General features: G+C 55.3%; 25 protein-coding genes and 1 non-coding gene across 26 annotated transcripts; 15 read left to right on the plus strand and 11 right to left on the minus strand.

Annotated features, from left to right (window-relative positions):
- Window positions 1-6,314: 6,314 nt before the first annotated feature.
- On the minus strand, window positions 6,315-8,181 carry COL26b_000565 (uncharacterized protein; the record flags this gene model as incomplete). Its single annotated transcript, XM_053173532.1, has 4 exons — window positions 6,315-6,402; window positions 6,457-7,602; window positions 7,654-7,799; window positions 7,852-8,181. The coding sequence occupies 4 exons, from the start codon at window positions 8,179-8,181 to the stop codon at window positions 6,315-6,317; spliced, it is 1,710 nt and encodes a 569-aa protein (XP_053042580.1).
- Window positions 8,182-19,095: 10,914 nt separating this feature from the next.
- Window positions 19,096-22,239, minus strand: COL26b_000566 (uncharacterized protein; the record flags this gene model as incomplete). Its single annotated transcript, XM_053173533.1, has 3 exons — window positions 19,096-21,952; window positions 22,027-22,103; window positions 22,204-22,239. The coding sequence occupies 3 exons, from the start codon at window positions 22,237-22,239 to the stop codon at window positions 19,096-19,098; spliced, it is 2,970 nt and encodes a 989-aa protein (XP_053042581.1).
- A 3,421-nt stretch (window positions 22,240-25,660) lies between these two features.
- On the plus strand, window positions 25,661-28,001 carry COL26b_000567 (uncharacterized protein; the record flags this gene model as incomplete). Its single annotated transcript, XM_053173534.1, has 4 exons — window positions 25,661-25,775; window positions 25,835-25,851; window positions 25,950-26,060; window positions 26,121-28,001. The coding sequence occupies 4 exons, from the start codon at window positions 25,661-25,663 to the stop codon at window positions 27,999-28,001; spliced, it is 2,124 nt and encodes a 707-aa protein (XP_053042582.1).
- Window positions 28,002-28,605: 604 nt separating this feature from the next.
- Window positions 28,606-30,196, plus strand: COL26b_000568 (uncharacterized protein; the record flags this gene model as incomplete). Its single annotated transcript, XM_053173535.1, has 3 exons — window positions 28,606-29,440; window positions 29,496-29,617; window positions 29,684-30,196. The coding sequence occupies 3 exons, from the start codon at window positions 28,606-28,608 to the stop codon at window positions 30,194-30,196; spliced, it is 1,470 nt and encodes a 489-aa protein (XP_053042583.1).
- A 979-nt stretch (window positions 30,197-31,175) lies between these two features.
- COL26b_000569 (uncharacterized protein) lies at window positions 31,176-32,471 on the minus strand (the record flags this gene model as incomplete). The annotated part of the gene is made up of 3 exons (XM_053173536.1): window positions 31,176-32,092; window positions 32,158-32,239; window positions 32,286-32,471. The coding sequence occupies 3 exons, from the start codon at window positions 32,469-32,471 to the stop codon at window positions 31,176-31,178; spliced, it is 1,185 nt and encodes a 394-aa protein (XP_053042584.1).
- Window positions 32,472-34,385: 1,914 nt separating this feature from the next.
- Window positions 34,386-35,373, plus strand: COL26b_000570 (uncharacterized protein; the record flags this gene model as incomplete). Its single annotated transcript, XM_053173537.1, has 2 exons — window positions 34,386-34,491; window positions 34,550-35,373. The coding sequence occupies 2 exons, from the start codon at window positions 34,386-34,388 to the stop codon at window positions 35,371-35,373; spliced, it is 930 nt and encodes a 309-aa protein (XP_053042585.1).
- Window positions 35,374-35,631: 258 nt separating this feature from the next.
- Window positions 35,632-36,252, minus strand: RPL22 (60S ribosomal protein L22; the record flags this gene model as incomplete). Its single annotated transcript, XM_053173538.1, has 4 exons — window positions 35,632-35,758; window positions 35,830-36,026; window positions 36,100-36,147; window positions 36,238-36,252. 4 exons carry the CDS (start codon window positions 36,250-36,252, stop codon window positions 35,632-35,634), a joined length of 387 nt encoding a protein of 128 aa, XP_053042586.1.
- Window positions 36,253-39,861: 3,609 nt separating this feature from the next.
- COL26b_000572 (uncharacterized protein) lies at window positions 39,862-40,918 on the plus strand (the record flags this gene model as incomplete). Its single annotated transcript, XM_053173539.1, has 3 exons — window positions 39,862-39,960; window positions 40,010-40,631; window positions 40,701-40,918. 3 exons carry the CDS (start codon window positions 39,862-39,864, stop codon window positions 40,916-40,918), a joined length of 939 nt encoding a protein of 312 aa, XP_053042587.1.
- A 1,274-nt stretch (window positions 40,919-42,192) lies between these two features.
- On the minus strand, window positions 42,193-43,952 carry COL26b_000573 (uncharacterized protein; the record flags this gene model as incomplete). Its single annotated transcript, XM_053173540.1, has 2 exons — window positions 42,193-43,054; window positions 43,138-43,952. 2 exons carry the CDS (start codon window positions 43,950-43,952, stop codon window positions 42,193-42,195), a joined length of 1,677 nt encoding a protein of 558 aa, XP_053042588.1.
- A 795-nt stretch (window positions 43,953-44,747) lies between these two features.
- COL26b_000574 (uncharacterized protein) lies at window positions 44,748-46,367 on the minus strand (the record flags this gene model as incomplete). The annotated part of the gene is made up of 4 exons (XM_053173541.1): window positions 44,748-45,523; window positions 45,576-46,021; window positions 46,083-46,104; window positions 46,163-46,367. The coding sequence occupies 4 exons, from the start codon at window positions 46,365-46,367 to the stop codon at window positions 44,748-44,750; spliced, it is 1,449 nt and encodes a 482-aa protein (XP_053042589.1).
- Window positions 46,368-47,276: 909 nt separating this feature from the next.
- COL26b_000575 (uncharacterized protein) lies at window positions 47,277-48,281 on the plus strand (the record flags this gene model as incomplete). Its single annotated transcript, XM_053173542.1, has 1 exon — window positions 47,277-48,281. The coding sequence occupies one exon, from the start codon at window positions 47,277-47,279 to the stop codon at window positions 48,279-48,281; it is 1,005 nt and encodes a 334-aa protein (XP_053042590.1).
- A 3,107-nt stretch (window positions 48,282-51,388) lies between these two features.
- COL26b_000576 (uncharacterized protein) lies at window positions 51,389-53,905 on the plus strand (the record flags this gene model as incomplete). The annotated part of the gene is made up of 4 exons (XM_053173543.1): window positions 51,389-51,659; window positions 51,712-52,124; window positions 52,180-53,438; window positions 53,515-53,905. The coding sequence occupies 4 exons, from the start codon at window positions 51,389-51,391 to the stop codon at window positions 53,903-53,905; spliced, it is 2,334 nt and encodes a 777-aa protein (XP_053042591.1).
- A 1,543-nt stretch (window positions 53,906-55,448) lies between these two features.
- On the plus strand, window positions 55,449-55,947 carry COL26b_000577 (uncharacterized protein; the record flags this gene model as incomplete). The annotated part of the gene is made up of 3 exons (XM_053173544.1): window positions 55,449-55,464; window positions 55,528-55,728; window positions 55,784-55,947. 3 exons carry the CDS (start codon window positions 55,449-55,451, stop codon window positions 55,945-55,947), a joined length of 381 nt encoding a protein of 126 aa, XP_053042592.1.
- Window positions 55,948-57,535: 1,588 nt separating this feature from the next.
- On the plus strand, window positions 57,536-61,081 carry COL26b_000578 (uncharacterized protein; the record flags this gene model as incomplete). Its single annotated transcript, XM_053173545.1, has 1 exon — window positions 57,536-61,081. One exon carries the CDS (start codon window positions 57,536-57,538, stop codon window positions 61,079-61,081), a length of 3,546 nt encoding a protein of 1,181 aa, XP_053042593.1.
- Window positions 61,082-61,978: 897 nt separating this feature from the next.
- COL26b_000579 lies at window positions 61,979-62,066 on the plus strand. The gene has a single exon. It is a non-coding gene; the product is annotated as a tRNA-Tyr (tRNA).
- Window positions 62,067-62,774: 708 nt separating this feature from the next.
- On the plus strand, window positions 62,775-63,863 carry COL26b_000580 (uncharacterized protein; the record flags this gene model as incomplete). Its single annotated transcript, XM_053173546.1, has 2 exons — window positions 62,775-62,842; window positions 63,110-63,863. The coding sequence occupies 2 exons, from the start codon at window positions 62,775-62,777 to the stop codon at window positions 63,861-63,863; spliced, it is 822 nt and encodes a 273-aa protein (XP_053042594.1).
- A 442-nt stretch (window positions 63,864-64,305) lies between these two features.
- COL26b_000581 (uncharacterized protein) lies at window positions 64,306-66,318 on the minus strand (the record flags this gene model as incomplete). Its single annotated transcript, XM_053173547.1, has 3 exons — window positions 64,306-64,314; window positions 64,392-65,853; window positions 65,915-66,318. 3 exons carry the CDS (start codon window positions 66,316-66,318, stop codon window positions 64,306-64,308), a joined length of 1,875 nt encoding a protein of 624 aa, XP_053042595.1.
- Window positions 66,319-66,983: 665 nt separating this feature from the next.
- On the minus strand, window positions 66,984-67,822 carry COL26b_000582 (uncharacterized protein; the record flags this gene model as incomplete). Its single annotated transcript, XM_053173548.1, has 4 exons — window positions 66,984-67,040; window positions 67,093-67,211; window positions 67,269-67,379; window positions 67,513-67,822. The coding sequence occupies 4 exons, from the start codon at window positions 67,820-67,822 to the stop codon at window positions 66,984-66,986; spliced, it is 597 nt and encodes a 198-aa protein (XP_053042596.1).
- A 1,851-nt stretch (window positions 67,823-69,673) lies between these two features.
- KEX1 (Cell death protease) lies at window positions 69,674-71,670 on the plus strand (the record flags this gene model as incomplete). Its single annotated transcript, XM_053173549.1, has 3 exons — window positions 69,674-69,816; window positions 69,895-70,255; window positions 70,309-71,670. 3 exons carry the CDS (start codon window positions 69,674-69,676, stop codon window positions 71,668-71,670), a joined length of 1,866 nt encoding a protein of 621 aa, XP_053042597.1.
- Window positions 71,671-72,289: 619 nt separating this feature from the next.
- Window positions 72,290-73,465, minus strand: DRE2 (electron carrier; the record flags this gene model as incomplete). The annotated part of the gene is made up of 2 exons (XM_053173550.1): window positions 72,290-72,612; window positions 72,691-73,465. The coding sequence occupies 2 exons, from the start codon at window positions 73,463-73,465 to the stop codon at window positions 72,290-72,292; spliced, it is 1,098 nt and encodes a 365-aa protein (XP_053042598.1).
- A 1,799-nt stretch (window positions 73,466-75,264) lies between these two features.
- Window positions 75,265-77,487, minus strand: COL26b_000585 (uncharacterized protein; the record flags this gene model as incomplete). The annotated part of the gene is made up of 1 exon (XM_053173551.1): window positions 75,265-77,487. One exon carries the CDS (start codon window positions 77,485-77,487, stop codon window positions 75,265-75,267), a length of 2,223 nt encoding a protein of 740 aa, XP_053042599.1.
- A 1,023-nt stretch (window positions 77,488-78,510) lies between these two features.
- On the plus strand, window positions 78,511-78,903 carry COL26b_000586 (uncharacterized protein; the record flags this gene model as incomplete). The annotated part of the gene is made up of 1 exon (XM_053173552.1): window positions 78,511-78,903. One exon carries the CDS (start codon window positions 78,511-78,513, stop codon window positions 78,901-78,903), a length of 393 nt encoding a protein of 130 aa, XP_053042600.1.
- Window positions 78,904-83,428: 4,525 nt separating this feature from the next.
- COL26b_000587 (uncharacterized protein) lies at window positions 83,429-84,234 on the minus strand (the record flags this gene model as incomplete). Its single annotated transcript, XM_053173553.1, has 2 exons — window positions 83,429-83,447; window positions 83,468-84,234. The coding sequence occupies 2 exons, from the start codon at window positions 84,232-84,234 to the stop codon at window positions 83,429-83,431; spliced, it is 786 nt and encodes a 261-aa protein (XP_053042601.1).
- A 6,580-nt stretch (window positions 84,235-90,814) lies between these two features.
- Window positions 90,815-91,673, plus strand: SNF7 (ESCRT-III subunit protein snf7; the record flags this gene model as incomplete). The annotated part of the gene is made up of 3 exons (XM_053173554.1): window positions 90,815-90,998; window positions 91,062-91,266; window positions 91,325-91,673. The coding sequence occupies 3 exons, from the start codon at window positions 90,815-90,817 to the stop codon at window positions 91,671-91,673; spliced, it is 738 nt and encodes a 245-aa protein (XP_053042602.1).
- A 4,495-nt stretch (window positions 91,674-96,168) lies between these two features.
- COL26b_000589 (uncharacterized protein) lies at window positions 96,169-105,569 on the plus strand (the record flags this gene model as incomplete). The annotated part of the gene is made up of 2 exons (XM_053173555.1): window positions 96,169-96,295; window positions 96,370-105,569. 2 exons carry the CDS (start codon window positions 96,169-96,171, stop codon window positions 105,567-105,569), a joined length of 9,327 nt encoding a protein of 3,108 aa, XP_053042603.1.
- Window positions 105,570-112,626: 7,057 nt separating this feature from the next.
- On the plus strand, window positions 112,627-114,468 carry COL26b_000590 (uncharacterized protein; the record flags this gene model as incomplete). The annotated part of the gene is made up of 4 exons (XM_053173556.1): window positions 112,627-112,936; window positions 112,993-113,194; window positions 113,246-114,251; window positions 114,310-114,468. 4 exons carry the CDS (start codon window positions 112,627-112,629, stop codon window positions 114,466-114,468), a joined length of 1,677 nt encoding a protein of 558 aa, XP_053042604.1.
- Window positions 114,469-117,191: the final 2,723 nt, after the last annotated feature.

Here is a 117,191-nt window from a genome sequence, read left to right on the forward strand (position 1 = left end):
TCAAGGGAGCAGGTTTCTGCTTGACCATCCGGCCTGATACAGAGGAGATGAAGCTGCATGTTTAGTTGCTGCACACTTTGGACCATGGATGCAGTTTCTGGCGCATCTCTTGGTACCGGAACCAACTCCCTCCGGCCAAGACCTCAAGAACATTTTCACGACTCTACGAGAGGATGTCTCGTATCACCGAGATGCATAATTTCTTCCTTGAAGACTGCTTGTAGCTTTCCACGTCGAAATACTCTCAGCCCTCGGTCCTTGAATTGCTGCCCGGGTCATTGACCATGGCGTTGGGAACCATTTGCTTCTTTCTTCAGCCCAGTCTTGCACAGCATCCGAGGATCAAACCTTGTCCTTCCAGGCGGTAACAACTGCAATCGAAGGATCAGAGGATCTGCAAGACTCAAAGTCAAGATTTGGAAGAACCCAAAAGAACACACGGCTTTGTTACAAACGACCTTGGCGCTCTACCCGAGATGACACGCAGCATCTGTAGCCCTCGGGGCTTGCTTTCTCACTTCTCAAGCGGTCGCTCCGAGTGGATAGTCGAACGAGAAATTGACATGGCTGCATGCTCTGCCTGTCCGGCCGAGACGTCGAGTGCTCAATTTGGCCCATGTGGGCGCTGTTGGGCAGAGTAGCATCGCCATCTTCGTCAGCCTTAACCACGCCTTGCGGCAAGACGCTGTGAGACTCGATTATCTATCAACGCTTTTCATCTGTTCTATCCTGCTTCTGTCGCATCTCCGGTGTCTCAGCATCTGTGGTGAGCACTCCTTCTGCCCTGTTGGCCTGACAAGACCGCAAGTCATAGGCCGGTGCCTGTAATTTTCAGCCTCTTCAACGGGCATCTACGCGAACCGTCAGCGAGCAATCTGAACTTCGGGCATGTTCATGTTAAACCGCCTGAACATCGGCCTTGGCTTTCTCTTGCTTGGTTGGCTCATGTCAGGCTGAACATCGGGCGTCAACCTGCTAGCTGCCTTAATCCCGGTGTTCCTCCCCCTTTGTCGTGTTTGAAGACTCCACGCCCGAGGGCGGATCCATGAACACAACTTCTCTCATTCTTCTTCTTCCGCGATCTGACACGCCCCTCTGTGCGTTCATCTTCTGCAAGATCCAACTCAATCAGAAAAAGCCCTTCCCGCCGTGTCGGCGCCACGGAACGGCTCTGGCCTGAATCATTGACTGGCAGCTCTTGCCCTACCGCGTCGTATGATGGGACGATAAGATCGTCGGACCCAACCTAGAGGATCTCCTAGAATCGTTCGGCTCGGAGGTTGATCTCGGACGCAATGGCTTGGCATCCGCTCATCCTGTCCAAGTCTTGAGTCTTATCTCCCCGGGGTCAATGATATTGAGACTGCGAGGAACCAACTTTGGATCGTCCACCGGAACCTTGCAATCAATTTCAAGATTGATGCCAGAGTTGCGTTAACAATAATCACTGAGAACCTCTTCCAGTTTGCTTACCACTTTCCTAGTCCTTCACCACGGATGAGTCGAAACTTCATCCAACCAGGACTGTCAGCGTATCTCGTCAACGTCATCTTGCGTTTCCTCGACAGCTGGAAACATTGGTGCCGTGACTTACGCAAGCCGTCTCTTGTTTTTGACTGTCCTATGTCCGTCTCACAGGATGCGCGGGATGCGGACGGCTGACTCTTCACTGCGGACGGCTCAACCTTGGGGCCGAATGCCCAATTGTAGGCTCCGGGAGACATCTATGGTCGTTGAGCTTTTTCCCGCAAAAGACCCACACGTCCGTTCCTCGTGAACGTCCCCTCTTCATACTTAACGCTAAGAGGTTGCGTTTGCGCGCGCCGCTCAGCCATTCCCGAGGCGTACATATTCTGACACAAGTGCCCGCGCATGTCTCACGCACTCTTTCTTCCTCCCTGTGGCTTCTGAGTGGCTGGAGAGTTGAAGTTTGCCCTTGCCCGTGTTGGCTATTCTATTGATTGGCTTGTTGGACTCAACTTTACTTGCCTTCCTTCTCCGAGTGACTGATGCGCTGGCTGCCTCCCCGGTCAGACCCCCTGTTGTTTCCCAGATTTGTGGTAAGAGCAGAACTAGAAACGAAACCGAACAACAAAACAAGAGGCGGCAAGAGAAGACCAAAAAGCATCCGAAATTTTGGTTTGTTGGTCTTTTTGGTGACCCAGCTTCGGCTCGTCCAAGAAACAATGTTTACAAAGCAGATCATCTCTAATCCTCTGCCCACACCCCCTTCCAAGCCTCTAGCTTTCTGTCCGTGAACCAGTCCTGTCACATCCGTGAACACGTCCAACATGCGTCTTCCAACGAATTCCTCCTTGTGTCTCCCACCGTATCTCCGGGAAGCCACGGACTTTGTTGCTATCTTTTTTTTCGCCCACAACGGGCTCCTCAACGGGTTCCGCTAGCATCCCGTCTTCCCGTCGTTCGTCCCGCCTTTTGGTGGTAAAATGCACCCGTACCACAGCAGAGGCACCGCGCCGCTTGGACTAAAAGCAAGAAAGTGATGATTACGACGACATTTGGGACGTGAATGTCATGATGGCTAGAGAGAGGTTTCCCGTGCATCGGGGCGGACGTCCATGTCCCATCCCGCCGGGTTGGTTGAGTGCGGGCGGCTGGACGGGCGACGAACTTCACGTAAGAACGCAGGAAGATGGGGAAAGGAAAAAGAAAGTAAACGGGAAGACGAGATCAGAAGCCAACGTTTCTATCAACTCCTCCAAACATGGACTACCACTTGTCAGCCCCTCCGTAGCTGGGAAATCCTATCATTGGGGAGAGAAAGATAGATAGAGAGGCTCTAAGCAGGCATCCTGCCGTCGCCGGTCCGCAAAGGCCACACGTTCCCGCCGTTCCCCGGCAGCAGCACTAACAAAATCCTTCCATCCCTCCTGGTCCAATCCTGATTGAACGGGGGCGCCTGGCCCTTCTTCTTCCGGGCGACGATACCGTCATCTCACCCGGTCTTGCAGACACAAAAAGCCTCTAGAACACCAATCCGCCGCCGCCGCCGCTGCGGTCCATACGAAGAGTGCCCTCCTCACCGTATTACCCGCCCCGCCGCCGCGCGGCATCAGCTGTAATGTGACGACGAAGGCGTCCGCGCAGCAGAAGACGGACAACTCACAAGGATTCCTATTTGTTGCCGCTTCAGATCACTAATGAGAGAGGTCGGAAGTAAAAAACGGCCGATATCTTCCTTGTTCTGTCCTGCGTTCTAAGTCTTACGGTCCCTCTTATCGTCGTACTGCTTCCCTCTCCCTCCCTCTCTCTTTTGCTTCACACAAACCTCAACACGTTCCAAGCGCTGCGTACCCGTCCCACCCCCAAGCGAGTCTATTCCAGAGCCTCCGTAACGGGACCTCTCTGCGGTGCTTGCTTACTTTTGTCACGAACCTCGTGTATGTGCGTTTTTCCTCGGTGGGTTATTTTGTGTTTCCGGTTCTGCGTCTTTGCTTCTTCCCCCCTGCTTCTCGTCTCCTCTGTCAAGAGAGGCAGATGGAGGGAGCTGTGAGCTGTGACTGTCACAGCATAGACAGCAGCGCGCGGCTCACGTACCTCGCATTCCCGAACCACATTACACGCAGCGAAAAATGAAGAAAAAGCAGGGGAAGACTACGCATGTTCCAGAGGATGCAGGTCGCGGTGTGTCTCGTCGCACTGTCTTTCTTGCGGGCCGGCCCCCAAAGACCTTTTGCCTGAGGGTATATAACAACCCGTTCGGTGGCAAAAGTTTCGTTTCCGTGGTGTTGTTTCTTTCTCGTCCTTGTCAGCTTTACCGTGTCGAAAACTCCAAACTCGAGCACCCTTCTCTCTTTCCCCGTCCTAGGGACATTTTTGCTCTATTCGCAAACCAGCGTGCTTTGCCCGTCTCCATTCTCTTTCTCTCTCTATCTCTTGTTTTCGTTTCACGATTGATTGAAACCATCAACCCTACTTTGCCTTACACCGAGATAATGGAGCCTCAACCAGTCAACGATGTCCCCGAGACGAGCCACGATGACACCATCTCCCTCATGATTCTGGAATACATGTAGTCCGGCCCAATGGGTCTCGCCGGATGTCAATCCTGCCGCCGTCCCCGCCTCGCGTCTCCTCATTCTCACCTCGTGGAAAGCGGCCATCGTCACTTCCCCTGATCCCTCAGCCTCATCCTTCATAATTCAACGAGAGCGCAAGCTCCCAACATCGGATCCCACAGTCTCGGTATCGACACGAACTTTCGCTACAATAGCTCCATCATGCAAAGGCGCCGCTTCCAAATAGGCTGTCATCGTGACAAGACAATCCAGTCAGAAGGCGCCTTTTTGGGCTGTTTCAACCTGCTTCCAAGCCTCAGTCTCCTGACGACGGTGGATCCGGGAAACCATCAAACCCTTCGTTCGTATATACGGCTCCCGATACCCTGACTCTCTCCAGCATCGGATCACGGGGAAACAGCTATAGCCAGGCACGCCCTCACCTTTCTCTATCAAACGTCTAGCACAACTGCCCCACAAGAGCGCTAGTATCCTTAATACTTAATACGAACACATCAAACAAGCCAACGACAAAATCCAAAATCCTGTGTCACACCTGCGCCGACACCAGAAAGAAAAAGACTGTCACGAACGAGAACCCCAGTCAACGAAGAACATGACAAATTCGGAGCATGGACCACAAGGGAACACAAACCCCAACCCTCGTGTGTATTTGTGGACGACACGTTCATCCGAGGCTTCGCCTTCGCCCTCTCTGCGCCACCTTCATCCGAGCAGCTCGCTCCCGCCATCGAGGCTTCGTTTCAGCCCGCCAGAAAACCTGAAAAAAACACACGAGACAGGACACACATCGGCAGGACGGGGCAGCATACCGCCCATCTTGCGTCATCTTACGAAACTGCCGTCGCGTAGACGGCCCGGTTCTCGGGCCCCTTCCCGCCGCTGCCGCGGAAACCGCTCTCCGTGGTTCACGGCTGTCCGCGGAGCGACGCGCTTTGCGTCATTCGTCTGGACACTTATGAGACGGTGACGGCGGCGGCAGCTCGCGAGAGAACGACTTCGCGGCCCCGGACGCCGGCTCCGCCATCGACGATGGCTTGCATATGGCAAATTCAAGCGAGCTCCTCGACACGCTTCAACCTCTCGAAACCCTTTCGGAATTGAGTTGGAAAGTCCGCTGCCAGCGGGACACACCTCGTTCTCATACCTCTGTTAGGTCTGCAGTTCTCGTTTCATTCGCAGACGGCTGAGATGAGACGGGACTGGACAACGACACTGGACTCTTCTAAAAGGTTCTCAATCTCATTCCGTGCTTTTCAAAGTTGGGCAAACGTGACGAAATGCTTGATGAGTTCTGCTCTGAGTGGAGTGAAACGTCTCTTATGGATGAATAATGCCCGTTTTGACGAGATGATGTGAGAGTGTCATGAATGAACGAGGCTCATTGAACTTACGGCCTGGTGAGACTTTCGGCATTCCAGTGCCTCTCCTCACATGCTGGTTCCTTTTTGTTTGACTCATTTGGGATATGGTCATGTTATGTGAAGATGCACGCAGGTCTCATTTCTTCAAAGCGTAAAGTGAAGCCTTTACGTGAGATTTGAAGCTGTGATCGTTGTTGTCGAGGGCACAATTTCATGTCCACATGTAAGATTCTCACTTCTCTTTAGTCAAATCTCGATCAAATTTCCATTCAAGATGAGCATTCACGTCTCTGTCTCTTCTACTTAACCCTTCCTGAATCAGATCTCATTTCATACTATGAAGAGACTCTCACAAACTACGAGAGACATGTGCAAGTCTGCGCACAACAAACGAAGCATGGGGTTTTGAATGCTTGGGGATTCTTAGAAGGCTCCTCCTCATTCCTCTCACATATCATTTTGCTCACATATCCTTCAGCTCCAAACACCTTCACGTCTCGAAGCTATCAACTATCACAAGCGCAGTCACGAACGAAGCACCAAGTCTCGACAATCGAGGTTCAACCTCACCTCTCATTACTATCCGTCTACAACTATTTATCTACCTATACTCCACACCATCATCTACAATAAGAAAGAGGTCTGTCAATCTACCAGATGCGCCCCAGGTAACGGAGTGGATTGGTGGGATTACAACATTACTCCGCCACTGACAGGCCCTGTTCTCTCTTCCGGACAAAGGAAAAATACACAAAAAGGGGGTTTGGCTTGCATATCCACATGGTTATCATGGGTACTATGTACAAGAACGGTACGGAGACTCATTCGGGATATGAAATAAGAGAAGTGAAGAGATGTGCGTGGGGTTGCTTTTGTCGCATTATGTCCATAGGTGCTTGAGGCCTCATTCTCAGAGACTCTTGCGGACAACGCGGGAGCGGAGCTTGGCAGCCGGGGCCGGGGCCGGGGCGGCGGCGGCAGCGGGGATGTAGGTGGAACTGTGGGGTATGGTTAGCTTCCAGTGAGCAAGGGAAAGGTGAGGATGGACTTACCCGACATAGGTGACCGGGGGAGTCAAGTTCATGCCGGTCTGGTCAAGCACGTTCTCGGTGTTGCCGGCAGCGTTGCCCTCAACAGGAATGCCCTGCTTGGCGCAGGCAGCGCGGTGGTCATCAGGGAGAGTAAGGTTGCGGAGCATCTCAGGGGCCTCGATGATGGTAGCAGTCAGACCCATCTCAACGTGCCACTCAATGTGGCAGTGGAAGAGGTAGACGCCAGGGTTGGTGGCCTCGAAGCGCAGCACAGCGTACGAGTTGCCCATAACGGAGACGGTGTCACGACGGGGAGGCTTCTGGTTCAGGCGAGCGCGGTCGGCTCCGGGCCAGTCACCAGTGCCGGAGGCAGGGCGCTTGAGGACCTGGAAGTGGTGACCGTGAAGGTGGAAAGGGTGGACGGCCTCATCCCTGTTGTTGACGACGATGTCGACGATTTCGCCATAGCTGACAACGAAGGGGTGGACGGCGCCGTAGACGGCAGGGTTGGTGTTGTTCTCACCAGTGGAGGCGACGGAGTACAGGGTGGGAACCTTCTGGTCGACGTACGGGCTGCCGTTCACGCAGGCGCGGGGAATACCGGCACTGTCGAAGCAGAACTGCCAGTTGAACTGGATGGTCGTGGTGGCGTCAGGAAGGATGGCCTCGTCGCCATAGGGCTCGTAGACGGAGTCGTCCGAGGGCTTCCATTCCGCGACAGAATCGGTGCCGAAGGGCTTGCTCTGGTCCATGACCAACTGGCCGGTGGCGTTGAAGGGCCAGGACTGGTCAAGAGCCTTGTTGGACCAATCACGGTTGATGTCGGCGGAGATGAGGAAGGGGTAGTTGCGGTTGTCACGGTCGATGCACTTGATCAGAATGTCGTAGCGCTGGGCGGGAGTGATGCGGATCTGGTAGGTGGTCTTCTGCTTGATGTAGGCCGAATCAATCATGATCAAGTTCATATCGTGAGAGTCAAAGTGCAACATGAAGGAGGCGATGGCAGCGTAGTTGATGACACGGAAACGGTAGGTCTTGCCCTTCTCGAACTTGTAGTTGGCCGTAGCGCCGTCGTTGATGATGATGCCATTAGGGATGGGCGGCTGGAAATGCGCGTTGGACGGCACAAGCATCTTCTGGACCAGGGGAATGCTCTGATCATTGTACCTGCATGGTGTTAGATGCGCCACGTCTAGAGGATCTGCGCATATAACTCACCAGTCAGAGACAGTCAGGAGGTACTCCTCGTCATATTGTCCAGCATAGGGGTCCTGGGGGTCGTGGATGATCAAGGGGCCGCGCATGCCGTCAGGGTACTGGCCCATGTTGTGAGAGTGGTACCAGTAGGTTCCGCCAGCGTTGGCCTGTTTGTTCTTAGTTCTTGTGTTCATTGATGAAGCTATATTTCCCACTTACGGTGAAGGAGTAGGTCATGGAAGAGTCGGGAGGCAGCGGGCACTGGGTGACCATACTGGGGCCGTCCATCCAGTTGGTGCTGATCTGATCGATACCGTGGAAGTGAATACCGGTCGTCTGGTTGCCAAGCTTGTTGGTCAGGTGGACGACGATGGTATCACCAACGTTGGCCTCGATCTTGGGGCAAGGCCATTGTCCGTTGATACCAATGACAGGCCTCGTGACGTTCTTTCCACCGTTGGTGTTGACCCAGGTAGCCTCCCAGTTGTAGGTGACCGTTCCAGCCAGGGCAATGTTGGCAAAAGCCAATGCGAGCAGAGATCGAACCATGATGGGCGTTCCTGACTAGACAGACCAGGCCCAGTAGGTTGTATTAAGTGATTAGGGGATACTCTTCCAACGAACGAGTGGAGAAAGGAAGCGCGTATGCAAGGGGAAACACCAAAGAAAGCGAGAGGCGGATGGGATGAGGAGTGAGGTTCTGAAATCAGGGTCTGAGGAGGGAAGAAGATGATGGTTATAAAAGAATGCCACGCGATGGGCTGGTAAGGCCAGAGCGGGAGGCGAGCAGATGGTTCTACACCAACCTTCCTACTCCGGCCGGCCCCGGCTGGTTGGTAAAGTTGGAGCTCTGACATGGAACCGGGCCTGGGTTTGGCAAGTCGATCGATGCTCGGGCGAGACGGGCACCGGAGGAGTAGGCTGGCGGCTGAGATGACATACGGCGTTGTGCTGACTGCCTCGCACATGGCAGGTACTCCAGTCTTGTCGTGGCCAGGCGTATAAGCCACAGCTTGGTATCAGCTTGCTGCATGGCCGGATGTCCGTTGCCTGCAGCAAGCTAGTAGGAGGGGGAGGCTAGACCTTGTCAATGGTATCTAGGATCATAGGTAGAGTTGGTCGTCAGGTAGGTGGACATGGCAGAAGCATGGCATGCGAACCCTCAGACGAATGAGCGTCGGAAGAGTGGGCGGTATGCGGATAGCACTCGCTATCCAATGTGACTGAGACAGCGGCGGCACGATCATGTTGTTCGTGACCGTTGAAGCGGGTCATAGAATGCGCGATTCTAGGAGATGCAGAAGACCCGTCTAGCGGCCGATACGCAGACAGAGAGGAGAGACCATATCCAGACGCTTGGATAAGTGCTTTACGGCTTTTCCAGGTTACAGCAGTCCGCTGAGCAGCAGATTTGAAAAGGTAGAGAACGCCGATACGGAAGGCATGATTGGGCGGTCGATTGAACGCCACCATGCAATAAGGGCTCTTCCAAGACAAACAAATTCTATCAGGCAGAAGTTGCAGGATTACAACAGCAAGGTGTTTGCGCGAATCCCTGGCTCTGCAGATGAGGGATACCCTGTAGTAGATGGCCGAACAGCGAATAAGTGGGCAGTTCGTCGAAGCAAGCTGACTTGGACGGCCTCAGGTGCAGTTGCTGCAGTTGCATACGCCTTACGAGAACGAGGTCGTCTGAGCCTTGATGGAGACCAGGTAGTGTAGCGCAAAACGGTTCCTCGGCAGGTTGCTAGCTCCCACCCTCTCGCAAGACGACTGGCCAGGGAGCAGAGCAGAGCAAAGCAGAGAGCAGAGCTCCAAGTTGCAGGTCTAGTTCGGCCGAAGCGCTCAGGTACACGGCGACGTCATGGCGGTAGACCTTGCCGAGTCGAGGATGGGTTGTCGGGGCTGGCGAATGGAAGGCCGAGGCTGGTCAAGGTGCAGTCAGACGGCATGGGATGGTCGCCGTACTCCGTCCGCCGCATTTTCCGTCCCAAGAAATTTCCAGAGAGAGACGATTGTGCAGTTTCCGACATCTTGGCATCAGATAGATGACATTGGAGAGGCCTGGACTGCGAGCATGCGAGGCGTGTCTTGGTGGTGTCGAAGACTAGCTCGGAAGACGCATGCTGCCGTGTCTCGAAAGCCAAGTTTAAGGCCAGGCAAGTCTAAGTAGACCTTCGGTGCTAGGTCCAGAAGGAGACTCAAGGTACTCTGTACGGAGTACACGCCGAACGCCTGTCCATCCATCGGGAACTTTTGGGCTCTTCCGGGTAGAGCGGAGGCGTGGTACGGTGCCTCTCGTACATGGACGGTTGTGCTTGTGCCTCTGTAGCTACCTGGTTGAGGTGTCTGCGATGGTCGGGATGCAACGACAGCTGTAGTGCAAAGTTGGACGGCGAGACTTGTCAGACCAAGGGGCCGTTGGCGCTATCTTAGCGAGTGGCCAGAGGAACGGGACAGCCGGCTGAGATAATTTCTTGCCGTGACAAGACTGAAGAGGCAGGCGACGGCTCGTGGGAATAAGCATTGGCGCAATCCAATCCCTGGACTAGCAGGTATCCTGTCCCACGACATGAAGACGAATCCGCAAAGCAGTCGGGCTTGACGAAGCTGGAGCTTGAGCTTGAGCTTGCGGGGGGCTCAGTACCTTACGAAGCAGAGCTACTGTACTGTACTGCGTATGCGCATACATACCGCCGTAGGTGCCTAGGTAGCTGCGTGACTGCCAGAGCAACAGTGGGCGCACGGTGACATGGGATGGACCGGTCGCTGTAGTCAGGGCCGCGGTGGTGGGGTTGGTGTCTTGCGTTGGTTGAGGTACAAGCAGTTGGCGTTGGCCGATGTGGGTGTGAGAGTCCATGTGTGCGTACAGATTTGTGTGGATGGAAGGGCCAGGCATACGTCTTCATCTCGGACGCGACAAGAGAACCCGGCATGTCATGTAGTTGGAAGAAACAATCGGGCGAATCGAGGCGACTGGGAGAGGCGTTGGAGGGTGCACCCTGAATGACGAGATACGTACCCTGACCGTCTTCATGTTCAGGTCAGGCCTGGCCAAGCCAGCCAGGGGAACAACGCCCTAGCCGATGGGAAGCACTCTGGAGGATACCTGAGATGCCCAGAGATGCGAGTCGTTTTCTTGTTAGCGCCGGCCGGATCGCACCCTCTTGTCCCTCTCTTCACACCATCAAAAATAGTCGGAGGATGGAGATGGGGACGGGATGCAGCTCCTGCTCTCAGTGCCTTACTATGCAGATGTAGGTACGTTAACTCATGTATTGCGTACAGATGCAGCCTTGAGCTGCACTTGCTCTTCCACGCAAGTGACCTTCCTTACAGTACCTTAAGTTCGTCCCGCTTGCATCCAAGTTCCTACTTACCTACCTACATAGCACATAGCCTACCTTACCTTGCTGCAGACGCGACTCGCAGGGCGGGCAGGGCACCTTACCTGCCGCACCATGCGCTTACTACCACTGCACATCCTCCATCGCCTTGCATTAGCACCATCAATCCTCGGAGGAGAGGGGGGCAACAACTTCACTCGGTCCATCTCAGCAAAGACTTGGAACCACCCAGACTTGCTTGATTCAGGAACCAGCATACGGACACATCCCTTCGCGGTCAGAATAGTACCCGCAGTGGGGAGCAGCCGCTATCAGTCCGCTATTCGTACGGAGTATCCTGCTTCGAAACTGGACTTCCCACCAACGATGAAAGGGATGGACTGACTCTGATCTCTCTGAAGTCTCCGCCTCGTTGAAGGCTCGAGTCCGTGTCCGAGTGCCCTCCATTCGACAGTCGCCGTCCTGTTCTATTCAGGGAGCGGTGCCTCATTAGAGCAATAAGTCCGAAAACCCGGCCCGTTCGCTCCGCTCGTCTTGTCCCGCCGGGACAGTCAAACCTATCAGTCAAACCTATCAGTCAAACCGACACAACTCGAGATGATGGTACTGATGCTCAGATGAAGCCCGAAGTCAATGGACAAGACGCCTCAATTCAAACACACACCCCGAACCCTGTTCTTCTTCCGGCTGAGCTTGCGGGCTTCAACACGCAACAACATTGTCTGGTGCAGCGTCTGGCTTCATCACTGCTACTACGCCTTAGTCGTTGCCCGGCTCTCGTGCTGTACTTCGTACAGTTAAATGAGGAAAATCAAGCCTGCAACCAACAAGTCGACGACGGAGTGAAGCCCCGCCTGGAAACCTATCGCTAATCGTCATGGACTCGCCCTAGAATACGATTGATCCACCCCACCGAACACGACTACGGACCATCATGACGGCCCCTTGGTTTCTCAGGTGGCCCGAATGCCACACCATGCTGAGGCACCCTGGTTCAACTTAAGGTAAGCTGCCGATACAACCTTCATCTTATCGGCATATGGGCCGCCATGGTGCTTGGCCAGCAGCTGTCCGTCGCACCCTGCCTGCTAATCCCTGTGCCAGATCTTTTGATCGCCTCGGTGCTCCAGCTGCCACTTCCGCGACCCCAGGTACACCCTGCACAGCGCGCTAACCAAGCCCTCCAAATTGTCAACCCTTCTCTGCTTCCCGTCGCTGACAGCGTCCCCCGAGACGCGTGATTCAAGGCTGCTGATAACCGGAAGCAACTTTGACATCATTGACTTCAGCTATGCGCCATTTCCCATCTGTACTCCACAAAGTCGAGACGCTTCTTTCCGCGGCGCCCGTTAGGATCGGATGGCCCAAGTTGCACAAACTGCCAATGCTTGTCAAAGTGACGGACAGGGGACGCCGTCTCTGTTCTCCCGCTTCCCTCGGCTGCGGCAACGCTCAAGTTACACAGTGAGGAATTATTGCTTGGCCAGTCCTCCCAAGCCACTATTATTGCCACGATGCATGTCAAACAAGAAGCTACGCGATTGGGTCCAAGATCGACACGTCAGGTCAACTGATAACGCGGGAAAATGGCACCAAGTCCAAGGGAACGCAGAAGAAAAGCACAGCCGGAAGGATTGGCCACGCGTGATTGCCCCAATCCTAGGCCCGGCATGCTGAACCCTCAGTCTCCCTCAGCAACAAGATTCTGCTGCGTGCAGATGCTATCGAAGCACTTGCACGGGTCATGGAAGATCGCACACCTTTCTTGGCGACCACGAACGCCGTCTGTTTTGCTCTACCGTCCCGTATAGCCGCTTAGCTTGACGCTGTCTCTCGTTTCGCCTGTCTCTCATCTCACCGTCTTTCCCTTGGCTAGGCTAAGCTTCTGAATTCTTTTCTGAATTAACTTTCAACGGCTGATATCACCATCCCCAAAGACGGAACTTGTTATTCCACTCGTACAAATCGGAGAAAAAAAGCAACGGTTCCATTGCAGCAATCTCCAAGCAGCACCCGATTTGCATCCGTATTCCAACAATACGGCTGGACCAGAGGTCCGGGATCTCAGCCCGTGCCCAGCGGTGGTGACACAGCGGCAGATATGTCGTGTAGGGCCATTGCTTCTCAATGACTTCAACAACCAGAGGCAAAAGCACGTTGAAATCAAAATCAGCTAGCTGGTTTTTACATGCTGTGCCTCACTGCTACGCCATGCGTACCGTTCCGTCGCGACTACCCATGGCTATCGACAAGCTGCAACCCTGATACGAGGGCCAGATGAGCAGCACCAACGATGTGGTCAGCACCATACCCCTGGACACCGCCTGTTCTTTGTGCCGAGCCCGGCATATTCCAGCTGGCTCTTAAGCATGGCATGGCCATCCACACACTTTTCGCAGGGAACAAGACCCTTGCAGTCATTTCCCGCGCCCAGATGTAACTCACAAGCGCATCTACAACCCAGCATTTGCATGCGCAGACAGGGAAATATTGCATCCTGCGTCCCCCCAACAGCCCTAATCCCTCTATGAATGGTTGGGTGCGAAGCATCCCGCCTTAGCGCTTTTTATTCACCGAGCCTTGCAGCAGGCCCTGGTCCCAGTCCGCACTCTGGCGGCTGACGACCAAAAAAGGTCATCCCACTGAACACTCGGTCGATGGGCGTAGTAATGGCAGCCTCCCTTGCCAAGGATCAGCGGGGAAGTCTGCGCGGTCGACTTCGTGGCGCGACTGGCTTGGGTTGACAGAACTTCAGTGCGACCGAAGCGATATTGAATGTCAGCTTGAGTCGTGCCAGCTGACGCCTTCTATTTGCCTCCCGTTGGTGCGGATTCGATTGCTGACGCCGCGCAGGACCAAGGTGTCAAAGTCAAACAGTCCATCAGTTTCCTAATCTGGATCGTTCTCCGGTTAAGCGGCCTTGAGATTTCTCCACTCGGCCGGTCGGTCGCCGTGCCGAAGGTGGGTCCTTCCGGGCCTCGCCGTCCGGGGCCGGTCTGCGTGTGCGATGGAACGCTTTCAAATGTTCTGCTTCGCGGCAGACGCAGAAGCCCACGAGGATCAACGTGCCCTTTTTCAATCGCTCGGCTTCATCCAAAAATAAACGTCGTTTCAACTGTACAGCGGAAAGCCCCTTTCCGTGAGAACGAGCAGTCGTCGTCCGACAATTGCCCCACGAAGGAAGCTGTATGCGCCCACAGATTTTACTGCCAATGGACTCCGTGGAAGCAGTTCGCGGAGGGAGAAATTAGTCGAAAAGCCATTCCAAAGCCCTGTCGGTTCCTGTCAACCCTCCGTGCTTTGACACCAGGAATCAGAGGGTTGGGTCTTTGCTCGCGCTTTGATCGCAACGCAGACCACTGACCTCCCTCGTTACCGCCCAACCGCGTCGGCACCCCACACATTGGAACAATTCCACGGAACTGCGGTCATTCAAACGGACTTTTACGAGCATCGCGCTCGGTTCTAGCTTGCGTACATACTGGACGGACAATGGGGCTTCACCAGCCATCTTTCTTTTCCACCTGCACGATCTCTCGGCATACCGTCGACTGTGCCCTTGGATACGGGGGCAAAGTCTGGCTGGTAGATTCTCGACACAAGGGCGCATGTCAATGACATGGCCTTCTCCGAGAGGTCGGGCGAGTGTGGATGGGCACCGGGCGGCTGGGAAGCTCCGTACCGAACACGAGACCTTCGCTAACCTGTGGTTTTATCTGCCATTCATTTCTGTCCGATTAAGGCGAACGACTATGGAACCGCCGAGTATAGAACTCTTAATGTAGGGCGTTCGCTAACTACCTTACATCACATCAGGTGGATTGGGCATCCCGATGGGCGGTTTTGCAGTCCGCGAGGGTCAAATTTGTAGATGAACCTGTCGCCTCGGCTGGTAGTTGAGGGCTGGTTAGAAAGTTTTCGGCATTCTGGGCTCTTTACGGCCTATCTCGATCTAAACTACATACACGAAACGAGGTTGGCGTTGAAAACGTCCCGACAGTGTGGGTGTAATAACTTTAATACAGCCCGTCAACTGTGACAGATGTCTTTAAACTTAACCAGAAGGGTAGGTTGCAGATGTCGTTCACCCATCCATCACACAGGTAATCTTGAGTCATCGTATGCATGTGAAGCGCTTTTTCTCTCATCAGCAATCGATTTCACCACTCGCGGCGTCAGCCAGTACTGCCATCGAGAGCATAAGACTCTCGCAACTACGCCGTGACAATCCCGCTGAGCGGACCGCGGATGCATATATCGCGGGACTATAAGAGTTTAAGGAAAAGGGAAGTACTTGAAAAGGCTTCATCACTTTCTACGGTACGTACTTATTTCCGCCTATACTTATGTTTGCATGTACTTTGGTTCGAAGCCGACGTCTTTTGCCTTACAGAAAGACGTGCTGGCGATTCAACAATCCCATCACCACCGCCATCACCGCCGTCGGTCTCCGGGTCGTAGACATTGGACAACCACGCGCTTTCAGGGCCCTACTTCTGCCAGGTAGAGGAAGCTAGGAGCCCGAAAATCTGGATAGCCAACTCCCTGAAGTCATCAGTGACCCCCCTTTTGTTTTGGCGTTTTGGCTGAACTTGATGATGGGGGATTTGTTCCGCTGTACTGATACCATCTTGACACCTCCACCCAGCTTTGAGATTCCCGCCTCATTTTCTATCCTCGGGAATTCCGGCTGTTCTATCGTTTAGCCACAGCAATTGCTCTACAGGTTGAAGCCGTCAACTATGCCACGTCTAGAATGAACCCGGACTTCTCCGTCGCAACTATGCTTAGCTAGTACTAAACTTGACCGAACCCGATGTTTATATTTGTTCGATGTTGTTGTGAACCTCCACTTGACTTTGGCATATTCTTCTTATATTTGAAGATGCTTTGAGGGCCGCCCATTCGTGTGTCATCGCAAGTCAAGCTCGTGACGCAACCAAATATGGAGGTGCGTAACCTGTTTTACGCCTTCGAGTCTATGTTGATGGTGATGGCGCTTGTGGATTCGGCTAGCCGAGGGTTGCCGTTCACTGGAACTCTTAGGGACATTTGCTTCCAGCGCACTAATGTCGATTCGCGTGTTGGTAGCTTCGGCTCGAAAGCAAAACTGAATCATCCTACTTGCGAGGAACTCGCGATGGAGGATTCGGTTGCTGTCTCCGTATTTGACAGATAAATTTTCCTGCCGCGCAAGGAACGGACGAGACGGACTGAGTAGGATGCCTTTCCGTTTCATGTTGAATACATCAGTTCAGGAGAGTGAGGAGTTGCGAAGACGGTAGAAGGTGCTCCTGGAAGTAAGCATGCCCCTTCAAGAGTTCTCGCAGTGGTTATGTACGTCACTCAATGCACTGGACAGACGGGCCATATACTATGTATGTAATTGGTATTGAGGAGAGGCTTTCGGAAGCCGAGGAGGCCGGCAGGTGGGTTGGAGCTGTGTAGTTTACAACTGATTACTGATATTAGTTGGTTGACAAGCACAGATTCTCATTTGTCTCGAGGGTTGCAACATTTCTATAGCTAGTATAGTAATACTATGCATGCTGGTTTAGCTGGCTTGCAAAGGCATAGGTCTCATGGAAAAGATACCCGTCAAACTCAAAACTACGTGCACCTCCGACGAAGCACGCGATCCATTGAACATCTCTGGGTGTTGAATGATTTTTGGTATTTGCTATTCAACTCGTCTTGCTAAATCTTCTCGCCGAGCAATTGACTATGAAGAGGAAGCTGAAGACTGTGAGGATGGGCATTACGCGAGACCGCAGTAACAATCGCAGTCGGCTCCGTTGGCCATTTGTCGTCCTCCTTCCGTTCGGCACTGGATCGCCAGTCAGCACAATTCGGTCCAAGATGGACCATGCACCCTGCGAGACGCGCTCCTCAGATGCGCCCCGCGCAGCTGCGTGAACTCACCTTCTGACCGCAAAGAGTCTTGCAGTCCTGCTGGTCCGTCGGGCTGCAGTTGGAAACCCACTGATGAACACGCTCACAGTTAGCCGATTGACAACTTCCATGTCATGAGAAGCGCGGGCGGGTTTGAGAAAGCGCAGCCATAGTTGGAGGAGGGGAAGAGGACTCACGTTGGTAGGGAATGTGGTTCCACACTTTTGCAATCGGAGAGTGGCGCTCGCGAAGGAGATCTGCAGCGCAGCGAGGAGGAAAGCAAGGAAGAAACGCATTGTGACTGGCGGTGGAGACTCGGCCGATTTGCTATGAGGATGTACAAGAGAGCGAAGTTGTGATGAACGAACTGTGACTAGCCGATGAATGTTCGATCCCAAAATTTCGAGAGGAAGCGCGATGTATTTACATCTTCGCCAAGACGGAGCACTCCTCTAATCACTGCTCGGATCACACACGAGTTGGATCGTCCAGTTCGATGAAAAGTTGCCTGTTTGATTTGGTTGAGGCTAGGCCAGCGCCGACTGACTCGCAACTCAATCTATTAGACTCAGGAATGAACGTCCCGACATACTCTATCCGAGCCTTATTACTCTAATTTTTAAGTAGACGTACAGGCCAAAAATGGGGAATACACTTGGCGATGGTTTCAACCTAATTCCTATTTGTTTGTTCGTAATTCCCGCTGACAACTGTCGTTACGCGGAGAAGAAAGCGAACCCGATGCGAACTCGGGGGGGGGGGGGGTTGACCTCACCGACAACGAAGTGGGGCGGTTGCGAAGACTGTTCAACAAACAGAATGCAAAGACTTGCTCGCGCTTCTAGAAGAAGGCTCCAAGTGGCGGAGGTAGAAATTCTGCAAGTCTGAATCATCGACCGTTCTGTTATGCAAATAAGTTGTCGCGTAAAATGTTGGCGCAATCAAGTTTCTGTCAAAGTCAGGATCCATAGAAACACATTCATGAGGTTGAAGAAGCTTGATGAGTTAAGAGTTACGTATCACAGTCCGACTGTATTGCTTAATCGCTCTGATTCTTCGTGCAAGTAGTTGAAATGAGTTGCGCGAACCAAAGAGTTACAATTACAAGCCTGGAATCACTCAAACTGACAGTCCAAACTCAGCGAGGCGGGTGGGTACGAATACTCGGAAAGCCCGCAAGACCCCCAGGCTCCCTGAGTAGTTCATGTTGCTCGGTATCGTTTCCATACCCACCTCCCTGCTATTAACCATCAAATGACTGGACAAGTCTTCAGAGGATTTGAGTCTAGACCGGAATGTCAGACAACGTTTTCAAAGTCGGCATGATGCCCTTTTGTGAAGCAGGTTTGTGTTCCTTCATCTTCATTTTTGTCGCATCAGTAAGGCTCATCTGGTGCGGGTTGCTCCGCACAGCGTAGGACACTTGTGAAGCGGTGAGCTTCGAAATCGTCGAGAGCTTGTCTGTTGTGAAAGTTTGACTGGAACCGAGGCCAGGCTGTCTTCACCTCTGTCCTGAAAGCAGGTTCGAAAGGGGGTATTCCAAGGCTACGACCGGGGCTGGGGTTGGCGTAATGACTGTAGGTGTTGAGTGAAACCATGCTGAGAGAACCGAGGTCAGACTCATCCTCGACGTCTGCTTCGACAAGAACCACACCAGTCTCTCGACTTTACCGCACCGCTGCTTCGTCGAGCGAAGTGTCATACTTGATCGAGATAATCTGAAGGTATCTCGTCCCACCCCGTCCCTCCAGCTATAGGGACTCGGAAACAGGAGACAATTCCGGTTCCTGTTCCAACACTCCAAGCATGTCTTCATCCGCAGTCTAGAAATCATCCATCTTCCCCCGGATGTGTGCAATATGGCTCTCCCATCTCTTTCAACCTTGCTCGCGCTTGTAGTCCCCGTCTGGTTCCAATGCGGGTATGCCGACTGACAGTCCTGTGGCCTGTATTCGATAAGCGTGTTGTCGCGCACTCGGCGATGATCTGATAACGTTCAGTAGTAGGTTAAACACATCGGCAGGTTCACTCGACCGCAGATCAAGTACCGTAACATCAACCAGATGGCTCAAGTCCAGTCATATTCACATAAGCGATGCAGTACGAAACTGTCCAAACTCGACAAACTGCCGATGATACATGTTGAACACGCTATACCAGAGAACGGAATAAAATGGGAGTCTCAAACGCCGCGACTGGCTTCTCTTTTGATTTGAAAACCTCTCTAGCCAGAGAAAATCTCCTCCAAGCCGGTCCATGTCCCCTTGGACCTCTCCTCCCAGTACGAGTCCTTGCCGGTCCTCAGCTTCCAAACCTCCTCGCCCTCTGGGCCTTGTCCGACCTTGACGAACCACTTCGGCCTGTGCTCTTCGCCCTTCTCTTCCAGCACGCGCCGGCGTGCTCGCTGTGCCTCTTCGAGTTTGACCTTCCATTCCTCTGCCTGGTCCAAGTCTCCCTTCTCCGCCAAGCGCTGATCGGGTCTCAGTCTGCTGTCCGTTGGCGGTAGTCTGTCCTTCTCGATATCGGTGACCTCGTTCAGAGCGGCAGCAAATGTCGTCATACCGTACGTATTGGCGGCATTGTCGACAAGCTTGCCAACGCGCCAGATCTCCTGACCGGCGGCCTTGCCGGCTTCGACAACGCGAAGGCTGCCAGTCCACGTTCCCGACAGACTGCTGCCAGTGTGGACACCATCCGGACCGTATGTTTCCACCTGGACGTCTTCGCCTCGTCCTCCAAACATTCCCTTGCTACGGAATTCGACGGAGGCCTTGGCACCAGTGGTGTCGTTTGTGATCGGCATAACGCCAACGGGTTCAACGTACTTCTCACCCATGACTACGTTGCGCAGGAACATCGTGGCATGAGTCCAGGAGTACAGCTCATCTGTTCCGTCAGGCAGTCTCAGTGCGACGCGGACGCGGCCTTCCGTGGTGATTTCGGCACTCTTGCCCCAGAACTTTTGTGACGGCGCGGGAGACTGGCTGAAGGACCAGTTTGCCGAATCCGCCTGCATGGCGAGCCTCACCGGGCGATGGCAAACCTTCTCGACAAGCAGGCGGAAGCCTCCTGGTACCTCCTGTTCTGTTCGGAGCATTTCGTACGTTTCTCCGAGAAGCGGGTTAAAGGGCTTGCGGATAGCACGCTCCTTGGCTCGTCCGCTGCTGAATTGTGACACGGCAAAGGCCGTGACGTACAGGAGACGTTCCTTGGGCTCCTTTGCGCGCGCAGCTTGGTCGAGAAGCTGCGCATACTCCAGCTGTTCCGCTACACGTTGCAGGAGTGATATCGGCTCGTTCGCAGACACGGGCATACTGATAGTACTGAGATCCTTGCCGACGTTCTTCCGGACGAAAGCGATCAAACTCGGGGGTTGAACCAAGGCCGGCGGGACCTTTGTTCGCCTGGTTATTGAAATGTCAACTGGCAGCGGCGACAGGCTCTTGGGCTTTGCCGGGTAGCAGCTCGTATCATCCTGGCCAATGCCGGCATCCGACTCTGGTGCCGATGAAATCGAGGATGAATCGGTCAAATTACCCTCGTCCGGCTCAGAATCCGGGCTTTCATCTTCACTCTGAGCAATCCGGACAATTTGCGAACTCGTCTCCCCTGCCTCGGCATCGAAGAACTCGTCCGTTGACATGGTTTCCATACTCCTGCGAGAGGGGGCGGCAGACAGCGGAGCGGGTGCTCTGCGGCGCTTGCTGTTGGTGATCAGCGTCGTGAACTCAGACACCACAGAGTCAAGGTCATTGAGAAGTGATGCACAATGCTCTTGTGTACTCTTCTCTTCATGGATTGAGGCCTTTGACTTGGAGTGGTGGTGACGAGGACCATTAGAGGAAATGGTGGTCGTGACCGTATTCGGGGCCGGAACAGCCAGAGCGGTCGCAGCGGATGCCTGATGCGCCTGCGGCGTGGTAGCTGTTGGGGTCGCGTTACTCGATTTGCGCTTCCAGAATGGTCGTCTTTGTGCCTGCTGCTCGGTTGCCTGAGGGGAAGGGGAGGGAAAATAGCTGTCGGGCTCTTCGCCCATGCTGGTGGGAGACAGAAAGCTCGACGCTGCCATGCTCACAGGCCTTTGATTCGACATGTCCTTGACCAAGCGACGCAGGGCATCTCGGGTTCCGACCATTCGGCTGACCAACGTCTCAACCTGCTGCCATTCGCGGTCTTCCTCCATGCTTGTCGCATTTGGCTTCAGATGGGTGGTGTTGACTCGTAAAGGCGCCGACCTGGCATTGTTCGGTTGGTCATCGGGGGCCTCCAACCCTCTGGCCGCGCGGCTGGCCTTTTCCAGAGCCCGCGCCCAGTCGTTGAAATCCTTCGCATTGGATGCTCGCAGATGCCAAATTTCAGCACCCGAGTCAATGTTGATCTCCCTGCGACGTTCGTCGGCCGCAATAGCTGCGAGGCTGAGAGGTATGGCACCGCGCAGAGCCGAGGAGTTGCGGTTATAGTAGTACGACAAGGTGCAAGACGAGTAGTCGAGGGAGAAGAATCTGCGCGCATATCCTTGGCCCTTCTTCCTCCTCCTCTTGTGAAGAATACCCGTGTGATAGTTGGCATTCTCGCTGCGTCCCGAGGCGGACGTCGGTCGCACACCGCCACCGGTCTTATGGCTGTGGAGACTGTCCTGCGAAGCGGAAGTGACGGTGGTCACTTGGGGTAGGCTGGTTCTGCTGGCACTCGCATTCGCAGCTTGGAGGTTCGGGAAGGCGTTGGCGGTGGTCTGGGGCGGGGCACCGGTCGGGTAGGTCAGAAGGACGAAGGTCGCCGTCTTGGAAATCTGCTTGGAGAAGGTGTTGTCAAATACCAGGCCGAACATGCCGCCCTGGCCCTTCTCGACATCCCAGGTGCCGGTGGACACCTTGTCTGCATCGCATTTCCCGTGCCATTTGACGGGTATGAAGCCCTTGCTGGAGAGCTGGTCTTGGGCGGTGATGGAGTCGCGCTTGGCAAAGCGACCCTTGGGTTCGGCTACGCCGGAGGTGAGAGCGCCGGCGGTTGCGGTGTCGTCGTTCTGGTTCGCAATCAAGCCGGTGGCACCGGTGCCCGGATGCTTGACGATTCCAAAGTTTCTGCCTCGGCGTGAGGTAAGCACGTGTCGAGTTGGAGAAGTACAGCGAGGAGAAGAGGGGAGAGAGGTACGCACATGGACTTTTTGTGTGGTTGAACGCTCCAGGATATGGTATGGCCTTCGTCGACTTTGACCCAACGGACGATGTAGGACTGGTGATAGAGAGCAGCTGTTAGCTTGGAGATAGGCCGAGGGGAGTCGAACTGAAGACGGCACGGAGGAGAGAGGGCCGGGCAATGACGACTCACGTACCTTGCTATGGATCTCCAACTGCTCAATGCCCGCCATTTTTTCGAATTGGGGCGGGAGCTTGAGGTGGCGCTGACGTCTGGAGACGGCGTGAGGTGACTGCGGTTCGGTCGAAGTAAGGTCGCGGAAACCACAACACTAGTGAAGGCACATGCTGCGGAAGAGAGGGGATAAATATGAAATCAATTGCTGAGGGAGGGAGTAAGGTAAGGCAAATGGCGAGGCAGGCGGAGAAAGGTGAGAAGACGGGACGGGGACGGGGACGGGATGTGACACCCCTGTCCGGAGCTTAGGTTGCAGCAGTTAGCAGGCCCAGCAGCAGTTAGCACAAGGCACAAGGCGCCGTAAGGTACGCGGATAGGTGAGGGAGGTGTGCTACTGGTGGGTGGGTGGGAGGTCGTTTTGGACACCTCAGCCAGCCCAGCCACAGCAGCAGGAGTACCCTTGACAGTTGGTTGGGGGCGGAACGTCATTCGGAGCGATTCCACGGCAGGTGACTGGCTGCCTGCTGGGAGGAATAAGCGGAGACGGGAGGTGAGGGGGGACATTCACTGGACACCACTGGCACCCTCAACTCATGGAACTCACCACCTCCACCTCAGGTACTGCGAGTCTGCGACAAGCAAACGACAGACGGACGGGCTGTGCGAGGTGGTGCGGTAAGCCGCGGACGGGCGCGGGCGCGAGACAGCAGGGCGAGAGCCAGCACTCTGCGGTGGCAGGTGCTCAGAAAGTGGATGCAGCTGATGAGGCTGGGGTTCTTCTTCCCCTTGCACTTCCCTACACTCGATAGTGGTGAGATGGCTGCCAACCAATAATTCACGATGAGACCCGTTGACGCTACAGGTAGGCTGGCTATTTACAGATGCAATGGCCAGTTCGGACTTTACCCACATTACTGCATTCTTTTAGTCTCCTAAACACTTCAAAGCCTTTCTTGTTCGTACTACCTTACGCAGGCAGTCTGTTGGATCTCAGGTGCCTTATCTGGGGTCCCCGATATTGGTGCCCATGGATTGCTTAGATAAGAAGGTCGGCAGCTAGTGTCGTCCGTCGCCGTCCGGGCGTTTGTGAGACGGTTCGCTACGCAGTGCCCGCCTGCCCTGTCCAACCCACGGGTACGGGCGCGAGCGCGACATCCGCGTACTCCCGCTCGCTGGAAACTTGGTCGTAACCTATTCGATCACGCGGACCGGCATTCCGCTTGTGCCGATCGGAGCCATCAGCCCTGTCTAGTGAAGCTCCGCCTTAGCATATAAGATTATCTATCGCCGGTATTGACCAGGTCGCCCCAGAACGCCGAGTTGAACCCACCAGACACAGTTTCGAGCCCACGGTCTTTGGTTGTGACTGCAAGTAGGCTCTACTTCGTACTATGCATGCATATACGCCAGCCAGGTTCCCTCCATCGAGATGGAAGCTCGGGGACAAAGCGTTGAAACGGCTGCGAGAGGGCCCCGATGTCACGATAACAAACCTGCAGTACCTGCCCTGCCTACCCATACACCGGCAACAGCGGATAGTCATTTTCTGGGTCGTTTTCTTGTCTGCAGAGACCGAGACAGCCGCATCATCAAACAGAGACACGCTTGTCCCTCGGAGACACCGGACGTTGTTGGCTAACACGGCAAGCTGGTGTCAAGTTGGATATTGGCAGCTGAGTAATATCTCGGAATCACAGGGTGAGATATCGGCAGCGTATGTATGCCGACTTGTCAGAGCGATGAGGTCAGACGGCATCTTATGTCATTCTGTCTTGCAATCTGCAGTCGCGAGGCCGTTGCACAAGGCGAGTTGCAGCAGCTGAAACGACGACCCAATCAAACAGGTCCCGTAGGTCTGGAAACGCGAATCAACACTCGATATGACCGTGGGCAATTGCCATGCCCGGTTGACCCCCAAACCCGGCAGGACCCCGAAAGCAACAACAGCGTAAAAAAAGAAAATTCATGTGAAAGATGTCTAGAGAGAGAGGGACCCCTGAGAAGGCTCAGATGCGGTGGAGCGCAGACTTGAAGACAACCTTGAACATCCCTGCCCTCCATTCCAGAACCAGTCGCGTTCTCGGCAGCACCCGCAGCACCTACACATTCACCGGATAATCGTCGGGCCTGTTTCCGCGGGAAAGGGTCAACGCCCCAGCCATCCTGAGCTGCGGCTGGCCAACCAGGTGCGAGGACACGGCCAGGGATCCGCATTCACGCCTGGTACATGGGCCAGCCGAGAGCCAATTCGCGGACAGCCGAATATGGGGTGGGGAACTGCTTCTTACCTTATCCACTTCCACGCGTTCTTCGCTCCTCTCCATGTCCACGCTGCCAATTCAATTTATTTCGTAGGTGCTGATGCTGGCCGTGCTGCTGAGCCGGTGCCAGTGCCAATGCCAATGCCAATGCTAATACCAATGGGTGCTGACTGCCTACCTTACCCAGGCGGGACGGGTGTCCTTCATGATGGCATGGTCTGACCTGGCTGCCAGTGTGGTTTTTATTGATTATTATTGATTATTCCTCCTACCTTACCTACTCTACCTTAGTCACCGGGCCCCCTCTTTGTCTAGACCCGTACCTAGGTAGCCTGCGCCCCCAGCCCCAGTCCAGCACTCACGAAGGTCATTCACACTATCCTCTTTCGGCTAGAAGACCGACTCCACCTGCGATTTCCCTCCCCCCTCCTCGCACTCGCAGCACTCACATTGCGAGTTGCACTGGTATCCAGTCTGGCTTTCCGCTTCCCGGGCTCTCTGGCTGCTGTTGCTGCTGCTGCCGTACCGCTGATCGATCGTCTCCTTTTTTCCCACGGCTATCCGTACTGAGTCGCGCACTACGCTGCCGTATTACACCAGCACCACCAACCACAACCACCCACGCTCACCCTCCAACGCCGCACTCCCAATCCACCTTTGACCAAAACACACGCACATCTGCTAGACCTGGTGGACCGGTGCCTTGTGTCTGGCTGTCTTTCTTTGCTTCCGAAGGCATTCTCCTGTCGCTCCATCCGCGCCGAGGCCTGTCGTCAAACACTCAAAGCAGCTGCGACGAACAACCTCTGCTTCCGCTCCCTTGGCCCTCCTCCACAATACTGATTCGCTGCCATCGAACCGGTCTCAGATACGACTCGACTCGTCTCGAACTCGACACAGTACTCAGCCTTCCCGACGCATGACGGAGGCCATGGTTGTCGTCGCGGTTCCCTTTCCTCCTTCGACATCGGGTTCCATCTTCCCCAGTGCATAATTTCCATGGTACACCTTGCTTCTTAATACCCCTTCCTCATCCCATCTTTCTGCCCAATTACCTGCCGCCGTCCCTGGCTCGCCCGACAACCCCTCGATCTACCTTCCAATCCCAAGGAACCGCGCCTTCGCCCAATCCAAACTTGTTTCCCACGAATCCCACCGAACTGCGCGCGCGCCAAACCTGCCCCCAACGTCGACCGTTGCACTACATTCTCCAGAATGACGGGCGTCCTCAGCAAGCGCCAGCAGGCGCGTAACGAAAAAGTCCTGCACGATCTGGTCCAGACGGTCCCGGGAAACAACTTCTGCGCCGACTGTCAAGCACGAAACCCAGGTAGGTGCAACAGTGCCCTTCCGCTCAGACCGGTTCTCGATACTGACAGCACTTCGCAGCATGGGCCTCATGGAGTGTAAGCACCGCCAACCCCTTCCGCGCCCTATCGATGCGACCCCGTTCCGATAGACGACGATGCGGCATATAACGGACCAATACTGACAGGGTGCACAGCTAGGCGTATTCCTTTGCATGAGATGTGCCGCTATCCATCGAAAGTTGGGTACGCACATCTCCAAGGTGAAATCCTTGAGCATGGACAGTTGGTCCAATGAGCAAGTCGAGGTTTGTCCACCTTGTGCTCGTTATTATGTGGCTGTCGCACCTAACGCGGCGCATCTGTAGAATATGAAGAAAGTCGGCAACGTCAGATCCAACGGAATCTATAACCCAGACAACAAGAAACCACCAGTCCCAGTCGACGCCGATGAGGCCGACTCCGCGATGGAGCGATTTATCCGATCCAAGTACATGAACAACAACCCGGCTCCTGCGAGAAAACAACACTCGGGTCTCTCAGACGAAGGTGTCCCGCCACCTCTGCCCCCCAAGGCGGGAGGCAAGTTCGGATTCAGATCTGCTTCGTCCATCTTCCCGTTGTCGTCCCGCTCCAAGAAAGAGGCCGCGATGCGCAACGCTTCGAACCCTAGAGATATGCCCCGAAGCCCGTCGCCCAGCGAACTCCCCAATAAACCGTCCAAGGTCTTTGGCCTGAGCGTTCAGTACGAGCAAGAGGACACCGAGCGAAAGCTGGCCAGCCTCAGGGATATGGGGTTCCCGGACAATCAACGGAACGCTGCGGTGCTCAAGGGCGTCAACGGCAATTTAGAGCGAGCCATTGAGACGCTGGTGCGTCTGGGTGAGACTGATAGGAGGTCTCCATCTCTGACGGGTCCTCGCGAGAGCTCTTTGCGCGCAACGCGTTCGCACGCCAACTTGTCGTCGACATCAAGCGGTCTCTCAGCGCCGCAGCAAACATTCAGCGACCACCCACAGTCACCCTCGACGGCCTCTAGCAACAATCCATTCGACTTGCTCCCGCCTCAACCCCAGTCTTCTCAGTCAACTGGAACTTTGGCCAACAAGAATCCCTACGCCAACAACCCTTTCGGGGCCCCCAGTCAGACTCAGCAAGACTTCAACCAGGCTTTCAGCAACATGTCTTTGGCGCCCGCTCAACCCTTATTCCCGCATCACACAGGCGGTCTTCCAGCGTCCCAGCCGCCGTTTGCTCAGCCTCAGCAGCAGATGTATCAGCAGTCCATGACACCACCGGCACCGCAAGCGCAGCAGAACTACAGCCATATCAACTTTAATAGTAATATGACATATCCTCAGCCTCAACCGATCCAGCCTCAGTCGACGGGCTACAACCCGTTCTTCACGAACCAGACGCAGCCTGCTCCGCAGCAGAGTCTGGCCGTGAACACGACCGGCGCGTTCGCAAACAACCCCTTCGCTCGATCGCCCACGAGAATCCAATCTCCATCATTGGGCCAGATCCCCGAGCAGACACAGTCGAACTTCTACACCACGTCGCCGCGACCGCTCTCGCCGCAGAACACCAACCCCTTCTTCTCACAGATGGCCTCGCAGCCGACAAGGCAGCAGCAAATGCCTACACCGCAACAGCACCAGCAGCCCTTCCAGCAGCAGCCCTTCCAGTCGCAGCCGTTTCAGTCGCAGCCCTTCCAGCAACAAGCTCTGCAGTCGTCACCGTTCCAGCAGCAGTCACCATGGCAGCAGCAACCGCCGCAGCAGCCGCAAGTCCAGCAGCAGGAGGTACCTCAGCAACAACAGCAGCAGCAACAGCAGCACCAGTGGCCAGGACAAGACTTTTCTCAGCAACAACAGGTGCAGGCACCCGCTCAGCAGCCCTTGTACCAGCAGCCGCAACAGCCTCAGAGACCTGACAAGGCCTCTATTCTGGCGCTGTACAACATGCCGCAGCTGGCCCCTCAGCCGTTCCAGCAGCAGCCGCAGGAACCTGTACAGGCAGAGAACGCTGTGGCTCCCCAGGCCGGCCAAGAAGCCAACGGACCAGCTGCAGGGACCAAGAACCCCTTTTTGTCTAACGGACCGACTTCGCCCGTCATGACCCAGAAGGACGTTGGTCCGCGCAGGACTGGCGTGAGCCGGGAGAGTATGGCTTTTACGGATATGCAATGGACAAACGGCCGACACAGCCCTGACGCCTTCGCCAGCCTCAGCGCAAGACACATGTGAGAGGCGCCGGTCGTGATGGGTTTTTCTTGTACATAAATGTCCTTTTTGTAAGATAACGTCGATTTGGGACGCTGGAGATCTACATCCCATGGCCATTGGTGTCCACATGATAACGAGGGATCTCCCTGTGGATACGTCAACTTTTTTTTTCACATTCTCCGTTTTGGTTCCCGTGTATATGTCGACAGTTTTCTGCCATCTGATTTTACCATTAGAGTTTAGTTGATATGGTTTGTCGTGAACTGCGTACGTTCGCAGAGTGGCCCGCGGGGAACTCGAGTTTCCACCCACACGGGGGTTCCCAGACGGTCCCGAGATCGGAATTCCCGGGCAAAGCCGGGCCACACTAGACCCGGATCGGATCGGTGCTTACGACCTCCCCACATGGACCTTGCCGGGCCCCGGTTCACCGACTTCAAATCCCGTAATGACTCAAACCCCGGCGGTTCCTTCGGATGGCTCCCGAAGCTGGCTCGTCGTCACATAAGCGCTGCTCGTTCGCTGTTTGGTAATACATCCTGATTTTCACGTACCACACGCCACGCCAGTCATCAACATCCAGTCATCAACATCCAGTCGAGAACTCACTCATTCAACAACCATCATGGCATCCCCTGAATTCCACGCCCGGCTCCGCGCCGCCCTCCCGGACGACGACCAGGCCGCGACCCTCCCGCCCGCGACGGCGCTCTCGGCCGCCTCCAAGTCTCTCCCCCGGCCCGGCGACGCGGGATACCTCGCGCCCCTGGGCACCGAGGCGACGCTCGCGCATATCCTGAACGAGATCGTGCCCGGGCTGAACGGCCAGGCGCGGAGCGGGCGGTACTACGGCTTCGTGACGGGCGGGACGCTGCCTGTGGCCGAGGCCGCGGACAACATCGTCACGGCGTTCGACCAGAACGTGCAGGTGCATCTGCCGGGCCAGACGGTGGCGACGGAGCTGGAGAGCGTGGCGCTGCGGATGCTGGCGGACGTGCTTGCGCTGGAGCAGCCTGGAGAGGAAGAGGTGTGGAAGGGGCGAACGTTCACGACGGGGGCGACGGCGAGTAACGTCCTTGGTCTCGCGTGCGGGCGGGAGGCGGTTGTCGCGCGGCGCGGGGGGAATGTGGGCGAGATGGGGATTCTGGGGGCGTGTGCGGCGGCGGGGGTCAGGGAGATTCAGGTGTTGACCAGCATGGGGCACAGCTCGCTGTTCAAGGCGGCCAGCGTTGTCGGGCTGGGCAGAGGGGGTGTGAAGGAAGTCAGGGTGAGTGACGACCAGCCATGGAGGTTGGATTTGGAGGTTGTCGAGAGGGAGTTAGGCCGGGAGGGCGTGGCGAGTATCATTGCTGTCAGCGCGGGAGAGGTGAACACTGGGCGGTTCGCGACTGGATTCGAGGAGATGAAGAAGTTGAGAGAGCTGGCGGACCGGTTTGGAGCTTGGATCCATGTGGATGGAGGTAACGTATCCCCAACCCCTGAGTGACGTCTGGAAGGCGATGCTGATGGGTCCAGCTTTTGGCATCTTTGCGCGGGCGTTGGACGACAGCCCCGAGTTTGCCAAGATCAAGGACATGGCGGCCGGGTTGGAACTCGCAGACAGCATTACGGTGGACGGGCATAAGCTTCTGAACGTGGTACGTTATATCAGCCTCTTACCCCCTTTTCCGAAAACCAAAGAGACACTAACTGTGTCCGCCAAGCCTTACGATTGCGGCATGTTCTTCACGCGGTCCCTCGAAACTCTGACGTCCGTCTTCACCAATCCCAACGCGGCGTATCTCTCCTCGGGCCCCTCCAGCATACCGTCCCCGCTCAACATCGGCCTCGAGAACTCGCGCCGCTTCCGCGCGCTGCCCGCCTACGCCGTGCTCCGCTCCGAAGGACGCCAAGGTCTCGCCGCGATTCTGGGAAGGATGGTCCTGCTGGCGAGGAAGATTGCGTCGTGGATCCGCGAGTCGGAGGCGTACGAGTTGCTGCCGGAGGGGGCTTGGAGCGTGGAGGACACAACGCATATGGTGGTCCTGTTCCGCGCGAAGGATGAGAGTGTCAATGAGGAACTTGTCGGACGGATTAACGGCACGAGGGAGATGTACGTTAGCGGGACCAGCTGGAAGGGGAAGAAGGCGGTCCGGGTTGCGGTGGGCAGCTGGAGGGTCGATGTCGAAAGGGACTTTGAGGTTGTGAAGAGGGTGTTGGAGCAGGTGAAGGGGTGAAGGGCAGATGTTGCAGAGAGGAGATTCCAGTCGTGTCTTCCGTCCCGCACTTGTGGTCTCTAGATTTCACTTGCGGTTCCCGGTGAGGAAGGCGTGCCCCTGGATCCGCTCCTTCCCTTCCACGCCCGCCTCACCTCATATTCACCTTCACCTTTTTCATCCCAACCTTCCGCGCGTCACGCGCCCTCGCTACCGTAGAATCAACAGAAGCGCACCCTGCCCTACTTTGTTCCAAATCGTCTAGAGACTTTCACCACTAGAAGGCATCTTGGTCAGGCGGGACAAGTCAGGTCAAACTAGCTGGTGAATCGCCAAGGTCGACCGTTCGAATCCCGATCGAAGCCTACTCGACGACAGGCTACCCCCCCGACCGACCGATACCTCACCGATCCGAGTAATGCCACACCGATCCGAGCGATGAAGATATCCCAGCATAAGCACCAAGAGATGTAGCCCACACCGGTGGGTGAACTCTTTTGACCCTTTGATGCTATTGATCCATGCTATTTCACCTGCGCGTGGAGGTCAATAAAGTGCGCTTGCGCGATGCGCTGCTGAACGAAGGAGATTGTCGCAAGTCATTATGATGTACTGTCGTGACGCGTAAGTTCGCACCTTTGTGGTGTTTACTCTCTACTCTCCGCACTCCACGATTGTACCCTGACAAGAGCTGCGACGAGCCCTCTCGCGGGAAGACATCTTTACTTCCACTGGTCACTCGTGCGCTTTCTGCAGTGGCGTACGTTTTGCGAATGCCATCTCTGCTGCTTGCCTTCGCAATTCGTCTTGCTCAAACGATGATCTGAATCCTTACGCGCCCAGGTCTTGAGATTGAGGATGCCCCGGGAAATGCGACGAGATAGCTCAATAAGTTGGACACTGTTGCTCTCGCAGTTACGCATGGCGATCTACTGTCGCAAGCGTAAGCGCAGGAAATATTGCCAAATGTACACTTTATTCATCACGCTATAATACAAGTCTAGGCGTCCAAGATGCTCTCCAGTGGCACACCCCAATACCAGCCGGCCACTCCCATCGCACCCATGCTCATCGTGAATGCCATCAGGAAATTGACATCATTGTTGTCCAGGAGATCCCATCCAGTCTCAATCACACGCGAAGGCTGCGCGTCGCCGAAGCTAGACTTGCGGTGCTTGTCCTTGGGATCATATCTCGTGGCGTCTGCACTCATCTCAGGGGCGTCAATGTCCTCAATGGCGCTGTCCGTCTTCTCCATTTTCTCCACAGCGGCCTTGCCTTCTCCGTGGAGCAACGCAGCCTTGACCGCGGCGCGCTTCTGGTTCTTATCGGCGTGGTCCGACGAGTCGCCGGAGATCAGAACCTTGGTGCCGCCCTCGCCCTCGACAATCTTGCCAGATCGCACATCTTTGACAGAGCGCTGGAAGACGGCGCCGAGTACACTGTCGAGGAGACTGCCAAGGACGCCCCAGGCAGTCAGGCCGAGCATGAGTGTCGACCGCTGCTGCGTCGTCCAGCCACTGAGTCCACTGCCGACCTTCCCAGCAGTGCCTTCGCCGCAAAGAGGGAGGAAGACCATCGAAGTGGTGACAATGATCATAGATCCGAGGGCTCCAGCTGCTATTCCCAATGGCGTCACACCTCCATTCGTGCCCCGCGGGACCTTGCGGAAGGTAGGGGATGTAATCAGTCGAGGTTCGCTCTTGGCCAGAATGCCCAGCTCAGAACTGAAAGTGTCGGCGGCAACGGCGGCGTAGTTTGCAATGATACCGATGACAAGGAGGTCTCCTCCCCAGGAGAAGCAGAGGGTACCGGAGGGGTTCGGGGTCGTGGTGTCCAGGATCGCATCCTTTCGCTTGTTGAGTTGGTAGGCGTGAAGAAGGGACAGGCACGAGGCCATGAGGGAGTTCGCGAAGACTGTATTGCCAAGTATTAGATCGGTTCGCATACTCAAAAGGGCTTTTGGGAACGTTCTGACTGACCTTGGACATGGGTTCGCGGGCCTTCACCTCCCGGCGTGCCTTGGGAAGCGACCGTCAAAGTGGCCTTGATATCCTTCTTGACCTGCTGCTTGTGAGAACTTGCCACTCCACAGAAGCAGCGCGCATACCTTAGTGGCCCTTGTACCAGCGAGAAAGAACACGCACAGCAGGGCGAAAGGCAGGTTCCATGGGTGGTAGGCGTGAGCAATGGCAGTAATGACAGCTGCCACAATGCCTGCGGGGGTCAGCGACTGGTGCGACCAGGCTCTATAGACGAGGACAAAAGTCGCCGGAACGGCGTAGATCGCTTTCATCGTGGGGTTTGGTCAACAGTCGCAATGTTTGGGGAAAGTTTGGGGTGACCTTGCGACCTCGAAGGTGTGATGGACCGAAGTTCCTGTCCTGGCCAGACGGGGTTGACTGGTGCTTGCTTCAGTGAATGGACGTCAGCTCCACGTGACGTCAGTCTGAACGCTGAGGCAGGAGCTCTCAAAATCGGGGGGTAAGCTCTGGACCCCTGTCATTCCCCCAAAACGTCTCGCGTACCTCCGCACGGTCCACCGAACGGTCCTTATTCTGTTTAAATGCATCAAAAGTAGTGGGATGGACCCCGGTTAGGAGCATCCAAGCTCTGCGATCCCCTCTGGCTCTTTGATAGAACCAACAAGATCATCTCGTCATTTATCTTAGGCTAGGTATTTTCGGATATAGATCTGCACTTTTCTTTCTGGTGTAGCCATCGCCATGACCAGCCCTGCGGCGCTACAGCGCAATTATACTTAAATATTCCAGCAGCCAAGCTCGCTGCATTATACCATGAACTAACTGAATCCCGGACATCGTCTATTCTGTGACCACAAAGCCATGACGGAACAACTCCCCGTGGCCACCGATTCTTCTGCGATTGATGCTGCGCTAGATCATCAGGAGCAAGCGCCATTCTTTCATCTCCCCTGGGAAATCCGAATTGAAATCTACGAACTCGCATTTCCTCGTATCAACTCACCACAGCTCATCTATACTGATGTCGGAGGCATACCCTCATTCAACGATATCGGCAATATCCCCTCCAGAAGCCCTCAACAATTGAAACGAATCGCATGCAACGGCATATTCGACGATAAGGGAACCGAGATCAGGGCACAACGTTTCGCTGCACGTTTCAAAGCCGAAAGATTCGACGACGGGAACGCGTTTTACAAGTCTGTCCTGGACTTGATCAGGCGCCCTCACGATCAAATCATCTACCCACTCCCTCTTTTCCTTGTATGCCGACGGATGTACGAAGATGTCGCACCTCACTGCGACCATTCCCTTGCAATTCAAGATTTCTTCTCGCTTGAATTATTTTTAGACAGAGTTTCCAATGGGGTTTTGGCAAATGGCCTCTCGTCTCGCCTCAACAAAGTGTCACTTGATGTCAAGCTTAGTAGCGACGGCGCATTCAAGCCATCATCCCGGAAGAAAATTCTCGCCAGCTGGGCTGGAGCATGTCAAAGGCTCACATCACTCAAAAATATTAAGCAGTTCCATGTTCGACTCGAAATCCCACTGTCTCAGCAAACATCAGTGCCCGGTCATATCCATCTCGAAATGATCAAGCAGTTGAGTTCCGTCGCTGCAGTCATACCCAAGATTGAAGTCGAATTGATGCTTACATCAACGGTTCATCCCAAGTCGGAAAGGACCTGGGTGTACCGGCCGGGACCAGTCGGACAACATCGTGGCTACGAGGTGCCGGGATGGACGGCGGAGATATCGGTATGGGGCTCATTTCCCCGACTCGACGATATCCCATCGCCGCTGAAGCAGCTTCATTAGATTATTTGCGGCGCGCAGCAAAGCAATGACGCGTTGAACGAACGGGCCAATGAGGCTAGATGTGTATGCGATTACACCATCCGTATCTATCTATCCATAGCGTCGGTCCGATACAAGCTTATCCGACCCCGGAGTCGGTTCCTTTTGTTTAGCGAGCCAAAGAGCTTCATGATTCATGACGACGGAGTTAATAACTTAAGGTGTATACGACGTTCTCGATTGATCGCAAAGTTGCAATGGATATTGTGTGATAGCCACTGCGGTAACCAGGAGACAAATTCTCTCCTGTAAAGCCCTCGGAATCTTCCGCCGGCTCGACGGAAAGTGACGATAAAATAAATTGGGATCCCTGCCGGTCACTCGAATTCTCACTCCGCAATCGCACTGCTCTCACCCTCTCAGACAAGATGGCTGCAGACGTGAGGCAAAGGCAGGAGCAGGCGCCCAAGCCCGAAGTGAAGAACTACAAAGGCTTCGTTGCCGGCGTGTTCTCCGGCATCGCGAAACTCTCAGGTTGGTCACTCACTACTCACGGCGTCGCCAGCTCGTCTCAATCACTGACACTGCGAAGTCGGCCACCCTTTTGACACAATCAAGGTCCGTCTCCAAACGACAGACACCTCCCGCTTCAGCGGACCTCTCCAATGCGTCGGCCAGACACTGCGCAATGAGGGAATTCCGGGTCTCTACAAAGGCGCCACGCCGCCTCTCGTCGGCTGGATGTTCATGGACTCCGTCATGCTCGGCTCCCTGACGGTCTACCGCCGCCTCGTCGCCGAACGCCTCTTCAAACTCCCCGGTCCCGAGAACCTGCCCTCGTACGGACACGGCATCGCGGGCATCATGGCCGGCAGCACCGTCAGCTTCATCGCGGCGCCCGTCGAGCACGTCAAGGCGCGCCTGCAGATCCAGTACGCCGCCAACAAGGCCGAGCGACTGTACAGCGGGCCCGTCGACTGCCTGAAGAAGATCTACTCGCACCACGGCATCCGCGGCGTCTACCACGGTCTCAGCGCGACGCTGCTTTTCAGGGGTTTCTTCTTCTGCTGGTGGGGCAGTTACGACGTCTTCTCGAGGTGGATGAAGGACAACACGAAGCTGAGCGCGCCGGCGATAAACTTCTGGGCTGGAGGACTGAGTGCTCAGATCTTCTGGCTGACGAGTTACCCGTCGGACGTTGTGAAGCAGCGCATTATGACGGATCCGCTGGGAGGCGGGCTGAACGACGGCACGCCGCGATTCAGGAGGTGGAAGGACGCGGCGACCACGGTGTATAGGGAGAGCGGATGGAAGGGATACTGGCGCGGATTCTTGCCGTGCTTTTTGCGGGCGTTCCCTGCCAATGCGATGGCGCTGGTAGCATTCGAGGGTGTCATGCGCGCCTTGCCAGAGTAGACAATGTGTACACTTGTTAAAGGAGACATGGATAGACATGGGTGGACACACGCATATCATAGACTGTAAAAGGATACCCAAAAATACTTCTCACGGATGCATCGAGGAACGAAAATGTGTGGTGGCAGATCAACAAGCACACGAGGGTGCTAACTTTTGGTATTTCCCATTTTTAACCTTGCCAAAAACAGTGCCCATGCCGACCCAAGTAACCTGAACCCGACCCATGCACACGTGAAACCATGTTACTGGTCACGTTTACTCGTCATCCTCATCAGCCTCGTCGTTAACGACGTTGAAGAACTTGAGCTCGTAGACACCCTTGGAGGTGGAGACGACACGGAGCCAGTCACGGAGCTGCTGCTTCTTGAGGAACTTCTTGGTCCTGCGGGGTAACGAAATGTCAGTAATCTGCGTGATGTGACTGCGGGTACCAGCTGTTGCGGGGATACTCACAGGTACTTGAGGTAGCGGCCGGAGAGCTCGTTGTGGGCGATGATCTCGATCTTGCCCTCACCCTGCTGGGAGATCTGGACCTGGTCGCCGAGGTTGCCGACGCGACCCTCAACCTTGATCTTGTCCTGAAGGAACTTCTCGAAGGCAGCGACGTCGAAAATCTTGTCGGAGGCGGGCTGAGAAGCGTTGATGATGAACTGATGGGCGTCATTTGGTTAGCCTTCTGTGGTTGACCGGATCGCATCGCGTCTCAAAGGACTGGGTTCTTACCTTCTTGGTGACCTTCTGGGCCTTGCCCTTGCCGGTGCGCTTGATCGCCTGTTGAAAAAATGACCTTAGCCTACTGTTTCACGCCGCCGCCTCTTTCGAGGCTTGGCCAACAGCAAAGCGGTGTGATCATGTACATACTGCTTGAGGAGCCATTTTGGACGGATGTGTGGAACGCAAAGAGGTATGATCCTGCGTCTGTTGGTTGTGGTGTGGTGAGGGAAGAGAGGTTTTTGTCTTCTGAGATCGCTGGAGTCCGAACTTCACGAAATTCTACAGGTGGATTTTCGTTGTGGGCTGGAAAATGCCCGCGAAAAAAAATTAGGGCAGCGGAGCAAAGGTTCTTCCGGGTGGTGCTCACCGAGGTGAAGGCGGGAGGGCAGGATTGCAACACACTAGCCATATTTAGAAGGTGGGTCTATCCCTGAACCCTGAACACTGAGAGGTTGGTTCCCTTCACCATTCATCGTCTTCCTTCAACACCAGTACTCTTCCCTCCAGTGTCTTTTTTTTGCAAAGGACTTCCTCGAAGGTCGCAATTGAAATCGAGAGTTCAAACACCGGGACAATGGACTTGTTTGCCTGGCCTTCTGCCTGCACCCCCACGTGAGAAATACCGTGCATGCCGCTGCGTGAATCACCGGAGTCATCCCCAGAGAGCCGACCGTGGGCCTGTGATTGGCCAGCTTGACATGCAGCTCTGTTTCGTCGAGTCGTACAGGTCTGCAGTCCAGAACCAGTTAAGTTTAGATCGCTCAAAGTGCCGGCTTTTCGTGCCCTCGAATCTCTTCCCAAGGGGGTTCTCGTGGCATGTGTTGCGGCTCCAGGTGGACCAGTAAGAGTCTGGGGCACAGGCGTCCTGTATCCGATCATTCTCTGATGCTTGTCGGATCTTGCATCCGCGAACCGTTGCCAACTCCAACTTGAAACGAATGCCATGCACACAACAAATGGAAATAGCCTAAGCACCTCGTATTCAAGGCAAGTCAACGATGTCAACCGACTTCGTCCGCGCCTTCTGGCGAATAAGAAGGCTCATCACGGACGACCAGTATGACATCTCTCGGAGGACTGGCATTGCCCAGCCGTTACAACCAAGGGCTTCCGATATTACGTCTCCAAAACTGCGGGTTCATAGTCTCAAGGCGGGCTATGCGTTTTCAGGCAACCCTTCTGAAATACCCCAACGGGGTTCTCGTGCTGCGCAGGCGCTTTTCTTGTGATATTGACCTCGTCCAGATAGCGTTCGCAATATGGTCGCGTGCGAATACTTGAGCTCCATCAAAGGTCAGCCCAACGTCATCCGGCAGGCAGCCAAAGTCTCGGTCAGCCAGGTCTGGCTGAGTAAAAGTAGGAATTCTTGACGGCGATGGCTGCCTCCTATATCATGACGACTTCGGCAGCTCGTAGTCGAGGGGTGGAAAAGAAGGGTCGGATGACGTTGGTCAGAGCCATGGGCCCGCCATGGGCCCACGTAACACCAGTCGCACAACGTCGGTCTTAACAAGTTTGCCTACCGTTGCGGTTTGCCTAAACGGAGAACTTTGGCCTCGGTCAATAATTAAATAAGAGTGAGCCAGTAATAGCCACTCCGGCCCTCGTTGTATCAGATAATAAGGTGGTTTGGCCGCATCCTGTCCGCTGGAATTGACCATATATCTTGGCGGGAGAGCAGCTGAGGCATGGATACAGGTGGGGGGCATGGCGTTGGGTTGATTCGATTCGAGGAGAGTCGGCAGGCTAATCCTCTGAGGTTCGCTCATGGTCTTCATCGTCGAGTAGAATCCATCTAGGTTACTCGCAAAAGTCATGGTCGTCTGATAACTGCTTGAAAGTTGCGCATCAGCGAAGAAAGGCTGTCCCCATCGTCGCCGGTCATCGTCAACTTGGGCTCCCTCTCTCGGCGCGCGAAATGATGGAGGCAAAGGAGTGCCTGGAGGCTGTGATGAGATGGATGGAGGCGAAGTTATTCTTCTGCTGTCGGAGGCTGGACCTGGTTTAGCGGAAAGGATGATGAACGAATGGGGATTGGGTGAGATGCGAGTGAGTTCCCGTAGTGCAGTGCAGGGGAGCAAGTCCTTTGACGCACAGACGGGGATGTTTTGGTTCGTGCACAATCCCTCCTTTACTTATGCATTCACAAAGGAATTATGCATAGGGCTGAAGTACGTACCGAAAAGGCCCCCAACCAGACTATCTCCATTGTACAACGGTCACTGCAACAGTACCCGTCTTGAGTCGGCTTGCCAGAGAACAATTTCTCTGATCCAATTGCTGCAAAGTTAGGCATCCAGTCCCGTGGCTGTGTATACACACAGAACCCTGTTCCCCCGGTCAGCATTTGCGCCAATGGCAGGCTGGCGCAACGCGTTGTACACTTCGTCACGACTACCCCTCGATCCAACGTCGATACCTTCCAATCGTCTGTCGCAGCGGCATGCTCAGCACCGTTACATTTCCGAGAACTCAAAGGCCCCTGCCTGCAATTGTCTTGGTATCTTTCATCCGGTTGAGCCTCGGTGAAGTGGACCTGTCTGGCCGTAGACCACCCACTTTCTGTTCTCATTCGATGCCGGACTCCGGGCTAAAGGACTATCCCACCACACCACCTTCGACCTGCCTATTTGCTGTCCACTGAGATATTGTCGTTGCCATGTAGTCAACTCAGTCATCGGCCGTGAGTACGAACTCAAATTTCCATGACCAGTGTCTCTCGCGCACATGCTCGACCTGGACCAGCCCCAGGCGCCCTTCAGTGTGTCCCCAACTTGTCCCACGCCCTTCTCGCCCTCCCGCATGTCTCAACTCGAAATCTGTTTGGTCTTATCATTCTAGAATTACAGGCCCCACGGCCTAGTCTCGCCGGACGTTGATCGCGTGTTCACGCCAGGGTTGACTCATGGCGTACCCCTCGATGACGACGGGTGGACGACGCGACTTCGGGCAACGTTACAGACGACATACTTGTGGCTATCAGATGAATTGTTTCAGATGACTTACACTCCCGCTGTGGGGTGAGAAGAACTGTGCCGCGACCCAGGAGTTGGGACGTCGGCTCTTGTCCGTATGGGTGTGCACCTGCAGCCGCTTCTCAGGGCCAGGCATCCTTGCTGCTCCTTCTCGACTAGGTCTTAAAATCAGCCCCCGGAGCAAGTACAGTTTACGACTACCAGTACAAGGGCAGGTACATGATATTAAGAAAACGGCATTCTGCCTCATGGCTAATATGATCAGGACACCTCCGGAGCGCAACGCGTTGACTACCTCGTCTACGACCACTCGATCTACACCACAGCGAAGTTTAGGACCCCACTTCATCTTCAGTAACTACTCTGAAGCCGCTCTGGATGCCTTGAGGGTATAGTTACATGACTTGGACTCTCGACTCGTCGCCATCGCACACCGGAGTCTTCCGCCTTCACAGTTGTGTTTGGGCTCGTAGTCGACTCTAGATTGGACCTCGACTCGAGCCGATAGGCTTTTCCGTCTTGTTGCCTTGTAGCACAATAACCAGTAGCATTCAGATAGCGACTTGAGTCACTGCCTTTGTTCTCAGGTGGTGTGGACTAGATATCGACATTCTGATTCGACTTCACGGCCACGACGTTACAGCAATGGCGTACACAAGGCAAGTCGTCTCTACGAGCCGCCGCTAATAGCCCCTTGAGCGGCGAACATATAACCCGAAATCTTTAAAACCTCCAAAGCACATCTCCTCTAACGTTCCTCAGGATCATCTCCCAACGCACATATACTGCCGCAGCTATGATGAGAATTGCAATCGCAGGAGGCGGTGGTTTCGCTGCTATCCTCGCTCACAACATCGCTCTGACAGCAAACGCGCTGGTCGTTCTCTCGAGAGAGGTAATACCAATGTTTACTCTCTTTCAGACAGTAGCTCATATCTTCCCAGCCAAAACCAGAGTTTGAACAACGCTACGAGTGTCAAGTGGCCGTCGTTGACTATGACGATGAAGAGAACTTGAGATTCGCCCTCATGGGAATCGACCTCGTCATATCCACCATCCGCGGACAGGAGCAGATCAACCTCATCAAGGCTGCCCGTCATTCCCGTGTCCGGCTATTTGTCCCCGCCGAATTCGAAGGCTGCATTTCTCACCGACCGTCAACATCTGACCATCCGCTAGACTATGGCTCCAGCGAAGCTCTTGAGCTTCTGAAACACTATGCCAACTCCAAGTCTCGCAAGATGGATTACACCGTATTCTCTTGCGGAATTCTATACGAGCGCTTTGCTCCAGGCGGTCTAGCAGAGTACGGAATGGGAGCTCACCAGCATATACAGGGTCAGGGCAGCTACCTTGTCGACGTCGGCAACGCAACCGCCGACATAATCGAGACAAACGGCTCAGGAAGGCCAGTTCAGGTATCCATGACCTCAGTCGCTGACGTTGCTCGGTTCGTTGCTGCTGCAATCGAGCTGGGTCCAGGCACCTGGCCGAGGGAATTCAGGATGCGTGGAGACAGGATGTCTGTTCGGGACATCTTTGCTAAATGCAGCAATGTCCGCGGAGGTGAGTTTCGTTCCGCCCCTTAATCTGAAGCGCAAATTCATGAGGTTCATTTCACTAAATTCCATACAGTTGCCTTCTCTCTTAGGACCCGCCGATACTCCAAACTGCAGAGTGACCTCTCTAGTTACGAACAAAGGCAAAATTGGGACCAGTGGTGGAACATCCAGAGACTCATCGCCACCGCTGATGGTCGGTACGATTTCCGCCAAACAAATCTCAACGAGGCTGTCGATATTGAGCCCGTCAGCTTCAGAGTTTGGCTGGAGTCGCAATGGGGTTCTGGTTGACCGGGATGGGAAGATGCATCTGGTCTTTGATGCATGTACGAACGTAACGGTTTCTTTTCTCCCACCCACCTTCTCCATCGTCTTGGGTGTGGTGGTACGCATCCTCTTTTTGACCCACTCTCATTTGACAATTACAAGACTGCGAAGCACATGCATTATGCATCATGTATGTGCTCCCATGGAATCACTTCTAGGCAAAGCCCTGCCTCTCGACTTAGATCACACGTTTGCTGCAAGTCGTGCCACGAGCACCAACTGAGTCCCAAGACTCTGTATCGCAGCAACTTTCATAGCTCGTCAATCGTAAAAGCTGTTATTGCATCTTATTTTCCTATGAACATTTGTGAACCTCTTCTCAAGGCCCGCAGTAATCTAAGGAGGCCTCATGAAGAGCTGAAGTACCGATCTCCGGAGGAAGCCACCCAAAATCGGTGCTCTGGAAGCCTAAGAATCCTTCGAACTTCAGCCGGTTTAGCTGCAAACTTCATCGATCAGCCTTACCAGACGAACCATTCGAAAGGCAGTAACCAAGTCCCCTGAAACGGCTCCGACTACATGAATTAGCGCAGGTGCGTTGACGCACATGGTCCCAAGTCCCAGGAAACCCACCCATCCCCCGTGCTGCGCCTCCCAAACGGGGTTACATTTGCTGACATTTCCCCTCGCTCCGACGAGCTGGTAACAAACTCCCATTGGTCAATTATCATCATGTCGGCCAATTTCACACCTGCTGCTGAACCCTGGCACATGTACGGATACCCAAAAGCGGTAGATGGGCCGTCGCTCCGGGTGACGGCATGAGGAGGAACCTTTGGCGTGGGCGCGCACGCTGCAGGGCCCTTTACTCGGAGCTTCCGCGTGCGATTGGTGATTATCGAACATGTCCAAGGGATTGAACATCGTATCTCAACGTCATTCCATCTTTCAAATCTTGATTTGCACGGTGGGAAATTTGATACCCATCAAGGCAGCTGGACGCCTATCGTACGGTGTAGCCTTACTATTGTATGTTGTGTTATCTTCAATCTTTTATACCCCCCAATTTCCAGAGCCGCGTTGAATGCCCCCGTATCCGCGGTGTTGAAGTCGTAAACCAATGTGACCAGCCAGTTGATGTAGCTCCATTACTGTTGAACTCCGCTGTAGACATGCTAAATTCCGTTGCCTTTTCCCCTTCAATTAACGTTCCTCTAGTCCGCCCGCCCCTTTAATTTCTTTGTTGAATGATCACTCTCTCTTGTCATGACGGTTGAAGTACCCGGCCCCCCCATCTCTTACGCCTTGTCGGACTCTTCACCGAACTCCTCGACGATCCAGAGACAGAACTTCTCCCACTCGGTCGACCACTGCTTAAGCCGCTCAGCCTTGACACCAGAACCAAGGCTTGCCTCCTTGACACCAGCGGTCCATTCCGCCGGCGTCTCATCCTCGAACGCGGACCACCGCACGCTGTTTTCCGCCAGCGAGCCGAGGCCCTCAAGGCCAACATTCTCCCATCCTTGCAGCGCCTGCCAGTAATCGTGGGACATACCCTCCGTGTCTTGACCCAGCATGGCCGGGTCGTCGTTGCACAGCGCGCAGGACACGCCACGGGCCAAGAGCGCCGGGAGCGGGTGCGACATGATGGAGCCGCAGAGGCGAAGGACCTCGTTGCTGATCGGGCAACTTTCTACGAGGATGCGCTTATCCTTGACCATGTCAATGAGCAGCGGGTGCTTGTACAGCGAGAAGCCGTGACCAATACGGCGCGTGCCGAGTAGCACGGCATCGAAGAGGTTCTGATCCGTCGCGTCGCCGTCGCCGAGCGTCTCACCGGCGTGGAAGAAGAAGGGAAGGTTGACGCCTTCCTGGGCGCACTGCTTGCGGAACCAAAAGAGTTCGGGGAGCAGATCGCGGAGGGGTCGTCCCAGATCCTCCTGCCCAACGAGATCGTAGCCTGCGATAAGGTGAGGCCAAGCCATCTTGGTGGTGATGCAGTTGTCCATGCTCTCGACAATTTCGCGGGTAGGAAGGATACGAAGGGTTGTCCAGATGGTGCGCAGACCCCAGAAGGCGGCGTTCTCTGACTTGAAGCGTTTAACTTCTTCGTCAATGACCTGGAACATGTGGTTGTAGTCCTTCTCGGGCTCCTCTTGGCTGGTTCGGCAGTAGTTCAGGGGCCAAGTGAATCTAACAACGTTAGAACATGCACCTTCGTGGGGTTGAAAATGCACTCTTACCTGACTTCAACCCAGAAAACGCCGTCAGCCAGCAGTGATGACATCAGTCTTCTCAGGAACGCTCTCAGAATGGGCTCGTAGTGAATGATGGTGTTGGTCACCGTGAAACAATCGGCAAACTTGCGCCAGATCGCGTCAATGCCATGATGCTGTTCCACGCTATCCGTCAAGGAGATAGTGCAGCGTCCCTTCAGCCATTTCAAGAACCCTGGCCTTCCACCATCCGGAAATTCATCCGCCGCCGTGGTCAACAGTCTGAACTCGCCAGGGACGTAGTCCTTGTCCCAGACTGCTCTTGAGCTGGTCTCCTTGTTTCTGAATCTGAAGTGAACGCCCGAAGTCGCCAACGCCTTTTCGTTCGATAGAGGCTCATTCGCTGCAAAGTGCATTCCTGGCTCATTCAACAAGACCTCAAATAGGAAATCAAAGTCAACCATGGCGTCTAGATGAGCGTGAAGGAGCGATCCTTTGGGCATCTTTTGCACGATACGCCAAAGTCTTGTGGTCTCGAGACGCTGCTTCGCCAGAGTGAACATCATGCCCGGGAAAGGAGCCAGACCCTGGCTGGTTGCGAGGTCTTCCTCAGCCTGAGCGTTCCATGTCGTCTTCTTCTCCTCCTCGCGGATGCGAGCAACGATGGCAGCCGCGCGCTTCACAATCGGCGAGGAGTTGGCGCGGAAGGAGGCATCTGAGCGAGACTTCTGCTCCTGGGCGATAAGAGCCTCGCGGCCGTTGATGTATTGTGCCAGGAAGGGTTCCGAGGTCGATGGAATCTCCTGACGGATCTCCTCCCAATCTTCGTTGCTAAGAGACATGTTGGCCGTTGGATGTGGGGTTATTTGAGAGAGGTGAGATCGGGTCAGATGCTCGACGGTTGCGCGCCTGGTGACTCTTTATCGAAGTCCGTAAGATGAGCCGTTGTTGGCAACTCAAACGCCGAGAAAAATGTGGATGCTGACGCCCGGGAGATAGACATGGATCCGTGGTGTTTCCGTCCGGTCGGGTCCGGTGCTGCGATATGGAGCACAAGTGGTTGGCGTTGGTAGTGTGTTGCCGGCGGATTGCGATGGAATTAGGCGGTTGACGACGGTGAGGGGCAACGCGGGGTTGGAATGGTCAGTGCGCTGATATCCACCAACGGGTCCCACTCCGGAGCCCCGATCCGGCGAGCTGGTTATGGAAGGTGCGGCAGGCGGGGGCCTTCGGCGCCGGGGCGCCGTGTCCGGCTTATCCAGGCTTAGTCCGGTTTTCAGCGAAGCCTGGATGACTCATTTGTGACTCTGACTCACAGATTCGTCCGATATTCTGATTGTACATGATAATTCGAGCGACAACAGTCTGATCCGACTGTTTGCCAAACATTGTCTTGGCCTGGACAATGGGCTGGAACAGTAGAAACAAATTTTGAGTGTTCCGAGATCACAGCGACTGAACGATTTCATCGAAGATCATAACCTTGAAGAGATTTCACCCTTGGTATGGAGATCCGGTCTTACTGACTCACAGCGAAATGTGTTTTACGAGGAACGCTTTATTCAATTGAGCATGCTAATGGGCCAAATACATCTAGCCGAAGGACAAGATTGTTTACTATGTGGAATCTTGGAGCATCACTCGTCGTCAATTACCTCAATCTTTTGGACGGGCCATTTCTTCGAGCACCAGAGAATGACCAGAGTCAGAACAATCTCCAACGCAAAGAACATCGTGGCCATCTCGTATCCAATGGGGAACTTGGGTGCATCACCCGTGTTGTACACCAAGAGTGGAACCCACGCCTGAAAAGTGAACGCAGCCGTTTCCACGACGCCAATAATGACGGCACGGTGCTCTGCAGAATGAGAACACACCTCGTTGACCCAAGTAATGATGAGAGCCCCGGCTCCGGTCTCGAGGAAGGTGAGGATCCATGCGGCCATCATAGCTGGTATGTTATCCTCGGGATATACGCTCAAGATTATCGTACCAATGATGGAGACTGTACAAGCAACTATGACAAGAGGCCAACGAAGACCAATCGCGTCACTCGCCCACGCATAGGACAACGTAAAGAAGACCTGTGCTCCATAGCCCGCCGTGGGGATCAGATTGATTTCTTCCGGCGTGAACAGGCCTGTGGATTTCAGCCACACGTTGAAGTAGGCATAGATACGGATTCCAAGGACATGCGCTATGAAGATGGCGCTGAAGAGCCAGACCGGCCAGCCCTTGGCAATGTCTTTGATGGTGCGCCAGGTGAGTTTGCGGATGGGTTCCCGGCCGCAAGCTTCCATGCGACCGATGGCCATTTTGCGATCGTCAGGCTTGAGCCACCGGGCTCGAGACGACGTCGGTTGATCCGGGATAGCCCAATAGCCGTAGAGACAGACTGGAATGCCGATGATACCTGAATTTCTATTAGCTGGTGCTACAGTAACTGTGAAAGGAAGCATTCATACCGTCAAAGATGAAAAGCCATTGCCAGGCTCGAACTCCGTTGCGGTAGTCCATACCAGCAAGGAGACCAGCCTGGAGATAGCCGGAGAACATCTGCGCTACAGCAGATGAAGCCTGGAAGATACAGGCTCTCTTCCCAAGTTCTTGTGGTGTATACCAGTTGCCAAGGAGAGTCATGATTCCAGGATAAGCCGATGCTTCCAGCAGGCCCGTGATGAATCTCAGGGCGCAAAGAGTTTGCACGTTTTTCGCACCGGCCATGCCCATGACGACAAAGCTCCAGATAAGCTCCAGTGACGGAAGCCATATCGATGGGCGGATGCGTGTCAGAATCAACTGGGAGGGCAGCTGGCCGATGATGTAGCCGATGTTGAAGAAGGTTGTAAGATAGTTGAGATCATTGCCGGTGAGGTCCAAATCTTCTTTCATGCCAGACACGTATGCATTACTGCGTGAATTGCGTTAGTCAAGCTGTTACAAGAGGTCATAGCTAGCTACGGGATTCGCACCTGACGTTGGTCTGGTCGAGATCTGGAAAATTGTTAGCGACCCATCAAACCAGGGTCAAAACACACGAGACAGAACTCACACTTGACGAAGTAGGCGACACAACAATACGACAAAATCCACCAGTCGATCTTGGCTATGAAACGTCTTTCTTCCGGTGTTTTGTCGAGACTATCCCACACAATTCCTGCAATTCTCTTTCGAAGCGATAATTTTGACTGGCGTTGGCCGGACTCGATGTTGACAGAAACGACATCCTTGCCGTCATTGGTTGACGTTTGATCCATGTTTTGTGATCGCAGTCCTCGACCCAGGTATGAGTGAAAGCAGCAGACCAACGAGTACCGTGGTTCTAGATCAGGAAATCGACATCGGTGACGGTCTTAAGAGTATGCTCTTGACGTGAGCCATTGGTTAGCGGGCTGAATTCTCTTGCAATGGCCAGCCAGTGATGGCGTCAACCGCCACAGTCGGAGAAGCCCCGACAAATACTCTCTTTGACGGTCGCATCGAGAATCAATAAGACGATTTCGACTTTCGATGTATCCAATTGGAGCTCCGATTCTGATAACCTGTCGCATGAATGCGACAGGCTGACATGGGGCAAGCTCGGGTTTAAGATGCCAAGAGCACAAATCCCACGTGGGATAACAATACCCGATGAAGCTTCCTTCCAAGAAATTTCATGATGACTATCTTCGGGCCGACGCCGAACATTCATGTCTTTATCCCGATAGCGGTATGGGTGGTCGGCCTTTGGCTTAAAGGTACCTTGCACAGTGGTCGGAGGCAACCACTGAATCGGCTCCAATGCGCAGGAATGATGATCCAATGGGAAAAAAGATGAGAAGAAAATCAAATGCTGATGGTTCAATTCGGCATCGCAATTGCGTTATCGAAGGATCCGTTGAAACCCATGCCGTTTGTGGGCCGATTGCCACTCCTGGGAATTCTTACCGGACGTTCCCCGACAGGCCGTTAGTATGTCGTATCTCTGTCCTAGGTCCCGGTAGAGCGCCGGTGGGATCTCTATGAAGGCTGCTACTCACTCTCGGGATTTCGAACGTTGGTTCAAGATTGAGATCTCGCCTGAATATCATAGCTTCACCTACTACTTCACTCCATTTGAATCTAGCCAACAGGGAAATACTAGGATCTGACGCCATTCTTTGGTCCTCGTCAACAAGTTAAACACCATGGTGACGGAATCGGATGCCCGAGCAATCTATGCCTCAGCCATTCACTTCGATGGCCTCAACATCGCAAACTGGGGTCGCGACATTTTCGAGGCCTGGCATAAAGGCGGCATCACAGGCGTTTCTTGTACCTGCGGCCTCTGGGAGGGCCTCCGTGGCAGTCTCGCCAATGTCGTACAGTGGAAGCGCTGGTTCGAAGAACATTCCGACTTGATCGTGCAAGCGCACACCGTTGCCGACATCCGCGCTGCCAAGGAGGCTGGCAAGACAGCTGTGCTGCTCTCATGGCAGAACACCTCTGGCATCGAGGACCAGCTCGACTACCTCCGCGTGTTCAGGGACCTCGGAGTACGCAAGATGCAGCTCACGTACAACACCCAAAACTACTCAGGCTGTGGCTACACAGAGGCCCGGGACAGCGGGCTGACAGGGTTCGGGCGCGAGGTCATTGACGAGATGGCTCAGCTTGGGATCGTGTGCGACCTCTCTCACGTCGGACCGCAGACGTCGGAGGACGTTATTGTGTACGCGCCCGACGGGAAGCCGCCGTGTTTCTCCCACATTCTGCCGGGGGGGCTGGTTGATCACCCGCGAAACAAGTCAGACCATTTGATTAAACTCATTGGTAGCAAGGGTGGCTTTGTCGGGTTGTCGCAGTTCGGGCCACACATGCCCAAGGGTAACGACAGCACAATTGACGATTATGTCGATGTGCTTGACTATGTTATCGGTCTGATTGGGGAGGACCTTGTGGGCATTGGGTCAGACTCGAGCGAAGGGCACGCGAGGCCGAGCGAATTTCTGGAGTGGTGCAACAAAGACAAGGGATATGCGAGAAGGCTGACTCCATGGGGAAGCCAAAAAGTTGTCAAACCTCTGGGTCCGTTGGCTGATCGGGCGGAGTTGGCTGTGGCAATGGCAAGGAAAGGCTGGAGCGAGGGGAAGATGAACAAGGTTCTTGGCGAGAATTGGCTGAAATATCTCGAAAAGATCATTGGATCATAGATTTGCTTTTGATTTGCCGTATAAAGAGATTTACATTGAAACTGACTGAGTTGCATGCGAAAATATGGTGGTCTCGCAGAATGATGGTGGTCAGCATCAGGCTGCGAGGGCAGGTGTTCTATTTTTGATGGCACATTAAAAAACATGACAGACAGCCTTGTCGGCTCCTGTCAAGACGAAGATAATTTACACTCTCGCTGTCTCTCTTTCTCTTCCTTCTCCTTTTCGTCCTTCACCTCCTTCTTCTTCTTCGGCCAAATAGTGTCTTCGCTTGTCCAATGTCTGCAAATCACACCCTCGCCATAGAGCTTGTGAGCGACCGTTATGCCTTGGTCAACGCGACGTCTGGCTTCACCTGGCCAGAAGCGCTAAAAGACACATTACCCAACGATGATTCTCAGTCTTTGACAATAAAAATTGCGAATCAAACGTCTTCCGATTACTACTACTACTCCGATACCACGCAATACAACTACGCCAAACACTGCAAGGATTCACTTTTCTTTCCTCCAAGCAGAGTATATGACTGCGCTGCAATCGCAGTATCTGCAATTCTAGTGCAAGAAGGCGGCTATAAGACTGACCCGGGAAATATTCGAAAGGCGAACCAAAGTCTGGAATTCGGAGATCTAGACTCATTCGATGGATTTGGAGTTATCCGGCAGATTCTCGAATGTACGCGGTCATCTTGTCAAGGTCCCACAACCGAACATGGTAGATTGTTGGAGGATCAATTTGGCCCCTGCGGAGAGGATATCAAGGACCTACCAGAGAGTTTCAGTAAAGTCGAAGATTTATCTAAGATTCTATCCCCGTTGGAATCTCTTTGCGCCCAGGTCACGCGAGAGCCAGAGCCGGATATCTCAGGCCCAGGTGTAAGTTCAACTTCCTTCGCAGATGGCCCTCGTTCGTAACGGAACTTTTAGATCACAATGGCCTACATCATGCAGATTGCCTTGGGAGCTTGGTTCATGCTGTTTTCCATCTTGATACCTCAACACCCAAAATATTCCTTCGCTGTGAAAATAGCAAAAGCTGTGCGCCGCTTGAAGAAAAGGGGCCATAGGCAAGGAGCCTCTCGCGAAGGACGTACCGAGGCCTGGATGGAAAGGTTGCGAGCTTCTCGATTTTCGGTGGCACTTTTCTCGTCTCTCGTCGAGTTTCAAGAAGCCCAGGTCTTCTTCACTTTAGCTGTGCAATTGGCGTCCGTGTCTATGATGGTTTTCAACGATTCGTTAGGTGCTGTTCGAATCGATTGGAGAGCAGCTAAACTTTTCCAAGCAGGAAACACCCTGGTTGTTCTTCTTGTTCAAGGAGAACTGCAAAGGAGAAAAATGCACTGGTGGTATACCTATTTACTAACGCTGATAGTGTGCGTTTTCTGCCTTACGATTACGCAACTTGGTACTGAGACTGAGTACCCTGGCTTCAAGGAGCTTCCCGGGTGCGGTAAAAGTACGGCGAGTATACTCGAAACTTGTCGGTCCGGGACCTATAGTAGTGAAGGGTTCCAAACAGATGCGATGGCAGGGTACTCGACGTTCTACTTCACCACAGTGTTGGTTGGCATAAGCTTCATGTCTTTGGACCAGATCGCACGAATCCGTCCTCTGCACGACTGGGTGGCCCAACGAGTGGAATCCTGGCGAGAAAAATCTCGAGTTTTGAAGTGGATGTTCAAGACCGCATCGATATTTTGGAGTCTTCTCTGGTTTTTCATGAATTGCTTTTTGGCGTATCTTCTGTTTGGGACGACATACATCATCCTTGATAAAGTAGGAGGCACGTTGCGCAAGAAGGACAAGTGGACCTTTGGGCAGATCGTCGCAGTTCTGCTGTGGGCGCCAGTAGTATTCAAGTACTTTTATCTCAACATATGTAAGTGTCACTCATACACAGGTGGTCGATTCTGGCGATGCTAACCTCTGCAGTCGGTGTCAAAGAAGGGGTCGGGAACCGAATAGACAGCCACTACAAGGTAGTCCGAAAAGGCGATGATAAGCCATCTCAGCAGTCTACGGATCAAATACCATTGACCGATACTGGGTACAAAAACGTTCCCAATAACGAAGATGGTCGGGAATACGTAGGGTTGGAGGATCCAAGGACGCCGAAGTGGGGCCGGCAATATTCAGCCAGCAGCCGGGACGGCGCATCCTCGGTCGGGATTACGGAACCGCAAAGCTTTCCTTGAACAATGTCTGCTCGCCATAATAGGTCCAAACATGCCCGCAAACATCCATCCATCTCAGAGTTGGATATCAGAAATCTAAAGCTTGACCGCTTTCAACCCCGGTGACCACAACCCCTGCCCGGCGCCCAAGCTGCATGTTCAGATCTCCAACGCCCCATCAGAACCCACCCCCCGAGTTCTCACGATGGCGACAAGAGAAGAAAAACAGAAAACTCTCACTCGCACTCACACTCACACCCCATTCAATCAAAATAGCCTTTATTGAATCCGAGCCCTTGCCGAACTAGGGAGGTGCGGATCAACCGACGTCAAGCAGCTAAGCACCCTAAGGCAAGCCAAGTCCCCGCAACCGCAGCTAAGCACCCCGGTTTGCCGTCTGCCTAAACCCACGCGACGCGGTCTCGCGCCTCGCAAATAAGAAATGTCTCACGGCCGATGCCCGCAAACCTCCCCAAGAACTTTACGCGCAAATTGGCTATCGCAGCGAGCTAGACACGGGGACGGACGCGCCTGGTAACACGAAAAGTGAGAAAGGGTGCAATTTTACAAATCTCACATCAGCTTTCAAAGACATCCAAGCCTTTGGGTGTGGAGCCACGGGCCGCGATCTGCCCTGGGTCATCTGTCGAAGCGGGATGGCGATTATTCAGACACATGCAGGAAATGCCAATATTCGGAACAGGGGGTAGGAGATGGTGCTAAGGCTAGCTAGGTTTCGCAGCTGGCTAGACCAGCCATACAAGTACGAAGCACTTGGGTAATGACGATGAGCGGAAATGAAGGGTTTGCTTCATGATAGGACTTATAAATAGCTGTCGAGATCCGCTCCAAAAATGTGTAAAGATCTAGAGTCGCAAGGCCTCCAGGGAGTCAGTCTTCATTTCCTTCTTTCGAACGAAGATTGGGACACGCCATGAAGCTGCTTTCTCCACTCCTTGCGATCCTTGGGATCGGGGCCGTCGCCGCTCAACCGCACGCGCCCGGCAGTCTCGAGACCCGGCAGAGCTGCTCCGGGCCCGTGGAGACAAGCCCGCAAACGTGGTGGCGCGCGGCCATCGGCCACAACGGCACAGCACCGACAAGTACGGACTCGACGTTTCAATACTACCGGACGGTAGTGCAGTATGGTGCCGACAATACCGGCGTCCAAGATTCTTCTGATGCTTTCAGTTGGGCTATTGAAGGTGTGTCTGCTCACTGCTCTCACCTGCCCTGGGATATACTGACCAAATACAGCTTGGAGCCGTACTGGAAACACCGTGACAACTCGTCCGGCGTACGTGTATATCCCACCGGGAAAGTACCGTATCAAGAAATCGATCCAGATGCTCGTCACGACGTACCTCATCGGCGATGCAGTCAACCCGCCAACGCTCATCGCCGACTCGGCGCTGGATACATCGCCCGTCATCAACGGCTACGACTCTCATCAAGGCGACGGATCGGCGACGAAAAACTTCTACATGGCTGTTCGCAACATCGTCATCGACACAAACGAGATCGGGACGGGCGTCCAGGCCGTCGGGCTGGACTGGTCAGTTTCGCAGGGCTGCTCTCTTACCAACGTGAAGATCCGCATGCCAAACTACTCGAGCCACATTGGCATCACCATGAACGCCGGCGGTTCTGGCATCCTGATCAGCGACAGTGTGAGTTTCTGCCCGCTCAAAGCCTGTCCTTAAAACTCTGTTGACAAGACGGCAGCAATTCGAGGGAGGCGCCATCGGTATCAGGGTGAACGGTCAGCAGTACCAGTTCAAAAACCTGAGTTTCAATGGCTGCAACGTCGGCATCTCGGTCAGCAGCATCTTCGTGGCCGTTGTTCAAGGGTCGACCTTCATGAACTGCAATTTTGGCATCGACATGGGCCAGGCGACAGCCGGCACCGTCTCGCTGGTCGACTCAAGCGTTCAGGCCTGCAACGCAGGTGTGAACCAAAAGAGCACTGGCTATGGCGAGAACTCGCTCATCATCGACAACTTCCAGGTCACCGGCGCCACGGCTGTCAAGTCTAGCGATGATGGCTCAACGCTCCGTTCGGGTTCTGTTCCGTCTGGTCAGACTTGGGTCATGGGGTACGTCAATTCGAACAACTTACAAAAGGGCACCACATACCCGATCGACAGACCGAGTGCTCTCTTGTCCAGTGAAAAGTACTTCACCGCGCCGCTGCCTCAGTATGAGAAGTATGCTCTGGATCAGTTCATCAGTTTGAAGGGTGATCCCTCGCTGCCAGTTTACGGCGACAACTCTCATGATGATGGACCCAATATCAACGCGATCCTCCAGAAGTACAAGAACTGCAAGATCATCTTTGTCCCACAGGGCATTTACCTCACCCAGCAGACGATCTACGTCCCTCCTGGAACGAGACTGGTCGGCGAGACGCTGAGCATATTCAACGGCAACGGCTCGCGTTTCTGGAACCCTGACGACCCTCAGCCCATCCTCAAGGTTGGCAACTCGGGAGACGTTGGCATTGCGCAAATCAGCGATATTACCGTCGAGGCGGCCGATGTACTCCAGGGCGCCACTTTGGTTCAGATTAATATGGCTGGAACAAGGCCTGGGGACGTTGGTATCTGGAGTAGCGTCTTTCGCGTTGGCGGCACCAAGCACTCGCTCACCAACACCAACTGTGGTGGCTCCGACCCCGCCTCCTGCAAGGCCGCCTTTGCCCTGATGCATGTGACCTCGACGGCTTCTGCGTACCTGGAGAATGTCTGGGGCTGGGTGGCAGACCACTCCTTGGACGGTGGTGCGGCGCAGAACATCGCCGTCGGCAGAGGCGCACTCATTGAGAGCACCAAACCCACGTGGCTGGTGGGAACCAGTTTCGAGCATTGCGTCTTGTATCAATACAACCTCCACAACGCCCAGAACGTGTACATCAGCCTCCAGCAAACCGAGGCACCTTATTGGCAGGGCGAGGGAACGCCCCAGCGGGCGCCGTCCCCGTGGTCGTAAGTTCCCCAACCCCCAGTCGTCCCGTTTGGTGTTTCGTCTGAGACCAGCACGGGTGCTAACCCAAATGAACAGCGTCAAATCGGCCTATGGCGATCCGGACTTTCGCAACTGTGCGGCTCAAGGACAGGCCAACAACGACCGATGTTTCCGGGCGTGGGGTCATTACATGACGGGGAGCTCGAAGGTGGTCATCCATGGTTCGGCATTGTGGGTGTTTTTCAACAAGATGAACGATAACCAGTGGCAGAATGCGCAATGTGAAAACACAGGAGGCAACTGCATGACGAACCAGGCCTTTGCAGATGGGGCCAAGCAGACGTACTGGTTCGGGTTGAGCTCCAAGAGCAGCACGAACCTCTTGTACGACAAGACTGGCGGTGAGGTCTGGCAGGTCGTAGCTAGCGACAACCCCGGGTCTTGGGGCGGCGTGCTCGCTGCGTACCTTCGAGATACTGGCGCTTGAGGAGCCGCGGCTGGCTGTGCGTCGTCACAACGGATCTGCAGTCGAGGCAGACGCTCGTCCTGAACTTCAGACAGGGGTTGCATGTCTTGGGGGCGCAGGAAACCAGAGAGTAGTGGCCGTGCCAGGTCGGTCGTTTGTGGTTGTAGAGTCCCAAAGTTGGAGTCGGACGAACTGTCAGAATGGAACGTCAGTGAACTCATGTCAAGGTCAAGATTTCTTTGACGCTTCTGCCGAGGTCCCTTTGTTGTCTTTGTCTTGAGTGTTTGTGATGCATTACCGCACTCGGACTCGTTCTCGTCGCAGCTTCCCAATTGGGTTTTGCGAGTCTGGATATCCCTCCATCTAGCCTCACTTTCGCCTCCCCTCGGCTGCTGTCAAATTTCATGTTGGGGTTGGAAGCCGAGATCTGCTGCGTGGTTGGATGTTTGGCAGGCATCGATCAAAATACATGGCGATCAAGATCGTGGCGTAAACACGCGCGAAAGCATGAATCGGGCGCACGTGGGAAGTGAGTCGTTCGATTGGCCGCCGTCGGAAGTCTGTTTCGGAGCAGGACAGCTTGATTAGCAGGGCAGTGTTGTCTCTGGCTGTGCATCGACTTGTCAAAGACGGATTGGGTAGTGTCTTCGTTGCCTCGTGTTTCTTTGATGCCTCGGTGTTTGCGAAACAACTTAGCTTGGAGGCGGACGTAGACGAAGGGCCTGGAAGGCATTCTCTGTGGCTTGAAAGGATGTGATGGAGAGGGTCCAGATCCATGACCTCAATGCATTTTCGTTATCCGTACCAGCACCAAGAGGTGGCTTCTCCAGGTTCGGAAATGGAGTCATGGAAACTGGAGAATGAAGCAATTGCGGAGGACTGCTGCGGTTGCCTGTGCAGAATAGGTCCTCTTTTCCTTGCTGCTCCTGCCTCCGATTCGTTACCGAAATCCGGAGAAGCTTTCCAGAATCCAGAAAGGGGAGGTAGATGTGTACGGTGTACGTAGGTACCTTGCAACGCTGCAAGTTGACGGTTGCGCCGCGTTTCTGGCAGCAATACCTGCTCACTGTCCTGCCTGTGCTCGACATGGCCGCCATCCAGTCCCTGAGCCCGCTGTCGAATGCCACACCAGCAAGTAAGGCATTCTGTACGGTCCGTATGTACGGCGCAGCGCGTGGCGGCCCAAGCCGGATCCAGGTGGAGTGAACTTGTCGGCCCCATTGATCGTCACTGTTCCATGGCTGCTGGGGTGCTGCTGCTGGATGCTTTGCTAAATTGTGGGGACCTTTCTGGGGGCGGCGGCGCGCGCGCACATGACGCCGTGCTAAATCGCCGAGGTTCACATGCGACACTGAGCGTCATCTCTGGCAACTATTCCTCCTCCGTCCGCAGCGCTCCCCCAACCTCCGACGCACGGCTTACCGTTACCAGCTTTCAGTATTTAAACTATCCGGCCATCCCCCGCGTTTCGGTAATCTTTCGCGATCTGTCAACATATCTCGTACTGTTATTTTCAACCAATTCAAACACACTCTCAAGCATTCACTATCCACATACATCCAAAATGGGTCTCGCTAACGGTATGCGAACTCGAACCATGAACTCATCTCGTTGCTGTTGCTGACCGCATTTCTTCCTCACAGACAAGTTCCCCTCCTCCGCCGCCTTCGACGCCATCAACGATGCGCTGAACTCGAGCGAGGCCGACCGCAAGGAGGCCGTCAGCCAGGGCAAGGCCATCTTTGCCTTCACCCTCAAGAACTCTGCCGGCGAGACCGACAGCTGGCACATCGACCTCAAGGACAAGGGTGCCGTTGGAAAGGGCGTTGGCGAGAAGCCTACCGGTATGTCTCCAGCCCGTCTTTTCTATCCAGGTCGTTACTAACACGCCCGGTCTAGTCACCCTGTCTCTGTCCGACTCCGACTTTGGCAACCTGGTCCAGGGCAAGGCGAACGCCCAGAAACTGTTCATGTCTGGCAAGCTCAAGATCAAGGGCGACGTCATGAAGGCCACGAGGATGGAGCCCATCCTGAAGAAGGCCCAGTCCAAGGCCAAGTTGTAAAGAATCACAATGGGGATGTCGTGTGTTGTCGGTAATACCCTGTACCATAACCTACATGTTGGACTAGGAGACTGGAGCTAGATCCGGATATGCGCCATAGCAGGTGCTCGTAGGAAATGAGATTATGAGAAATCTTTCAATCCAGACAAGCTCTCGGAAACTTTGAATATTTAGTCTCCGATGTTAGCTGCGTAATTGAAAAAGCTGACTACCGAAACCGTGGAGAACCCAATCCCAGGAATGCGGTCCCCCATGTTCAGCCGGTATCCGTCGAGCACGGCGAGTGCACGTCGACTGACACGTGCTTCCGTTGGTACCGGCTTTGGGGACGGGGGAGGAGATGGGTTGAAAGAATTCCCGATTATTACCGGTCCGACTCAGGCACCATATCGTCCGGAGAATCGACGACGCCGACTTGGATACGCCGGCTGCCGACTCCTTAAAACCTGACAGACATCCACTACCAAATGACATGATGGAAGAAGGCCTTTTGACCTGGACGCTAAATGCGGAAGCATGATTCCATGGAGGCCTGGCTGGAAGCTCAGGGGAATCGAGTTGGAGAGGCAGGACTCGTGAAAGCGGCCGCGGCGCGTTTCCCCTGGTTTCAGTGGTGCAGTCGCATTCGCCAGTACGGCTCCGACGTTATCGAGGCACATGCAACAGAGTCAGGAGTGCAGCTGACTTGCGAGTGTGTTGCACTGCAGCTCTGGACTCATCAAAGGAGGTGTTGACTAAGCACACGACACGGCCAGGAGCTGGAGCTGAAAGAGGAAGCGCGGACCAACTGACCCTCCGGAGCTGTTGCTGGCGAAAAGTGTACGTACTTTTACTTACATAATGGACCGGAACGCTGGACACTGGACAATGGGTGGGCAGATGAGACGCGACTGGACTCTCACTGGCTGGTTGAACGTGACCCTAGTCGGTACGTACTTGCCCTAGGCAACCCGGAGCCCTGTCCTCAGCAACGGACGGGGACCTTCCATTTGGCTGGGGGAAGCTTTGGGCAGTCGCAGAGTCGCCGTACGAAAAAAAATCGAAGCGCCGAAAATCAACCAGTCGCGTCCGGTGCCTGTCTCACCCATCGCAGCCAATTGAAAAGCGGTTGCCTTAACACTGAGGTTGGTGACGGCAGAAAAGTGGAACCACGTCCCTTCCCGGTTGTGCTTGCACCCCCTGTGGCCTGCTTTTTTCACTGCTGCTGCTGGCCCCGTCCCGTCACCCGTCATTCGGACGTGCCACACCAAAAAACACCACCAAAATCTTCCGTCGTCTCTTCAGCCAGACATCAAGGCCGTCTTCGATGCGCCATCCAGGGTCAGCTTTCTGATCGCTGCGTCATTGTCTCCCGTTGCTGTCGAATCTCTCATTGCATTTCGGCTTCTTTTCCCAACCTCATACCCTCCATTCGACGTCGCTTCTCGTCGTCGCGCCAGCTTTCCATTTCTCTCTCGTCGCTTTGTTGGCGCATCCTGCGTGAACCGAGACGCGACTCTCTCAACGACGCCAACCCGACCGGCGTCTTCCTCATCACCAACAACTAATTATAATCCTCCCTCCGAATCCCCCGTCACTGTTCATCATTATGGACCACAGAAATAGCACCCCGCGGGCCCGCCCGTCGCTCAAGTTCGCAAACCGTAGCTACCAAGCTTCGCCTCTGAACCCGAACAAGCGACTCGGCACTCCTCAGACTGCGCCTTCCCAGAAGGTCTTGAACCGCGATCCCTTGCCCTCCAGCAACCTCAACACAAGCACCATCTCTACTGCTTCAAACCTCTTCCGTTCGTCCTCCATTACCGCGAGCCCGGCCGCTGCCCCTTTCGCTCCCAGCCTGCCTGCGAGCGCCATGAAGAAGGTTTTCGCGCCCGGCGCCACTCCGGCTTCACAGAAGGTTTATCGCGAGAACATTGCCCAGGCCACCCCTCGAGGCCTCGCTTCCAAGTCGAACTCCGCCGAGCTGTTCCACATGCGCATTCCCTCCCCCCCTCCCGAGCTCACCGGCGAGGCTCTTGCGCGAGATATCCCTCCCGAGCTCGAGGCAAAGGGCACCGTGTACGCGGATCAGTACCTTAGCCATCTGGTTCCTGCCGAATACGACGACTTGCAGCGACGCCAACTCTTTTGCGTTCTGGATCTTCGTCGTCTCAAATATGCGGCCAACGAGATTTTTGCCAAGAAGGACTGGAAGCTCAACATCATGAACTTCGCAAAGGAGTTCGAGAAGAGCCGGAGCCTGATCATGCTCAGATATGGCCTGTACGAGTTCAAGAACGTCAAGCCCTCCGATGAGGTTCTGAAGAAGTGGAGAGCCGCTCACAATTTGCCTGAGCCTGAGGAGGACGCCGCCGCCGATGCCAGCCCGTCCAGGCAGACTACTCGCTCCAAGCGCAAGGCCGAGGAGCAACTTACCCCCAAGGACACGGCACTGTCCACGGCATCGCCCAACAAGAACAACAAGCGACGTGCCTTTGACCGAGAGGAGGAAGAGCCCGTTGCCACGCCTGCACCCAAGAACAAGAGGAAGGCTACCGTAACTGACGAGGCAGACGAGAACCAGCCCTCCAAGTTGCAAAAGTCGACTTCGACTCCCTCCTCCAACACCAAGAGCATGTTCGAGCGTATCGCCAACAACCAGGGGCCTGCCTCAACACCGAAGGCAACCCCCAAGGCTCCCGAGCCTAAGCCTAACCCTTTCGCCGCTGCCTCCCAGGGCGCCAATGGTGGACCCACAAAGTCGGTCTTTGAGAGTCTCAAGCCGCCCCAAGGCGGAAACATCTTTGGCTACCTCTCGGACAACAGTTCCGCGAAGAACAGCGGTGTGGAGGCCGACGGTGAGAGTGAGACCGATTCCGAGGAGGAAGAGGCGGAGACTCAAGAAGCCGGCCAGCAGAGCTACGAGCCCAGCGTGGCCGCTAGTGGTGACGCCGAGACGCCGTTGGCCCAGCCCACTTCTAGCCTCTTTGCTGCGAAGAAGCCACTCTTCTCCAGCGGCGCTGCTACGGCTCCCTCTAGCACCTCTTCCGACGCAAGAGAGACCACGCCGAAGAGCCTGTTCGACCGCGTTACCAAGGGAAATGACGGTCAGCCTGTCCGCGCGGACTCTGCTGAGCCCGCAGCCAAGGAGCCCGCGCCGGCCCCCATCGATGCCACCTGGAAGCCCGACAGCCCGATCAAGTTCGGTGCTGGCCCCGCTCCTACCGCCGGCAGCAGCCTCTTTGGGGCTTCTACTAACGGAACATCGAGCTCCATCTTCGGTGCCAAGCCCGCTGCGCCCGCCTCCAACTTATTCGGCGCGCCGAAGCAGGATAAGCCGGCCGAGGAGCAGCCCAAGTCGAGCAAGCGTTCTGCCCCCGACGATGCCGAGTCTGACAAGGAGAACAGCTCAAAGCCTCCTGCCAAGTCTCCCTTTGCCGGGTTTTCTGCCGGTTTCCAGCCGAAGACTACGGAAGAGCCCAAGAAGGATGAAGCTCCAAAGCCCACTGCCCCGACCTTCTCGTTCGGCGCTTCCGCTCCCAAAGCAGAGGAGGCCAAGCCTGCGGCTCCGGCTTCCAACTTGTTCGGCTCTCAGGAGAAGCCTGTCATGCAGTCGGCCACACTGTTCGGCGGCGGCAAGCCCCAGGAATCTACTCCCGCTGCTGAACCGGTCAAGCCCCTGTTCGGAGCGAGTACCTCTGGAACCGCCAGTCCGTTCCAATCCAGCACTCTCTTCGGTGGTCAGGCGCCTGCCTCAAGCACTTCCAGCCTCTTTGGCGCAAAGCCTCAGGAGCCTGCTACTCCCAAGGCACCTGAGCCGGCCCCAGCCGCCTCAGCAGCTCCCATCTTCAGCTTCGGTGGCAGCAAGCCTGCCGAGTCTAACCCTCTCTTCGGTTCGCAAAAGCCAGAGGCCGATCAACCCATGTTTGGTGGTAGTCCCATGAAGCAGGATGGCCCTCCGGCGAAGAAGCAATTCAACGCGCCAGCTCCCTCCACCTCCTCTTTCACCTTTGGCGCGTCCCAGAGCGCCCCTTCCTCCAACTTGTTCGGTGGTTCTTCCGAGCCTCAGACCAACGGAAACGCTGCTCCAAGCTTCGGGTCTGGAGGCGGTTCGTCTTTCACGTTCAGCGCCGGTGGCGGTGGTCAGTCGTTCAACAACCCCTTTGCTTCCAACGGTGACTCCAACTCTGCGCCTACATCCTTCAACTTTGGAGGTGGATCTTCTGCGCCCTCCAGCGGATCTACTCCCTTCCAGTTCGGTGGCGGTGGTTCATCTTCTGCTGCTCCGGCGAGCAGCTCTCCTTTCCAATTTGGAGGTGCTTCGTCGCAGCCTGCAGCCCCTGCTGCTCCAAGCGCGTCTGCATCTTTCACCTTTGGTGCGAACAACGGCGCAAGCAACCCCGCTCCGGCTCCGTCTGCATCCGCCTCATTCACGTTTGGCGCATCCAACGGTGCTGGAACTTCCGCCCCTGCCGGCCAGAAGCCTCTGTTCGGAGCGTCCAACTCTGCCCCCACTAGCAACCTCTTTGGTGCTAAGCCTGCGCAGCCTTCCGGCATGTTCGGAGGCCTGCAGCCTCCTGCTGGTGCTTCAACTACCGGGACCAACTCACCCTTCAACTTCGGAGGTGCCTCTAGCCTCGCTACGACGCCCGCGACCGGTACGCCCGAGCCTGCGGCGGAGGCTGAGAAGGCGGCTGCCAATGGTGAGGGCGACGATGCGGATGGCAAGCCTCACGAGCAGATCAAGCTCACCGAGGGTGGTCCCGGCGAGGAGGATGAGACGGTCGCGCATGAGGTGCGCGCCAAGGTCATGAAGTTTGTCCCTGCTGGGTCTGAGGAGGATGACGGGGATGACCAGCCGAAGAACAAGAGCCCTTGGTCCACGAAGGGCATCGGCCCATTCCGTCTCCTCAAGCACAAGACCACCGGCGCCGTGCGAATGCTTCTCCGAGCCGAGCCTCGTGGCCACGTTGTGCTCAACAGAACGGTCCTGCCCAGCGAGACGTACAAGGCGGAGAAGAAGTACGTCAAGCTGACCACTTCTAACGAAAATGGCACTGGCCTCGAGACCTGGATGGTCCAGGTCAAGACCGAAGACATGGCAAAGGGGCTCGCTGCTGCCTTGGAGTCTCATAAGTCAGCCAACGCCAAATAAGCGTTGATCAAGATCGCATGAAGGAGACGACGGAATGAGCCGAGCGTTTTTTCTTTCGATTTATTCCCCTTTGGACTTTCTGTTGTTCGGGTTATACTAGATGAAGAGACTGCGGGCTCATTAGCGAAGAAGGTAAGGCATAGCATTGCTCTTTTGGGGCTCGGCGTTGGGAAACTGCATTTTTTATCATTCTGTTTATCATGCCACCAGCTTCGTCTGCTGGTTTGGGTAGGGCGCGTATGCGAGGTGCGCCCTACAGTGGAGGATTGGACGAAGCGCGAGGGAGATCAAAAAAGTACAGCTTAGAAGAGAATGTCTTGTCAGGGATTAGGCACTTGTAGTACAATATCAAAGGAGAACTCTTCCTTAAGGAAACATCATGGAAGCCCATGCAGTGACAAGGTATGCGACGTGTATTGGAGGCAGAGCCATCCCATACCACACATGATCCATCTACGGATCGACAGAGTGCAGGTAACTAAGCTGGTTCTGCACCAATTTCTGGCCCAGATAGAACCCGCCTATAGCTGAACCTGATATCGCCCAAACAACCCACAGGGGACAATAATTTTTGATGGCAAGGACGGGCGATGATGATGGAGGAGCTGGAATGACGGTGCAAAGAACAACCTGCATGCCTAGGTGTGGCAACGCTCAAGTGGCACTCTGCATAAACATCAGTTCAAAGTGATAAAGCACTTTTGTGAAGAGGTATTGAAGATTTCGCTGCTCTTTTGACTAGGAAGAAGAACACAATATAATACGAAGAGCCCCGAAAGACGGGCGTTGTGGGTGGCCTCCGCCAGCTTGACGGTCGAGTGGGCTGTGGGTGGAAGCGGTCTTAGTGTGCATTTACGACACTCCTTTCAATTCACCAAGCGGGGCTCAGCCCCGTTACTCCCCTTGGTGTAGTTGGTTCATCACGTTCGACTGTAATGGTTACATTGTCATCGAAAGGTCTCTAGTTCGATTCTGGAAGGGGAGAGCTGATTCTTTTGCCCAATGTGGCTTTTTTAATGGCTTCGAAGTTGCGGTTGATTGCCGGCGGCTGTGACTGTGTTTTTTTGGGTTTTGCATCGTCCCATGTCTTGTCGTCAATTGAGTTTCACGCAACCTCATTTGCGTCCAAGTTGACGAATTGCAATTGAGTGACACGCAATATTCTGCCGGCGTGTCTGGATTGCTAGTTACCTCTTTCTTTTCCCCTATTGGCTGCCAGTCCATCCTGGGCAATGATCAGACTGGTCTAACGTTGCACTCACGGTGAAGTTGAGCATTCCTGAGATGCAGCTGAGCCACTTGCGGAACAAAGGAACGACCGGGCGGCTCAACGTTCAGCAAACACATATCGTATACCGACAGAAAGTGCATTGGACCTCGTGTGCTAATCATCTGAACAGCTAATTGCATATCAGACCGAGCTAGCAGAGCCAACATTAAATGCCGTTTAGTCTCTATGAGTTTTCGAATGGTGATCTCACATGACTAAGGACGACAACGACTTCAGACGAAGGCTGACAGACTTCCGCCTCACTCTGTTGCGCGGGGTTGTGCCGCGAGGCATCATGGTCACCTAGCAAGAACGCAGTTTGACTCTAACGATCGTTCCGTACTGCATTTTGAACCTACTGATACTCTCATGTGTTCTTGTGTACACATAGCTGATAGACCGACGCCTTTCAATCCATACACTATGGCTGGCATCCTCGACCGATCAGCCCCCAGGCCAGATGAGCTTGATGGCATGGGAAGTCTTTTGAAGTAAGCCATTGTTGCATTTTGTGAAGACTCGCTCGATTGCGGCGCATATCGAATTCCCCGTGCTACTTCGTTGTCCGTTTTTGTTATTCAAATATCACTATGAGGCAATGGCTTGCGGTCTATGTGGACATAATCCTGCTTTCCCAGAATCCCGAGACACTCTCTCATATTGAATACACATCTATGAGCAAGTACTCTTGATTCCCAGAACCACCTCGGAAACCTGAGACCCCTCATCACATCAACAACAACTGACCAATCGCACAGACAACCCCAGACCATCATCTGGCTCAAGACCGCAACGCAGTCCTTCGCCATCCACAAGTCCCTCCTCGTCGAGTCCTCAAAGTACTTCCAGCGCTGCCTCGACGGGCCCTTCGCCGAGTCCGTCTCCAACACCATCGACCTCGACGACGTGCCGCCCCTCACCCTCGGCACCTACGTCAAGCTGTGCTACTTCACGCGCCTGACGGCCGCGCGCGTCAAGCGCCGCGCCGCCGACGCCGAGGGCACCGTCTACGAGGTGTCCCCCTTCAGCATCAAGCCGTGCGACATGCACACGCCGCACGACCTGCCCGAGCTCGTCGACATGTGGGCGCTGACGGACCGCCTTTTCGACGACCTGCTGCGCGGCAAGGTCGAGACGGCCATCCGCGAGACGCTCGACGTCGCGGCTGTGAAGCTTGCGGACCCGCGCTGCGCCGAGTGGTGGGTGGTTAACCTCGCCAACGGGTACGTCGCGCTCGAGGCGCTGCCGCGGAGGGGAAGCGGCAGTGGAGAGGATGACGCGGTCGAGGGGCTGGTGGAGCGGATGAGGGATTTGTTTGTGGCCAACTGCGCGCCGGCGACGTGGAAGAGGCTCGCGGCGCAGCTGCCGGGGGAGTTTGTGGTGATGATGTCGATTGCGTTCCAGGCGCGGCTGGCGGCGCTGGTTGCGAACGAGGCGGCGATTGTGAGGGTTAACCAGGCGAGTTTGTGTTATGAGTGTAAGACGAGGGTACAGATGGCCTTGAAGCGGTAGATGGGTTGGTTGCCTTTTGGGGTTCTTTCCGACTTGCTGGAGTTTGGGATTGCGAGGTAGAGGCTCAGATATTGGGATCTTGTTTATGGCAGACCAGTGAGATGCACAGGGTCATCAGAATAAACGTGTTATCAACATAGGGCGACCGGGTGAAACGCAAGAACGGCTTCCAAGATGGAAGTGGTCTCCAACTTGATTGAGCAAATGTACTTGCAACGTCGTGGTTGTCAGAATCTCAAATTGGGGGGAGGTGGTGGGCAGACTCGACAATTGTTTGATAGGTCTATATGGCATCTCATCAGACATGAATATCTACGTAAAGAGTCCCTAGAAAGCTACCATACCAAATTCATCTTTCACTTCGGTCTCCAGCGTGTACCATGGATATCATATTCATCTCCCATCATTTCTCAAACCAACCCTCATCTGCCCCTTGCCACCCCTATTCGACCTGAAATAGAACGGCACAAACACAAGGTCCCTCTTCTCTCCCTCCTCTCCACTCATCACCACTTCAGGCGTACGTACCCAACCGGTCGTCTTCAGCGCAAAGTATTCTTCCCCCCTAATCTTGTCAACTCTCCAAATCTCCTCAATCGCACTGCCGCGCTTGATGCCAACGTCCTTGAAGTGGTTCTCCTCCCACTCATTATCTGCATCCTCGACGCAGTACACAATCGGCCCGCGCGCAAGGGACAACGTCCGCTGGTTCGTGTACGGATGCGGCGCAATGTACCGCGGCTCGAACCCGTAAATCACAATCGCAAAGGCCGGGTTCTCGGCCATGTACGCCGGGCCCAGGTGGAGGTACCCCCTTTCCACCTTGGACTGGCCAACCTTGGGCGCGGGAAGAAGCATGAAGTCCCCCTTGGCCCACGCCGGAATCCTCAACCGCACCGTCATGTCCACCCCCTCGGCGCCGTCGAGCCGGAACCCCACCTTGCCCTCCCACGGCCAGTTCGACCTCTGCTCGAACCTCACCTTCCGCTTCCCCCCCTCCACCTCGAACTCGACCGCCGCGCTCGTGTACAGGTGAACATTCACGAACCCCTCCCCGTAGTCCCACAGGTACCCGCCCAGGCTCCCAAACAGCCGCGTGACGTTCGGCGGGCAGCACGCGCACACGAACCAGTCCTCGCGCTCGCTGCGCGCGGTGTCGCAGCTGGCTAGCGCGTTCTCGTACGTGAAGGCTTTCCCGTCGGCGCTCATGGCCGTCATGACGTTGTTGTACAGGCACAGCTCCATCACGTCGCCGTAGCGGCCGTCCAGCACCGGGTCCGCGTGCAGCAGCCGCTCCGCGAGCATCATCACCCCGACGCTCGCGCACGTCTCGGCGTACCCGCCGCCCTCGTCCGCGCCCTGCGGGAGGAAGTAGTCGATCCCGAACCCCTCCCACTGCGCGACCGCCCCGATCCCGCCCGTGAGGTACATCTTGCGGTCGACCATGTTCGCCCACAGACGGCGCAGCGCGGCGAGCCATGCGTCGGCCTCGGCCAGCTCCTGCGGCGTCCCCGGGGAGGCCCCTTGGGAGAGGTTCAGCAGGTCCGCGGCGGCGGTGAGGAGGTACATGGCGCGCACGGCGTGGCCCTCGACGGTGTCCTGCTGCAGGATGGGCGCGTGGGCCTGGCAGTACCAGAAGGAGCGGTCCATGGGCCACGAGTTGGGGCGCTTCCAGCGCGGCTCGTCGTCGCGGCGCACCGCGGCCTCCCAGTCGTAAAAGTGCTGCCCGTCCTGGCCGCGCGGGTTGCCGCGCTCCTCAAGGAAGAAGCGCGCGAGGTCGTAGGCGTCGCGGCTGCCGGTGGCAGAATGGAAGCGCAGCAGGGCGAGCTCGATCTCGGGGTGGCCCGGGTACGCGCGCGTCTGGCCGGCGCCGGGCCCGAAGCGGGCGCGGATGTGGGCGATGTACTTTGCGAGAGGCTCTATGAGGAGGTCGTTGCGGTAGTACTGCTGGTGCGCGAGGGCTGCTTCGATGAGGTGTCCAGCGTTGTACCTGATTTTGTTATATAAGTCAGGGCGTGTGTTAGCTTCAGGCGACTCTCGGGAAGACCGACATTTCATGCATGTCGCGGATGTTGGTCCAGCGCTGGCCCGGGGCGACGACGGAGAAGTGGATGTTGAGGTAGCCATCGTCGTGCTGGGCGGCGCGGATCATGGCGACGAGCTCGCGGACGGCGGCGTCGATGCGGGCGTCGTACTCATCGGCGAGGAAGTAGCAGGCGCCCTCAATCCATTTGGCGACGTCGCTGTCCCAGAAGAGGTGGAGGGGCGCGGGCCAGCGGGAGTTATCGTCGTAGATGGGGTGCCATTTGAGCTTGAAGGCGTCGTATTGGCCGTTTGCGCGGAGCTGGGCGAGCTGGGTGTGGAGGGTCGTGCGGGAGACTGTGTTGCGGCGGGTCAGGAGGAGAGACGGGTAGGTGAAGGTTGTTTGGCGGAACGTGAATTGAGGGTTGGACATTGTGCGGAGGGTTTGAGTGTGAGGTCAAACATGGAGCGATGAGAGGTTGGGAGTGCACGAGATGAGATGGAGGTTGAGAGAGAGCGAGTGCTTGGCACTTTGATGATGAGGGAGCTTTCTGGGGTTGCAGGGATGTGAGTTGGAGATCGATGGGGTATGGGTTCCCGGAAAGGCAAGTCGATGATGATAAGAGGGAATGGGATGGTTCCTTCGTTGGAGACATGGTATGAACAGTGGTGGCTGCGGCGAACTTGATCGGGATTGTTCCCGCGGGAGCGTTCCCGGAGTGCAATGAAGAACAGACTGGATCAATTCTAACCGGGTATTGCCAACTTCCGAGAGGACGGGATGAATGATGAAGTTCAACGTGTAAAAACATCGACAACCGCCTATCTGAAAGTCAAAAGCCGGCCGATCTCTGATGCGGGGTTCATGGCGGCTTGAATTCGGCACCTATGCCGATACAAGCGGGTGAGTTATGGTTAAAATGACCCTACTTAGTTGTACGTAGCGTTGCGGCGGTGTCACATTCTCTCGCGCATGTTCTTGGACAACACGAACCGGTATCGAAGTTGATGATCTGGGCTGCATTCACACGAAAAAGATGTTAAAAACGGAGCTTCTCCTCGTAAATCGTAGTCAATTGCTTTTGGGGTTGGTGTCAATTAGAAGAGGTCATCAATGGCCTTGTCGGCGTCCTTGCGGATGAGATCAACCATGCCCTGGATGGAGGTTAGCATCATCATTTTCTGGGAGCCGTAATGGAGTTCTTACCTCGGGCATGATGGGCTCGCCGTTCTTGTCCGTCACGTACTTGAAGGGCATCTCGGTGCTCTCATGCTCGCTGAACTTGAGCTCGGGGTAGGTAACGTAGGGAATCTTGTCCAGTGGTGCTGCATGTTGTCAGTGAATGGTTGAAATTTACGGTATTGCATGTAGGCGGAGCGCACTCTTCTCCTCGACAACGATTCTGGTGACACGGACGGCGGTGTCGGTGGTCATTTGAGTGGGTCCGAGCCGTCTGCCTTCAAATCCCTTCTTCCTCAATTCGGAGGTCCGGTCTGCAAGGGTCAGAATGGATGCTAATGTCACAAACGGATTTAATCAGAATTACCTCTTGGGGGGTCATCGCCTGTGTAAGAATTAGAAACGTCAGAAATTAGATAAAGCGTCGGACGTGAGGAGAATCCATACCCAGGATGCCGCCAAACAAAAAGGCGTCAAATTTTTCACCATCCTCGGGGCTCAAGTCACTGGCGGCGGCGGGGTCGAGCAGGCACACACGGGACTTGTCGTGGGCGTACAGCTCCTCGACGCCCCGGTTCTCGGCCTTGAAAGCCGGGACCTCGCTCAGCTTCTCCGGGGCCTTGAAGGCGGCGGGCAGGGAGGACAGCAGGAAGGTGCCGGCAGCGGCATGGGTCTCTTTGGCGATGGCGATGTACTCGAGTTCGGACCACGGCCCCAGCTCGGGGTCGAGGTGCTCCACGATGTACGTCTTTCCCATGTTTGCGTTGTGCAAGGCAGGAAGAGACGGGACGGGGGTGGTTGTTTGCGGGAGACGAGGGGTGACTAGGAGGAGAGGTGTGTGTGTGTGTGTTCCAGACTGTGGCTGTTTTGCAAGGAGTGTGAGGTGAAGCGTGTGGTTGTGGGAATAACACTATGCAGTACCGTGAGGCCGCGTAATAGTGTCAAAGGGGACCCAGTGGGCGTTGGGCTGGCGGGTGTTGTGTGTTTGATGGGCTGAAAAGTTGGTCAAACGCTTGTTTGGAGTCATTGAGCAGATCTACACTAGGTAGGCGCTTGCTGGTCTGCTGGGCTGCCCTAAGACACGGAACGGGTACTTTGCAAGACCCAAGAAAAGATGCCGCATCCTACTTGGCAACGGCTGTCTTGATACCTGATGGTCAGAGGCAGGAAAGACGCAGCAACATGATCAACATCAACCGTGATTTCGGCCCCGTATCATTAGGAAGATGTCCGTCTTGGCTTTCTTCTCCAAGAGTTCCATCATTCATAATCTGTGAAGGGCAGGTACAAGGGATGGGAGATACGCAGCAGCGTTTGATGTCTCAGGTTGCACGTCTAAAAGCTGGAGATTTGCTTATCTCATAGATACGTACCCATTTGGAGGAGCGAAGGTAGGCACGTAGGTGGATGGGTGCCTTACCTAAGCCGGACCCTGAACCAGGTTCCGGCGATCCGTATGGGAATTCCGCGCGTTCTGCTGTCTACATGTAACCCGACGCTCCTTAGCATTTCATTCCGGCCAGCTCCCGGTCTGACCTGACAGTTGTGAAGCTCAACGGCATGAGGGGGTTCGATCGACAGTCTAAGCATTGCACGGGGTATCTAGGGGCTGGGCTGGAAATAGTTGCTGGCGTCTTACTATCCAGCTCTATCACTTACAGTAGTGGTTGCGCGTTCTCGAGTCTGAGATAGTGCCTGCTATTCGTACATAAGCACCCGTACAGGACAAGAACAACCACAACGATGGAAACTCCAGAGTGCACCTGTGTTTTACGCAAGGTGTATCCAGCAGCCCGACAACGCACAGCCGCAGCAGTAAAGTTAACCTCGGGCTCCCTCTGGTTCGCTAACAAGCGAATGCTGGAGCCTGTCCTGGATGGCATCTCCCGTCCACCCTCATCGCTCCCGTCTGGAACCACTGCAGCGTACCAAAAAAAAGCTGGGGCCTGCCCCACGTCGCTTCCAGCAAGTACCTACCTGCTGAAGGCGACTGTCCCTGGGTCTGAGGTGAAGCAGCCAGCCTGTAAGCCCCTTGTTTAGAGAGTGCCACAGTGGCCCCCCGCCCTTGCGGCACCTTTCGGCTGCGCTACTATCCGCCGCCGCCGGTCGACTCCAGGGCGGGCAGCAAGTGAACGGAGGCGAACCCCCCAAATTCTCCTTCCAGTCTGTGCCACGCTGCGCCAGCCAATATTGGCCAAGGACCTGGACCCGACAGGGATGCCCGGCGGACAGCTGCGCAACGACCGATGAGTGGTCAACGGGACTGCACGAGTCTAGAGTACACCTTTACAGATCTGTTTCTGCATGTCCCGTCCACCGCGTGCTCCTGCTGCCGCTACCGCTCACTGCTGCTGCTGCTGCTGCGCCGGACGGAATTCAATCAAGTTCGCGCATCGCATCTTCTTTTCCCCATCTCCCTTCCACAATCCGAATCCTCCCTCCCTCCACCTAGACTTCACTTCAACCATCCTTCTTTTTCTTTTTTTGCTTGTGTTCATCGGCGAAGAGAGAGTCTCCATGCAATCACAGATCGGGTCACGCTCGTAACCTTTTTCTGTCTAATACCCCCATCAAAAGGTAGCCTTGGGGAGGACACACTTCCCCAACCATGGCTATCCTACCGATGATGTCCGCGCTGGTGCTTGCGCTGGCATCATGGACCGCACCAGTGCTCGCCCAGAGCCAGGCCGACTACTTCGTTCACGATTTGCCCGGCGCCCCGAAAGAGCCATTCATCAAGATGCACGCAGGGTAAGCACATGATTTCCCCCGACGCCTCCGTCTCGCCGCTTGGTGAAGTTATTCCTGCTGACGCCCGTTCCATCACAGCCACGTTGAAGTCACCCCCGAGCACAACGGAAACCTCTTCTTCTGGCACTTCCAGAACCAGCATATCGCAAACAGGCAGCGCACCGTCATCTGGCTAAACGGCGGCCCTGGCTGCAGTTCCGAAGACGGTGCCTTGATGGAGATTGGCCCCTACAGAGTCAAGGATAAGGACACCCTAACCTACAATAACGGCTCCTGGAACGAGTTCGCGAACCTGCTCTTCGTCGACAACCCCGTTGGAACCGGTTTCAGTTATGTCGACACCAACGCATACCTGCACGAGCTCGACGAGATGGCCGAGCAATTTGTCAAGTTCCTCGAGAAGTGGTTCGCCATGTTCCCCGAGTACGAGCATGACGACGTAAGTCCGAACAAACCAGACCATACCAAGAGACCGGAGCTGACGGAGAACAGATCTACATTGCAGGTGAATCATACGCTGGCCAGCACATTCCTTACATCGCGAAGGCGATGCTCGAGAGGAACAAGAAGCCCGGAACAAAGACCATCTGGCACTTGCAGGGTCTCCTGCTCGGAAACGCTTGGATTTCTCCCAAGGAGCAGTACGATGCCTACCTCAAGTATGCCTACGAGAGGAAGCTCATTGAGAAGGGCTCGCCCGTCGCTCTGAAGCTTGAGCAGCAATGGCGCATCTGCCGAACATCGCTTGCCGTCGAGAATACTGTGGACTTTTCCGAGTGCGAAACTGTCTTGCAGGATTTGCTCGCCGAGACGGCCAAGGTGAACGCCAAGGGCCAGCGCGACTGCATCAACATGTACGACATCCGCCTCAAGGACACGTACCCTTCGTGCGGTATGAACTGGCCTCCCGACTTGGTCAACGTTACTCCCTACCTCAGAAGAGCCGACGTCGTCAGCGCTCTCCACATCAACCCTCAAAAGAACACCGGCTGGAAGGAGTGCAACGGCGCGGTTGGCGCTGCCTTTAGAGCCAAGAACTCGAAGCCTTCGAGAGATTTCTTGCCCGACCTTTTGAAGGAGGTTCCCGTCATCCTCTTCTCCGGTGCCGAGGACCTCATTTGCAACCATATGGGAACTGAGCAGATGATTGGCGACATGGAATGGAACGGCGGAAAGGGATTCGAGATTTCACCCGGAAACTGGGCGCCGCGCCGCGATTGGACTGTGGAAGGCGAGCCTGCGGGATTCTGGCAGGAGGCGCGCAACCTCACCTACATCCTCTTCTACAACTCCTCCCACATGGTTCCTTTCGACTACGCCCGCCGCTCCCGCGACATGCTTGACCGTTTCATGAAGGTCGACATCAGCTCCGTTGGCGGAACGCCTACCGACTCCCGACTGGACGGTGAGACTGGCCCCGCCACATCGGTCGGCGGCATCGGCAACAGCACCAACACCGATGAAGAGACGCAAAAGAAGCTGGACGAGGCCAAGTGGAAGGCATACTACCGCTCAGGCGAGATCGTCTTGGTCATCGTCGTCATTGCCGCCAGCGTCTGGGGCTGGTACATCTGGCGCGAGCGTCGCAAGCGCAGGGGCTACCAGGGTCTCATGGGCGGCCCACCGGCAACGAGCCAGAGAGGCGGCACGCGGGGCCTCGATGGTTTCCGTGACAGGCGTAGCGGCCGGGACGTGGAGGTAGGCGACTTTGACGAGAGCGAGTTGGACGACCTGCATGTGACAACCCCGACCCACGAGATGGACAAGGATCGGTACAGCGTCGGAGGGGACAGCGACGACGAGCCCCAGGAGAAGAAGCCCTCGGGGGCGGCCAACGGCAGCCGCTCGAGGTAAGAACCGGACAGCCTGGGAAGGCAATGAACGGCTCGGGTTGGTTGAACTACTATTACGGCTCCTTGGATCAATGCATGGGAAGTTTAGCGCATCACAAAAACAAAAGGGAGCCCCAGATTACTACTACTACGACTACGACCACCACCACTACTACTCGGATTTATTCAGCACGGGACGGAGTTGTATGTGTATCATCAAGTATAGAGCAAAATGTTGTCTCTAGCGAAATGCTATTTTTATCGTTTGGTTACGGTCTACAAAATGCCTTTGCTTCGTTTGCCCATCCCCATGCTGGTGGGTGGCGGTGTGATTGATCCATTCAGTGTCCTCCTATATATATCGCTGCCCCGTGTTTTTCATACGCCTCAAACACCTCAAGACAATTTTTTTTTCTAATGAGAAGCGCCCAATCTGGCGTTTGCCGCCTGCCGTGATATCCCCCCGCCGAATTCCCTTTCCCCCCAATCCAGAAAATGCATGTATGCACAAGCTGCTGTAAAGGTATGTATGTACCAGAGGCTTCTGCGTGATCCGATTTGTGCCAAAAAAATGATTGAAACTCCCCGTGATATGCCACTCCCAATAAAACAGAATTTCGTGATAGAGAGAAAGCTTCGCATTACAGTTGGATATCGTTGTTGAGGATGCGCACCTCCTCGCCGGGCTTGAAGGGGGGCAGGCCGATGTACGGGCAGCCGTCGCAGCGGAAGGCGTCGCCGAGGGCGCAGTTGCCGCAGGAGCCGACCTTGCCCTGGACGGTGAAGTCGACCTCGGCGAGGTCGTCCGTGTCGAGCTTGACGGGCGCGGCGGCAGCAGCTGCGAGGGCTGCGTCGGCGGCGGCGCGAGTTGCGGCGTCTTCGGCGGCGATACGCTCTGCGAGGCCGCAGGTGCAATCTTTGCAGGCGCGGCGGCGTTTTCCGGCCTTGGGGGCGCATTCGGGGGCTGTTTGAGAAAGGTGTTAGTCAAAAACGTCTTCTTGATGGTGCTGGTCTTTTGGGGATTGGGTTCGGTGAAACGTACGGATGTTGAGGGGGCGAGAGAGGTCTGCGTCTGTGAGGAGGGCGTCTTCGTCGATCAGCTCGTCGTCGTCGTCGTCCATGTCGAGGTCGTCGCTGAAGTCGACGAAGCCGACGCCCGGGGGCGCGGAGACGGCTGGGGCGGTGGAGGGTTTGCTGCTCAGTGACACGGAGCCGTTACTGTTAAGCGAGACGGCGCCTCCTCCGTTGAGAGACACAGCACCGCCGTTGAGGGACACGGCACCATTGCTGTTGGCAGCAGTCTTCTTCTTGCCAAAGGAGAGAGTAACCGGCGCCTCGTCGTAGTCGGGCTTCTCGAAAGCACCACCAACCGCCACAAGACCGGCGAGGACGGCCTCACGGGCGACGGCGGGGTCGTTTGCGAGGTTGCCGCCGTCCTGGGCGCGGAGGCGGGCGGCGGGCTTGAGGGCCTCCGCGACGGCGGAGAGGACGGCGCGGTCGGAGAGGAGGCGGGTGGACTCGACGCGGGAGCCGTCGGCGTCGGTGAGGACGAGGACGAGGTCGTAGGCGGACTCGGGGAGGGCGACGAGGCGGGCGGAGAGGCGGTCGAGCATCTGCAGGTCTGTGGCGGCGCGGTCGTGGGAGGCGAGGGCGGCGGAGAGCTTGTTGGGCGCGGAGGAGAGGGAGGGGGGCGCGAGGAGGAGGGTTCGTTGCTGTTGCTTGGGGGTGGCCGCGGGCGCCGCTGCTGACGGGGGCAGAGCGGAGGGGGTGAAGTCGAAGTCGGGGGTTGTGTCGAGGGTTATGATTGAGGGCGCCATTGTTTCTGTGGTTGTTGGTTTTTTTTTCCTGCGGGAGAGGAGAAGGGGTCGCGTGTGACGGTGGGATGTTGAGGTGTGTTGTTCACGCGGGTTTGGAGCTTTTGTTGGAGGTTCAGGGGGCGTTAATTGAATGAATGGTGAAGAAGGTGGAAAGGCTCTGGGGGTAGGCTGGTGGAAATTTCCGACTGGAGGTTGACGGAGGAGAGAGAGGAAGGTGATTAACTGGATGGGATGGGATGGGATGGCTTCTCTTGGGAGGGGATTAGTCAAAGGCAAATTCGGAGGAAAACTGTGTAGCGTACTGTCCAGTTTGCGGTGCTTGATAAGCGTGGAATGGTGAGGGGTTGGCGGGGTGGGCACCGTAATCGGGAGGCCTAGTTACACGGTATTGCGTAGGTTGCCAGTGAAGTGGACGATTCCGCGGGGACTGGTCTTGCAGTGGGCAGTGGGTATTGCAGACGTAAGGTGCAGGATAGGCAGGCAGGCAGGCAGGATGCGTGGGAGGAACACACTGAAGGGGGGAGAAAGGAAAAGGCGGCTGATAAAAGAAGTTGTTGGAAGCAAGGTACTGACTGCTACGGAGAATGGCCGGAGAACGGCGAGACGGGGGAGAAGCAAATGTTCTGTCCACTCCGATGAACCCAAGCTCATTAATCAGATCTCTTGCTTACGGATGCGACAAAGTTATTGGGTCGTTGTGCTTTTTTCTGCCTTTTGCTGTGCCTGACCTTGGGGGTTGCAAAATAGGGGTCCGAAAGCGGAACGTCACCCTTCTACCATTCCAGTCAATCAGTACCCTCTCCCCGCCCCCATTTACGCAAGACGCAGGCGCTCACAATAAAAACCCACGGGCAGGGCGATGTCATGGACGGGGCCCATTACGCAGCGTGCTGTAGGGGAGAGACCAAGGGGTGGTGCACCAGGGGTTTGCAGAAGGGGGAAGATGACCATCAATGACCTTGCATTACTGCACCCGGTTGAAGGGCGACGGCCCAACCAAAGGCCTCACGATTTCTGATTTCCAATTGCCCACCTAAATCTTCTCCCACAAGGTGAAGGGTTTTTCTTCACTCCCCCTGCCATCCGCCCTGAATCGTCAGGTGGGCGGTGCAGGAAGCGCTAGGAGAGCACTGTGGACAGCGAATGTTTGGGCGGTGCTGACCGAATTTAATGTCAGTGACAAACGGCTTTGGTCCGGTTTTCATTGGTGGAATGCCTTGCTGGCTGCTGCCATCTGGACCCTTGGGTTTGGCAGCGTGGGTGGCCACCACTACACCCTTGTCTTGCCGCGCGCACACTGGAGAGGACGACTCACCCGGCCTCTGCCGACCCCAAGATCCGACCGGCGATTTGGGAAGGTCCGGCTGCGATTGGGCCTCAATCGTTCTTCGCGGGGTCTGCTGCGACCTGCGTCTTCGGAGAGCATTCGGCGCTGGGTTTGGTCTAGGAGAGAGAAAAGAAACCTTGGCGATGCTGCAGACCCTGCCGGCGTCGGATGCTGAGGCCTGGAGTTTCTGTGTGTCATTTCGCCGTCGACCATGTCATTACCACCGTCGATAATGGGCTGGGATTGTGGACGACGTGTGGGAGAACAGACATGTGCTTTCGTTGCGAATTGCCTGGCTTCCTATTCGTCTCATACGGAAACAGACAGAGCAAGGTACGGAAAGATGAATGCTTTTGGTTTTGCGATACATGCAAATTACTCTGGGCTCTATATCGCGCCCAGGAGGAATGACCGACAACGCCCGTGACAACTCCATCCACATGCTTACACCATCCAACAGCGACGGCGCCCTCTACAGCTTGAAGCTGCTGCTCGTCGCCTGCGCCTGTGCCTTGGCCTTGTTCCCGTCCACGTCCACGACCTCGCCCTTGCGGTTGATGACCTTGACGCCGCCCTTCTTCAGGTCCGCGAGCGTGTCCTTCTGCATCTGCGCCTTCTTGCCGAGCGGCTTCTTGGCCGCGTCCAGGCCGCCCGCCTTGTGGATCCTCTCCTTCTCCCGCCTGCGCCGCCTGAGCTTGTCCTCGCGCGACATCTCCTGCCGCGCCACCGGCAGCCCGTCCTTGCCCACCACCTCGCCCCGCTCCGCCGTCTCCTTGCCGGCCTTGTACACCTCCTGCGGCGCGAGCGCGCTCTGCCCGCCGCTGACGCCCTGCGCCGTCGTCGGCTGCGCGTCCTCCATGCTGATCGTCGCCGCGTCCGACACCACCGTGAGCGTCGGCGCCGCCGGCTTCGGCTTGTAGTGCCAGCTGCTCAGCGCGTCGAGCCGCGCGCTGAGCTCCTTCCACATGCCCTCGATCTCCTTCTCCTCGCGCTGCAGCTTCTCGTCCGACTTGGACACGTACCCCTCCGGGTCCGCGTTCTTGAGGTGCTCCTCCTCGTACACCTCCGCGAGGCCCTTGCCCTTGGAGTCGTCGAGCTCGATGAGCCCGCGGCGCGTGTTCTCGGGCAGCTCCGCGCCGGGGCGGCGGCGGATCACCTCGTCAAAGTCCTGCGCGAGGATGCGGCGCTTGATGAGGTCCTCGATGCCCTCGCTGACCTCGGCCGTGATGACGGGCACGGGCTTGCCGACGTGCTCGAAGGCGAGGTCCTCCTCCAGCAGGGAGTTGGTCGGGCGCTCCACGGCCGAGGCCTCTCCGGACAGCGTCCACGAGCGCTTGGCGACGGACTCGGCCTCGAGCTTGCGGATCTCCTCGGCGAGCTTGGCCTGGCGGCGCTCGTGGGCTGACCTGCGGGACCGCGGGTCTCCAGCGGAGACGTCGGAGAGAGCGTCGTCAGAGTCGTCGCCGTGGTCCGAGTCGTCGTCGAAGAGGTCTCTCTTGACGTCTTCCATGGCGCGCTCAACGTCCTCCTCGCTGACCTTCTTGGGGGCGAAGCGGACCGACTTCTTCTTCTTCGGTTTGTCCTTGTTCCACTTCTTCGCCGGTGGCGCGAAGAAGTCCTTGTAGTAGATGCCGTTGGCGTTGAACTCTTCTCCCTCATCAGCCATGTCCTCGTCCATGTCTTCGTCGTCGCTGGCGCCTTCGGGGGCGTTGAGGTCCATGTCACCGAATGTAGGGCCGTCCTCCTCGTCAGACTCCTCGACATCTTCAGCGTCTTCAGCATCCTCGTCCATCTCGTCGGCGTGTTTTGTAGATTTTGACTTGCTGGAAGAAGCGGCCATCGGGTCGGCATCCCAGTCGATTTCTTCATCGTCGCTGGCGGCGTCCGTGTTGGGGTCTCCCTTTGCGTCTTGCTCCTCGAACCATTGTGTCTGCTTGTTGAAGTCGTCGATGGAGAAGAAGCCGTCGTTGAGTCCGTTCGGGTCCTCGACGTACTCCTCTTCATCATCCTCCTCTTCGTCGTCCTCGTCGTCCTCGCCTTCCTCCTCGTCCATGTCTTCCAAGTCTCCGGTCAGGCCCTCGATGTCGGACCCTTCCTCCAAGTCTTCGTCTTCGTCTTCGAGTCCCTCCAGATCGGATCCCGAAAGCTCCTCTTCAATATCAGAGCCCTCCTCGTCGTCGTCGAGCTCAGAGCCTTCCTCGTCAGACTCCGCAATGCTGTCCTGTCCAACGCCGTTCGCCACAACCTCGTTCCGGTCCTCGAGCTCCTGCAACGTCTCCTGCGAGTGCTTCAGAGCGCTCTTGATGATCCGCCGCGCCTGCTGCCAGACCTGGCCCGTCTCGAACCCGTCGACGTGCACCTTGCGGATCTTGAGCACGTCCGCCCGGTCGGCGTCGGCCCTCTTGCGCTTCTTCGTGGCCTCCTTCAGCAGCCGCAGCTGCTCGTCGCTGATCTGCCCAGCGAAGGCGTCCAGCGTGTCCTTGACGACCTGCAGCGAGGCCGACGGGATCGCGGGCGGCGGCTGCAGGAAGGCGTGGCGGTTCGCGGGGCCCATGTTGTCGAGCAGGGCGCGCACGTCGGCGGCGCTGGCGCCGGTCATTGGGGGCATGTGGGCGACCATGCCGGGCGCGAAGGAGAGGGTGTGGGAGCTGTGCGATGTCGATGTGAGGGAGGAAGACGTGCTGCCCGCCGCCATGATGTGGTGATTTTTCTTCCCGTTCGGAGGTTTCTCGCTTGGTCCGATAGCAACCTGGAAGATTTACAGCAACTTTTTTTTTTTTTTGGCCTGCACCTTGCAGTCCTGGAAAATTTGGGACCCCGCTAAATGCCTGGGATGAGCGGTCGACATGTGATTGGCCAATGAGATCAGTGAGGTCGGTCCAGCATCATTAGGTAAGCGGCCGTTGCGTCTTGTCTCAATGTGCTGGTTCATCCAATTCTTTCATCACGAAGTCATTTCTGATGCATTATTCATCAATTGCGGCTCATTTTTCTGCCATCAAAATTCTGATATACATGGCCTAGGTTTTTTTTTTTTTTTTTTTTTTTTTTTTGGGGGGGGGAGGCTTCTAGTGAGTGCTGCACTGTGAAGCTGACTACCAGATGGTGTTGGAATACCACAGACACTCTCATACTGCGTTTGTACAGAATGCGACATTCATCATTAGATTTAAATCATTTGATCTCTCCAGGGCAAATTCAAGAAGGATCTGTTCGTTGAGAATATTAGAAATCAGCCGAGAAAGACAGCTCAGTTGATTTTACAGCCGGTCCGGCCGCGGTGGCGGGGCCGGCCGGGTGGCCCACACACTTGGGCCTTAGTGTCCGACTTAGTCATCTGCGTTTGGTGATTCAACTTACAATATCTCCCTCATCCCAAACCAATTTTCTTTCACCGGCTACCTACACTTTCTGAAATTTCTACTTTATTGACTCACGATTGACGAAGCCTTTCCATTTTGAACCATTCATCGCGCACCACAAGAAGAGTTCAAGTCATACCGGCGTGTACGTTACATTCCCTTAAGTCTCGGATGTGGGGCTCATGTTGTGTTGATGAGTCGAAGCCCATCTTCTCGGTAGAAAGCCGCAACCCTTGGTGCTTGCTCGAGGGAGGGGGCCATGGAAACGGTGCTAACACTGAATACAGATACACGAGAACTCGAGCAGCCCTGATATTTGACTCTGTTCAGCCACACCTCCTCAGAAAGACGCATAAATGTCTGACCCCGCCGCAGAAGTCGCAGCGTCTCGGGACGACGGCAAGGTGCACCTCTTACTTTGCGCCTCAGGCTCAGTAGCAACCATAAAGATTCCAAATATCATCGAAGCGCTCGGAAAACATGAAAATCTCTCCATCAGACTCATCCTCACTGCTTCCGCGGCACAGTTCTTGACCGGCAATACGGAAGAGCAGCCGTCACTAGCCACGATCCGCAAGATGAAGAACGTAGACGGAATTCATCTTGATGAACAGGAATGGGTTTCTCCATGGAGACGCGGCGCTAGCATATTGCACATCGAGTTAAGGCGCTGGGCGGACATGATGCTCATCGCACCGTTGAGCGCGAATACCCTCGCCAAGATTGTGAACGGCTTTTCGGACAAGTAGGGCCCCATTTCAATTTCGGCCTGTCCCGCGCGATGCTAACTTTCTTCTAGCCTGTTGCTTAGTGTTGTTCGGGCGTGGGACCCAGAAGGTCTGATAGACGGACGGAAGAAGAGGATCCTCGTCGCCAGCGCGATGAACTCTGCGTAGGTTCACCGCTGATGCACTCGGAGAGAAGCCAAGCTAACTTATATCAAAGTATGCATAACCACCCTATCACAGGGAAGCAGCTGAGTGCCCTCCGGGAGTGGAACTGGTTTGAGGTGCTGCAGCCCATGGAGAAGACATTAGCTTGTGGAGATACTGGTTCGGGAGCGATGATGGACTGGAGAGAGATTGTTCAGATCACGGAAACACGTCTGGGGCTTTCAAAAGAGTAGCAAATGAAATCGTTTGTTGGTTCATATACCAAGTTCGTCTCAGTATATAGATGGCTTATTGCGAAGCATGTCGCTCGATGTGCTCATTGAAGTTTCAAGTACTCTAGCTTCGATGCCTAAATCTCCGCAGATGAGTTGCTGTACAAGCGTCATTGGTCTAAACGCGTTCATGCAGGCAAGAAGATCTTCAGATCTTCTTCTTATATGCACCATCGGGGTCCCAGTGGCCTTTTCTTCCTTTTCTTCCTTTGCTCGCCAACAGGGCAATCAACAACTTAGCGATGTTGGACATTCTGTCCTAAGCGTCGCCAAGGAACATTGAACAACTTTCAAAGGCAAATTTGTCCCCGTTGCTGTGGAACTCGAAATATTCCCATTCGTCAATAGACTGAAGCTGACACTCGTTGAGAGGCCCGACACAAGCATCTTCGTTGCTTTCGAAAAGATAAAGCCGACAATCTAGCCTCTCCCTAATGATTTTGTGTATAGTTCTGAAAAACGCGCTTTGGGACCCGGGCATCTTCATCAAATTTTCCAAAACGTGCGGGTCGGTTTCCAATGTACTAAGATTCACCTCCCACGATTCATCCCACGATTCATCCCACGAGTCGTCGAGTTCGAACGCAATAAGCTTCGTAGGTCGTGTTCCGAATCCTTCCCGGGTGTATGGTACAGCTTCCAGCGCTTCTTCGACATCGAGGCATTCGTCTTCTGGTACGCGGAAGCAAGTGATAACTGCATGGTGGAACACGTCAAAGACGATATCTTCTCCGTTGATATGCATGCAGCCGAGCGTGGCATGTTTTCCGAGCTCTTTTCCCGGGGCGTGCTTTAGGACTTGTTTGGAGATGACTTGCCTCGACTCGGCGCTCGCAGTCCATAATCCAAAGTCGAAGGATGCTGAAGGGTCGTGGAACAGATATCTAGGTCGATGGTCTTCCGAAGGACGGGCCGCATCGTGCTTACTCCTCGACTCTGGGTTCTCGTACCTCTCAAAGGAGACAAAGCGATCAGCACAAGCGCAGGGCGTGGAGGTTATGGGTGCGATTGCCATTTCCCAGATCGCGAGCCTAATCTCAGCTTGCAAGTCTGGAAACGAGTGGAAGGTGGTAGCCATTTTGCACTCATTGATGAGCGTTGCAGTGTAAATGTTGACCGTTTGGATATGACACGACTACCGACAGAATGCTGGGGAGTAAAAAGTCCTTCGACGGATTTCGGTTGATGGGGCGGTTCGTCCTCTTATACCTTCCTGGGCGATAGAGTTTTCCAAAGGTTCGGTTTGATAGCTATCCAGGTTGTTAAAAAGTCATCGTGGGATTCTGGTCAGAACGGTTCGCGTTGAAAACCCGTCCGGCCAGTAACACCCAGCCATCAATGTTCCTCCTGATTCTATCTGCTCTATGAGGACAGGCTTTCGGCTTCACTTTCTGGTTCTACGAAACCGTGCTAGTAATCTTGCCTTCATTGCATGCAGTTTTGCCAGCTTCCGGATCGAAATCCGTGGCTGCTTCGCTGGTACGCCCTGTGTAGGTTCTGAATCAGTATTCTTCACTAACACGCTCTGAACATCTTTTGATTCAAGGTTCTGAGTAGACTTCCTCTGATCCAGAAGCTGCAGCAAACCCAGACCCATATCCCGTATGCTCTCATTTTCCGATGAGGTAAGGTCTGGCGGATGGGCGTCATCAGGATACGTAGCCCCGTACTTGACTCCCCAATACTCGTCTCTTATCTTCCATGCTGAATCAATCTCTTCGAAGGGAACAAATTTTCCCGGAAGCGTAAATTCATAAATCTCCCGTCGGACAGAAGGCTTAGTAATGAATGACTGCTCAATGATATCGCGGACGGTGAGGGAATTTGCCTTCCAATACCTAGACAGGAAATGCGAATCTCCTGACGGCACAGATAAGATACTATCAACGCTACTAGGCGCGTGCAGCGACTCCTCTTCGGAGTCAATCGGCACGTCAATCCGGATTCCCGATAATGCAGACTTCGGGCGGTGAGATTCGAAATAAGGCTTCCAATCATTCTGATCAGCAGTATGGGGAACTGTGCAATTGTCTGGGCTGGAGATGATGGAATCAGTAGAAGTATCGGAGTCTGTGTCGTCTTCCTGGCTCAATGGATCGGCTCTGATCCTAATATGTTGGTCTGCTCCGTGCCTGATCATTGCCGCGAGTATGTCTGCAAGTTGCCGAGCCCCTTCAACAGTCATGATTTCAAGATCATTGACGGTCTTCAGCATACTCTTCCACGGCGTTGTATTTTGTCCAACTCCATCATGACAGACTTGATTAGGGTTCACACCTAAGTCGAGAAGTTTATGTATGATTACTGGCCTAATCGTGCCGGGAATCCTGAGAGAAAATGGTGGCGGCCTGCATGCTGAATTGAGCAGCGCAACACCCATGGCTATCTTCACCAAGCGCTTGATCTTGGAGCTGTCCAAGGTGTCTAAAACGAATTCTGCAAGCCCATTTTCGACTGCAATGGATAGAAAGCCCGGGCTTTTCTGAACGCAATCGCAGGGTGTTCTGGGGATTGGTAAATCCTTTCGCGCTGCCCATGGAAAATAGCACGTCCAATCAAGGTGACTTCGACATGCTAGCTCGAGGGATGAGCTCCTCTGACGAATTTCAACAAGAGACTTCATGCTTCTATCCAGTTCAGACAGCAAAGCATGAGTCTCCTCTCGTCTGTCGCCGTTTGAGAATTGGGCAAGCCTCATGATGAGCTCCACAAAGACCCAAATCTTGCCATTAGAATGGAGATCCCATGCATTTCCGTGTCTCTTCAGCTTGATCAGTAGCCCTTGCATCAACATGAAGTTCACATTGAAAGAAGTCTCAGCCAAGTCCTCTGCCAGGTCCAAGCAGGTTGACGGTAGTTCAAGAAACTCTGACACTGATCTGTGGATGAATGAGACTTCTGGATCCTCCAACATACGCCCGGTGGGCTTTGAATAATGATCAACCTCCAGTAGTCCTGCACACCAACTCCTCAGCCTGTTTTTGACTTTTGCGACGGCGTCTTTCGCGGCCGCAGAACTCAGGGGGCCGACTTGGGTCTTCAGAACCATGCCAAGCGGCATTTGCGCGCCGTCCATGCAGAACGCCGTTAAATTGAATGAGTAGTCATTGGAGTATTTCGTTTCGGATTCATATATGCGGAATCGACAAGGCGATTGCTTATACTTCAAGCTGGTAGATCGGTGCATAAGCCAAAGACATTCGAAGCCGCGTCTTTCATTTTCATTCAACATGCGTCGCATCATGTGAATGAAAAACTTTTCCAGACCCCGCGGGGATTGAATGAGGATAGACTCAAGATCCCCAATAGACTCGCAAACATCCAGTTCTTGAACAAGAGCTTCAGTAACCAGTCGCAACCATAAGAATATGCCCTCTGATTTCTCGACAGTAGACTTGATCAAATCATTCAGTTCCGTTTTGCCACCCGAGATCTTCACCAGATGGGATGTCCTCTGGTGCTCGTGCAACTTATCGGCAACAAATATCGTTCGATCTTGATTGGTCATGTCGTGGACATAGAGCTTTTTGCAATCCGCAAATGCTTTCTCAAATACGGTCTCTGGTCGACTTGACGCAATGATCTTCATATGCTTGGAACGGGCTGCTCTTTTAAGAGTCTCAGCGAGGTCGTGCTGTGCGCCGCGTGGAGCGCTGTATTCATCCAGACCGTCTATCAAGAGAGCCACCTGACTGGGCGATGACTCGAGAGAAACGAGCCGTTCGAAGGCTCTCTTCAACTCGTTCGAGGTCGGAAAGGGCTCCGACCAACCATTTTCTTGTTTGAATTGATCTGGAAAGAGCAACGGGGCAAATGATGCTCCTTTCCTGATGATCTCGCGCAGGACACCCCGAAAGAGTCCATCGAGTGACTTTGGGAGAATATCTGAGCTCAGGTCCCAAAATGGGTACTTCGCTGTCACTAGAGGCTGGCCACGAGCCCAAGATTGGAGCAACATCTCGGTCCGGGGATCGCGGGCCATATACTTCATGAGAGTGCTTTTGCCACTGCCGGCCTTTCCACTTATCCAATATACAACCGTGCCGTTCTCTATCCATTCGATGAAGGTGGAGCTGGAATGAAGTCGAAGGTCTCTTGAGAGGATCCACTCACAGGTTTTCTTGTGGGCTGGAAGGATATCTTCATACCTGTCGTCGATTGTCGTGAACCAGAGTTTTCCCAGTATACGATCGGTAATCTTAGCTGGATTTTCCGAAACTGCGCTCGTAGCCAAGCCACTGCCCCCAGCTATGGCATTGAGAAGTTCATCATGGCGCTGACTAGCCAAATGTGAGGCGAGATCAAAATGGCTTATAACCTCCTGGTTGAGTTCCTCAACGCGTCGTTCCATGTCAGACCGGATGGTGTCGTTGTCTGATAAGAGAGTTCCGATAATGTGCTGAGTAGAGTCATCGACATTCTGCGACATTTCGTTCCATCGGAAACCGGCAGCGTCGATACTGGCCTTGATGGACACCATCAATCCAGACTGAATCTCAGACCGCATTTCCTTGAGTCGCTGTGTCTTTTCTTTCATCTCGCGCTCCCCCCAGACACTTGAAACAGCGTCACGAAGACTTTTCAACAGTGTTTGACCTGTCTGTCGCCTGAAAAGGCCATGTTGGATATCCCTAGCGATAGCCTTGGCTTCTTCTGCGAGTTGGTGTAATGCCCCATCATCGTCATTGGAAATGACAGCATGATTTTGGAGATCCGAATGTATGGACGATGCCTTGGTTGACTCGATGAGCTTCTCACAACGAGACTCGAAATGTTGCGCCACTACAGCCCGGTCCCTAGTTGTGATTGATTCGCCGTAGCTCCGGATCTCAGAGGCAGTCGAGATAACCTTCACCGATAGGTCGATAACGGTAAGAATGTTGACCGCAAGTCCAAAGGCCGAAATAGGGTCCATGATGAGAGTTTGACATGGAGGCTAGAAGTCCACGCTTGAAGGTGTGTTGGCGGCGGGATCGTCCCATAAGCCAATAAAATGGTCTCATAAGCCGGGAGGACATTCGAAACATTCGCGAAGCTGCAGAGTATGGGAGCAACTAGCTGTGTACTATGAAGAGTCTCGATAAATTGAGATATATGATTTTGCCGTTTCAGGGTTGCTCGATTCCACGGAGCATATCTTTAGCTACAAACACTGATAATACCAAGGCGGCGAGACCGCAGAACAACTCGACCCAGCCGCGCACTTCGTCGCGCCGGTATATCCCGACCCGCCACATTGCCCATACTTTGTCTGCGTCGGCTCAGGCACCGGAGCCTGCGTCGTCGACCGCGATGTCGCGGAGCTTGTTGACGTTGTCAAACGAACCGTGGACGTGGGCGTCGGTGGCTGGACCCATTGTGTCACGGTCTCGATGACAGTGTCGACGTCCGTGACTGTCACGACGGTTGTCGTCCAGCTTGTGATTGTAATCGTGACGAGGGAGGTCGGAGCCAAGGCCAGCTTGGGGGTAGGAGTGATAGTTGTAGTCTGAGTTGAGTACCTAATGGCTGTTGGGGTTGTAAGAGGAATGGAAGGTTGATCTTGAGCCGTCGCGGAAGCGCAGGCAACTAGGAGTGTTATCAAGATGGATATGGGATGCATGGCGAGACGGTATCTCTGATCAAGGGACCAGAGAACTCGACAACTAAGAGCTGAGAGAGTTCAACTCGAGATCTCAGCTGCGCCGGATGAGCGTCAGGAAAGCAGAAGATTAAATACTCTGATGCTTTCGTGCGTTTCGTTCTCTCATACGGCTTCTTCAACAAGTATCAGATGTTGAAATCGTGGGTGTGACTTCATTTGGAAAAAGACAAAATACCGTCTTGGGGAGGCTGCGCAGCCAAACCCAGCCAAACCCAGCTTGACTCTAAACGGACTGGGCACATTGTCTCTCCAGACACAAGGTCTACTTCGCATTCTCAAAACCCAGTTGAGTGGCAGCCTACAAGGACGAACAGGACCCGAATCCGACGTCGTCGACTCATAACAGCCGGGCTTGGCTACCAACGCGCACTGATATGGAAGCCAAGTCTCAGAAAAGGCAGCCTCAATCCCCCGAAAAGAGACAGGAGAAGCTTGGTATCAATTAACGGACCACAATTGCAACTTCCGGGCTTCTGAAGAAGGAACGTGAGGTTCTGAAAGTATGGTTATCGTATGATGAGATTTAGCCTGATTGCCGCTTTGCGTCGCTGGATGGCCGATGGGTAATCTAACTCAATTTCCCATTCATTTGAGCAACGCGGCAAAACTTCCAGCGAATTGCAACGCTCACATGATCATGATCAAACTCAACCATGCTCGTCTGAGTTATGGTGTAGGAAGAGTCGGCCATGCTATGGACTACATAGCATGTCATCATTGGCTGACAATGGAGTGGCTCGCGATAAGAACCTCAGCCAGCTCTAATCGACGGCGCCGCACTGACCCTTATCGAAAGTTTGAACATAGAGGAAGGAACCCAGAGAGAAGGGAGACCAGATAGGTAGACCAGACAGGTAGGCCACAGAGGAAGGAGACCAGGGATGCAGTATAAATCATGAGCAGGCTGTGCCCATCTGTCATGCCTAGCATGCAACTGTGGGAATGGGTCAGTATCGAAGGACGAGGTGCCGACCAGTGTCGGCCATGGAAACCTAAGTCATGTCTGTTATTTGAGGCTTGGTGGGTCGACAGCAAACCGGAGTTGATGATTTACAATGCGGATAGCAGCAACGGCCGCGGCTCGATGGTGACTCCGCGGTGATTGGTGGCCTTCGTCACAACTCTTGCGCGCCCTCGCCGGCCCCATCAAGAGGTCCCTGGTCAATATGCTCTTTCGGTCGAGCCAACTACCTTAGGCGCACTAGCAAGAGGGGCTGGCAGGCTAAGCCCTCGTGCGGCTCAAGCAGCCCACAGACCCCATCCTAATCTTGACCTCACCCAGTCAAAGTGAGCACTTCAACCGTGTTTAGCACTTCAGCAAAAGCATCGCATAGATACGTGAAAATGAGGCATTGGTATCGATGCCAACCTGGCAATGGAACAAGGCGTTGTCTGAGATGGTCCTCTCCACCTGATGACACGTCGGTTGGAGAAGCTGAGTCCGCCTGGCTAAGCTGTGCGGCTGCTGGCAAGGTCAATTCCTTGATCCTGGCACGGTAGTGAGGCTGCCATCTGCCTCAAAGATATCCTGGAAGCGAAGGTGATAGTGATGAGCCATGAGCGGGCTAAAACGAATCCTTCTGGTGACCGAGCAGAAACAGTGCGGGGTTCTGCCGTCGCAATGGGGCCCAGCCCGTCCTCGGCAGAACGTTGCATCGCTCCAGTGTATGCACCCTTAGATTGCTCGCTTCATCGTACGATCAAGGATATACCGAGAGCGCACGCCGTCTGGGTTACCGAATCGATGCCCCCCAGATGCGTCAGATTATTCCGAGCACGTATGGTACCACCAGCGAAGCCGCCTCGTGTGATAACAAGGATTCATAGTGTCGAATGTGCAGTGAGTGCAGCCTCATGGTCGAGTCACATTCATGATGGGCGTAGTGTGCTATCGTATTTCATCGAATCCGGCTGAAAGGTATGCTGTCTCGGATATCGTGGATCGTCATTAGGAAGGAGGTTGAACAGCACACCACCAGCGGGGAGAAGGAGGGGGCGAGGTCTTGAAGGAGGTGGCGGGTCACTGATGACTATCCATCGGCACTTCGAAAGCCGACAAATCCGGCGCGGACGGCGCCGATCACGGCAGCCCTGGGTTCCAGGAATCCGGGACCAACAGTGTTGACGGGAAGGGTCCAGGGTTCATCCGGATTGTTGAAGAAATCGACATCCTTGATATATAACCTCCTTTGGAACAATAAGTGGCCGCCGTTACTTCTCCCCGCATGTTCGCCTTGAAGTCAGAAACCACGATCGACATGATCGGCACCCTTGGCTGCGAGTGACCAACGGCGCCTTACCTAACCCACCCACCAGGTCCATCCCTGAATAGAAACATAAGCTGAGAGAAAAACCAGGAAGCCACGAGGACGAGATCCATATCAGCATGTTCGCGGATGGCGACGACGAGAATGACGGACCTGCAGAAGCTGCAGCCGGGAGTCGTCATTGGATCTTGCAGCGGAATGATCCATAGTCGAGAAGTGACGAATGGAGAGAGCCCGACGTCTGATTCGATGGCTGGGGTAACGGCCGAAATTATCGAATTCAATTTCGTGGTGATTCCGAACATGACGGGGTTTGTTCATATGTGATTCGCGGTTGGTGGTGGCGAGGGATTTGAATGGCGGGTGTGAGGCGGACTTGTCATGGGTGGGTGCCGTCCGCCTCACTTTTCTGCCTATCTACTGCAGGCTCACACCCCCCGACCTGTGAGATGGAACGCAATCCAGATGGATGGTTCCCACTTATGAGAAACCGTCAAGACAATGAAGGTATGTGGCGTAAGGCCTTGCATGCAGGCATAGCAGAGGCAGGTTCTGACGACTGAGAACTCGAAGCGGTGAGGATGCCGACAGCTGAACCCAAAAGGGCAAGACTGTGAAAGTGCTTTTCTTGTCTTGCACTTGGTGCAATAATAATACGACTTGTACACTCGTAATCACCACTTGAATGCAGCGCGTGAGGATTGGCACGCCCTGATGGTCGCATAGTTGGCGAAGATAAATACCGTCGTCGTCCTCCTGATCACCATCAACCAAGAAAAGCATGCGCCATCTCATACACCCCGGGTTTCCGGATAGACAGATCACCTCCTTCATGCTCGAACAATCGCCATAGCCATGCCCTCGTCGTCAGAGATGAACAGATACTGGATTCCCAGGTTGGACATCCACAAAAAGATCATCACGCAAGAGCTTCCCTACTACCTTGGTCCGGATGCGACGGTCAGACCGTACACAAACGAGGTGTGAACATCTCAGACAAGATGCCCGAGACGCCTCTCACAGCATCAATAGGGAGAGGATGGTTTCCTCATCACTACCCCAGGCCCCTGCCTGACAGATGTGAGCCTCGTCGTCGCTTGCACTTATTTGGCGCAGAACTGTAAGCCACTGACTACCGCCGCCTACCACAGGAACAAATCGACGATATCTGCAGGAAATCCAAAGAAATGTGGGAGCGACAGGCCGCGATTAGGGCTCAGGAGGCCGACAAGCCTCTCAAGAGACCGCTGCACCAGCCGGTGGTCATATCCAGAGGGTCGAACGACTCGTCACGAAGGAGACACGATGCACACCGCAGCCACGAGCGGCATCGACGTTACGATGATAGGCGACGTGAATGATGTTGAGCGGTTCGGCGGAGCCGGACTGAAGTGATCGAGATCTCAGATTGGGCCAGATTTTTCTTTGGATCTAAGCACACAGACGACACAGGCGTTGCAGGCGGCCGTCGTGAGCCCTTCATGCATAACGGCACGAAATTTATGGGATTTGATGATGCAAGGCGCTACCATATGCGACGAAGGTGTTGCTGGTGGTGAGGGGAAGCTGATTTGTGTGGCCTGGTGGCCGCAGCGGACGGTGGATCCGACCGGACTCTCGTAGTTTTTGACTGGTTGAGCGACGGGTGGACGAAGCAGTATAACCAAGTCTGTCTGATTGGGACAGGCCTGGCTTTGTGTCCCAGAATGGTCCAGAAACAGCCTGCCATCTGGCATTTTTGGGGGCCAATGGTGACGACCGACGACTCCGGCGTCGTCTGTCCATTGCTCCTAATAGGTATGTGTATGCGGAATTGTTGCAAGAGGCGCATAGCGAAATGGCGCGTCGGCGAATGCGACCAGCTAGCTTTTCGTCCCGTCCAGATACCCAATAGGCATTTGAATTGCTTTTCCCAAATAGACAAGTTGCATAGAAGTCGAACCAAATAAGTTCTGAGGACCAACGACAGCACGTGTTTTGTCCGAAGATGGCTGCTCAGTGGGACGTCCCGAAGGTATGCGAATCCGGACACTAGTTTCGGCCCGTGTCCGACTTCAACCCGTGAAGCATGAATCCATCAATGATCAGGAAGCACTGGCTCTTATCGAGGTGTCATGGTGCGTTCTGTGGAGGGACCAATGAGCGAAGCAAGGCTGGCCGGTCAGGGTGGTGAGTAGAGAGTATGTGTGACACGTCTGCCTATTCACGGCGTAGGAAGGGCTACGTCGAAGTGTGCCGAAGTCAGGTGGCATACCCGTACCCCTCACCCTCAGGTGGTGCACTTTGCCTCGTCAGAGCATCGGCCGCAGACCCATCCGGGGGCTATTTCATGATTTCTCGAACGTCGCCTCGTACCGCTGAAGATTGAGAGGACCGGCGGACCAGAGCATCAGTGCTTGAACGGCCACATGCTGCGGCTCGCGGGTCGTCCCTTTGGCCCGTGTTCCCAAAGAGGCAGGCGTGAGATAGCCGACCACGTTCACCCACTCGCCAATATGTGTCTGCTCTGACTTGAGGTTGCCGAGAAGGAGGTTGACATCGACCAATGCACTAATATTGGATCCTTTGGGGGATTCGTGGTGTAATGTAAGCACAGCCGAGTCCATTGAATAGGACGTGACACTGGAGCCAAGTCAGCAGCCAGAACATGAGAAAGCACGGATAAACTCCCGATGACGAGGAGCGGACGTCGTATTATGAAGAGCGTCGTTGTGTTGTGAATTTGGGCACCCTACCATCCCAAGAACCGCACCTTTTCGCCTGGAGGTTTGGAAGGCAAGTCTGACAGGAGACTGAGCTTTGAGGGGAGTGGGCCCCTTGACATGGTTGATGCGATTGTCAGTCTAAGGCGATGGTGTCATGGTAGCATTGTGGACGCAGTGTCTTCATGTATGTCCGGTTATCGTCGATGACTGCGGTTGAAATATGACGATGCGAGGATTGAGCAGACGTTTAGACGGAGTGGAAGAGAAGGGTGCCTTCCGCAGTCAACGCATCTCTCCGCCAGTATCTTACCAGCAAGCCCGACTCACTGGGCGGACCGATGCTGCATTATATAAGCAGACTCTTCTGATAAGGCGATAAGACATCGGTCTCGGAAAAGCCTCACGTGCGCGGCGGAACTGGGTCATCTGACCGGCTAAACCGCGGAGGAATCAGGCGCCCAAGGTTGCTGGGCGAGCACCGTCATCGCCCGCCGCCCACTAAACGGCATCGCTAAGCCAGTCGGGAGCTTGCATCATACCTGCCTACGTACCTCGACTCTATCTGTCAGCCTTCTGCCTATCGGCCCTCGCGATATTTCGACCTGCTGGCCGCGAGTCCTTCGTCGCACCATCTAGAGCCTCATTATTCGAGTCCGCCAATACCCTTTATCCGCTCCACGGTTCGTTGACGACGCCTGGTGCCCACTTGCGTCCTGTTTCGGTACCCCGCCATCAAACTTCGGCCTGCTGCCACGCAACCCGATATCACGGCTGCCTTCGAGCCGTAGCTGCCTGCGCACATCCTCAAAACCGACTCGCATCTCCTCGAGCGACACTTTCCGATACCCTCTTTCCGACTACCGCGAAGCGAATATCATCATGTCTGGCGTCTGGGGCTGGTTTGGCGGCGGCGGTGGCGCCAAGAAGAAGAACGATGCCAAAGATGCGATCCTCGGCCTGCGAGTCCAGCTCGATATGCTGCAAAAGAGAGAGAAACACTTGCAAAACTTGATGGACGAACAAGATGCTATCGCAAGGAAGAATGTGAACACAAACAAGAACGGTGAGCAGGCCAAGCGGTATTTCATGGTTTGTAGGCCTGGGTGCTAACGAAATGTTCCGATAGCCGCAAAGGCTGCCCTGCGCCGCAAGAAGGGCCACGAGCACAGCCTGGAGCAAACAGTTTCCCAAATCACGACACTTGAGTCCCAAATCAACGCTATCGAATCTGCGAACATCAACCGCGAGACACTGCTCGCTATGGAGAAGGCTGGCCAGGCTATGAAGGGAATTCACGGCAAACTCACGGTCGAAAAGGTGGACCAGACCATGTATGTCCCCAAACCTTATTACATCAAGATGTTTCGACGTACTTACCAGCAAATGCAGGGAGGACCTTCGAGAACAGAACGCACTCAGCGAAGAGATTGTCAACGCTATCACAACGGGACAAACGGACGCCATCGACGACGTGGACTTGGAGGACGAGTTGGAGCAGATGCAGCAGGAGCAGTTGGACGAGCAGATGATTAGCACCGGCTCGGTTCCCGTATCGGATGCTGTGCACCGCATGCCCGCTCCAGCAAACGGAGAACGTAAGGATCCTCCCTCATCCACGCCCGGTCTAGATCCAATGACTAATCATAACCGCGCAGTCAAAGGCAAGACGCCCGTCGCTGTCGAGGAGGACGACGAGGAGGCAGAGCTCCGCAAGCTGCAGGCGGAGATGGCCATGTAAGGGGCCAAGACGTCAAGTGATGCTGTGGGGACGGTCGAGAGTGGTGGCATAGCATTCCTGGTTTGGGACGGGGGCTTCTGGAGGCATGCATGGAACTACGGTGCGCACGATGGCAAACCGAGGTGCCATGCGAATGGTCCTTTGCCCGAGAGAAGTGGACGCTGCACGACATACCTCGCAGCGCACAGGCACAGGCACGCTCGAACACAGGGCGTGCTGTGAAGCAGAAGACGTCCTGCGCGGCCTTGGTTCACATGTTTCGCAGCCAGCCAGATAGCCCCTCTCCCCTTTCCAGACCTGTCTACTGGCGTTGGCGTTTTGGGGCACTTGGGTGCTATTCGATGGGAATCTCGCGGTTGTGGAGGCTGAAGGGAGTTTGACAAGCTTTTTCTGCGTTGCGGGAGGGTACTTTACACAGTCTACGTCTACGTCTACGTCCAAGTCTTCATAGAACACACATTGACCATTGTTGAGAAGCTAGAAGGGTCGGTGTAAGGAATACATGCAGTGTCTATCATTGGAAACCTATGTAACTCAGGAATGCATCGCTGGCGTCTGTTCTCCAGGGTCCTTCTAGAACTAGAATGGGTTGCTTGGCTTATGCGCCGCAGACGCAGCCGCGCTGCAGCGGTGTCTAGTCCGGTGAGCGGCGGGCGAGACATCGACGGTCCACCTGGGCTCGATGGATCATGGCGGTGTTGGCCGCCTGAGTCGAGGTGAGAGGGTCCCACCTGACCGGGAGCGGGACAGAAGCCACTGCTCATGTGTCTCGGCACACCGCCAGTCGTCAGGAGTGACCGATCGTGATGATGGACATCCGAAGCTACGATCAATTTCCCCGTGGGCGTCGAGGTGGCGGCGATGGCGATCCGGAGGCCTCGTTGGCCGCAGCCGTGATCCGAGTTACGGTCTCCGTAAAACAAGCGGGGTCACTATGCGCTGGACGATGCTATCTCGATGATATAGAGTGGACTCGACCATCAGGAGAAAAGAAAATGAGGCTTCACGACGTGTTCATGCAAAAAATTGTTAAGGGTTGAGTGAGGCCATGGACGGTGGGTGGACGACGCGGGTGGTGCGGTTGGCTCTCTGAGAAAAAGTCAGGGACGTTTGCTGAAGAAGCGGGCGTCCGGCGATGCTGCAAAAGTACCTTTGGACTCAATTTGCGCAGATATTGGGCGATGACGGGGATACCGATACTTGTTTCTTATCGAGGCCCACACGAGATGTTTATTACGGCAGCTAAGAGCAGGCTTCTCAGAGACGGTACCCTCACCTCAGAGACAAGCGCGCTGGAAGTATGGCCTGTGTCTGCTGTGTTTCTGTCTCATTTAGCGCCCAACGCACTACCGCCGTATTTTCTTCTGCCCTAATCCCAGACGCTTACAGGACACGTCCAACTTTTGAGCTGGCATTCCAGCCCAACGGTGCCCATGGTGCCCTGTAGGGTCACAACGGCCCTTCCCAAAGCACTGGCGGTGACGTGACAGCGGCCAGTGCGCCTTCCAGAACAATGGAATGGAATGGCAGCCGACCTTCCTTTTCCCTGAGCTGGTAAATTGAAGGGCCAACTTAGTTTTTTCCATCTGCCCAGGAAACATCCATGGACCGTTGCTCGTCCAGCATGAACAATAAAACAACTCGCGATCGGACAATTCTACCTCTATCACGCGAATACAACAGGACACCTCACAGACGATAGCAGCCAGCCATCTACTTCGCCTCGTGTTCCCAGTAACGATACCACTCGATATCACCTTCGGTATCGCGATGGCCTCACCGTGAGCTTCAATGCCCTGCCAGCCCGACGGGCGTCCGTCAACGGGCAACCACCGACATCTGCCAACTGTTCACCCATTGTCGGGATCAGCCTGAATGGATGTCGCTGCCAGACAGAAGTTGGCACTAATCAGCGGCCATGTCGTCGGCTGTCGTGCTCTCAGCGCCCAACCAACCCCCGGGTTTCGACTTCTGCGGCCCATCGCATCTCCCTCAATCTTGTCCCCCGTCTGTGGCATGTCGTCGGACCAAGTCGGGTTTCCGCAGGGCATCAACGGCGCCAATGGCAGTAATTGCTTTTGCGCAACGGGACGCATACTCGCTGCACATCTCCTCGGGCCAGACTGGGCTACTGCAGCTCTCACACACCGTCCTTCGGGAGGAGCCATGTGGTTACCTCAGCCATCCACCGCGACCATCATCCCGCCCAACCTCCGCTGCCTACGTTCTCGTACCCAGGTAGACGCCAACCTCTCCCCACGACCCGCCAGTGACAACCATGCCAGAGGCTATGCGTATGCGTACATCTGACTCTGTCCAACCCGCACCCTTCGCGTCGGGCGCAAGGTTTCCAAGGAGCATCGCGCGCGAATACCAACTTCAGTCGTCCATGCTGACATGGTCAGCACTGGCTTGCTGGCCTTCGCAATTCCGCCTGACCATCATATCTCTGCACGTCGAAAAGTCTACCGAGTAACTCACTGTACTCTACTTGCGTTTACAAACCGCTACAAACCGTCGCCCAACCCCACCACTGCGACGGCCGGTGCCACTATCGCTGTCACTGCAGTCACATCCGCCCCTCCCGCCAGCCCGCGGTCCGGACTCTGCTGCATGGATCTTCACAGGCGAGCCTCAACCAGGCGAGCCACGTTGCACGTCGCTGACCGGGGGTTAAATGGCCGATGAGAAACAAACCGCGCTCTTTCGCCTTCCAACCCCCACCGTCACCAGTACCTGCCGCTGCGACCTGCCCTCAGGGACGCTGGAAACTCCTCTCCCGCTTACACAAAACTCTCACACAGAATCACACACATACAACCTATCTCACCCTGCCGCTTAACTGCATGTAGCCAACCCGCGGGTTCTCCCTTGTCCACCCTCCATCTTCTCGAACAACGGATGACAGACCACTTGGGTTGAGGGTGTCCTCCGTTGTGTGATTCCAGGAACCACTCTTCCGTCGGCAATCTTTTCCTTCTGTCCTGGCAGGCACCATGTATCTAGCCAACAGCAAGGATCCGCCCTGGCTCCAGTGGGCCGGCCCATCGTGTTCCCTGTCTCCTATTGCCCGATACGCTCGAGTGCGCTGGGCCAGACGTTGACGACCAGCGCAGCACAGCAATTATTAGCTCATGACTGCTAAGCAAACGGTTACTCGACGCTTCACCGGCTGCCGTTTCTCAGGTTTTTCAGACAGGCACACGGGATAGAGGAATAAATGGGGCCCTCTATGCCTCTTTGGGCCGACCATTTCACGTCTGAAAAGTCTTCCCTGAAGGACAACGGTTCAACACGGTTGTCTGGACTGTCTCTCAACCGTGGCATTTGTCTCAAATCTTGATGCTTGCCTTCTTAGTCTCAGACACGGCCCATAGTACTGGACCGAACTTGTCTCAGTTTCCTCTCGAACTTGAGAATATCTAGTTAGGATTGGGCTCATGGGGTTGATGCAAGTGTTCTACCCTACAGAGCTTTGGTTTTGTTACGCGGAAGAGCAAAAAGAAGACAATTCACGACAAAAGGGGTTAAGACCACATAATTTAAAGTACATATCCCGGAAGAAATCAGCGGCATTCATGCCCGCCATCGTCGAGCCGCCTCGCTATGCCGGTTGGCCGCTTCATCCCAATTGCATCGTCGTTGGGCAGCCATTATCCCTCCTTCACCTCGGCTCCTGGTCCGTCCGATGTTCACCTCCCTCATGTCTCTCCTGTCTCTCATCACATCATCTATCCCTCCAACTGTCAAGCCCCCCGAATTCCCAAAAGCCTCAAACCCCAGTCCAAACCAACCCAATTGCGACGTGGCGCCAGTCTCCTCCCGCCTCACTTGAGCCAATGGCTCTGGAGCACGACAGTTGATCACTTGGACTCAGAGATTGCCCAAATCTGTCCCCATTCGTGGGGACGACGTGGGGTACGCCTGCGTCAGGGACCCCTTACTCCCGCGCCCTGTACCCTGTCTCCAGCCAGTGATGCTTGCGATGTTTGGCACTGCTAGGAAAGCTCCCCCCTGCTTGTCGAGAACCTACTTTTTCTACCACGTCTTGGCCCAGTTGTGCGCTCCTGGGTGTGCCTTGGACAGTTCGCATCTCGTCATTCATGGTCCTTATTTCCCCCTACCCTATCCATTGTCAAGCCGAGACAACAAACCTGCCACTTCCTGGTCACCAAATATCATCAATCCATCTGTTGTCTGTTTACACTGCTACATTCGTCTCATAGGCGACGAGATACAAAGCTGTGCTTCCTTTTGAGTTTCGCGATACCCGCCCAAGAGACTCGATTCCTCTCAATTCTGGTTTGGGCACCACACACTGCAACAAGACAATCGAGAACCCAACGTGAGCAAAGACAACACCCAATCTCACTCTCACCAAAAAGATCCAATCATCCAGGTACGCCACAGACAACATCAGACCATCACCCCCGGATCTGCATTGACTGTGTATCAGATTAGGCAAGGGCACCCATAATCACCAGTCCCGGACAGCATGAATTCGAATGAAGATCCGGTCGACTACTGCCCGTACCGGGCAAACGTTGGCTGGGGCCAAGTCCAGACACAGGACTTCTCCAAGGTCAACTACTTTCAAGCCTCGGATGACGAGCTACGGAATGGTAAGAAAGCTACGTACCGCGCATGCTTTAATTGATATCGCATTGTCCAATTCTGACCTTATTGATTTCCAAAGACGACGACGTATTCGCCAACGGTCAGGTGTACCCCGCGCAGCCACAAGCTTCGTCAAGTAGCAAGAAGAAGAAGAAGAGCAAAAAAGACAAGAAGGCCGCCGCGGCACCACCAGCCCCGGCCATCTACGACGAAGCACCAACACCTCCCGAGTACGCCGCACCAGAAACACCACAAGAAACCGTCTTCGCCGATGAAGAGTGGGCGCCAATAACCAAGGCAAAGAAGAAGAAGAAGAAGAAGGGCCAGAAGGAGGAAGTTGCACCGCCTCCTCCCCCTCCACCGCCTGTAGAACCGGAGCCGACACCTGAACCCGAAGAGGAACCGGAACCTCAGCGCGAGCCAACAATCCCGGAGGAGCCAGAGCAAGAGCCAGAGCCTAAGCAAGAACCAGAGCCTACACCTGAGCCTGAGCCTGAGCCCGAGCCCGAAGTCGTTGCAGAGCCGCCGCCCTCGCCACCTTCCAAAAAGTCCAAAGAGTCCGCCAAGGAGGTACCCAAAGAAACACCAAAGGAATCCTCTAAGAAGAGCAAGAAAGACAAGAAGAAGGACAAAAAGAAGAAGAAGGGCGCCAAGGAGGCTGAACCGGAGCCGGTTGAGAGTCCCAAGTCCGTTCCCGCGGAAGACGCCAAGCCGCCCAAGATGGACGAGCCAGAGGTCCCTGCTGCCGACCGTAGTCTTGGGGAGTCCAAGGACGACGCCGACAAGGGTGACTCGAGCGCCATCCCAGCAGCTGCAGCCGCAGCCGCGATTGCGACCGCTGGAGTAGCGGCTGTCGTTGCGACAGATGCGGCATCTTCAGATGCACCGGATGCGCCCACCAGCGAGGAGAAGCAGGAGGACAACGATGCGGAACCCTCAGACACGCCTGCTCCTGCTCCTGAGCAGGAGGAGGCTGCGGCTGAAGCGGAAGCCCCTGCAGATGTCTCCGCTGTTGTTGAGAATGCAGAAGAAGAAGCTCCCGCAGACACTCCAGATGCTCCTACAGAGCCTTCAGACGCGCCTGCTAGCGACGAGAAGGTAGAGAGCAACACGGATGCTCCTGTCGACGATACCAAGCAGGATGATGAGAATGCAGCTCCCATGGACGCTCCCGAAGCCCCTGCAGATGCACCAGACGCTCCCGCAGATGCACCGGACGCTCCCGTGGAAGAGGAGAAGGTTGAGAGCACGCCTGAAGCACCCGCCGACGATGAGAAGCAGGGTGAAGAAGCTGCTTCTGCAGATGCTCCAGAAGTCTCAGAAGCCCCTGTGGCCGACGAGACGTTGGAGGAGGAAAAGGCAGCACCTTCAGATCCTGTAGATGCTCCTGTGGAGGAGGAGAAGCAGGAAGCTGAGGATGCGGCTCCTTCCGACACCCCTGATGCTCCCGCGGACGCGCCAGATGCGACAGACGTTCCCGTCGCTGACGAGAAGGTCGAGGCTGCAGATGCTGCTCCCGCAGACAGTGCTGAAGCCACCGCCCCGGAAGACGAGGCCAAGGCTGCGGAAGAAGCCACTGCAGACAGCGCTGAACCTGCTGTGCCTGAGGAGAAGGCCGAAAACGTCGACGAGTCACCAGCAGATCCCACACTGGAGGCTACGCCTGATGCTCCAGATGAAAGTACACCGCCGACGGAACGGCCCGCCGCTGAAGAGTCTGAGGATCTCCCAGCTGCGGATGCCACCGCCAGCGTTCCCGAGGAGGAATCAGGTGACAAGGCCGAGGGCGATGCGGCGGCCGAGGCTGCTCCTCCACCTGAGGACTCTGCGCCAGCTGATCCTGCTCTTCCGGTCGAAGATGCTACGCCGGTTGAAGATGCTGCGCCGGTTGAAGATGCTGCGCCGGTTGAGGCTGCTGATGAAGCTGCTGCCACTGAGCCAGCGGAAACTCAAGATGCCCCGGCCATTGACACCACCGATGATGTAACGACTGCCGACGATGCGCCCATCAAACCGGAGGAAGCAAGCGACAAGCCTGCCGAGGATGCTCCTGCCCCCGAAGAAGCCAAGAGCGAAGAAATCGAACCACCTGTTGCTGAGGCTGTCGAAAAATCAGCGGCTGCCGATACAACGTCCAGCGATCCCGCAGAGGGAGGAAAAACGCCTGAAGAGACTGTTGCCACCGAAGAGACCGTCGCCCCTGAGGACCAAGAGAAGCCAGAAGCCGCGGCGGCAGAGGTTGCGGAACCCGAAGCGTCCGCCGCCCCTGAAGATGAGGCCTCCGCCCAGCCTGAAGAGTCGGCTTCTCCAGACCAGCAAGGTGACGAGGGCGCCGCGCCTGCGGAGGAAGACAAGGCAGATGCCGCAGACGAGACCGCTGCTCAACCCGACCCTGACACCACATCCGCAACTGTCGAAGAAGAAGCCAAGGACCCGCCCAGCGACACACCTCCGGCGGAACCCGTCAGCGAGACTACACCTGATGATGCGGCCGTGCCAGTCGAGGCTGCCAGCGAAGAACCAGCTGAGGCTGCTAGCGAGCAGCCACCCGAACCTCCCAGTGACGAAGCGGCACCGGCTGAGACTGCCACCGAGCCAGTAGCCGAGGACCCAGCGGAAAAGCCCAGCGATGCTCCTCAAGAGGAATCCGTCGTTGAAGCTCCTAGCGAACAGCCTGCGAAACCTTCCGGCGAACAGCCAACTGAGGTTGCAAGCGAGGAGCCAGTCGCGGCTACCGCTGAGGAGCCGGCTGAAACTTCCGCCGAGCAACCTACCGAGGTTCCAACTGACGCCGCTCCGGAGGATGGTTCGGATGAAAAGCCAGCCGAAGACACGGCTGAGACGCAAGTCTTATCAGCTGACCCGGCCGCTGAAGAGCCCGCTCCAGTCGAGGAGTCTACCAAGGAGCCTGTCGAAGAGCCAGTCGAGGCACCAGTCGAGGCACCAGTCGAGACACCGGCTGAAGCACCAGTTGAGGCTCCAGCAAAGGCGCCGGCAGAAGCGCCGGCAGAAGCACCGGCTGAGACAGTCGAGGCGGCCACCGAGGAGCCCGCCGAGGAGCCCACCGATAAGACCGCCGAGGATGCCAGCATCACCCCGGAAGAAGTACCGGCCGCCGAGATCCAGCCTGAAGACGCAGCCCCAATTGAGACTCCTGATCAGCCACCAACTGAGGAAGCCTCTCCTGGAGAGGAAATCGAGGACAAAGCTGCCGACGCTCCCCACGAGGCCAAGCCAGAAGAGGATCCGGTCTCAACGTCCCCTGACGATGAAGCACCACAAGACGCACCCGTGTCAACTGAAGGTATGGACCAGTACGAACTGATTAGCGACGGCAAAGACTTTACCTTTTCGGAAGCAAATCTAAACATAGAGACCAAGGATGCTAAGACAGCAACAGAGCCAGTCACGGAAACCGAGGAAGCTGCCACGGAGGAGACCCCTGCCGATGTTCCCGCCGACACACCAGTGGAGCCCACTCCGGTTGCGGACGCGGACCCTGCGGCCGAACCGGAACCAACTCCGGAAGCCGAGACCGCAGCCGATGCGCCCGCAGAGCCTGCCGAACCGGCCGAAACTCAGACTCCGGATGATGCCAAAGCCGAGGAAACAGCCGAGCCCGAACCCACTGCTCAGGAGGACGACGTTCCAGAGCCTGCCGTCGAGCAAAGTAGCGAGGAAGCCCCTGCCGCCGTGCCGGAGCCCGCCCCCGAGAGCACCGAAGCGGAGACCACTGAGGCCGCGCCCGCGTCGGACAGCCAAGAGGAAGTGGCTGAGGCCACCGCTGAAGCAGACTCTACGCCGGAAGAAAGTAAGGCTGAAGCGACCGAGACCGAGGCCGCTCCACAGCCCGAGGCTTCCGACCCTGCTCCAGAAGTCGTCGATGCGTCGGCGGAAGAGACCAAGGACGAGGGTGACGATGCTCCAAAGCCCACCGATGAGCCAGCTGCTGAACCGGCCACTGACGAACCTGCCACTGCTGAACCTGCCACTATTGAAGAGGCTCCTGTCGTTGACGAGAGCCCCGCCGCGGAGGCTGCGGCTGTTGACGGCGGCGAGGCCCCAGCTGCAGAGGAAGCACCCACGACAGCACCTCCTGCAGAAGAAGCTGTCAGTACTGAGCAGGCTCAAGAGAGCCCTGCCGACACCCAGCCCGCTGAGGAAAGCGTTGAGGACCAGCCTGCAACTGCCGAAGACAAGCAAGAAGATGCAGTGCCAGCCCCCAACACGGCCGAAGAGGTAGCTCAGCCCGATGCACCTGCTCCCGAGACTGAAGAAACCCCTGCGGGCGAGGAACAAGGCAATGACAGCCCCGCCGATGGCGACGCAGCCCAACCAAGCAATGTCGAAGAGGAACAACCCGCTGCAATCGATCCACCCGCAGCAGAGGAGACCGCGGAAGACAAGCCTGTTGTTGAAGCTGCCCCAGAGGAAGACGCTCAGCCTGAAGAAGCCGCCGCTCCAGCGGAAGAGACTCAAAACGAGAGCGAAGACGCTCCCGCCCCTGCTCCTTCAGACGAACAACCGGAAGCTTCTGCCGAAGAACCCAAGGAAGTCTCTGCTGAAGGCGAGGCCGCTCCTGAAACTCAGGAAAGCCCCGTCGGTGATGAGGTCGAAAAGGCGGTTGTCCAAGAGCAAGATACCCAGCCAGACTCTTCTGCAGACACAGCCGAGGCACCAGCTGAGGCACCACAAACCGACGAGGCAAAGGAACCCGAGAGTGATCCTGCAGCTGAGCCTGTTGAAGCCAGCGAACCGGAACAGCCCGTTGAAGCTAGCGGACCCGAGGAACCGGCGGCCGAAGCCGGCGAGGCCAGTGAAACTGCGCCCGAGCCTGCCGAGCCCGTCGAATCTGAGCAACCTGCGGCAGAGACGGCTGAGACGGCTGAAGCTGAGCAGCCTGCCCCGGAGCCCGTCGAGGCCACCGAGGCAGAGCAAGCTGCGCCTGAACCTCAAGAACAACCGGCTGAGTCCAGAGAGCCCGCTACGCAGCCCGAGGCCGACCCGGTCGAGCCGAGTGAGGCTGTGGCAAGCCCTCCTGAGGGCGAGGAAGCTTCTGCGGAACCTGTCGCGGCCGAAGCCCCCGCTGAGCCGGTCGTTGCCGACGAAGCTCCAGCCGAACCTGCTGTGGAGGAACCTGCTTCTGAGCCAGCTGCTGAACCTGCTGCTGAGTCTTCTACGGCCGAAGAGCCTCCTGCGGCCGAGCCTGCTGCAGAGGAGCCCGCCGCTGAGCCTGTCGCGGCTGAGGAAAAGCCCGCGGAGCCAGCTCCTGCCGAAGAACCCCAAGCCGAGCCAGTCGCAGACGAACCTTCTGCTGAGCCTGCTGCGGAGCCTGCCGCGTCTGAGGATGCCCCTGCTGAGCAAGTCACCGACGAACCTGCTGCTGAGCCTGCCGCCGAGCCTGCTGCAGCTGAAGGAACTCCAGCTGAACCAGCTCCAGCTGAACCAGCTCCAGAGGAGAACGCTGCAGCGGAAGAAACTCTGGCTGAACCGGTTACAGAAGATGCTACTGCCGAGCCTGCTTCTGTTGCTGCAGTTGAAGAAGCGCCAGCTGCTGAGCCAGCAGCCGCAGAAGAAACTCCTGCAGAACCAGTTACAGAGGAACCAGCTGTTGAGTCTGCGGCGCCCGATGAAGCCGCCGCTGAGCCAGCCGCCACTGAGGAACCATCCGCAGAACCAGTTGCCGCTGATGAGACACCTGCTGCTGAGCCTGAAGCTGAGGAGTCGCCAGCTGATCCTCCTGCGGCCGAAGAGCCTGCAGCTGCTGAGCCTGAGGCGGAAGCACCCCAAGCTGAACCAGTCGCATCTGAGGAGGCACCTGCCGAGCCGGCTGCGAGCGAAGAACCTCCTGCTGACCCTCCAACTGTCGAAGAAGCCCCAGTCGCGGAAGAGGCTCCCGCCGCTGAGGAAGCTCCCGCTGCTGTGGAGGCACCCGCTACTGAGGAGGCTCCTGCCCCTGAAGAAGCCCCGGCCCCAGAAGAAGCTCCCGTTGCCGAGAAAGCGGCTGATGATGAAGTCCCGGCTGCTGAAGAAGCCCCCGTCGCGGAAGAAGCCCCCGTTGCGGAAGAGGCTCCTGCTGCTGAAGAAGCCCCGGCTGAACCTTCTACGGTCGACGAACCTGCTGCTGAGGCTGTTGCTGCTGAAGAACCCGCTGCTGAAGAGCCCGTTGCTGAGGAACCAGCTGTTGAAGAGGCTCCCGCTGAGCCTGCTGCTGAAGAAGCCGCCGCCAAACCTGCTCCGGCTGAGGAACCTGCCCCGGCTGAGGAACCTGCTCCGGCTGAGGAACCTGCTGCTGAACAAATTCCTGTTCCTGAGGAAGCTCCTGTTACTGAGGAACCGGCTGCTGAAGAAGCTCCTGCTGACCCTGCTCCAGCTGAGCCTGAAGCGGAACCCGCGACAGAGGATAGTCATGCAGCCGAGATTGCCGCAGGAATTGCGGTTGCCGCTGCTGGAGCGACTGCTGCGGCTGTTGTGGCTGACAAGACTGCGCCAGAAGGAGAGAAGACACGAGGTTTGGATGTTGAGGAGAGCAAGGACTCAGTGCCGCCGATTCCTAGTGAAGAGAAACCAGGTGAGAATACCCCTCCTTCCCCCGATTCCCCCGATGGAGATGCACGGGAAGGACCGGATGGAGAGAATCCCGAGGGCGCCGCCGAGGATGTCCCGGAAGATGCCCCGCACACCGAGGAAGACGATGCCGCACCGGAGCCCTCTGGAGAGGAGACCGAAGTCCCAGCTGGAGAGGCCGCCGACCCGGATGCCCCCGAGGCGCAAGCACAAGAGAGCGATGGCGCGCCGCCAGCCGAAGAAGAGGTTTCACCGCAAGAGGACTTGACGACGACCGCTGAAGAGCCTGGGCCAGAGCCAAGCCCACCTGAAGATGAGGACGCCGCCCCTGTCGAACAGACCGAGCCCGAACCCGCGCACGAGCAAGCCGAGCCGCAAGAGCCTGCACAGGTCGAACAAGAGCCCGAGAACGTCGAACAAGAACCTGAACAAGCTGAGCCACAAGAGCCTGAGCCTGTTGAGCCACAAGAGCCTGAGCCTGCCGAGCCACAAGAGCTTGCCGAGCCCGTTGAGCCTGTTGAGACTGAACCGCAAGAACCTGAGCCAGAACCTGAGCAAGCCCAGCCACAAGAGCCCGAGAACGTCGAACAAGCAGCTGAAGAAGTCGAGCCGCAAGAACCTGAGCAAGCCGAGTCACAAGAGCCTGAGCCTGCTGAGCCTGCTGAGCCCGAGCCAGAACCTGAGCAAGAGGCCGAAGAAGTCGAACAAGAACCAGAAGCAGTCGAGGTACAAGAGCCTGAGCCCGTTGAACCGCAAGAGGATCAGGCACCTGTCGAACAAGAAAGTTCCCCAGCAGAAGCCAATCCTGTCGAAGATACACCAGAAGAATCGACAAAGGACGCTCCAGACGCCGACGATACAGATGCTGTCATCACAGGAGTTGCAGCCGTTGGTGTTGCCGGCGTCGCAGGCCTGGTGGCCATAGATCAACTTGGCAAGGACTCCGACGAAACCATTTCACGACGCGGTTCTTCAGACAAGCTCACACAGACTCTTGATGGCAACATTCCAATGTCAGGGTCCGCTACTCTTACGGGACCCAAGCCAGAAGACGTCGACGTTGATGCCAACTTCAGCCCGGTGGAGAAGGAAGGTTTCTCAGATCAAGGCACGCAAACAGACAGCAGCTCTGTCTTCGGCTTCAGGCCCTCGACTCCAGCTGTGATCCTGCCTGATCTTTGCGATCCTTCATCACCAGCCTCCAGGGCGAGGGCAAAGGCACTCAGGCGGCAACGCAAGCTCTCGGTTGCTCGGGCCGAAGAACTTGTTGCAGCGGCCGTGATTATCTATGCTACGGCCCAGACTCTCAGCCCTCCGAACAGTCCCTCCTCCCAGGACAGCACACAGCTCATCAAGGCTATGCCCAGCTTGGATCAACAGTTGAAGATGAAGCCAAAGAAGGCTCGAGCATTTTTCTCGCGGGTCCTACCAAGCCTTCTTTCCAGACGCAGGAGTACTACCACTAAGGGAGCGGATACAGTCAATGAGTTTGGTGCTAACCAGTTTATAGAAAGAAAAGAGGAGCGCGACAAGCACCGCCGACACCGCCGTTCTTCCCACTCTTCCCACCATCCATCTTCATACTCCAGTCGCCGGGCTGAGGAAGAAGGCCGCGACAGCAGTCGTCGTCATTCGTCTCACTCCCACCAATCTTCTCACCGCCGTCACCGCACCGACAGCGACCGATCATCTTACCGATCTCGCGACACGGCTCCAAGCACGCCCCCGAGAACGCCCAAGCGACAAGACAGCGGCTTCTCGGAAAGCCCACAGACACAGACCACCACCCGCCGCCGCCGACACAGCGAGCGAAGCGAAGGTCGCAGTGAGCATACGGAGAGAAGCGAGAGACGTTCTGAGCGCACTCCTGAGGAGCAAGCAGCTCATGATAGAAGAAAGGAAGAGCGAAGACTTGCAAGAGACAAGGAACGCGCGCGCGAGCGGGAAGCCGAGCTCGAGCGGGAGAGGGAGCAAGAGCGAAGAGATAGAGAGAGAGACAGAGAACGAAGAAGGGAGAGGGAACGGCAGCGCGAGCGTGAGCTGGAGAGGGAGCAAGAGGAGAAGGAGAGAGAGCGCCGTCGCAGCACCAAGGGAAAGGAGCCAGAGATCCTCGACAGGTCACAGGAACCCATGGACCGCAGCCACCGCCGTTCTTCTCGTCGTCACAGTACCTCGGAGCACAACCGCCCCGAGCGCGTTATCCCGGAGCGCACCTCCAGCAAGCGAGAACGCAAAGATGTGCGAGAACCCTCGTCGGACAGGACAGGGCCAAGACGATTCTTCAGCGTCAGAAACCGAGAAGGTACGGCTTCATCGGCAGCAGCCCCCCCTCAGGATCCCCCCCTTGCCAAGGACGACATGCCAATGGATGACGACGCAGGACACCAAGACGCAGCGGCTACTCGCGACATTCCTAATCGGACAGACACCACGCGTTCCAGGCACCGTCACCGCCGCCATTCTGAAGACGGCAGCGGCAGGGCTAAGCTCCAGAAAGTGCGTGACCAGGTCGCCGAGGAGGCCAGGCGAGTGGCAGAGGAGAAGCCCCGCTCGAAGCATTCTTCTCATCACTCCCATGCCAGTCCGGACGATTCTCGTCGCAGAGCTCGCGAGGAGGGCAGGAAGAAGACGAGAGATGTTGAGAAGGAGAGGGAGCGGGAGAAGGAGAAGTCTGGCGGCATCAAGGGCATGTTCAAGAAACTGTTCAACTGATGATTTGTGTGTGTAATGATGTTACGACTACGATTTGTACGCGGACTGGATCGATGCTTTTTTCCCACGGAACGACAAGACTGCACGGATTTGATGGACTGGTTTAGAGGCGTTGGGTTTGAATTGGAGACGTTGAGGATTTCATGGTTCTGGATTATGAATCATTTCTAATGATTTAATCGCTTCATGATTAATGTGTTTATGAATCAATACATGTCTGACGAGTTTCGAACATTGAACTCTCTTGCCCCTTTTCCCACCACACTTGCATTATCGTCACTGTGATATTCAAACCCATGACCGGAGGTTACACGTACGACGATGTCGAAGCGGGATCCGGATGTTACGGTCTACACCTCGTATCGCTACGACGTCCTCGGCCATTCTTTAACATGACTCTTTCTCGCAGGCAATAATTCAGCTCCTAGCGCCTGCAGTGGAACACACACACACACACGCACACAGGTCTGTTATCGTGGTCTTGGTCTAGCCTGCCGCGTCATGCAGCGGGCAGCACCGTCCTGAACCGCAGCTGCCGCGGGTGAATCCAGACTCTCTACGCGCGCGCACAGGCGAGGACCTCACTTTTCACAAGTTCACTCATCAACACCACCACCGTGACATAGACCGATGTCCAGGTCAATTTCTGGTCTAAGCCATCCACGTCCACTGATTCATGCTTAATCCGGCGCGTTCCATCCGGATGCTCCCGCAAACTCAAAGATTGTATGCTGTGTCCTCCTGACCCCGAGCGACCCGCAGCAGCAAACCCCGAGCCTGCCTCGTGGCGCCGGCGAAGACTCACCTCCCCGAGGCCGAGACGGGCAATGATCGGTGAGGATTTTCAGGCACGACGCCTGTGAGGGGGTTAGCAGCATCGACCTGAACTAGCGCGCTGCACGTATTTTCAGCAGATGTGAACGTTTACATGGGTATTCTGCAGTAAATTGACGAGTCGCTTTTTTGTTTTCCATCTTTGATGGGGGGCGTGTGCAGTTCGAGCAGATGTTCTAGACTGGGGATGGGGCTTGTCGTCCAGCGGGACGGACCTTGATGAACTACACTATCGTCGGCTTCAGCCGTGTGTCTACTTGAGGGGGTGTTCACTCGCGACAATACGATGTAGGATCGTGGAGTCGCGAGCTGAATTCATGTTTTGTAATGCCAATGCTATCGGTGATGCTATCGCGCCTTTTCGCCGTCGCGGTGCATCGGCGAAGTCGGAGTTGGTTTTTTTCCGCTCGGGAGAGCGTCGGCGCGGTGATCTTGCTGCGCCGATGTTATTTGTGTGTTTTGTTACTCAACACTTTGTCAATATTATTGAAATGGTGACGACCTCGACATCTGTATTTCTCATCGTGAGCGGCCCAGCGTCGGATCACCGCGCCGACCATCCTGACACATGCAGCCGGTCACGCGAAGCGAAGCCTGTATTGAGTTTCCTGGCAGGCCGGGGGTTGGTGTTTAAGCACTAATTTACTGCATGCACGACAACAGGTTTGACGATGCGATGTGATGCCTGGGATTACTTTCTTCAGCTGCAATCCGAGAGTGGATGTGTGGTCGTTATCTTCGTTGCTGGCTGCCCGTCGGCTTTCCTTCCACGTTCACGCACCTCAACCCCGGCGGGCTTACGTGGCGGCAGCTGTACCCCCAGGCCGATGTCCACCGACGCACGCGAGGTCCTTCGCAGAAAATTGGGAAGCATGCATGAGGGGAGGGTTAGATGCGAGTGATATCTTTTCGGTCACGTCCTTAACCAGGGCCTCGGTTCATTGCTGCGCGATAGAGACTCCCACGGCGTCGAGTCTGCGTAGGTTTTGTGGTTCTTACGCAACCATCACGGATTGGAAAGATGCGAAATGCAGCGGCCGAGTCCCCGGGGCCGGCCCTTGTCCGACACCGACCACCACCACCCGACCACCCCCGCGCCGCCGTTGTGTGTGCCCACGCACCGACATGGGTCCCGGTCGGACAAAGGCTGAGCGTCCCTGACTTTAGCGCCGCCGGCCCTGATTTCCCGCGCTCTAAGGTTAATTGACGTGGGCGACTAGTTTGGTTTGCCAGGTTTTTGACCACACCCTTTTTTCTAAATTCTTGCCTGTCCCGAAAAGCCAAGACAATTCTATCTTCGTTGCGCTTAAGCGGCTGCGAGTTAAATTTCTGGTGACGTGGAGGTCTGTCGGTGGGTGGCTGCGCAGGCGGCTGGGACGGCTTGTAGATAGGTGAGGCAAGCTGAGTTGTGATGGTTTGTAAGTGAGCGAGAGCGCACGCGAGAGAGAGAGGAAGAGAGGGGCTTTTCCGAGGCGCCGTATTTCTCGGGTGTTGTTCCCGAAGCAGAGGGTTTGCGATATCTTCACAGTAAAGCTGTAATGAGCGCTTCGTAGACGCCGGCTAAGGCGGCCTGTCTGTGATTCTCGCCCACCTGAAAGATGAAGCTAGGGTTCGCTACGGCATGGCGCCGAGTGATGTTGAATCTGGAGGTTGCGATGCTAGAGGCTCCTCGTGTTCACGATGTTTCCCCAATACGCGTGTTCACACCCCTCCTCCACCATCCCCTATACCTGCTTCACAGGACGCCCGTTGGATTACTCCGGGTGGCGATGGCCGTCTTGACTCGGTGAAGTTGCTCGGATGGACGGCTGCAGGTAGAAAGCTCAAATGGATTCAGACGAGAATGAATATTGGGAGAAAGGGAAATGCAGTGCTCAGGAGAACGGCGGTGAGGAGGTTCACCGAACTACCTGGGCCAATGTTATCTCGCCTGAGGTAGGTATAGACCTCCATCACGTAGTATAGGCATAGGGTAGGAGTTTTTTCTTCAGTCTTTGTCGCCGGCTGGCAACAGTAGCAGCGGCGGCAGCTGCAGTTCTCCCAAGCCAGTGGATCGCAATCAATATCCATGGAAGCTTTGACAGCAGGAGTTCGTCCCGGAAACCTAGCATTTGGGAATTAAGCATACGGCTTCGGTATTTTGCTTTCTTCTTCCAGTGCGCAGGCTGCCGACGGTGCTCCCGAATGTGCCGACGAACAGGTCACTCGGGAGCAACCGATCAAGGACACAGCCAACGAACGGTGCCCATCCATATTGAGTGCTAAGTTATTGAGGTTCATGCTAAGGGCAGAATGAAAGAAGGTTAATGACACACAGAGTCAATGGGGAGGGGCGGGTGCGGACGCGGATGGGCGGGAAGAGGCGCAGGTGCTTGCCTGTAGCAGCAAGCCTATGACAGCGATAATTTGGGCGTGAGGCATTTGCGGCAATGCCGTGGGAGGACGAGTTTGGCGATGCCAAGACTTTATTACCAGTTTGGGTAATCGTGGATAGGAGCTGGTGGAGATGGCTCGGTGAAAGAAGTCGGCGAGAGGCGGCGAGTTGTTCGGCATAAGACTGTCGGACCCTTAGCTGCGCCTTAGTCAGGACTGATTGAAGTGAGGAAGCCAAAGCCCCCCTTGTTGTGTATATATTGCAGAGGACGGCTGCGATACCACGGGCAGAAACATCGTCGTCGTCGCCCTTGCTGGTGTTTGGGGGTGGTTTAGTCGCTTTGGTGATACACTGATGGTCGTCCAGGGCGCCCAGAGGTGAGGGTTTCGGGGATGATGTCTGGAGGAGGTTGCACGCTGGTCGGGGTCGTCGACCGTCGAGATGGAGGCTCAGGGCCCTGACCGCTGACGCTAAGGCGATTGGGGCTTAGCGCATGCAAGGCGGCATCCGGCATTTGTGCGAGCAGAGTGCGCACTGGCCAGGCGAGAGCCCGTGTGGCGGGCCACATCGATACGTACCCAGTTGGGGCTGCTAAAAGCGGGACCGCGTCCAGAGATGAGGCTTGCGCGGCCGGCCAGGGGTTGAGGCAGGCACGCAGGTCCCAGCAACTTCCTCCTTCCTGCTGCCGCTACCATGGATGCACTGCTGATGGATTCTCATTGACGAGATTTCTGCCCATCCACATCCACCTCACACACAACCTCACATCGTCAACGTCGACGCCAATACCGACGGGCCCTGGCCTGCAGCCTGCCAATGCCCAGACCAGCACCAACACTGCCAACACCAACCCTCGACTGAGACACGCCTACACGCAAGCAATGGAAGCTCACATGCATCCCATCCAGATGATCCAGTGATTCCAGTCCATCGACGCTGCCTGCCCTGTGCCATCCCAACCGCAACCACAACCGCCCAGCGCTAGCCTCGTGCATCTCGTTCTCCTCCCGTGCCCCTTGGCCCCTGGCAATCCCGTTGGCCCCTCGTCCGCGCAGCTCCTGTCGATATCCCATTGGCATTGATCCTTCACGGGGACCGCTTTTGAGGCGCTGCATCTTACCTGCAGTATCTCGCTGCTTCAGGTGCATGACGATGTTAGGTTGCCAAGTCTCCCGCTGCCGGCTTCGCTGCTGAAGCCAGCCGGAACCTGCAAAGACGGACATCCCACGGACATGGACAACCGCCATCCTCCGCCAATCCTCCTGTCCTGTCATGTCAGTCTCAGGCGCCCATGCTTATCCGTACGTACCGTCAAGAACAGCGTCAACAATAGCAACAGGTACCCTACCCTACGTACTAGGCAAATAGATGGCTGACAGGCAGGCAGACGTGCAGCAAACATGCAGAAACACAGGCACGCAGGCAGGCACATGGTCGACGCACCTTCGGGAACCCCTGCTCCCATCATCGGGATTACCTTTTCACCCCCACATTCAACTCGCAGGGAGCCGGGGACTACGTACGCAATCCATCCCTCCATCGTCCAATGGCGGCTGCTCAACGACTTCGATCCCCGATTTCCATTCTCCTACCCGCGAATGACCGCCCGAGCCCGCCATGGGGAATCACGGGAGCTTCTTCCAATCAAGCATACTCGCAAATGATCACGAAATTGAAGTCTATTGAACCGCCCCTTACCCTCTTGGGCAATAGAGCCTTTCTCGCTCTCGCATTATCGCTGTCTCATGCATACTGACGCATCACGAAATAGCATTTCCTCGGTCGTCGGCTCACGCCAACCGCTCGCAAATGCCCCCCATCTGTCTCCCTGTCCTGTCGCTATCCGTATCGACTTTTGCTATCGAGATCCTGCGGGAGATCCGGCTTTCGGCGGACCACGTTTTCCTTTCCCACTCTCATCCCATGTCCGTTTCTTCGTTTCTTCTTCCCCTGCCTGCCTCAGTGCCAAGACGACGTGAGACCCGGCGGGATGTCGCTCTTCTACTGAACGAGCACTCTGGATAGTGATGACGACCAAAATCGAAACAACTCCATGATAGGGGGGCAGACAAACGCTGGCCGTTTTCAACACGTGGGACTACCTGCAGCGCAACCGTAGCATTGACTATCGTCCATCAGTGGGCTTCTTGGACAGAAAATGTGGTCTGGGACGACCGAGCTACACGCGGGGAACAGACGCGGATGCAAACATCAAACAAATCCCACCACCGTTGGACCGTCGACGTTGCGCCGAAAGGGGCCGGGGGCCAGCGCCGCACCGCCGGCATGGAGGGATACCCTTGGCAAGCCGCGTCTTTTCGGCCGGGCAAGTCAGCGGAGGAACGCCACGGATTTGGCCATCTTCACCACCCTTTTGAGCCTTTCCCAATCCTTTTCTGCCTGCCCGCCTTCAATTATTGATTAGCTTCAATTCTTATCACCGTTGATGTTTCCTTAGCACCACCGTACCCGCCAATAGGCGTTCCCCGTCATGCTTGGCATTCGGCTCTTTGCAATTGGGCAGCGAGGGTGCCGAACAGTGGACTCTCTCTCTCTTCGCCGACTCTCTCTCTCTGCGCGATGAGGCTCTGATATTGTTGACTGGTTCTTAACACAATTTCCTTAGTCATTGCCCATTTCCTAGTCTGGATCTAGGCGGGCTCAAAGTCCTCCTGTTACTCCCTCGTTACTCCCGGACTGAGCTCCAGTCTTGGCAAGGGAGGCCCGGTCTTAGGAGACGTCAAAATCATCCTATGTTTCGTTTACCCGTCCGTTCTCTACTCGGAGGTATCCATCGCAGAAGAAACGAAGGAGCGCACGGGGTTTGGCCTTGCTACCCGCGGGACTAATGCAGCCACACAGAAGCACGTTTCGATAGTTGCTGCTGGCTGTCAGGAGCACTACAGTTACGCGTCAGCCGTGTTCGATCGTTTGATGGCATGGGGTAGACTGACTAAGATAGTCAGCACGTCGTCTCGTCTGAAATCGACTAAGCATGTGGCTCGGGCTGGAGATCATCAACGTCGTCTTGTTCCCTTCCCCATCTTTTCCTATTCCCTACACCCACCGTCGTCTTGCACCCCTTAGCCGCCTGAACTTCACACATCCAAGATGGGTCGAGATATGGGGCCGCTCGCTCACAGGCCACGAGCTAGTGTACGGAAAGACCAGCGCCTATGCAATTCGCATGCAGGTCATCCATATCGGTCAGGGGTGGCAGGTGGTCGGCGGATATGGCAAGCAGTCTTGCCCTCGTCTACTCCTGCTCGGTAGCGACAGAGCAACCTCACGCATGGGCCTGTGATGGCCGACCCCCTTCTCTGGATCTTTCATCGACATGGGTATCAAGTTCTCGCTCGTATAGCTTCTATGCTTGATTGTACCCCGTCTGTCATCGTGGAGCAGCTTGCAGGCGGGCTCGCCAAAGTTGCCGGACGCCGATGTTCTCGTGTCAACCCGGTCGTTCATGATGGCCTCCTATGTGGGACAGTACCCTTCGAGTCAGGGGCGATCGGCCTCTCGCCCCGAACTAGGTCCTCAGAGCGCAGCATCGAGAGCTACGCTGGGTGCTGTGCTTGCGAGTTCGTGTCGGGGGCATCTGGCTCTCTCGGCTCGCTTAGACGAAGTTGGTGAGACTGGGTGCATCTCGTCCATGTCGTGATCGAATCTCGAATTGTATAAAGGCAAGTCAGATCTCCCGTCTGTTGATCCATTCCAGAACATCATCATCCGCTTCATCAAGCTTGATCTTCCTTCTCTCTCTTGCCTACGTTCGTTTTTGGCATTTGATCTTCGTTCTTTGAACATTCTCTCGTTTTCGACACTCGTTACTCGATTACACCAACAATCATGTACAAACACTCGCTTTTGGGGTGCGCTGCACTCCTCTTCCCTGCCTTGACGGCCGCCGCTCCCTCTCTCATCGAGAAGCGTCAAGACTGTGTCTTCGACTCTGCCACCAACCCTTCCTGCTGGGATGGCACCTACGATCTCAACACCAACTGGTACGAGGAGGCTCCCAACACCGGAGTCATCCGTGAGTACTGGTTCGACATTACCAACACCACCGCCGCTCCCGACGGTGTCGAGCGCATCGTCCTCGCCGTCAACGGATCCGTTCCTGGCCCTACCATCATTGCTGACTGGGGTGACACTGTCGGTAAGTCTAAAGCAGCAAGGACCAGCCTGCGAGTTCTGGTTGCTGACCACATTTAGTCGTTCACGTGAGAAACTCCATGCAGAACAACGGCACATCTCTTCACTTCCACGGTATCCGCCAGAACTACACCAACGAGGCCGACGGTGTTGCTTCCATCACTCAGTGCCCGACTGCTCCCGGCGACTCCATCACCTACACTTGGCACGCGTCTCAGTATGGCTCTTCTTGGTACCACAGCCACTTTGCCCTCCAGGCCTGGTAAGTTTTCCGAGTTCAATAGTCTCAAGACCCCTATCTGACAGATCCCAGGAACGGTCTCTTCGGTGGTATCATTGTCAACGGCCCTGCTTCCGCCCCCTACGACGAAGATCTCGGCACCATCATGCTCAGCGATTGGTTCCACCAGACCAGTGACGAGCTCTACCCCACCGCAGCCACCAACGGTCCCCCTACCGCCAACACCGGTCTGATCAACGGCACGGGCATGTACAACGGCGGCGGCTCCCGCTTCACCACCAACTTTGAGGCTGGAAAGTCCTACCGCATGCGCCTGGTCAACGGTGCCATCGACACCATGTGGAAGTTCATGATTGACAACCACACCCTGGAGGTCATCTCTGCCGATTTCGTCCCCATCAACCCTTACAACACCTCCAGCATCTCCATCGGTATCGGCCAGCGCTACGATGTCATCGTTCGTGCCAACCAGGCTACTGACAACTACTGGCTGCGCGCCGTCCCCGAGCTCACCTGCTCTTCCAACGAGAACACCCTCGACATCAAGGGCATCGTCCGCTACGACTCCTCCTCCACCGCCGACCCCACCACCGAGATCGGCACCTACATGGACAACTGCCTGGACGAGTCCATGTCTGACCTGGTCCCTGTTGTTGCTATCGAGGCCGGCCAGCAGACTTACGATGATACCCTCACTGTCGGTCTCCAGGTTGTCAGCAGCCAGTTCAAGTGGACCCTGAACAACAGCACCTTCCTTTCCGACTGGGGCTACCCTACTGTTGAGCAAGTCATCGACGGCAACGACACCTACTCCACCCAGCAGAACATCGTTCACCTCGACCAAGCCAACGTCTGGGTTCACTTCATCATCCAGAACCCCATTGGTCTCGCCCACCCCATCCATCTCCACGGTCACGACTTCTGGATTCTTGCCCAGGCCACCGGCACCTACGACTCTTCCGTCACTCTGCAGACCACCAACGCTCCCCGCCGCGATGTCGCCATGCTTCCCGCCTCTGGCTACCTCGTCATTGGTTTCTACACTGACAACCCGGGCACCTGGCTCATGCACTGCCACGTAAGTGATCCCTTTCATAGCACATGTTCTCACAACACTCGACTAACAATATTCACAGATCGGCTGGCACACTTCCCTCGGCTTCGCCCTCCAGCTCATCGAGCGCCCCGACGAGATCGGCGCCCTCTACAACCAGGACACCCTCAACAGCACTTGCGCCAACTGGAACGCCTACGCCCTCGAGGACTCCGTCCACCAGGAGGACTCTGGTGTCTAAACGCACCAGCCTTCACCACATCGCACACATCGCACATACGACACTCTCTCTCATGACGATATAACGTGAACATTTTCTTATGTGAATATTTCTTACTACAGGGGACGCTGCAAGGGGACGTGTAATTACGCAAGGAAGCACAGCACAGCAGACACATAATTTTTGTTTACTTATTGTACATAGTAATCCATAATGCTAAGCCTGTCATTGTTGTTATTGGAACACACTTTTGGATCTCACATCTGTCTTTCGCGATAAAGTCACTTCTGCTTGCCCGAAAAGAGTATCGCCTTCGTGAATGTTTATTTTCCATGGTTCGGATCTGGGGTGACATTGGGAACTACCCGAAATTGTATCTTGGTTGCATTCTCCCCCGTTCTTAAATTATATTCCGCTAGTTTTTGCTTTTTGGGAGTTGCTTATCGCCGATATTGGGGTGTTGGCGCGAGCGATGCAGCACTCTTATCTGCACGTCGCGTCATCATGTGATTACCGTCGTTGGGAGCGTTTGTCGTCGTCATCGATGTTACTTCAGGCATGGTCGCGTGCCGTCGCGTGTCATCGCGCATTTTCCCTGATTAGAACTGTTGCTTGGTTCAGCCGCGGTTGTTTTCTTGATTAGCTATGAGAATGTTTGGCGGTCGCGATTGCGTCCGATGTTAATCGGGCTTCAAGCCGCATGTCTTGGTCCGCTTCTTGGGCCGAAGCTTGATTGCGCCTTCGGGCTCCCGCCCCCTTTGAAGGTGTGCCCCGTGCCCGGGAGAATAACTGCCGAGCGCAAAGAGGTTTTGCGGGGTAAAGGTGGAGACTTGGCGGTGACGGTTCGGGTGTTGCAACGGCGTAGTTGCAACGCTTCGGTAAATGAATAGATTATGCGCGCCTACATAAAATAAGGGAGTGATGAGTTGCTTAATCTGTCAAAAACTTGTCGAGCTGCGATCCTGTCATTGAGGCTTTCTGAGGCTTTCGGAGATACGGTGAGATTAGCGGTATATCTATCGATCCGTTCAGCTTACGTCTTTCTATTAGAGTCTTGCTATCCGGGCGGGTAATTAGTAGGCATACACGACAATAGTGGCGACAACGACAACAATAGAGACAGGGACGACAGAGATGACAGGGACAATAAATTTTTAGGATGAAATGAACTATTAGATCTAACTCAGTATATTAGGTCATTGTCTGCCCGGTTGCCTAGGTCTCTTCTGCCGAAACGCGGGAGAAAGAAAAATGAAAATGAAAATTGAATATCACCAAGGACTTCGTAAGATGGATAACAAAAACCAAATGTTAGTTTGACCTTGACTTGAAAACTCTGCGAAGCAACCCGGCCTGCTGCCCTGTACTCGCACCACCACTACTATTTCCATCATTCTCAACAATGAATCCAGGCGCGGCAGCATCGGCGCTGAATCTCCCCACGGTTTTGTCAGTCAGTGTCTCCAACTCCTGAAGCTGCAGCAGCGGCACGTTCATGCCATTCTCGTCCGGTTGATCCTGATTTTCATCCCGATTGATCTTGAGATTGTAAAATAGAAAAGGCGGTATCGTTGACTTCCACCCCGGCCGTTTTCCTCTTTCTCTCATGCTGTGGGCGCACGCTGCAATGAGTAGGATCCTCGTGGAAATGAGCAGCACTCCTGGGTAGACCAGCCACGGCCAGTCCGCCCTTATACAGACAGCATTTTTATAGGCGGTCCCAAAAACGTTATAGCGGTCACTACCTTTATCCTCCCAATTGTTTCGCATGAAGTCGGTGTATCCTGTTGCCATACCATCAAAAGCGGCGGAGATTCCTTCAAGCGTTGCGTTGCCCAATTTGTCCACCGCAGGCAGCCAAACCCTAGACATTGGATCTACGATTCGGTCGAGGAAATGACGATCACCTTGGATGCTCATGTTCTGAAACGAAGCGATAAGGTCGCTCACGGTCGATTGTATACCCATGACGCAGTCCCATGGCCCTTCATTCGTACTGTTATCATAATTCTCCCAAGAAATCCAAGTGCTATCTTTAGGTGCCTCGGTTATGTTGGAAGAATCATACCATCTGCCGTCGACCTCACAAGGCTCCAGGAGCTTTATGAACCACGGATGGTATGTATATCCTTCTACTGTCCTGTCCAATTTAGCGTAGTCCATCGGCTCTTGCGATATCAGCTTTTCCTTCAGGCTGCCATGTGATATTTCTCCGCTGTAGCGACGCAGACAAGGTGAAAGGCTGCAGTTTACAGCGACGATTCCAATATTTTCCTTCCAGTTGACGTATCCCATCTTGATGCCGTCGGGATTCATCATGCGACAGGTTGTTTTGTTGTAAACATAACCTCCTCCTATTTGCTTTACACAAGAAGCAGCTGAAAACGAGATAATGGATGTCGTGGTTCTCAAATCACCAGATTTTCCGTAAACCAGTCCGCCGCTATTTTCTTTTTGAGGATAACCCCTCATATGGAAGTAAGGTGATTCGGATTCTGGAGGTGGCCAAGTAAGGTTCAAGTTCGGATTCTGAGGAAAATAGTACGTCGTCAAAGGGCGGTTGTGCTCATCATGCAGGTATACCTCCATCAGGTCAGACGTAACATCGGTACAGGTGCTGCACATGCCGACAGAGGTGTGTGAAATACCCGCTCTCATAGGAAAGGTGCAGTTTCCTGACGGACATTGAAATAATTGACTTTGAATGTTCTCAGCCACGCCGTAAATCAGACCGCTCATCGCAG

This window comes from Colletotrichum chrysophilum, assembly GCF_026319265.1.
Source record: "Colletotrichum chrysophilum strain AFK26 chromosome Unknown scaffold_2, whole genome shotgun sequence".
Taxonomy (NCBI): Eukaryota; Fungi; Ascomycota; class Sordariomycetes; order Glomerellales; family Glomerellaceae; genus Colletotrichum; species Colletotrichum chrysophilum.